Source organism: Pinus tabuliformis, chromosome 8 (assembly GCF_031772625.1).
Source record: "Pinus tabuliformis cultivar Carrire ecotype Pingquan chromosome 8, CPIR1, whole genome shotgun sequence".
In the NCBI taxonomy this organism is placed as follows: Eukaryota; Viridiplantae; Streptophyta; class Pinopsida; order Pinales; family Pinaceae; genus Pinus; species Pinus tabuliformis.
The window spans coordinates 2,078,379,300-2,078,523,478 of record NC_142294.1 but is presented as its reverse complement, the minus strand read 5'-3'; the positions used below and the strand labels follow the sequence as shown (position 1 = coordinate 2,078,523,478).

At 40.4% G+C, this 144,179-nt stretch overlaps 2 protein-coding genes across 2 annotated transcripts; both read right to left on the bottom strand.

Annotated features, from left to right (window-relative positions):
- Positions 1-27,655: 27,655 nt before the first annotated feature.
- LOC149244824 (uncharacterized) lies at positions 27,656-135,720 on the bottom strand. Its single transcript, XM_089371649.1, has 5 exons — positions 135,565-135,720; positions 29,933-30,226; positions 28,624-29,811; positions 28,451-28,495; positions 27,656-28,126 (listed from the first exon to the last, which is right to left on the bottom strand). The coding sequence occupies exons 1-5, from the start codon at positions 135,718-135,720 to the stop codon at positions 27,656-27,658; spliced, it is 2,154 nt and encodes a 717-aa protein (XP_089227775.1).
- A 99-nt stretch (positions 135,721-135,819) lies between these two features.
- Positions 135,820-137,438, bottom strand: LOC149244823 (disease resistance protein RPV1-like). Its single transcript, XM_089368080.1, has 2 exons — positions 136,899-137,438; positions 135,820-136,765 (listed from the first exon to the last, which is right to left on the bottom strand). The coding sequence occupies exons 1-2, from the start codon at positions 137,420-137,422 to the stop codon at positions 135,820-135,822; spliced, it is 1,470 nt and encodes a 489-aa protein (XP_089224206.1). The 5' UTR covers positions 137,423-137,438.
- Between the last annotated feature and the right edge of the window lie 6,741 nt (positions 137,439-144,179).

The window sequence follows — 144,179 nt, the reverse complement described above, 5'->3', positions numbered from 1 at the left end:
GTTTTCGTTTCTGTTTTTTTATTGATGTATACTGGGTTGGGTAGTTTTTAAATCTGGGAGTATTTTTTGTTTTTTTCGAAGTTTTTAGGGGACCGCACTTTCTCTTTACAGACAGTGCGGGCATCTCCGCACTTTTCCTTTAGTAAACAGAGCGAGACCGCACCTGTTACTTCTGGAGCTTGCGGACCCTGTAAATTTTTTCTAAAAAACCTAAAATACCTTCTTCCAGTTAGGTTTAGGTTTAATTTATAAGTTTTAGTGTCTACCCAAATCTGTATTTCTCTTGTCAAAAACCTCTTGGAGTGGTTTTCACTTTGTCTCTGTAGTGACTCAATGTTAAAATTGGCAACCAGGGCAAAAATTCATGTGGGTCATCTTATTCATGGCTGATAATATTTTTATTAGATTCCTCTCGTCGAGAGGTGTAGGATTGATATAAAGATCATCCAATTCCGATAAGTATTCATGGAGATATGAATTTATTTTGATTATGGAATTATTATCAAGCCGACCTACAACTCATGTAGGCTCAGAAGCCCAACAGTCGCATCTATTCACCCACCAACGTTGTGCATAAATATAAGAGGACTTTTCCTCATTTGGACTCACTCATCTCATCACATCTCTCTCTCTCTACTGTGCAGATATGAGTCTCTTCTCTACTGCGCAGAAATGGGTCTCTCTCTCTCACACATGTGAAGCCGGAAGCTGTTGAATTTGAAGCTGCAACTGCAGAAGTAAAGATTGACTTGCGTGGCCTAGAAGATCTCCTCTTTGGAACTGTGTTGTAGGTTCATCTGAACCTCCTTTGAAAGCCGCAACTTTTGGTGGTGGAATGAAGTCAATCCGACGAACGGTTTGCAAGATATCGAGTGCCCTAGTTTGAAGCCAGAAACTGCTGAAACTGAAGCTGCAACTGCAGAAGTAAAGATTGACTTGTGTGGCCTAGAAGATCTCCTCATCTGAACTACGTTGTAGGTTCATCTGAACCTCCTCTGGAAGCCGAAACTTTTGGTAGTGGAATGAAGTCAATCCGACGATCGGTTTGTGAGATATCGTCTGCCCTAGTTTGATAATGAAGCCGCTAATTCTGATGCTGTTGATCTAGGGTTTGCTACTGCTGATATGAATCAAATTTATTGTACTATTTCTCTCTGCTGAATTATTGAAGATAAAATAAGATTTTATCAAAGGGTTTCCCCACACATTGTGGGGTTTGTCCTTGGCTAGCCGCCACATCTTGTGTCTCTTGTCTTGGCTTGTTTTCTGTCGACCGTTTAATGTTCTATTTGCACTTTACTTTATGTACATGTGATTGCTAATCGGTGGAATATAATAAGAAAAAGAAGTAAACTGTTATAAGCATAGAACATACCGTAACTTAATACTCAAAGATTAGAAGCTTGAGAAACCTTAGATCACCCTAGTGTCTTTTTGTCTTCTTGATGAGTCTAACTTGGTTCTGAAATCTATCCTTTGTGAGAAATAGATTCAGCTTTCTTGTTGCAAATCTTTGAACAAACTTTGTTATAAGTTCTAAATTTCATTTTTACAAAAGAAAACATATCTGGATGTTTTTTTATTGGTTTGTTATTCTGAACAAATAAATCATTAGTTTACTGAAAAACTAAGTAAAACATCCCCAAACAGAATTGAAGCTTTTATTTAATTAGATTTTTAAAGTTTTTAGATCTCAAAATTATTTTTTGTAGTTTTGAGTGTTTTTCTAGAACTTGTAGATCTCTTTTGAAAAGAACATTGTTTTTCTTGTAGTTTCAAGTTTTGAAAAAGGAAAGGGATTTATTGTGAGCATTAATTGTTAGTCTCGTTTTTAGTTCTTATTGAAAAAGAAAAAAAATATTTTCTTTTCATTTCCATGTTGAAAGAAATATTTGTTTCTTAAAGAATTGCATTCTCGAACTCTTTCTTTTAGCTAGAATTTCATTGAAAGAAAAACGAATTGCTTATCATTTTAGGTGCATTTTTTAGTGTTTGGAGTCGAGTCTTCACACCATCAAAGTTTCATTTCCATACCTATTGACTTAAGGAACAACCCATAAAAGCAACGCTTAATTAAAATTGATCTAGTAATCTTTTTTATTTCTAGGGCTCTTATCACCAATATAGCTTAGGCTAGTATCTTGGAGTAGGGAGTAATTAACTCTCCAAGATAGTTAAAACAAACAAGTAGATACATCTTACGGTAGGAAATAAATCCAATTGTAATTGATACATTTTGGGAAGCTTCTCTTAAAGGATTCAATCACGAGATCATGTCCGAACCTTTGAGACAATCAAGTCCGTTTCATTGGGATAGATAGAAGATTTGTGAGTATTATAAACGGTAAACCTCGGATTAACCATTGTCGAGGAACCTGGGGTCACTTGTTGGTACGCCTCGGATTGACCATGTCGAGGAGCCTTCAAGGGGATTGAGCTTTGTTACTCTGCCCTTGCGCGTAGATCGGATCATAGACTATTCCCCCACTTGTATTTATTGCTATCGGTAACCTTAGTGTCCATAAACTTAAGATTATTTCCTACGGTGACGGTGAAGGACGGATCTCACTATACCTGGACCAGACGTTGACTAGACTCACTTGGACTCTCTGGGGGGTTCTCTTCACTCGAGATGGTTTTGTGAAGAAACTTGTGCCAGTCTGTTTCATTAAGCAGGTTGTCGGGGTAACTGTTCCAACCGCCCTTTTTGTATTAAACTTCTACTAAGCTGGATTTCATCACCAACTAGTGTTTTTAGTACGGGAAGTTACTGTTTATGTGTGACTCTTAGATTTTTTAGGTGTGTGATTCAATTGTTTGTTTCTTTAGAGACTTTAGGTGTTTTTATTGAAATCTTCTTTGTTTGCGTGTGATTAATTAATATTTAATCGTGGCTGAATTACCGAGACAATCTTGTAGACTTTAGGGGAAGCCTCCTAAGTACACACCAAGCCAACTTGAAGGGCTACGAGCTCTTGTATCACCTAGTGACAGTAGAGTTGGATCACCAGAAGCCGAAGAGTCATCTTTAATTGTTCATCCTGATTATCAAATACAAACAACAGAGTCTATTCAAGAGCCAAGTTCATTTTCCGAAGTTACTGGTAGTATTTCTCCTCCTAGTGAATTAGCTGAAGAACCTGAAATTTCTGAGCCTGACACTAAACCTGCTGTTACTCCAACTTCTAGTAATCCTGGTTCACCTAGGGTAAGCAATATCATTACTCGAAATCTTCCTTCTGGCCTCATTTCTATTGAAGCACTTGTTAATCCAGAAGAAGATGTAACTCTTCTCGAAAACCAATAGATTCTAAATCTTAGGGAGCGTGAATCAATATTCTACAGTCCTTTTAGGAGTGACGCTTGGTATGTATCATTGACAAATTTTTTAGAAAACCTGGTTCTTAGTTTTTCACCACTTCGAATTCATTTTCATCCTACACCAAGAGGTTATTATCCTTCATCGATTATGTCAAGACAGTCATCTATGTTTTCCCAAACACTGGAAACATTTTTATCCAGTGGTCCTTCTATTCCTTCGGGGTACCAGTCACTCTCTGGTACTTTTTCAGGAGCATCTCCTCGACCGATTGAACAAGTGTTATCATCTGGAAGTAATGGAACTCAAGCGTTGAATGCAGAACAAATCCTTATGATGTCTGGTGGTATTCCAAATCCTCAACCTCAGGGAATTCAGTGATCGCCTGGGGGACAACCTCAAGGTAGTCAGTTACCGCCTGGGGGGAAACCCCAAGGTAGTCAGTTACCGCCTGGGGGGCAACCCCAAGGTAGTCAGTTACCGCCTGAAGGGCTTCCTCAAGTTTATCAACCTTCAGGATAGTACATACCCCAAGGTCAACCTCAGACTCAGTACATACCCCAAGGTCAACCCCAGTTGCAGTACATACCTCAAGGTCAACCCCATTTTTAGTACGTGCCTCTGGCCTATCAACCCCAAGGTCAGTACCCAACTCAAGGTTTCCAACTGCCTTTTGGTCAACCATTTTTTCAAGGAGCTGGAAATGTACCGCTTAATTATCAGCCCTACGTTCAACCAGGTTATGGTCCTCCATATGCACAACCTTTTGTGGATCCATACTCCGGAATGAACATGGTGTGGGATACATCTAAAACTCAACAGACTTTGCAACCTAATATGCGGTTACTTAATCAACCTAGACACCCTTTGGTTTCTGGTTCCACCCAGTAACTTGTCCAACCTACTATTCAAATCCTTGCATCTAGTACCGTTCAGCAGCTTGAGCCTAGCTCACCTCGTACTCCGCCTCAAACTACTTCAACTTCTGTTCAACCTACAACACCTATTTTTGGAGTATCAGTAGCTTCGGTTTCTACTACCCCTGCATCAGTGCAAATTCCTCAAGTCTCTGTGCCATTGTTTGGACCTACAGTTCAGAATTCAGTCCAGATGTCTGCAGGACAAGCTAGTACCATTGCTGCAATTGCCACAAGTCAGCCACAATTCACATATCAACCATACCAAGGAAAGTATCAATTTGGACCTACTGTACAAAACCTAGTTTATCAGTATCAACCATATCCTGGCTATACTTATCAACAGCCTCAACAACCTCAGTTTGGTCTGGTTAATCCTCGTTTTCTAGGAGGTTATAACATTCCTAGTGCAAATCCAATTCCAGGTTATCCTGGATATCCTCCTCCTGGAATTGTTCTCGCTACTCAAGGTTTTCGCAACCCTAACCGTCAGTTACCATTTATTGCAACTTTGGATTTACCTGATTTGTCACGCCTTACGAATAATCCAATTTACTATCTTCCGTATTGGGCACCAATGCCTAGTAAGTTGCCTAGTGATATCCCGAAATTTGAGGGTAAGTCAGGAGAAGATCTGTCAAATCATGTTATGACTTATAACCTCTGGTGTGCAACTAATTCCATCATTGATGATTCAATTCGATTGTGTCTTTTTCAATGAACTCTTATTGGTCTTGCCGCCAAATGGTACATTGAGTTACCACGAGCCTCTTTTTATAATTTCAATCAGTTAGCCACTGCTTTCTTAACTCATTTTCAGTTGCCTTTCAAATACGGCAATGGCACGGAATCGTTAACTTCACTAAAACAATCCACGTCCACATATATTTCTGATCATATTCATGAATGGCAACATAGGAGGTGTTTAGTGAAAGTTTTCATTCCGAATCAAATTTTAGCGGAATGGTTCATTAAATCATTGTTACCCAAAATCACTGAAGATGTAGCTAAGGGAGGAGTTGTTACTGAAGAGCAAGTCATTGCTCAGGCTCAGTACTTTGACCTCGTCTATATGCAGTCAGGTACTTTACATGAAAAAATCCTTGATCTTCCAAAACACGGTCAAATAAATGCAGCTCCTTCAGGGTCTCATGCCGCTAATGGTATGATTGGTTCAGTTAGCACTAAAAGTAAGAAGAAATCTTCAAAGGATTCTTCTCCTATTATAACTTTACCCGATTCCCCGACTGGAGATTCTTCCACTGAAATTTCTGCCGACATCCATGTCGTAGAATCATTTACAACCAAATCAAAATCCGATAGTAAAAAGAAGGGGAAGAAGAAAAACAAACAAAACTCAAAAGATAAAACAGAAAAAAATGAATCCACTAACAAAAAACAGAAACCTCGTTATCCTTGTTTCATTTGCAATGAGGATCATTTTACCAAAGAATTCCCACATCAAGCAGAGGTTTCAAAAATCGTTAAAGGTTCTCAAACGCCTGTTGTCTTGAAGGATCCTTTTCCTACTCAAGATAGTAAGATGATTGGTTCCTCCTCAAATGCCTCCGAAGAACCCATTATGATGATGTCTCATGTCAGGATTGTGACGCGATCGCAAGATTATGGTAGTAAAAAGCCTGTTGGTGGTAAAGAAGCAGAATCTTCTAATTCAAACACATCAACTGCACCTCCTAATGGTTCCGGTCCACTACAGATCGAGAAACCCAACCCTGACTTAGTAATCAAACTGCCTGCTAGAGGTATACTTCGAAAATCAGCATTTAATCCACATGCGAGAGCTGCTCAGAATTATAACATTGTTGAAGACTTAACTATTTCCCCTTCAGCAATGTCAGCTTTGGAAGTGCTGCAATTGTGCCCAGCATAGCGTAAATTACTATTGTCTGCTCTAGGAGCTATCGATATTCAGGATTCGAACCTAATAATCTTCGATTTAGAGAATAGTACACCCCGCCTCCCTCATCAAATGGCATTCCAAATTCCAATTTTAGTCAAAAACAGACCTTGCTTTAGAACTGTGATTAATGAAGGGGCTTCTACGTGTATTATGTTGATCCAGTGTTGGAAATCGCTTGGTTCTCCCACACTCAATCAGCCTCCGACAATTCTAAAGGCTTTTGATGGCCAAGGGTTCCATCCTTTTGGTATTTTGCAAGATTTACCTATAGGGGTCGAAGGCAAAACCATAAATCTAGATGTGAAAGTGGTTGATGCCCCTCTAGATTACAACCTTCTCCTAGGTCGTAGTTGGTCTTATGCTATGAATGCTATTGTTTCATTGGTTTTTCGGCTTATCAAATTTCCTCATAACAGAAAGATCGTTACGATAGAACAACTGACTTATTTCTCATCCGACCCAGCCTCTACAGATAGTATTCAGCACATCAGTAAAACAACTATCCCTTACAAGGATGTTGGCATAGGTTTGATTAAACATTCTGGTTTACTGGGAACTTTTTCCTTCCCTCCTCCTAATGTATCACCTTCTATTTCAACTATTCATATGATTTCATCAAATACTCTTATTTTTAATGATCCTTGGATTGTACCTTCCGATTCTGAGGTGGATTCATTTGGTGGCACGATGCCTTTGAGTCCCTTTGAAATTGCATATCAGGCTGTACAGTCCTTTCTATTCAACCGAAACTGATCCAATGAATGTGGTCCAAGGAGAATCACTTTCTATATCTAGCTCAATTACAGTAGCATTTCCTGATCTTGTTCATATTGATGAGCAGATTCGTGAACTATTGTCTATTGATGATTTACCATGGGAAGATCTACATCACCGATCTTCGTTTTTACCTGAGCTTGATCATTTTGAAAATGATTTTTCTTCTATTTTTACCACTGACGATGTCAAAGAACCACAAAATCCATTGCAAAATTCTGATTCTGAGTTAAATTTGGAAATATCTCTCGAACAGTTCCTATTGACATTTCAGTTAAGCCTGGAATTATTGAAAACATTCATATAGGTGCTTCCTGTACGGACGATGAAATCCAAAGTTATAAAGCCCTATTTCAAGAATTTCGTGAAGTTTTTGCCTAGTCATATGAAGAAATTCCAGGAATCGATCCGTCAATTGTTGTCCATGAAATTAAAACATACCCGGATGCTAAACCCATCCGACAACGCTTATGTCAGATACATCCACAAAAGTTGCTGCTATGAAAGCCGAAATTGAGAAATTACATCACACAGGTTTCATTTATCCAATTCCTTTAACCAATTGGGTATCGAATATTGTTCCTGTCAACAAAAAACAAGGAACGATAAGAGTATGTATCGACTATAGGGATATTAATCGAGCTTGTCCTAAAGACAATTATCCAACCCCCTATATCAATCAAATTATTGATGATTGTGACGGTAGTGAAATGTTCTCCTTTATGGATGGTTTTTCCGGTTACAATCAAATCAACATACTCCCTGCTAATCAAGCTAAAACAGCTTTCATTTGTCCATGGGGAACATTTTCTTATTGCAAATTACCCTTTGGATTAAATAACGTTGGAGCAACTTTTCAAAGGGCTATGTCTTACGCATTTCATGACATCAAGCACATTGTGCAGCCTTATCTCGATGATTTACCTACCCACTCATTGTGTAGAGCTGATCATCTCACTCATTTACGAGCTATCTTTATGAGATGTAAGCATTATCGAATTCAGCTGAATCCACACAAATGTGTATTCTGTGTAGAAACGGGTCGCTTACTGGGATTTATCATATCAAAGGCAGGCATTCGTGTCAACCCCTCGAAGGTGGAAGCTATCATCAATCTACCTCCTCCTTCGACTCTTTGCCAACTCCAAAGTTTGCAAGGGAAAGCAAACTTTTTACGTCATTTCATTCCTAACTACACCGAGATAACGAAAGGTTTTACCAGGTTGTTAAAACAGAATATTCCATTCTTTTGGGATGAGATCACTGATCGATCTTTTAATGCACTCAAACATGCGTTGACCCATGCACTGTTACTGCATCCTCCCAATTACAACCAGGATTACTTTTTGTACCTCGCCGCTTCTCATTCCACCATTGGGATGGTTTTAGTTCAGGAAGATGAATTCAACAATGAACATGTGATTTACTATCTTAGTTGAACTCTGCATCTAACTGAGCTTAAATATTCGCATGTGGAGAAATTGGCCTTGGCAGTTATTCAAGCTGTCCAAAAATTTCGTCACTACATCTTATTACGCAAAACCACGGTAATTTCTGACTGTAACCCTATGATGTATATCTTGACCAAACAATTGCTAGGGGGCAAGTATTCCAAATGGATAGTTATCTTGCAGGAATTTGACTTGGAATTTGAAAAATCCAAGGGAAGGAAATCTTTGGTTTTTGCCGAACTGATGTGTAATTTCCCGTGTTCAGATACTGAAACTATGGTGGAAGAGCCCATTATGGATGAATCCTTGTTTCTTATCAGTACTCTTGATCCATGGTATGGAGATATTATTGTTTATCTCTAAAGCCAATCTTTTCAGCCTGAAATTTCACAATCTCAGCGACGAAAAATATGTTTCCAAACCCAACAATACAATATTATTGGTGATACACTTTATTGTCGTGGAGCAGATTCTGTTTTTCGACGTTGTTTAATTCATGAAGAAGCTGAAAAGGTTCTGAATGACTATCACTCTGGAGCATGTGGTGGTCATATGTCTAGGTATGCCACAGCCCAAAAGATATTGCGCACTGGTTATTTCTGGCCATCCTTATTCAAAGATTGTATCTATGCAGTCCGAAAATGCCACAATTGTCAAATCTTTGATCGTAAAATGCGTGCTCCACCCGCTCCTCTCCACCCTATAATTGTTGTCGGTCCTTTCGCAAAGTGGGGTATTGACTTTATTACATGTAACCCTCACTCGGCCAGGGGGCATGCGTATATTATCCTAGCGGTAGATTATTTTACTAAGTGGGCCGAGGTGATGCCTACATTTTTGGTAGACGGCAAGACTGCTTCAACTTTCGTATTCAATCATATAATTGCTAGATTCGGTGTTCCTGAAGCTATTATTACTGATCATGGAAGTCACTTTCGAAACATCATGATGACTGAACTGACAAATCAACTTGGCCTGCGCCATGATAGTTCTACTCCATATTACTCGCAGGCTAATGGTCTGGTTGAAGCTATCAATAAAGTTTTAGTCACTATGATCAAACGAATCATTGGTATTCATAAGTCAAATTGGCATACCATGCTATTTTCAGCACTTTAGGCATATCAGACCTCAGTAAAAACATCGACTGGTTTCACTCCTTTTCAACTGGTCTACGGTTTGGAAGCAGTGTTACCTATTGAATGCGAAATTCCGTCATTACAATTAGCCATAGAATTACTCCCAGCTACTTCTGAAGAAGAGAAATGTTTTTTGTACTTAGCTCAGCTAGATGAGAATTGACGCATTGCTGCAATAGCAAACGAGACTCATGCAAAATGAATAAAAGCTCAGTACGACAGAAATGTTACACCTCGTAATTTTTCAGAAGGAGACCTAGTTTTACTATATGATCAAGCAAATGATAAGCTAGGGGCTGGAAAATTTGTACCTATGTGGCATGGTCCTTACATTGTTAAGCGAAAGCTGGCAAAAGGGGCTTATGAATTGATAGATTTTGACGGTGTCTCTTTGGGTAAACCCAGAAATGGACTTTATCTGAAGAGATATTATGCTTAAATTCTGGGTGGAGATTTTTTGTTAGATTAGTTTCTTTACAGCTGGTGTGTTTTAGATTAGAAAAGTGTGCCTAGTTTAGAGAGTGCTCTTATCATTATTCCTACTTATCTTGATTTTACTTTTGATATTGCAGATGTCGACGTCTCTTCTAACATACATTGGTTTTTTTGATGGTGCTTGTCGTAATACACAGAACATTTCTTCCATAGCCTGGGTTATCTATTCACCCTCTGATGAGTTAGTATCTGTGCATGGGGTAAGCCTCGGTCAAACAATGAATAACATTGCAAAGTATAGTGCAGTGATTGAGTTATTATCTGAATCCATCTCATTTGGGATTCGGAGTTTGATTGTTAGGTTGAATTCTAAACTCGTTGTATTACAGCTTAACAGGGTTTATGCCATTAGAAATCTAGTGTTATTAAGTTTATTTTTTAGAGTTCGTCTCTTGGAACGTGAATTTGACTACATTGAATATCAACATATTCCAAGATATTTAAATACATTAGCAGATGTAGTTGCTTCTAGTATGATAAATAGACATTTGCAATAATCAAAAAAGTAAATTTAATAACATTCAATAACATGTTACACGAGATAGACGGTAATAATGATATATCATAGCATAGAAGTAGTGTTTCAAAATATACATTGTCTTCGATCATAAGTTGAAAAACACCTTATGATCGGCAAAAATGATAATACAAAAGTCAAAAATGTCACGAGTCTACAAAATCGATCATCCTATCCCTGGCGATGATCATGATAAGAAACCACTGCTCGGGCCACCCTACATAGGAACCTCCTAAAAGGTCCTGGGACCCCAATCACATATCTCTGTAACCTAAGTGGAATATCATCTATATCCGTCTCTAGAATATCTAGTGTCAAGCGCTCTAGATGATGCTCCAAGTCGGTCAGGATCTCTGCTGATTGGTCTTGTGGGGCTGGTGCTGCTGCAGCTGGGTGTCTCCTCTCGAAAGGCTGGAGAGCGGCTGGTCGTCGTGGACCCACATCTGCATTTAAACTTTTGATTGTCAATTTTGGATGATTTAAAAATAAATAAAAAATTAAAACTTAGAAAGTGTTGAAAATGATTTTACTTGAATCATCCCATTGTTCTCCTGGTGGAAGAATCATGTCTGGGTCACCACGATAATCCATCCCAGCGTATGGAAAATCCTGAATTGCAAAAAGTTGGTTGTTCAACCAACGAAAATACTCAGGTGGAAATCGAACAACCTCTGTACCCTCCTCAGGGTGGCGGGCCATCAAAGAAACCCAACGAACTATCCTAGGCTCTCGAGGAAGACCAGCGTCAACAGGAATATGCTACGGGTCTAACATGGGGATCTCTCTAGAGCAAAGCTAACTACAATGAATCCATATCCAAAATTTTTCAACTATCCGTTCTTTGCTCTGGTTAGTTGGCCTTTCACATTTGCCAACACAGCCTCACACCAGTTGAATATGGTGCCTCGAAAATAGTCTACAGTCATCTGCATCTGGGATCCAGTAGCCACATGCAATGCTACACTCCCGCATAGCCTGGTAACAGTGAATTCAATAACTTTAAGCTCAGGACGATTGATAGTTTTAATATCAATCCGTTTGTCCTTTGTTTGATCATCGCAAAACTCAAATCAGAGACTAGAGACAGATTGGCCACTTGGCCTAGTCCCGAAAAGAGATAATTGTTCACCCCTCTTGGACAAACCAAGTCAAGAAATATATGTCATTCACCTCAATTTCAAGTTGGTGGACACCAATCACGAAACATTGGTCCTGTGTGTTCCATCTATCTACCAGCCATTGCAAGAGGTCTACTTGGGCCCTCATACCCTGTATGCCCTAGAACTTTAGCAATCTGCATGCTCTCAATGCCCGCATTGTGGGCATATGATTTAGTGCAGCAAAATTTACATCCTCATGCTCGCATTCTCGCCAAAAAAATCATTTTGAATGTCCTGCAATGCATAAAAAGACATATTAGAACAATCTTGTTCGGAAAATTTTGGGCAAAAATGGAGAAAAAGCAATTTTAAAATTCATTTCTCGGGGTCCGCACCCGCCACTTACAGACAGTGCATAGGTTCACACGGGCTGTAAGCAATAGGTGCAGACCCACGACTTTTTTTTTGTAGAAAAAAGTCAAGGTTCACAGGGGCCGCGTGTTGCACCTGCGGACCCCCGTGAGCGATTTTATAAACCTATTTTTCCTTAAAAAATCAAATTTAAAGCCTAAAATCAAAATGTAAACGGATGAAATTCAAGTTAAGGAGGACATGGATTACTTGGAGCTGACGGTTTTCGATTCCGACGGACGGATTTTCCAGATCCTTCACAGGGAGTTTCTTACCCAAAAGCTCTCACTTTTCACTCTGAACTCGAATGGTAAAAATGAAGTTAGAAAAGCCCTTTTTATAAGTTTTTTCGAATAAATGAATTTTTAATTTATTTATTTTTCACTTTAAAAGGCAATTTTTAAATCATTTTTATTTTAAACAGGTATGTGTAATGTTTTGAGTTTTTTGTGCAGAATATTGGATTTTTCGGGAAAATTAATCATTTTTCAACAAAGAGCATACTTTTATCACTTTTTCGGACTCTTTAAAAATTTTACGAAAAAGCGAAACATTGGAGTCCTCTTTAAGCTCTTTTCAGACTCTCGAAAATTGAAAATATTGCTGAACACTTGATTGTTCGAACTCGTTAAAATAAATGAATAATCGTCCCTTCAGTATAAGTTTACCCCTTTTACAAACTAAAATGGACTATTTACGAAAAAGGTACACGTTGACTAATTACGGTCAATAGAGTCCTCTTTAAACCCTTTTCAGACTCGTTAAATACGAAAATATTATCAAGCGCTTGTCTTTTCAGCATGTTAAAGTATTGAAAATGTCATCCCTCCTGTATTATTTTATCCTTTTTCGGACCTGAGGGATTATTTTACGAAAAAGTACCCCCGTGGAGTTTTCTTAAGTTTTTCTTATGACTCCCTAAAATTGAAAAACACCGAGTTTTTCCTATACTGGACTCGTTAAAATTTAACAGTAAAGGACATGTTCAATTTCAAACAGGAACGAACCACTTCTTCTTAGGGTTCGAATTTTAAACTAAGTTGGACTCATCTGAAGGATGAGCTTATAAACAAGCAAATGCTATCCTCCTCAAGCTTGTCAAAAATAAAGAGGTACTTGCCAGAAATGGTGGGGGAAAAGAGAGAAAAATGAACCTGTTTGTTACACTTTGTTTTGTAAAAAAGTCGTTAACCACTCTTGAACAAGACACTTTTTGTTCACCTGGGTTGCGAAAATACTTCGCCTAACAGTTAATCAAACCACATTGAAAGTCTTCAGCCAGTTTCTGGGTATTAGCTTTGGGTCAATTGTCACCAAACCATCTGCAGTGTCGTTATGTGTTCAAGAGTACAGTTCAAACAAACCATTCATCTGCAAAATATCTGTCATCCATTTTGACCATCCCTGAGTCAGTCCTTGCCATTATATTTCTTCAAAACTTATCTATGATTTCGTGTTGTGGGATTTCCTACGACGGATCACTTTCTATCAACTTCAACTTTTTATCTAGAAAGTTGATCTAGAAATCGTCAGTACCTTGAAAGTTGCATGCCCTAATGGCAATTTTCTCGCCTTCGATGATAGGTTGCATCATTGACCTTCGATCAAATGATTCTATGACATGTTCGACTTCAGCTCATTTATTCACATTTCATGGATTGTACTGAGTACTTTGAGAGCCATTGACATTACTGGTGGTTTCTCTCACACTTGTTAACAGTTTACATCATTGACTGGTTATCAAGTGGTTTCTACCATGTTTGACTTCGACACATTCATTCACATGGATAGAATCGTACTAGTTCGTGAAGCGGAAATCAAGACCCTGGATCTAGTTTCTACCATCGAGGTTGCAAGGAATTTTGTTATTCATTATACAGTGGACTAATCATAAACAGATGGCTGCATCCATATTGTGTCTACACATGTATATACTCTTGATGTATTACAAAATCATTCCTGTATCAGAACAGTTTAGTCAGCTTTCTAGTCAATTTTGTTCTGAGTATGGGAATGCCTACCTCAGCGATGATATGTCCATATATATATATATATATATATATTGCATTGAATGTTTTTACAGGTTCCGACTGGGGTGTCCACAAGATGATCCTTGAAATGATAAAGTACTTCACTCTTCATAAATGACAGACTCTATCTTCATCTATTACAGACTTTGCACTTTAGGGGGCAATCTGTTGCACTAAAAATTGTCACCTTGACATTCTGCAATCTATGTGAGTCCATTACCACTCATACTTTCCTCCTTTGCAAGTCTTAAGCCTCAATTCCTCATATCAAGCCTTGAAAATAAGAGAAAGCCCTCAAAATTTCTTAAAGCTCTCGTTCCGGACTTTCTCTTTGCATTACCTACGGTCCCGCACCTAATGGTCATGTCCCCTACGCACCTGACCACTCTGTCTCTATGTTATGGGTGCAGATCCCTGTAAAAGTTACAAAGGCGCGAGTACATTCTAAAAAACTCACTTTCAGTCATTTCTAGAAGCTTCTGGAAGGAATCTTGAGGTGGCAATTTTTCTCTCTTGAGGTTCATGCATCCCATACCTTAAGGAGCTAAACCCTTGATGTGAGGAGCTTATCCCTTTGAAGGAGGATTCTATCTCTTCATAGATGGACCTGTAACCTCCTCCTCGGCACTATAAAATGAAGCATTGGGCTGGTTACTTAGGAGGTTAGAAGCTGAATATTTTTGAGGTGAAATGCTGCTGAAACGTAGTCTTCTTTAGTTGAGTTTTTATGAGGAGAGATTACATACCTCTAAGATCTCATTTGGAAGAGTGCAAGGCTTGTCAAAGTAAAGGAAATTCCTGTTTCAAACCCCAGGGAGAGCTTGTTCAACATCAAGGCTGAAAATGTTGTAAGGTTCTTCTACTTCAAAGTTAATACAAATAAGTTTGTTTTTCTCAATAAGCTGTTCATTTATGGTTTATTTTATGGATTCCTTGATCACCATAATAGAAATGATTTATGATATTTTCTATGCAGGGGCTATTTAATGTTTGCTTGTTTGTGATTGCAGGGCTTTAAAGATAACTCTTTCGGACGATTGAAGAATGACTACAACGAACAAGTGTTGGATCTAAGGTAGGATCTTAACACCTTTTTAGTCTTTATTTGTAAATCGCATATGTCTAGAGAAAGATAGGTTTGTTTATCTGTTTGTTGCTAGACTATCTTCTGATACTAGGGAAATCGGTCTTGTCTGCAAGATCGATTTATCCAGCCAACAAGGTTTAAAACTATAAAATGCTTCAAATGGTGTTTTGTGATCAAGATACTTAGTAGGGCTTCTATTTTTAAGATATACAGTTGTATTAATGGCTTCAACCCAAAAAATATTAGAAAGTCCTTTATTTTTTAACATACTACGAGCACATTCAACTGTAGGAATTTAGAGGGTAGGTTCCTCAGGCAGAACACCAAAGGACACCGCTCACAAATAGATCGTAGATCAATACACCAATATTCTTGACGTGGTTAAAACCATCAAAGAGGAAAATAGTCCACGCCCTGAGCCAACGCAGCCACTTCAGGCAATTTATTAATAAAAGAATGAAAATTTATATAAGCTTCTCTCTTGAACGGTTACCCTACAAATGACCCTCCACGCTCTTTAAATAGAGATCATGGACCAATCGGGTGTTAAGCCACGGATCAAGTGTCGGTAATACTGAGGAGAGAATGAACAGTCGGATCACTACATATTATGATCGTCGAATTGTAAGTTACAAAAGTACATAGTAAAGAAACACACTTTACCTAACTCTACACTAGACCAAGTTATACTTAACTATTTCCTATGTGTCAGAAGATCCTAACATCCCCCCTTAAGAACAACTTGGGATAGGATTGAAGGATGTACAAATATGACACAATAGGAGAAGGAAGGAGGCATTAGAGCCTATCCCCCCTTAGTGACAACTTCCTGAACTCCAACCATAAATCAAAGTTTAGTAAACTTCGCCTTTGTGAGAGCCTTTGTTAAGATGTCTGCAACTTGATCATTTGTTGAACAATATTGCACTTCAAGAACATGGTCATGAATTGGCTTTCTGATGAAGTGCATGTGCAGTTCAATGTGTTTGTTGTGCTGATGTTGGACTGGATCTTTTCATAGTTGAATGGCACTTTGATTATCACATCAAATTGCAGTAGGATGCTCGTGCTAAAAGCCAAAATCTGATAGGATCTGACGAAGCCACAGGGCTTCCTTACTAGCTTCTACGGCACCACGATACTATGCTTCTGCTGAAGAAAGAGAAATGGAACTTTTTTTCTTGCAAGCACATGTAATAGGTCCTGAACCAAGAGTGAACACATAACCTGCAGTAGACTTTCGATCATCAGGGTCACCAGCCTAATCGGAATCAGTGAAACCAACCAATAGAGGAGATGCTTCAGCATTGTAATGAATCTCAAACTGAATTGTACCTCGAACATAACGAAGTATTCTTTTAGTTGCTTTCCAATGACTTTCATGTTGGTTTTGCATAAACCGAGCAATAAGGCCAACAACAAAGGAAAGGTTAGGACGAGTATGGGTCAGATACAAAAATTTTCCTACAATTTGACAATATAAGGTAGCATCAACTTCAGGGGAAGTAAAAGTGACTGAAAGTTTGGCTCCAGACTGAAAAGGAGAAGGGGCTGGCTTACATTCTTCCATGTGAAAATGGCATAGAAGATCACAAGCATACTTGGATTGGGAAACGGAAATACCTTCCTTGGATTGCAAGACTTGAAGACCAAGAAAATAATGCAAGTGTCCTAAGTCTATCATTTCAAACTTCTTTTTAAGGCTAGACTTCACATGGACCTTAGGTGCGTTTTTCTTGAACCTGACATATAGGGGTAAGTCATTTTCATCATCTTCATTGCATTTTTATCTTTAGTGCCATATTTATGCCTTAGGTTTGATCCCGTCAAGTTGCGAATTTAGCCACTCTCCATTATGCATATCGTCGCTTGGAGGTAGATCTCACTTGATCATGGATACCCTAGTATAGCACCTCTTTGCCATCCTAGTGTCCATGCAGTTATTTTTATTCTTTTTTGGAATTCCTCTTTCTGAACCACCATGACCAAGAAGCTAAGCCTCATCTCTTATGATTACCATTTTCTATCATCCTATTTCTACATGATGAGCCTTGGTTTCTTCCATTCCATCGTCATCACCTGCTTGGCTTACCGTTCACTTTCACTTGGTGTTTTTCACTTTCTTGGAGGAATCGTTGCGATGAGTGGTCCTACTAGCAAGCCTCTTGTTCTCTTTATGTCATGAGCAGTTCCATCATAATCGGAACTAGTTTCTACCCCTTATACCACTCATTCCTCCAGAAGGATTTTGCTTTAAGCTCTTTTCAAACTCCTTAATTTAGAAAATATTGTCAAGTGAACTTGCCTCCTTCATGCTCGTTAAATTACTTGAAGGGTTTTCTATGCAGTATAAGTTTAACCATTTTCAAACTAAGTAGACTTGTTACAAAAAGGAGTACTCTAGTCTGCTATGGCTAGTAGGTTCTCCATTGTATAATTTTATCTCTTAGGGGACTAAACTTACGAAAAATGAACTTTGAAAAAGAGAAAGGGAAGGGAACATTCATCTCCATTAGTCATCAAAATGGAAACGTTAGTCGCATCACCCTTGAACATGGCACCTATCTGCATCCTTATCTCATATTTGGGTTTTAGCTTTCCTAGGAGTTGTACCATCCATATGATTCTATTTACTCCTTTGACTGGTTACTCTTCCAGTCATATGGAATATGCTTCAATGCCTCCTAGGTTGTTTCAAGATATCGTGTGGTGCTCATTATTCATGTTTCCAAGTCACTTTTGTGTCATGCCACTATGTTTTCTAGGGAAGTTTCAGCCTGTGCCAGCCATCTACAGTAATTTTTTGACCTTTCTGAGTCAGGAATCCCTATGTCAGTTTTACTTCATCGTTTCATGACTTCATCCATACATCACATCATCATGGTCTATTGCATTTCGATTGATTGGGGATTCATCAAGGCCCTCCTTCGATGGATCTTCTCCTGTCGACTTCAATTAATTATCCAAGAACTTGATCTAGGAACCAGTAATACCTTAGAGCTTGTAGACCTCAGTGGAAGGATTCCTCGTGATTGACAATGGTTTTAAATTATCAACTCAAGATCAGTAAATTTCACTATTGTTCGACATCAGTGCATTTATTTACACTTAATGGATTGTACTTGGTACATTAGGGTCCATTTTCTTCATTGGTGGATTCCCACATGCTTGTTACTAGTTTACCTAATTGGTTGGTAATCAGGTGGTTTCTCCCATGCTCAACCTCAACGCATCTATTCAAATGTCATATATTCATACCATCAGGGTTATGTCAAAGAGCCCGGGTTAGGAACATTTCACTCTTATATGGCACCCTTCCCAAGTTGCGTTGGAGTTATGTATCATTTATGTATTTTGACGACTATTCTAGGGCACCTCTCTATCTTTCATATGTCCATAGTTCGACTAATGTATATTGTGACATAGATCCACATCTTATTGGTTCATACCTATGCTCTATCTGATGAGTCACATGCATCCACTCTATATTTCTTCACGACCATGTTCTAGTATTTCATGTTATGGATCTGCAGTGTATGTTCTGGCATCCATGTTTAGTATCTCTTTGTGACTGAGGATGATTATGCCTGATGTTATCAATTAGAGAAAACCATGGCTAAGGAAAAAACTCTAAGGTCTAACCCTTCAGCCTGGAGAGGGATCTCTACCTAAAACTCAACTACCCAAGGTCAGAGTGGTAGAAGGTTTACAATAAATCCTATGGCCATATTTATTTAAGAAAAACTGAGGTTGGTTGGACTATAGGAAAATTTCACCATTGGGCATGGAGTCTGACCCAATCATCTTTATATACTCACAGGTTCAGTGAGAAAACATCATAAAAGAGAGATAGTGACAATTCCTTTAACAATTTTTAGGAAGTCGGAGGATGGTAAAGGAAATCACTGTGATATTTATGTGAAAAAACAAGTATTTAAATATTTGAATATAAAGAAAATGGAGCACATAAATATGAATTCCAATTTCAAACCACTTATCATTCATACATTGAAGAAAATATTAAAAACCAAGAGATAGACAGGGAATTGTGACACAAGAATGTTTGCAAACTCCTCACATAGACTGCTTTATTATAATATGATCACACAGTACATAAACAAAGTTATCTTTCAAAATTTCCAACCCTTTTTCCTTCTTCAGAAACTGTTTATATAGAGAATACAATAGCTAAAACAAGTTTATATCTTATCTTTAATTAAAATAATCTAAAAATAATATTGTATATCATTAAGTACATGCATGTAAAATGTCTTTCAAAACCTATCTGTATCTAATCAAAATGAATTGGTGTAAATCAGGGTAAAAACAGGGACTCGAAAGTGAATTTTTGTTCTCCCTCCTTTTTTGGGAATCATGCCTTCTCATTCCTTCAAAAATGGATTTTTTTTTTGTGTAGATTCTATTCTTGAGTTCCTTTCCTACAATCATTGATAATCCCACAATCATCCTTTAGCAGCCAGAAACTGATAATTCTGTTGATGGACCGATTTTCGGTGTTTTCATCCAAACTGTTCACCAAAATGTGCTGACAATGGAACTATCAATTCTCCTCCACCTTTTCATGTCCTAAAATGCCAACAAGTGATTTGTCGTTTGAAGACCATCATTTCATTTTTATAGTGAGGGGTCAAAATTTCAAAAGATCAAAAAGCAATTTTCAATTAAGGGTATGAGCTTCCTCTAAAAGAACATCCACATTGGCCATCCTCTATCTTTTACTTTCTCTAGTATCCATGGGAGTTCCCTTCTTGTCAAACTTTGTCTTCTTTTGTACTTTCGAACGGGTAGCTCTCTCCTTGTTTATAACCATTTCTCTTAGTGGGATATCATCCACATCTATGACTTCCTTTGCAAGCTCTGGGTTCTATTTTAACTTCATATTTAGTCTTAGCTTGTTCCACGACCTAGTGTGATGCCCTTTCCCACTTTAAAATTTTCAAACAAAGCTTTCTCAGCTGAGGCTCTTTCATTTTGGGACTGAGTCATCTTTCCCTTAGTTTTCTATGGCAACTGGATACCTTAGGTAGGATTTCAGAAGGAGGGGTTTCTTGTGTCTTCCTCAGCCTGTGACTCTTTATATTATAAAATTAATGTAATTGAGGAACTGGAGGAGAGGTATTCTCTACCCTTTTTTGACTTCTTGTTTGTAAAACAAAATTTCTTTGAGATGATATTCTTGTTTCAGGGTGTTTGACTTGTTTTGTTTCCTTCTTACTACCCTTTTTCCTACCTCTTTTAGATTTAATAGGTTGAGGTTGAAACCCTCCCCAAAATATAAAATTCTCCCAAGTTCTCTTGTCTTTCCTTAGCTGGATTTAAATTAATAAATTTATCAGAGATTTATGATAAATAAAATGTGAGGATGGGTCTGACTTGGCTCGAACTCAAGTGATCATATGCTTTAACATTCTAACAAAAATAAGAGGCATTGATTCTTATCTGACCTGCCAAATGAGTTAGAAATCGGAAATGGTAGAGGTTGACACAGTTGTAGTGCCCTTCGCAGGTAAAATAGGATTGAGTAATTCATAGTAAATAATTCCATTCATCTTTTAACCACAACCTATGCACCCCTCCTCTCCAGTTCTTTTCTTTGAATTCACCTTTTATAAAGATAGGCACATCAACTTCAGACAAGATGTGTTTTATGAAATATTTCTCTCCATCGTTGGGATAACCTCATAAATTAATTCCTCTGTCATCTGGAAAGAAATTACTCCAACCTCTACTGGTTGCCCATCAAAGCCCTAGGAAAACGTTCGGGTCACTTCATCGTGAAAATAGGTGCACCGCTTGAAGAATTCTTCCCATCCAGCCTATCGAAATCGTTTCTAGATCTTCAGGTATACCTCAAGAAGATCAGACCCTTTCGGCTCCCTCCTATTCAACTTTTCACTTTTTCCCATTTCTCTTTCGCAGCCTAACAAACACACAAAAACAGGGGATTGGGATTTGATCCTTGATCTCTAGTAGGAACTCAACAAAAAGAGTGTTTTTAGCATAGAGGATAACATAATCATAATTGATATTGGTGACTTTATATATGCAGTAATTTATTTAAAAACATGTCCTGGTGTGTACTATGATAACTAACTGATAGTAGATTAGAAAGGATTTAACCCTTCGATCATGAAATTTAAGCCCACAAACCTCTTCGGTGGCAGAAACGATCCCTTCAGCACGTGATCTCTCTTTTTGGATCTAACAGAGTGTGTTTGAGAAATGATTACCTATTTTGCTGACGTGGAATATTTTAGCACAATATAAAACATAGATTTGAATTTCGTCATTTTGGCGATGATACCTTGGCTATCTGCAAAATCTCTTTTGTCTACAATTTCAAACACTCGATAATGCTGACACTCCCATTGTCAGCTTATTTTTAAAAAAATTCAAAATTACAATAGTGTTGATAGCCCCATCATTAGTGTTTTCCCCTGTTTATTACAAAATTTTCACTGATATTGCAATTGTGAGCTTTTAAAAAAATTCAAACTTAACAAATGTGATAACACCCGCATTGGGGATGTTATAAGCACATATGAGACTTCAAAATTTGGTAACATATGATCTGAGTTCTTAGCTTTGTCCCCTCACTTCTCTTTTGACCTCTGAGCTTTATTATAATGCATTTCAATCATGAATTACTCTTCTAACCTCATGCATTAGGAGGAATCTATTATCAGCCTATTTTTTGACCTAGGGTTCTAAGTCCTCTTGATTCATTATGTTGTTGACCTTTTGTTTTGGCCTTGACCACTCATTTTACCATATTTCTCCCCAACTGCACACATCTGATCTTGTGAGTGTAGTTGGAACCCTCTAACCGCACAAAAGACATTTTGTTCAGGCGGTTATGATCGAGATTTCATAATTTTATCTGTGTGGTTGGGAGACTTGGTTTAGATGCTTATGGTTCCTAGAAGATTAGTTCGACCCACGTTCTTATCTCATCTATTGGAGCTAGCTAGGACACATTATTGACAACCTTGTATAATTTCTCTTTATCCTAAACGTATACATTCATACTCGTGGGAGTCTTCCCCTTCCTATTTATACTAGGCCATTCTAGAAGTTGAAACTAGTTAGAATTTGTGAGCTAGAATCAGGAAGTCATATACTGCTATTGTGATTCTGTTTTGAGAGCCTCAGGATGCTTTGATTTTTTATTCATTATAGTGGGGCGATTTTACCGGAATGTGGAGAGGAATACTGATGTTGAAGTTATATTGTTGTATTCTTTTCTATATGGTTAATGAAGATTCATGTTCCCTTCCTTTATTTTAGCATTTGCAAGTGATTTATGTTCATGTATTTCTTAATGTCTTGAGCTGGAAATCTTCTGCGAAAGGTCACGTGTCATTTTTCTTTGTTTGTGATTATGTGTAGGTTTGGGAACGAAAGCAAAAAGAAGAGTTCTATGGATTGGAGCAAAGAGGATTCTGCATTAGACTCAAAACCCTTCACTAACCTGCAAGGAGGCAAGGTACTTGCTCAAACCCTTGTAGCATTAATAATTGCAAGGAGAATTCTTGCATGATAATTTGACTTGGGGATTTTTATTGTCTTGGGTTAGCCATATACTTTTGTTTTCTAGTCATCCGAATCGAGCTTAGGATTACATAGCAATTTCTAAATCTAATTAACAATAGGAAATAAGGTTTTGGATTGAAATTTTTTATGGCTAGAAAGTTGTGACTTGTTTGTAGAAGTGTACTTGGGCTAACGGGGTGAATCAAAACTAGTTTTGAAGGTTCTACAACCATAAAAAAGAGATAAGTTTGGACACCAAACTCCATTAAATTCATTAAGGCTCGATATAAAAATACTATTATGGTAATTTCAATTAAATTATGACAAGATATTCACCATCTAAGGAGAGTAGCACATACAAACAATCTAATATAAATATGTTACTTATCCAATCAAAACTATGACAAACATCCACATAAACAATAACAGACATTGAATATTATCCCAAGCTTGAAGCTTGTACATCTCAATCATAAACCAAAACAAATGTCATTTGTACAAAGAAGAAATTGACCCTCCCCCAACGAGTCACACATGTGAGCATAGAAACAATCGTAAATGCCTCCAAATATGTAGAAAGTACACTTCCCAAGGTGAGTGACTCTATCATCCATCTATAATCCATAATGTAACATCAAACCATCAAGAAAGTTTAAAGCATTCAAGCAATGAGTCTCCAAACCACACATGTGGATAAAATGAGACGTAATACATGTGTGTGTGGTGACTAACTTAATATAATGTTTTAATAAATCCGTAAACTTAATTATTTCACTCCATTGCATAAATTGACCATAGTGTGACATAACTAAACCAAGAGTAGACATGAAACCCTTAGGAAACAAGAATTACATAGATCATCAAGTAGGTGCTTATATGATGATGTGAAAATGCAAGGGGAAAAGGGACATCATGATTTAACTGTCACAAACACAAGATCAAGTGTGACTAGGAGTGTATATATTCATATGTTTTCCAGAGAGAGGGTGACTATAGGAGTTATCATTCATTGGGCCTTATCTTCCCTTCTTTTCCTTTTTCTCATATCTAGAACTTAGGGAATGAGTCATCAGTTTGGTACAACTCATAGATATAATATTTACATGAATTCACACTTCAATCTTTGAGTTTAGACTTAGATACATCATTCCAGTGTACCTTCAATGATTTTGACTTTCACCATTTGCTTTTCTTTCATCACAAATGAAAAAGGGGAAATCATTTGTCACAAATTTATGAATGCTTAATCATAAAGGTTCCACATGATGAAAATGAAAGAATATGCTATGTAATGACATTGGATAAAATTTGACTAAGAGAAATAAGGAGTACAATAAGATCGATCTGTAACACATACTCAAGTCACTAATTATATACCCAAACCATCAAGATGACACACTTATTTAATTAAAATTCTGAAACACCAGAAACAACTCATCTTACCCCTTATAGCCAAAACATCAAGAGTTAGAATAGAGTGGTAAAGTGATCGCAATAAAAATAATACACATTGCAGATATCATATACACAGGGATCATACATATCAAGCTAAATGTGGTAGCTAAAGAAACATCTTCCTACAACTAGTGTCTTAGATGGCCAAGGAAAGGTGTCATCAAACCAATGATACATCCATGAATTAAATATAGATCCATATCTCAATTGGAAAATGGTTAATTTGAGAATGATTGTAGCGGTCGACAACATGCTCAATGATAGTGAGAATGATGATAATTGTGGGTTATATGTCCAAAGTCCCACACTTGAGGAAAACTCTAATAAGAATGTTTTAGGAATTACGAACATGTTCATCGAAACTCCATCAAAATATGATGAAAACAAAGATGACAATTATGATGACAATAAAATTAACATACATGATGTTATAATTACATAATGTACTTGGAGTTGACAAGGAAAATTATCATGAGGACAACAAGCACATAATGATTTGATGATGGAAATGAACCTGGTGTTAAAGGCTTAAGGATTATGGGTTAACATGTTTAGGTTTTAGGGGGTTTTAGGAATTAATGGGTTTAGGTAAGGGTTTTAGGGGTTTAGAAGTCAAGGATTAAGGTTTAAAGGTTAGGGCTTAGGGGGTTGAGGGATAGGAGGTTGAGATTTAGGGGGTTTAAGGGATGCAATAAAAGTGGATGCAAAAATAGATGTAATATTCAATGCAAACTTGGATGCTAAATAGGATACAAGCATGGATCTAAAAGTAGAAGAAAACATGGTTGCAGTAGTAGGCCAAAAACGTGGAGCAAATTATGGTGAAACAAAAGTGGATGCAACAACGAACACAGAAAATGACACAAACTTGGATGAAAAATAATATATAAAAGGGGATGTAAACATGGAAAGAAGCATGGGTGTAACAGTGGACACAAAATTAGATGAAATGGTTGATGTAATGGAAGTAGATGAAAAAGTAGATGTTAAATGAGATGAAATACTTAATACAAAACCTAACATAAAAGTGGATGCAAAAACATACACAATATTTGTTGCAAGCTTGGACACAGAAGCGGATGCAAATGTGGATGAAATAGTGGAAAAAAATGTGGGTGTAATGGTAGGCGCAAAACATGGCAAAAATTGTGGCGCAACAAAAGTTGATGCAATGGAGGACACAAAAAGAGGATGAAAAAAGGGATGCAAAAGTGGACGCAAACATGGGTGTGATAGTGGACACAAAATTGGATGGAACGGAAGCAGATGCTAAAGTAGATCCAAAACAAGACGCAAATCCTGATGCATAAAAATGAGATGTAATATTTTATGCAAAAGAGGATGTAAACGTGGAAGAAAACGTGGGTACAGTAGTAGGTGCAAAACATGGTGTAAATTGTGGTGTAACAAAAGTGGATGTTGAAGTGAATGCAATTATAGATGCAAAAAAATAAACAAACTTTGATGTAAAAGAAGATTCAAAAAGGAATGAAAACATGGGCACAACGTTGGATATAAAATTCGATGCAACAGAAGTAAATGAAAAAGGAGACGAAAAACTCGATGCAAAACCTGACACAAAAGTGGATACAAAAATATATGCAAAAATATAGGCAAAAGTTGATACAAACTTAGACATAAATGAGGATGCATTTGTGGATGAAATTAGAAGCGAAAGTGGTGCAAAGGTAGGCGCAAATTGTGGCACAGAAAAGGTGGATGCAACACTGGACACAATAATGGATACAAAAGAATTATGCAAATGTAGATGCAAAAGTAGTTGCAACAAAAGTAGATGCAAAAGAGGTTGTAAAAGAGGATGCAAAATCTAATGCAAGTGTATGTGCAAAAAGTGGATGCAATAGAGAATGCAAAAGTGGGTGAAACAAAGTTAGGTGCCACATTGGATGCAAAACCTAGTGCAAAGAATGGTGCAAAACTTGGCACAAACCCTGGTGCTAAACTTGGTGCAAAACATGATGCAAAATTTGTATCAAGTTTTGCACCATATATGATAAATGGACACAAATAGCACAAAAATGGGCTCTAGATGCTAGAAAGGAAGCAAAAAGGGACGTTAATCATAGGGATTTGTTGTAGTGATTAGTGGACAAATGTCTTATGGTGGAGGACATCTACAGTTCAACCTAGCCTAATGGACTAACATAGATCTACGTTAACCTGAAACATATAAGTGCTAAAAGAGATCATATCCGTACCAGTGCAAACCTTTCTTCAAATTTTGTACTCTAAAAATTGTTTGCACCTCAAAAAATTTGATCCTTCTCTATGTTGATAAATCTAAAGTTAACATGGATCTATACTAGTATTTAATATTGTAGCTTTCTTATTTGCATTCTTATTTAGCCAAGAGGCTCATTCTACAGCCAAGTATGATGTGTAAGGCTCTCCGTTTGTCATCAAATGTTAAGGCTCTCCGTTCATCATCAAAGTTGAAATTTTGCATGTTGGCCAAAATAAAAATTTTAAAAAATCTAAAAATAAAAATAAATAAATAACTATACAAAACATTTAAATAATATTGGTGCCGTGAAGAAATTGGATCCCTTTAGGCTCATGTTAAATTTGTATTTAAGATGGATCTATGCTGGTATTATATTAAAATTTGAAAAAATATGTATATACCTTATAATATAATAGAATGTCAAAATAAAAAAATGTTATGGGAGAAAAAGTGATGTGGGAGCATTTCATGGGGTATGTTCAAAATACAATTTTCTAAATCCAAGAAGTCTCTAGAATTTATAGATTATGTAAAATTTCTAGAAAAAAGATGTAATAGAAACTGATGGTATTTAGAAAGCAAGCTCCTAAGATGAATTTTAGGTTTTATAGATTTTAGAAAATACAAGAGTATGTAAAGTCTAAAAACAATTTGTTTGGAAGAAAAAATTATGATAGGTTCCTAAAATCAAGAGGTTTTCTCTTAAATTCTTTTAAAAATTAATGAGAAAAATGATCTCCCAAGAAATTCTAGATTTTCTCTTCTCTAATTATTAATAACAAAAAAAACTACCTTAATCTCATCAATAAATAAAATAGTGAATAATTTAGAATTTTAAAATTGAATTGTGATTTTATCTCTAGATATTGATTTGCACGACATTATATTTTTGGTCTTAGTATTAAAATTATTTTTTCAGCCAGCCATTTTAATTGTAGTTACATCATTTAATTTCGATTATTTCGATTTCTATATAGCTTTCCTTGGGTCAATTTCCCATAAAAAGGAAAATGATAATAAAATAATTGTTCTCTTAACTAATTATACCCCTTGATGAGGCAAGCAATAACTTTTTATAATATTATTAATAAATTCCATAATAAAAATAACATGACGAAAACATAAACTTGGTACCTACTTTCTTGACCTTCGCAATATATGTTGAGGACAATAAGCGTAGCCACAACCATTTACAATTGTTGCACGAAATTTGCATACCACAAATATTTCACTCCTCACCTTACGCACCATATGCCCAACCCAAACCATCTTCCACTTCCGCGGAATCCAAACCATATTCCACTTCCGCGGAAGGATTTATGATTTGATTCAACACATCTAAAACATGGTTTTCACTTGAAAACGCGAGTATCCATCCCCTGCCTTCCAGTTTGAATGTACCCCTTATGTAAATACTCACATTGTCGTAGAAATTATCTTCATCTGTAAATAATGTGGAGCGTTGTGTCCACATATACACATGTACCCTTGGACCGTCATGATCATGGCGGATTAGAAACTCCTCTGATCGGGCACCACCATTGCATGCTTCGAATCTTACAACAAATTCATCATCGTATGTGATAAAGCACATCAATATTGCACTGTGTGAATGTACTTTCTCTAGCACCAGCGGAGATTCATATGTGGCTGTAGAAGGGACCTCCCGCAGTGTCACACCATGAAAACTGTTCAGTAATTTTTCAAACTCCTGCGCAAACTTCACCGTAGATAATTTAATTTTAGATTTATGAGTATAAAAATATTTAAATTATTAATATTTAAAATATAAATATAAATATTTCAAAAATCGAAATTTATATTATTTGATCATGAATATGTTAATTAAATTTAAATATACTTAAAATAATTTTGAGAAATATTATTATGTATCTCCAAATTCCTTATATTGATGAATAATTCTCACGATGAATTTCCTAAAAACAAACAACAAACTTAATATATTTTACAATTTAATTTATTACTACTGCCATCCCAGCGGTTCATTCAGATATTTTGTAATTTAATTTATTACCTCTTCTATCCTCACGGTGATTCCCAAGTGCGGCCACCTCCTCCTCTGCACACAAAAACGTGTTTCTTCATCACAACGAAAATTAAGGAGATCTTTCTCAACATATTTCTTCGCGACAGAGAAAATATATACATCAATTTTGTATGAAATAAGTATTCGTTACAGGTACTCACAAAAAAGTTGTAAGAATATTGTGAAAACGTGAAGAAATTTAGGCGTTGCAACTGACTCCATGCTGGCCGTTCCAACTCACTCCATGCTGCTTCGATCGTGAAACGACACTCCTCCGCCCTAATCTCTTCCAATGACCCGCATTCTGCAACATTCTGGATTGCGACATAACCACACTTCTTTAGGTTGAGAAATTTGAGACGTCCAAGTTTTGGAAGATTCATATCCTGCAAATTCTGGCAACCCTCCAGATTCAGTTTTACAAGTGTTGATTGGGAGAGTTCAACCTGGCTCAGAAAACAGTTATGTGAAAGATCAACAATTTCCAGCATAGGGCATGCACCGGCAGGAATGCTCAAGTCGGATATGGCTGTGTGGGTCAAAGTCAAATCTGTTAAAGCATCCATGACATTGTTATCCAAGGAAAAGTTTTCTATTGGACAACGGATTATAGTCAAAACTTTCAGATGTTTCAGCAGTGAGATTCCTGCTGGTAATATGCGCAATTTGGAGCCATATATTTCTAACCTTTCCAAACATGTGAGCTCTTCAATAGGCATGCTGATATGCTCCAATTCGAAGCATCCAACCAGAAACAACTCTTTTAACTTCCCTAAAAAGGCCACAGAACATGCTAACTCTCTGAATCTATTGCTCCCTATTATTAGTTGTTCTAACTCATATGGTGGTTCTAAGGTCAAGGGCAATTTCTGTAAACTAGTATCTACTAGATTCAAGTATCTTAAACGCCTCTGAGAGGCGATTCCCTGTGGCAAGTGTTCCAATTTAACACAGCCTTTGAAGTCGATATGCTCCAGTGTGGAAATCTCTCCCAAAATATGCTCCCGGATGGATAAGTTAATGCAGTCTCGCAATGCCAAATGTTGAAGTTGCAACAATTGAGAGAAGGAATTGGGCAATTCGGTTAGATTAGAAGAGCCAGATAGATCTAAATGTCTTAGCATTTTAAGCTCCGAGAAGTCAAATGGGAGTGATTCTGAATTTATACTCAACACTATCTGAGTCAAGTTTTGCATCGAAGTGCCTATCCATCGAAGAAAACGGAAAACACTACTTCCATCAAATGATTTCTTGGAATGTTGAAGATCAACTGGCTGGGCGCTGCTCGAAGTACTTGAAGATGCATGCTCTGTGCAATCCATGTGGAGCACACGCAAATCCAAAGGTATCTGCAATGACGATAATTAATTAATTTTCAGGAAGTGAGTGCATGAATCTAACTACATAACTGAGTACATGATTAACGAGAGCGCGGGACAAATACTTGTAAAAGATTTTAGAGTTACTTACCTCATCAATAGAACTGAAGAAATTTTCGAGGTGGACGTCTTGAGGACCTTGAAGTTCCAAAACTCTTAAATTTTTGACTGAAATGGTACCAGGAAGGGAAATGAAGGGAGAAACACGCCAACGAAGCCATACCAAATTCCCGGAGATGGAACCAAGAAACGTCGAGAGGTCGTGTATGAGATGTTCAACAAGCAGAAGACGTACACCCGTAATGTTTATGTCCATTGGCAGTTGAGATGGACTCTGATCTTCACGGATGCAGATGCCTCGTACCGGACGGGAAAGTGATCCGCTCTGAGAAGCACATTGAAGAACGGCATAAGTATGCTCTGCTCAACACCAACTTAATGAATACTTTTTCTGAACGCACACCCAGCGCAAAATTCTTTGTTGAACTTCTACCGAACCGTTTTCTTTTTTGTCCACAAGTAAAAGAACAGAGCTTCTTCATCAAATAAAAGAGAAGTTCTACCAAACAGTTATTCACCAAAACGTTTTCTACTATGGAAGATTTTATCCAAAACTTTATTTATATTTCAAACTTTCACGCCCTAATGGCTCATAGCAGTAACAGATCAGTGGCCTAACTGATTCGGAAGAACATCGCAGTCACAAATTGTCAAACGGAATCTGAAGAACAACGTACAATTGAGAGAGGCAATCAGTTCGTAGGGCTTTAAGTTTTAAGACGCTGCATGATGGAAAATAAATAGGTGTTAGTAGTTCCGACACATTAACCCCTGGAAAATAAATAGGTGTTAGTAGTTCCTACACATTAGCCCCTCGAGGGCTCTTCTTTTGAATTCTTAAAAACCAGCCATCCCGTTACCATTTTCCAACCGATATTTTATATAAAACTAGCAATGCAAATGCCAAGACATTTTTTTACCCTTTTCTTAAAAAGTCTTACCTATTTTATATTAATATTTAATATCAATACAATAATAAAATATATTTTATATTAAAATTTAATATCAATTAAATTGTTTTAAAGATAAAATTTAAGAAAAAAATATTTTAAAATAGATAAAATTTAAGAAAAAAATATTTTAAGACAAAGTAGTTTGAGACAAAAATATTTTAAAACACAATTTTATATTTCAGAGAAAAACAGTGTAATACAAAATTATTTTAAAACAGAACTTTATATCTAAGATAAAAATAGGTTTGAGACAAACATTTTAAGACAACTTTATATTTAAGACAATGGCCTAACAACTGCAAAATTGACTCTGATAGTGCACCCTAAGTCCCCCATGCTACTCGAGTGTACAAAGGATTTTATTTCACTTACCATTCACATTATCTTATATAAAGACAACGATTTGTTGGGCTCTTTGTTTTGTGGGTATAGCCGACTCTAAAAAACGCGACAACTTTTCTTGGCAAGATTTCCTAGACATTAATTCCACTTGTGTCCCTTTGATCTCTATTGATGCGATTAGAGATAACTTGTCTGTCGTTGCATTCGGCCAGTGAGTCACTTTGGTGGTTACTATTGCTGAGCAGTTGATAAACTAACTAAACAGTGGGCTCCTTTCCCTGGTTATGTGATTAAGCCTTGAGTTTGAATTTCCTTTAATATGCATCCCCTCAGACTTTGGATCTAGCTTAGGGTAATCAGTGGCAAGAAAGATTGCAATGTGACTGGCTTACAATTGGGTGGAAAATTGAAGTCCTCCTTTCATTTTTCAATGATCATTAAACACACAGATAAGTGTACATTGCTTATGTATATTGCTTTATAAAGTGTGATGAATCTTGTTACATTGTGAATGGTGCAAGATCTTGCGTGTTTGTAAATGTAAATAAATGTCTAACTTTTGATGCCCAATGTATCTTCATGATTATAAAGGTGTCATGTATGCATGTGAATTTAAAAGAGTGCCATTTTAAAGTGTGCCTAGAATATGCTATTCATTATTATGTGCATGGTGAATGTGAAATTATGTGTTCATATTCAGTCAGTTGATTTCCAAATTTATGGGTGTACTTAGTGATCTGAATTGGATCCTCAAACACTCTTACAGTTTTCTGAACTCTGTAAAACTCATACTAAAGTTTCAAAGTGCTATGGATGTCAAGCTTATCAAAAATAACCTCTGAACAATGGCAATTTGTGGTCAGCATGGAACAACAAGGACCCTCGTTCAAAGTGCGTAGACCGTTGGCCCATGGACACTACGCACTAGCACAAATTGACAAACGGGAGATCAAATCCAAAAACAAAGGCAGTTTTTGATACACAATTAGCGCTAATCGTGTATCACAGGGCATCCCTCTCAGTGAAGGAAAAGCCCCAAGCGCTTGGTCATGAGGAAAAGCATAAAACCGTATGGAAATCGCCGATTCCGTCAGAAGGCGGGTCCCGCGCTAAAACCGGCAGGATATCGGGAGGACTTCAAGCGGTAAGTGGGTTCGACCGAGTCCCGTGCGATGCCATACACTGGGTGACACGCGTCCAGCAGATGAGAGAGAAAACTGCTTACATCGCGCGAGTAAAGGTCACACAACTTAACCACGCAATATGAACGGAGACCATAGGATCTGGAGGCTCCAGATCAACGGCGGAGAATTGATCCGATGGATGACTGGATTCGACGGGGAAATAGGTTGAGACATATAAGATTTGAGGTCCGACATGATCGATGAGTTGGCAGAAAAATCAGTTTCGCAAGCAATCTTGGAGTAACAGAAATAACGACCATTCAAAGAGAACTGACACTCAGTTCGTAAGAAGACAAGTGGCCACCTCTCTGTGAAGCGTTACACAGCGATCATGACACAAAGCAGGGGAATTCCAGCGGACAGAGGCAGGCAATCCAGAGAGCCGGGAAGCGGAAATGAACAGTCACGGAAGTAGATTGGCTTTAACCCACGAACAGAAAAATAGTAAAACGGGGGAACAGAGGCATAGAAGAGAAGTATAAAGCCGAGAGGCAAGAAATAAGTGAATTGCAGAGAACAGAAAAGCCGAGCTGACCTACAGAGCAAAGGCAGAATCAAGCAGACAGAGACAGAAAGAGTCTGAGAGTCTTGAACTCCAGAGAAGGCTTGAGAGGTTCAAGCAAATCCTCTATGTATTCCTGTTGGTATTGAGTACCAAATTGGACTCATACCACTGAGACCAGTTGAGGTCGAGAATCAGTAAGGGGACTCTCTGTACTCTAGAGACTTGGGGAATCCAAGTACCATCCTATTGATCATCATCTGTAAAGTGAGACTCAAATTGAGCTTCTTATTGTAAAAACTCTGCTTTAAGACACAATAGAAAAGGCCACCACTGAAGGCTGGACCAGCAGACGTAGCCCGGGAGGATTGTGTGAACACCTTATTAAATTTGTTGTGTTTTGTATTTTCTTACTGTGTTCTCTACCTGTTCCAAGTGTCTGTGTATTTTTCAATATTATCGATCCGTTTCTTAAAATAACATAGGCACACCCGAGCACATGAGTCTATAATACCTTCATTAATTTCCTGAGGTCATCTAAAGGTGATTTTAGCTCACTTAGTTTAATCAATCCCTACGCTAGGTATTCTATCAAAACTGAGAATTTAGGTATCAGGAATTGGGCCATGAGTCTCCTTGAAACTACAGGACGGTGGGCGCACAACAATTGTAGTTGTGCTTTATGAATCTAGCCCAGGTTTCTTTTTAGTCCATATATGCTATGTTTTTGAGGTCGAGAGGAAGTGGGAGAACATGACTTTTTTGACATGCTAGCAGGTCCAATACCTAGTGGGTGTTGGTGAAACCACACCCTAGTGGAACCATGTGATGTGTATAGACACCAACCATAATCCATCGACCCCAATGATCAAATCTGAGGTAAGGGAAGGGTCTATACACTTGACCAAATGTTGTTTTATTTTGGGTGAGAAGCCTCAAGGCTAAGAGTGTTGTCCAAGTAGAACTAGGAGTGTTGGGAACATTTTCAGCCACCCATCCTTGAGATATTTGTACCCTACAACACCCTAAGAGTGTATAAACTAATATAAATTTTCTACTATTGATGTATTCGAACTAAAATCAAGAGATTATAAATTTCCTCTACTATTCCACGAAATGGAAATCAAATTTAAAAACACATGCAATGATATGCAACCATCACAACAACACAAGAACACAACTATTATAGGGAAACTCAATAGGGAAAAACCCTTTCACTACTTTTCATTAATCACATGAGAATGAAAAACTATTACAATGTCTTGCTTCAATTCTGAAGCACACTTTGCACTGTAAACTTGTTCTCCTACTGATTATCCTGCTCTGGAAAACACTTAGTCAATTCAAGGCTGCATCTTTCTTCTATTTCCTTACAGAATTTTTGAGGAAATTAACTCCTAAATAATAGGGGAATTCACTATTTCCTTTTAAAAATCCCAAGTCATTGATCGTCTACCTCAATGCCCAGTATGTATGCTCAACTAATATACAATTAATAATTACAATGTTCCTTTTGCTCCACTTCAATCCGACAATTCAAATTCCATGCATGTTTGGGCTATTTTTAACTGATTAACCAATTTAATTGAGAAATCATTCAGTTAACAATTTTTCTACTACTCAACTGACCTTCAACTAACTCGACTAGTTTCTTGAGGTCTATTAACTGATTCAAACTGAAAATAACTAAATTGGATTGCAAATTTTAGCAACACTACATCCACAACTGTACTTCTATGCTATAACTCGAATTTACTTAGTAAACTAGTACAGAAGGCCATGCCACACAAATTCACTGCCATCCAAGTCATCTTGCTAACTTGGAATATCAAATTACTAAATTTGACCGAGGAACAAGTCAAATTTATCCTTTCTTGCTACAATTTCTAACACTCCCTCTTAGCAAAAAATGGATTTTGCACCACCGATATCTTGCTCCTTGGTGAGCTCCAGTATTGTAGCAATAATGCTACAACTCCTGGGGCTTCCTGTCTCTCATTTTATCAACCCGGTAGTTCGTACAAACTTGGAAGCGACGGTGCTATATGCACAAGTACTAGCTCTTGTCGCAGCTGTCACTTGGTCAGCTGGCACAAGTCCGCTAGGGATCAAGCCAACTTCTATAGGCTCTCAGAAGAAGCTTGCTAATTGATGAATGAAAGCTATTCTCAAAGGAAAACTACTCTACTTGACAAAATGGACTGAAAGCAAATCAAAGCATGTAAACCTAGGAAACCCTAATTTAACTAGTCTAACCTCTATAATGCAAAGAATGTGAATGAAACCTCTACCAATGCTGCTATTACCTCTAATAAGTGGAAATGCATGGATCTAAGCTACTTGCATCATAAAAGACATGTTTTTGTATTTTTCCCTTAGGTGGATGGAATGATTGTGATTTTGTGCTAACTAGGGTTTGGTTGTGCAGATGGGATGGAGAAGGAAGGAAAGCGTGGGACAGGTTGGGGAGGCTAGGAGAGGTCCCTAGGGATCCTTAGCATCCATCCACAGAGGCTCCTCTCATTCAGATGCTCAGCAACCGAGTGAGTGGCCTCCTACAGGATGTCTGCAGGGGATCCTACAGGATACGCAGAGATTTCTACAGGATGTCTACAAATTGCTATAGGATGACCTACCGTGAGTGTTTGAAGTGATGGAGGAGTGATGGAATGGTAGGGGGAGATGGGTAAGGTAGGAATAAGGCTGGTGATGGCTCAGAAGTGGAAGAATAGGATAGGGAGTGAGTGTAGGGAGTAGGTTGGAAGATAGAGGACTAGGTCAACGAAAGGGCTAAAGGGTGAAGCTATGTGAGGAGTGAAAGACTTTGGGAGATAACAGAGCGGAGCAGGGGTCAACGATGTATTTGCATGCGTGATCAAGATGGAGAATGAGGTACTGGAACAAGGGAGAGCAGTGTAAGTGAAACAAATGCTTATGACTGTCACCAAACCGAAAATGCATCAACCTAAACTACCTGTGCGTATAAATTCAATGAACAGCAATCCAAAACGTGAAGGAGAATGTGCATGAAGCTGTGATGAAGGCATGTGTGCAGGTGTGAATCATGTGGAAAGATCTATCATAACGAGACTATGTTGCAGCATGTATGAAGTGAAGAACTGCGTGTTTTTGTGGCTGGTATAGGCTGCACTCCAATCTCCAAACGGAGATGGCAGTGGAGACTTCCTCAACCTTTTTTTGCTGGAGCTCCAATGTATTATCAACCTGCTAATCTAACTAAACAACCGAAAGCAATTCAACCATAAACTAGTCCTATCTATGCTCATGAAAAAGACTAATTCAACAACCTGTAATTCAAATTGCATGTGAAAATGAAAACTCAGAGTGCTCAAACGAAATGCAAGCAACACTACAGCAGAGGGGATCTATGGCTCTCAGGTTGGGCCCTAACCTGAGAGCTATAGTCTCCTTAAGAAAACTCAGAGCTAGATCAAAATCTGCCTTCTTTATTCATAATCTGATGTTATGCCAAAACTGGCTTACAACAAGAACTAACACCGAGCTGTTCTCCAAAATTACAATAGTAATGCGAAAGTTTCAACAACCTATCAGAGGCTACGGCCTCTATACTTATGCAAAACAGTGATCCAAAAAGTGTCCTTGATTTTAGGAGCTCGGCTGTCCAACTAGAGTTTAACTGCTGATCCTGTAGGACAGTCATAAGTGTTGTTCCTGTAGAACAGTTGTAACTGATGTTCCTGTAGAACAGCTGGCTGCTTCTAAGCTCGGAGGGGAGATGGATTGGAGCTCGGAGTTCTTGGTGGGAATCACGAGGAATGTCCCCAAGACCGTGGACATCCTCTCCTAAAAACCAGCAGTTCCACCTCGTTGTCTCCTTGTCTCCTTTTTCGTTGTCTTTTGCTCCCTTTTAATGCCAAAACCTGGAATCATAATGCATTAGTCACGTAGATAGAGTGCCTACCCTTCTCCCTACAAACAACATGAACAAACTAAGAAATGCATGCATAAGCAATAAAAAATGAATGGTTTGAGCAAGTAGAATAGGCCAAAATGAGCCCAAATTGTACCAAAATTGGGGCTCATCACTCCTATGGAATTTGATTTTTCCTCTTGACAATGCCTTTTTCAATATATTTGCATCTTTCCTCTCAGTTAAAATGTACTGTAGCATCATAGTTCTCATATGCACAAAATTACGTAAGTGATGATACCTAATATCAATGTACTTGGACCTGTCATGAAACACTGGATTTTCGGAGACTTTGAAACAACTCTGATTATCACAATAAATGATTGTCAAATCCATCTGCTGACTAAAAATACCCACAAGTATCTTCCTCATCAATATGGCCTCACATGCTTCTTGACTTGTAGTCATGTATTCATCCTCTGCTGAGTTGAGTGCGACATACCTATGTTTCCTACTATACCAGAAAATAGCTACAGACCCAACACTGAAGATAGAACCCGAAGTACTTTTCTTTTCTGATGGACTCCTTTCTGATTTTGTACCAGTGAAGCCTTGGATCTTCACTCTCTTTGTCCTCATGTACCATACCCCATACTCAGTTTTTTCTCTCAAGTACCTCAACACATGCTTTGTTGCCTTCCAATAAATCTTGGTAGGCTTCACCATGGATTGAATCAACTGATCAATTGCATAATGTATGTTGGGCCTTGTGTTCACTAGATACATCAAGGATCCCACAATATGTCTATAGATGGTAGCATCTCCTGCCTCTCCTGAAGAAGCACTCTCCTTCCTCCAGTTTGTAGCTAGAGGTGTGTCCATCGACTTGCAGTTCTCCATGTAAAATCTCTGAAGTATTCATAGGCATACTTCCCTGACTCACAAACATTTCATCATCACTCTGCCATACTTCTAGCCTACGGAAGTAATGTATCAATCCCATGTCCTTCATCTCAAATTCTCTTGCAAGGTCCTCCTTGCAAGATCGGTTCAACAATTTATACCCTCTAAGTATCAAGTCATCAACATACAATACCAAGATAAGCAACTTTCCATATACCACAATGTGATAGAGGTTGTCATCTGCTTCACTTTTGGTGAATCCCAATCAACTCAGATATGTATAAATTGGAGTGTAACATGCTCAGGGTGCGTGTTTGATACCATACAGGGCTCTTTTGAGTCTACACACGTCTCCCAATCATATGTCTCAAATCCCTTTGGCTTCTATATGTAAATTTATTCCTCAACAACACCAACGAGAAAGGTTGTCTTCACATCCATCTGGTGGATCTTCCACCCCATCTATGTAGCTAATTCTAGAATGGTTATGATTGAGGAATATATTTCCACTAGTGAAAATGTTTCCTCATAGTCCACTCCCTCTACGTGAGAGAAGCCTTTGGCTACAAATCTAGGCTTGTACTTCTCAATGCTCCTAACAAATGCACAATTCACTTCGTAGATCCATCTGGAATGAACTATTGACTTGTTCTCTGGCCTTGATACCCCTTCCCATACATTTTTATTCATGATGGAGTGATATTCCTCCACCATGGCATCAACCCACACTCGTTGAGAAACTGCTTCCTCAAATGAAGAAGACTCTAACTCAATGAGCTCTGTAATGAGAGACATATACCCAATGTACCTGTCTAGTGACCTCCTCTTCCCATGTTAAGATGAAGGAGGTACCACATGCTCCCATGCATCCTATACCAATCTATCAGCTTCCTTGGTTCTATTTCTCCCATCTACGGAAGATTTTGGTTGAGTGGGTGCCTCCACTTGGCCTCTTTTCTACTTCTCTACATATGGTTTCTCCAAAACCTCCTAAAGCTATACATGAGGATCCTTCTTAGGAACTATAAGCTCCTCCTATGGTGGGATACTCAACTCTCACTCTAGAGAGCATCTCATAGCCTTCTCCTCATCAAATTTGACATCTCTCCTCATTACTATCATCCCGGGTGATGAAAAATACACCCTATAGTTATGTTGTGTCTCTATGTATCCTAGAAATACTCCCATCTCAGCTGTAGGCTCAATTTCGTCCTGCTATCCTTGGAGACATGACAATACACAGTAGCTCCAAAATTTTTGAAATGAGATATAGCTGGCTTCCTCCCATAGAAATCTTAGGGTGTGATCATGACAAGTATTCAACGAGGACTCTGATTCTACAAATAAACTATGTTGTTGCATGCTTATGCCCATAGGTGTAATGGAAACCCCTAATCATAAAACATGGATCTTTCTAGTCCCACTATTCTTAATTTCTTCCTTTCAACCACCCCATTTTGTTGTCAGTTACGGGGTGTTATTAGTTCTCTTCTAATACCCTCTTTGGCACAAAAAGCCTTAAAGGTGCTAGATACATATTCTCCTACATTATCACTTCTCAAGGCTTTCAATTTTTGACCAGTATCCTTTTAAACCAATGCTTTGAATTCAATAAATTTCGAGAAAACTTCATCCTTCTTCTGCATGAAGAAGATCTAACATTTTCTTGCAAATTCATCAACAAAAATAACATAATACTTGTGGTGTGTTGTGGAGGTTGTAGAAAATGGTCCACATACATTATAATGGACTCACTTCAAGATTACTCCAACTCTGTTATCTCATCCCTGGAAGGTGGATTTGACATATTTCCCCAATGTGCATCCCTTGCAGACATCATGTTGGTCAAGGGTGCATCTCAGGAGACCGATGGCAATATGTTGCATGATTTTTAAGGCCCCGTGGTGTAAGTGTCCCATATTTTCATGCCATAGTTCTCCGGCATCCCAACTATGCACTTCTCCTACCATGCTACTTAGTGCAACACAAGATTCCACCTCAAGTTTGTATAGGTTCTTCACAAAAACTCCAAGCTGTTTCACTTGCCCGGTAATTACATGTCTTAGAAAGGATCTCCCCTTACTAAAAACAACATCATAGCCATGGCCCTCCAATACAACTATAGAGATCAAGTTCTTCTTCATCCCAAGTACATACATGACATCTTTCAGATGAAGATGGGATCATGACTCCCTCTTAAAGGTTACGGTACCAATTCCTTTGGTACTATACCACCCATCATCCCTAAGTTCTATGTGCATCTCAAGATCCTTCTCCTCTAGGATACTAAATAATTATTTACATCATGTCATATGGAACGAGGCACTTGAATATAGATACCACACACTCCCCATTAAAGTGTCGACCATACATGCAATTAGGGTGAAGTCTAATAAAAATTATGAGGGAAGTGCTTCACCTATTGCTCCTCTTGAAGGGTTATTGTTATACTTCTTGTGCGAACACTTTGTTGCCTAGTGCCCAAATTCTTGGCAACGAAAACATTTTATCTTCCTCAAGTCCTTCTTCTTGCCATTGTTCTGGCTAGTCTCTATTTTTCTTTGGGCCTTATTTCCCTTTCCAACTAAGGGAAAATTCTCTTCCTCCTTGGATTTGGATGTTACTCCATCTCTAGTGTTCTGTTGAATTTCTTCCTAAACCAAGTCAAACAGAAGTGTCTCCCAATTTGGTAAGTTTTTCCTTCCATTTACAGAGTCCCAATAGTTGTGCCGTGGTTTTACAAGATCTAGGAGGTCTAAGACCATGAGTTCTAGAGAGGGAATACTTTCTCCAACTCCTCCAAGCTCATCTCAATATTGAGTGAACCCAGAGAGTAATGTGGAATGGTTTCTCTTTTATGAAATCAGGTATTCTTGAGCTTGTCCCTTAATGCCAATCCTATCGGTGTGTTAGGATTCAAAGTAACTTTTCCTTCCCCTAATATTATTTTTTAATTCGAGGAGGTGGAGGGTTTTGATGATGGCATATTATGCTCTTCGAAGAAATGTGAGTAGGCCTTTTACTTAGATGTTCATATGTTGCTAGATACGATCCAAGAGGAAGGTATGTAAAGTATAAATAATTGTGGCAGGATTAATATATTATTTTTTAGCCATATTTTAGAGTGGAATATTTGGAGGAATCAACTTTATGTGTCATTTTTACTACTTCTCTCACCTTGAAAATTTCCACAGAAAAGCTTTAGGATCCATCTTGAGGCCTTAAATGACCACAATTTTTGGTCTCAACCTTATTATGGACCCCAATTCCATAATTCATATACATGTTGATAGCGAAAAATTTCCCAACAATAGTTTGTGACTCTCTCTAGTATGAGGTCCCAACTAAACCTCACAAAATTTGGTATGAGAGGACCATTCAAATTTTGGCTTCAGCTCCTATGCTTAGTTGTGTGTAAGTAATATTAGGTGTGTTTGATCACTACAATTATGGGTACACCTATGGGGCTAGTAGCTATATTGAATGTAAGAATTCAAGAATTCTAACCTATTTAAAGAGGGAAATTGATGAGAAAAATTGAGGTGATGAGTAGAAAAATACATATATCCACATTTAATGATTGTTTATTATAAACCTGGAAGGCATTTCACACTTATCTTATCAAAACAAGACATAGAATAGTCATTGACCAAACCAATAAGTAACCAATATAGAAGGCAATTAAACTGAAACCAAGTACAAGGGATGATACTTCCCAAGGATCAAATGTGCAATTCTTCTTCTCCAACAAGTCCTTATTAAGTACCTTTTGAATATGAAATCCATTCCAGGTGGTTGTCAAATTCGTCAGCTAGTAATTGAGGAGAACATTAAGAGTATCTAGCCTATCCATTGGTTCTCGTAGTTTATTCTTTTCCTCTTTAAATGTGACAATTTCCTACTCAAGTATAAAGGATAACTCATATGTATTTTGTTTCTTATTCTTCTATTATGACTGCTCTACCTATTCTTTCATTTGGACATTTTTAAAAACAAGTTGATAAACTAGTTGTTGCATTGAGTCCAATCGATCCTCACTTTTGCTTAGGCAAGCTACTAGTAGTTTATCCATAACAAAATTTATGTAGTTACTCTAGACAACTTCCTTTTCTTTCTTTTCCCATACCATGATAATCTCCTTCCTCATTCTCTTCCACGCCATGGAAGTTTCTCTATAGACAACATGAAATAGTGTAAATACCTAAATATCCAATACATTTTTTGGATCATATGCTAGTTGAGTCGGTTTAATTTATTGTGTTGAGGTAAAATGCCCCTTCATTTTCATTGATTTATAATTGTGTATTTTATTATGTGTTCCTATGTTATCTTTTTAAAGTATACATATTTCAAATTTTGTTCAATTTATAAGTTTAAAAAAATACCAAGTACATATCATAGTACAATAAAAAAACCATGGGAAGTATACTCTCAATTTGCATAAGATACAATGTATTACCTTTGGGTAACAAATATCATATTGGGGGCTTTGGATGTAGAACTTTATACAGGGAATAAACACTCACCTTTGAAGGATATTGGTCATTGCATTAATTCAAATACATAATGTTTCAATATACTTAAAACAAAATATGATTTCTCAAAAATGTTTCTTAGATCTATAAGACATAGATTAAGTTCAAATAGCAAATGAAGTCATAAATGAAGGAAAATTGGTAGTAATTAGAAATGGAAAGATATTATTAGGGATAGAGACCATAATGATACTAATGACTTGGAATTTAGGACATTATCAACCCATTTTTTAGAACTGTCATGGATTTACGTGGCATAAATTTTTTTGCTAAGTTTTCTCTTTATGGAGCAAACATTTTATGTTTCGTGAAAACATGAAGTACATATTTTGACCTAGTGATATAAGCTTATACGTCATTGGGAAAGGTAGATCTAACCTGGAATGTCAACGTTTTTAAAAGATAAGAGGACATATTTCCTCTTGTTGATATAAAAACAAAAACCTAAAAACTGGAGCCCTACATAGGCCAATGACAAACTAAGAATTACAAACAAAGATGATGAAGGAATAAGATAAAAAGAGATTTGTAAGGGACATTTTTATTTTTTATATATGGTACAACATTATTATTTGAGGAGATAGTCTTCAAAGGGCTTCCATGAAGATGATAATTGCAAATATTAGAATACACTTACATGATTATCTAATTTATCTATAATTTTATTTCCAAGCCCTGACCTAGATTCGGAAGAGTTATTAGCCAAACAAATCCAGTAGCTACCGTCCTTTTCGGAAACAACGTGCGGAGCGGGGATTGAGGTCTCACCGAAGGTAGCAGGGGAGGGTGCTAGAATCAGCTTTCCGGGCCCTTGGGACGTCTTGATCTGGTCTGGAGGGGTTGCGATCCGTATACGGCCTCGCACCACTCTATACCGCTCTTCGGATGTTCGCGTAGATCCGCGTAGATGCACTTTCTTATTAATCAAATTATTATAGATCTGAGCCTTTTTATTACAGTCTTTAAGCAAACATTTAAACTTAAAACCTTGTGCGCGCAATTATAACAAATAATGCATAAATTTAGAACATAAACAATAAACAGATCCGCAAGCAAACACACAATGATTCAAAAATTGTTATCTTTATTTATCTTCTCTTCAGTACAACAAGATCCGCCCTGCGCACTCATCTGTAGGGGTCCGCACACACAGCTGCAGACTCTACCAGGCCTTTGCGCACATAATTGTAGTGCTTCTATCTATCTACCAGCACCCTTGACTCTCACTTATAGATGCCCCAAGACTTCATTCTTCATAAACCCATTACATTCATGATCCAAAATTACATACCAAAAAAATTCTCTCTAACCATAGAGCCTTGCTCTATTTATACATTTCCATGGTCCACGGACCATGGGCAGGCCGACTCATTTTACATTATTTTTGGGCAGACAACCTTTTGACTTGGCTCATTACACTTTGCGCTCCGTGCATCTGGCGGAGTCTTTACCATACCTTTACCCAAAATCGCAGGCTTTGAGCCCCAAAACCGTTACATGGGGCCTTCGCTACCCAATAGGCCCCCAACACAATCATCGTGACTCGTCCCGAGTCACTTAGCTGGAGCGATAATCTTCGCGCAGAGGTCAGTCAAAAACTTTTGTGCTTCGCTTGTAATTGCAGCAAACTCTTTCGCCATCTGCTGTACCTATTCGATGCGGGCCGCCGACACACCAGTCTCTGTTTCAGCTGCTTTGCCGGGTGCATATTCTACCTACATGTGTGCCACCTTGCACTCGATGATGGTGGAAACAACGAATGCCTCATCAAGCGATGGTTGGAGGCGTTCTTTAATCACTGCTTCCCTCTATCAAGTAGCATCAATTTGTATCTTTAGGGCCTGGGCCTCCCTCATCTTGGCCAAGGGCTACGTAATAGCAACCATCTGCACGGTCCCTCTAACATTATCATAGGCTTGTTGGAGCTCCCTTGCCTCTAGTTCCAGTCGTTGTAAGGTTGGATCTTCCTGGAGTGAAGTGAGCGTCATAAGAGACTGATCCAACAAGTCGGCGCACTCCTTCATGGCACATGTGATAATTTCCCACCCGGATTGAATGATGGATCTACACTGCTCGGTGACCTCTGGTCGTGTCGAAGGCGGTACTTGCAGATTCATCTCTGCAATCTACAAGCTGAGAGCCAACTGAATCCTCACGGCCTCCTCCTTTGCTTCGCGGAACCCACTAGCCAGCTTGTGGATTCGTATGCCAACAAGCAAGTTGGCCACAATCTCTAGCTCAAGGGCACGCAAACATGATTCCCCTACCAGTTGCTCCAACTGCTGACTCTGTGCTACCGCTTCATCCCGTTGGAGGCAACTATTCTATATTAATTCTATGTTCAATGAGTACCTGTTATGCGCGTCCTTCCCTGGCACGGAGCTCCATCGTTGCGTTGTCCTAGAGCTGGTACAAGCTTTCACGCGGGAGGGCAACCAAATTTAATCCAAGCCCTGTAAGCGGCCCACCACAGCTCTGTCCACCACATTTTTTGTTATCAATGCTCCTGCTGGGATCGCAATAGTATTAGCCATTTGGGCCTTTAGCAGCTGCTCAGTGGCTGACATACCCGTAACTCCACGAGTAGCGATGGTTCCCAGCTACGAGGCCTGTGTCCCAAGTTCCTGTATCTGCACACAGAGTGCCCCCAACACAATCTGTTGCTCTGACATGGCCTCGTCGATTGCTTCCCAGGTGACTTCGCGAACTATGTCCCCTATGTCACCTAGGTCGCCCTTGGTCAATGTGGTCAGTTCTCCGTCCCATTTAGATGCCTTGGCCTTCTTCCACGACTTTGTCCATTCTGTCGGTTGTGGCTATTTTAAGGGTGCCCCTGTGGTGGTTGGCGACATTCCTTCCATCCCTGTATCTATGGCCGTCTCTGTGGGCACCTTTGGACCGCTTTCATCCTTTGTCGTCGCAGCCCCTCCTGCTGGTGCCTTGCCTTGCGAAGTCTGCACCAGCTCCTGGGCCGCCCGTACTTCTGCAACATGTTGTTTGTTCCTCTTTTGTTGTGCTGCATGCTTAGCTTCAACCTTCTGTTTTTGGATAGCGGCCTCATCGCACCCCACCGCATCTAGTCCACGCCATTCCAGTGGCCAGGTATCCAATACTGCATAGATAGCTTCGTCAATGGCAATGAAAGGAAGTGTGGTCCATGTTTGGTCAGGGTCCTTGTGCGCCCGGATGTAGACAAAGTGCATGTCTGCTTTAAACTCGGTGATGTTCTTCACACTGTCATATATCTCTTCGAACAGACGAGGTTGCTGGGTGATCCATTGTCGGACATTTGCGTCCATCAGTATCCAGAAAATCTCGATGCCCTCGATTCTTGTAGCATCCCTCATCGCCCAAAGCGACGCGTATTTGGCGGCTTCTAGCCAATCTTGGTCCAAGAAAGGGAATTGGCTATCTTCGGGTAGTTCACTTGTAACTAGCATGATGGATAACAGCAACCATGCATAGTGGAAGGTTTTACCCTCCTCTTGGACCTCCTCATAGTTGGTCAAGAATTCGTCACAGAGGAACTGCACCCAATTGAACCGTTCCCCTTCTGTGCACTGCTCTGCTAGCACGATGACTATTGCTGGGACCTCGTTGGCGCAGCATTTCTGCATCACTTTTCCTACCAGCAGCTAGGTAGCAATGCAAACCCCTTTGTTCAGAATACTGTCAATAGCATACCCTCGCTGCTTCTTCTCCAAATTGTATTTTTTTTTCAAGGTTTCCATCATTGTCACATCACCACTCATAGCAACTATTTCCATGGGGTCCCTGCCTTCACAGGGAAGCTGCGTGATCTTGTGAATAAGTTCGGCCGTGATGGGAACAGGTTTGTTTATCCATAAGTATCCATCGTGTACCAAGTAGAGCAATTGTCGGATGACCAATATTGTGATGGGGGGCCATTGAAAATGTGGGATGGACAGGAGACAGAGTAACCCAGCTTCCTCCACCTTTCGCAGCCACTTCCTCAGCTAGAGTGTCGTAACAGTTCCCTCCATACTTTGCTTCATTAGTTCACTGGTCGCCAAATGGGGAAACTTATCGGTATCTGCAAGGTCCCAGTCTTCAAACTTCATAGTTGAGATGCGGCCGGTCATCGTTCCTTCGAGCGACACCTCTTTAGGAAGGGATGGGGTGATGAGTATGTTGTCAACGTCATCCAAATTTGTAGGGACCTTAGCCTTTCCTTTGCTTGGAGGAACATACTTGGGTCGTCTTACTGGCTGGATATCTTCTTTGCCTTCTTCGTCTGGTTTGATTTCTTCAACATAGGTCGGAGGTCCCTCTTCCTCCTCATCGCTTTCAATAGTAACGACTTTGCCCTTTTCTTCCATTGTGAGCTTGCTAAATCGCGGATTTCGCGGTGACATCCTTACTGGTCCTAGTATCTGGGGGTCCTTCTTGGTCCGTGGCATCCTAGGTGATTTAGGGATTTTGGCTACCTGTGGCGTAGGATTCTGTGGAACCTCCTTGGTGGGGGTTATCGACCTGAGGAATGACTCTTGCAATTCCTTTGGCATTGCCTGAAACCACAGGCTTTCTTCCAGTTGTTTTTCATTCATCTTGCTCCTCTCGACTTGAACCCAGGGTGTCCAATTCTTCGAATGATCAAGCTTTGTTGTGTGCCCCTTCACTTGCTTGTTATATACGATTTCAAATTCAAAGTCGGCCTTTCGCCCTATTTGTGGCTCATTAATGCGATCTTGGCGGTTACCCCTATGCCTTAATTGTCCGTCGCCCGCTCCTCGGTGTCTTAAATGGGACATCTTATCATGAACAGTAACTGCAATGGTCGCCTTCCATCCCTCCTCTGCGGCAGCGCAACCCTTGGTACACGGATGTGTTCTATGCGTTTTTCTGGCCTTGCGCGCCATGGCTGAATTGTGTAGCTGTCCTGCAGCCTGTTTTATAGTCCCATGCCCTCTTTCAACTACGTGGAGTGATGAGACTGATCCTCCTACAGATATTCAAGCGGTCACACCCTTCGTGCGAGCCTTCCTCTTCCCTACAAGCATGAGTTTCGGGCACCCTTCGTGATCCTTTGAGTCTGGTAGCATATTGTGGTCTGTGCTCCCTTGTTCCCTAGGGTGCAATTGCAGCCATGATAGCAGGGTCACGGCTTGTGCTAGTAGTGTAGGAGGGTTGGCCAGGTCCGGTTCCCTTAGTGGCTCTTTCGCGCGGCCTGTTTGTGTGACTCCGAATTTGATTTTGTCAATTTCTTCATCCAACCTCGCACTTTTCCTCCTTAGCCTAATCCCCGCTTCCTCTAGCTCGCCAAGTCTCATGTTTCCATGTCGAATGGCTTCCCACGACTGCTAGATCCCTTCGTCCAAGTCTTCTTGTTCAGGTCGAACTGCAGGGGCAGCTGCTGGGGAAATCCTCCTTGGTCCCCTGATTTCAGCGTGGTTATTCACGGGTAGAGTTCTCTGTGCACACCCTGCTTGGTTTATGGTTTTCTTAGCCCAGCAAACCCTTGTGATGCGCAGATGCCATTGGGTCGATGGTTGCACCTCATACCATTGTGGGCTCCATTGTAGACGGGCACTTGAACTGCTATATCGTGGTTGCCCTGGTCGCCGCGGAAGCCCTCTAACCCGTAACCACCTTCTACCTCCATGCTCACTCCACCTCATCTTCCTATGTGCATGCCATACTGGTGTGTGCAATGCTTCTTTCGTCGCACTATGCCACTCCTGCTCTATGATTGAAGTGCCAGGGTTGACGAACTGCTCCTCATTTGTTGTGTCGTTATCTGCTGGCCGTTGTCGTACTTCAGTGGTCACACGTCGCAATGATCTAATCATCATATTACAGTTGAGTGTTGTGACTTCATGCAATCGGTTCTGCCATCGTTCAATTTCCTCATCTGAATCTGATGTGCAGGAACTATCGTGCTCCCATGAGAGTCTTCCGTCCATTGAGGGATTCATCATTCCTGGTCTTACGCTATTATTTGGTAGTTGCATTCTAGTTCATCGTCATTGTCCTCGTCACGCACCAGCTCGGTGTAGCATGCTCCTTCAGTTGGGTCCAGTGGAACTATGACACGGAGTGACTTTTTCTCAAATGTCATTTTTCGTCCTTTTAAGTTGATGACCCCATTCATGTCAATGGCCCAATCTATTCTTAGCAATGCAGTGTATGGGTTACTGTCATCAAAAATTTCTATTACCTCAAAGTCAGTCTGCGTACTTACTCCTTCAATATCCACTGTCACCCCTTGTAGTCATCTAATCAGTAAGACCTTTTGTTGATTGGCCATTCGTAGTTGAATAGGAGACCACTGTAGTTCAGGCCTACCCATGCATTCCCACGTTTGCTTAGGCAACACATTCACATTTGACCCTAGATCCAGAATGACCTGGTCCATTCATATTCACCGATTTGTGTCGTCATTCGCATCTCCCACTTGATGCGCAGGGCATGTTTCCCCAGTTTTTAGACTATGCACAGTTCCCCTGATCCCGCGCACCTAGTAATCAATTATTGGAGTCCTTTAACTGTCTTATTGTTGTGTAGCAACTTCATACATGTCTCTAAAAATGTGGTAAGCATAGAGGGATCCATTCCTGGCTCAATTAGGTCCCTATTACCTAGGGTAGAGACTTCCGTGAAGCTCTTCTGAGCTTCTTTAGATGTCCCTTTCGCCTGTTCAATTTCCAAGGCAAGTTACATTGTCAGAGTGTATCAACCCTTCCCGTCTTGTCCAAGCTGTTTCCTTGCATCTCCTCCAGTGGTTGCACCACTCCTCTTCGCAGGGTTTTGACCTCATCATTTGGATATTTTGAGTCAGAGTAGGCTACAATACCCCCTTCTCGTGCATCTGGGCAATAAGCGTCGGAAAATCTACCATTTCATGGTCAAACTTCTCATAGTATGGACAAGATATCCTTGTTGGATTAGTACAGTCGTGAGCGTAGTGCCCCAGCCCTTCACATTTATAACAGATTAGCTGTCCGCCCCTCGCCTGGGCCCCATTCCTCTTCCCCATCCACGTCCTAGAAATCCCCTGCGTGGCCCAACGGCTGGGTTGAAACCTCATTCTTCAGTCTGCACTCGATAGGTTGGGGTCCTTTCCATCATTAAATCGTAACTTCGACACGTTCACTCGTCATGACCCACTGATCTACAAAAGTTGCAATATAGCTGCTGCAAGGTTTGGGTATACTTCTACAACATGTGGCAGTTGTCTGTTGCGTGCTTTCCGCCCACTTGACAAATCGCACACCAAAGCGCGAGCACCACACTTGGCCCTACTTGTACGTCCAGCTTTAATGGCATCGAGCCCCCTCCTGCCAGATAGTTCGCGAAGATGGGGCAGTGGTCCTTGTCGTGTCCTTGACTTTTTCATTTAATGCACCCTACCTTTGTACGTGCCTCTGGTCGGGGTGCCCTTTCTTACTTCAAGCTTTGCATTTCTAAGCACAAGTTTTGTAGTTGCACATGGATTTGCTGAACTCCCAACCCCGGATCCTGTATTGGAGTTTCATGCAACCTCATTGTTGTCTCTAATGCTTTGGCTTGGGTTAAGATTTTTTTGCTGTGATAACACCGTCCTTAGATGTGGTGTCAACGATGCCACAAACCACGCGTAGTGTTGTGCATCCGTCAATGTCATGTTAGCCTCGTGGATTATGATTTTCAATCTCTGATCTAGATCCCACAGGGTTTCACCGATAACATCGCGATCTCCTTGAACCCAATGACCGGCTACGTCTCTGATTTTGGCCAACTAAATTCCCTGTTCAATGCATCCTGGATCGCCGCTATTCCTGCATTCGGATGATCACCCGAGTACTTTATATACCATGTCAATGCGCGGTCCTGCAGCGCACTAACCAGAGTAGCCTTCTTGATGTTGTCATCCATTATGCCTTGGGCTTCCCATACAACCTTTACCACAAACTAGAACTAACCTGGTTCCTCATTTCCTACGCCTCTAAATAGCGGCAACTTGACTGCACTCACAATCCCAACCTTCAGTGGTGGTGGAGGTGGGGTCGATGAAGATGGATTTGATGTAGGTGAAGTAGGTGATGGCGTGGACGGTGATGGTATCAGTGGAATGCATTGCTTAATCAACCAGACTACGCTTCTTCGAGAGAACCCTGCGAGCTCTTCCTCGCTTTCTCGCGAAATAGAAATCAGAGGACTATTCTCTAATCCTTCGGTTCATTGGTAGCCTTCGCTCCACGTTATGCCAGACATCAATAAATGCGCATAATCCGTTTTTCACATAACAACATTTTAATCCAAGTATTCAATGACTTGATGTACTTACCTCATGGTCCTTGGAGAAAACGTCTTTATGCTTCACTACAACTCATAGTTGTGTCTATCACAAGCTCAGTGATAAACCCTCCTATTATCCGATCCAACCAGTGATCTACTACCCGTGCGATTTTATCTTCAGATGCTTCTAGTCTGCGCACCAATTCTGGAGTCCACACAATGGGTTGATCTAGTTTACACCTTCCCACGTTGTCAGGTAGCCTCGCGATCCACTCATGCAACTCTGTCGAGAATGATGCAAAGAAGATCTCGTGGATCTGTGTGTATATGTAACGATCCAACCACCTTTCTTATGATATCCGTGGATTTTTGTTTTCCAGAACCACGAACTCGTGAAGCTTCTGATCCAACCAATCTTCAAGCTCTTTCTTTGTAAGGTTCCAGTGTTCTAGCATCAGACATCCCTTAGGCAGATCCAGGTCCCAGCAATAGAACCATTTGTTGGCTTATTGGGCCCTGACCTAGGTTCGGAAGAGTTATTAGCCAAACAAATCCCGCAGCTACCAGCCCTTTCGGCAACAGTCCACGGAGTGCGGACTGAGGTCTCACCCGAGGTAGCAGGGGAGGGTGCTGGAACCAGGTTTCTGCACCCTTGGGATGTCTTGATGTGGTCTTGAGGTGTCACGATCCTTATGCGACCTTGTGCTACTCTGCACTGCTCTTCGGGCATTCGCGTAGATCCGCACAGACGCACTTTCTTATTAATCAAATTATTACAGATTTGAGCTTTTTATATAGTCTTTAAGCAAACATTTAAAATTAAAACCCTTTACGCACAATTATAACAGATAATGCATACATTCAGAACATAAGCAATAAACAGATCTGCAAGCAAACACACAATGATTCAGAAATTCTTATCTTTATTGATCTTCTCTTTAGTACAACCAGATCTGCCCTGCGCACTCAGCTGCAAGGGTCTGCGCACATAGCTATAGACTCTACCAGGCCTCTGCACACATAGCTACAAAGCCACTATCTATCTATCAACACCCTTGACTCTCACTTATTAACGTTCCAAGACTTCTTTCTTCATAAACCCATTACATTCGTGATCCAAAATTACATACCAAAAAACTGCTCTCTAACCATAGAGCTTTGCTCTATTTATACATTTCCATGGTCCGTGGACCATGGGCAGGCTGACTCATTTTACATTATTTTTTAGCGGAAAACCCTTTGACTTGACTCATTACACTTTGCGCTCCACTCATCTCATGGAGTTTTTACCATACCTTTACCCAAAATTGTGGGCTTTGAGCCCAAAAACCGTTACGCGGGGCCTTCGCTACCCAACAAAGGAATAAGATAAAAAGAGATTTGTAAGGGACATTTTTATTTTTTATATATGGTACAACATTATTATTTGAGGGGATAGTCTTCAAAGGGCTTCCATGAGGATGAGATTTGCAAATATTATGATACACTTACATGATTATCTAATTTCTCTGTAATTTTATTTCCAGTTCTTGTGATGTGGGTTGGCATGATCATCAAAATCGAAGGAAGGAGAAATGCTACTCATATGAGTAAGATTTCATATATCAAAATACAAGACAGTCTTCTAGTTTAGGTGAAATCTAGGATTCTTTTGATTATTTTTATAACAAGTTGAGAATCTCCCACCCCATAACTTTGGTCTGGCCTTGAGTCTAGGAAATCAGTAGTACATCTTGCAAGGCTTTCAATTTTACTACGTTATTGCTCTTATATCCCACAAAACTTATATAAATGTAGATATGGGATCCCAAATTATCCATGAAGATACACCCATATGCCACCATGCCTGGGTTACCTTTTCAAGCACCGTAAAAAAATGATCTTTAGAAAATTAAGGGGAGGAGGGACTGGAAATTGTAGCAGGGGAAAATATTATTTCCTAGAATAGATAACTAACTATGAAGTAGCATGACCTCCTCACATAAGGTGTGCCAGTCTTTATCTATTGAGCTCTGCATGACAATTGATTCCTTTACATTGTTTTGAACTATGATCCAATGAAAGTTGTGAAGGAGGGAGGGATTCTTGAATATGTGATATTTCGTCTCTTTCCAAATATCCACAAGAGGACACTTAGAAGTGTATTAAAAATGAGGTTTAAGTTATGATTGTTAAAATGACGAGCCCTCCCATTGTTAACAATGCAAGGGAGACTAGATAGATCACAATTTTATCTCTTCATGCTAGCTTGTAGATTTCTAAATAGATAATTGCAATAGGAAGAAATATTGCAGAAGCGCTCCCATTTCAGCTTCATGAAGGCACAAAGAATAGCAAGAGATGTACCTATGATTTCATTTCAGAATGTTATTCCAAGTTAAGGTCTTCCATTCAACTAGGGGCCATAGGAAGATGGAAATTTTTAGCATATATTTCTCTGATAGATGTTACTCAAAATGGAATATTTTAGAAATTCTTTGAATCGAAGTTACAACATAGGACTCACAAATGGAAGGGAATCGACCTCGTTGGTAACGACATTCTAGTTATCTACTAAGTTGGATAGCGGGATGATTCTTTGCTATAGATTCCACTAACAGTTCGACCAAGACTCTTGAACCGTGATTTTATTCCATTTTTCACAACCATGCATGCAAATGCAATAGCGACAACTCGAACTTTAGTCATTGGATGTTTTTTTTTTCTCTATAAGACTAGGCTATTTATATTACAAAAATTCAAAAGTTACAGCAAAATTACACCAGGGCCGTGGCCCTGCATCTCCAGAGAGATTTTTCCCCATAATAGACCTTTCAGGGCAGCATCATTACAAAATTGGGACATCTGAATCGACATAGCCAGCATTTGAATCGACACAATAAACATGTAAACCGCCACGATGGACATATGAACCGACACGATGGACACACAAACCGACACGATGGACACATAAACTGACACGGTGGACATATAATCCGGCATGGATGACACATAGACAAACCAACAGAGAGAGCAGTAAATCGACAAAGAGCATGAAAGACAAACAGAGAGTTGCTTTCCTGGCAGTAGAAGACAGAGTGACGGAAGTGCTAATCCTCATCGGTTGTATGAGGCTCATCCTTCGCCGGTCCTTTGAGTTTCTGTGAGTCCTCCATGTCCGAGCGCAACGACCTCTGAACCGGCTCACTGGGGCTAGCATCCGCAGCTTGAGTGGCTTGAGGAGAGTCTGCTTTGGTTGGCTGCCGCATATCAACCGTGGGAACTTGCATGTCAACCACTGGCACATTCAGGTTGTCCATAGGCCCTCTGAGATTGCTGCAGTGTTCCACCATGACTGAGACAATGAGAGTGTTGTTCTCCAGAGTGCAGGGGATCCGGTAGCAAACAGCCGGATGCTCCAAATGACCACAGTCCAGAATTTCTCCCCACCCATGCACATTGTTGCGTCCTACAAGTCTGTTCAAGCCTCTGTTATGCTCAGAAGTGATTTCCACCGAGGAGGAAGGCGAATTGACTGGTCGCTGAGTTGCAGAGCAACCCCTGGAACCACCACGGCGACTGCTCATTCTGGGCCTCTCTCTTTGCATTTTCGAATTACCCTTCAGACAAGAATTCCTCTGAGTAATTTTGCACTGAGCCAGAGAATGTTCCGTCTCTGCCAACTTCTGCTCGGATCGCTTGCAGGAATGAAGACAGGTGACATGGGGAGCGAAAATATTGAGCGCCATTTGCCTCGATCGCAGCTGCACATTGAATGCCGTCTGAACCAGCAATAAAACCCAAATTACTATGCCTCCCATCGCATTTAAGTCACCTGCATTCTGGTATGTCATGGCTCATCCGGGCTTACACCTGCCCATGTGACGAGCTACACCTGACACCTGCCCTTCATGCTGCATAGTCACCCGCATCCGGGAGAGGGAAGTATTTTTGCACCAAAGAGATGCAATCCTTTTTGAATTGAGCATCATCAACCATGTCCAAGGAACCTGAGAAGTAACGTGTCGACTGTAACACGCCATGATTTGCCATCCGATCTGCTACCTGGTTTGCAGTTCTCCTGACATGATGGAAGGTTATATTGTGGGGATCATGGAGCTTTTCCTCCAGGGATTCCAAGCGGCTTAGCAGCCTCCAACTTGCTGCGATCTTGACTGCTTTGGCCCCAACCTGTATTCTTTTAGCCGCCTCTATGAGTATAAGAGAATCGCCTTCAACTTCAAGTGGGAAGAAGTGTTGTTGTTCAGCGAGACATATTCCTTTCCAGAGACCTTCCAGTTCTGCCGCGTTGTTTGTGTCTGTGCCTAATGAGCCATAGTATAGATGTACCACTTCTCCTGTGTGTCATCTGATGACTCCCCCAAATCCTGCAGGGCCAGGGTTACCTTTGGCTGCTCCGTCGAGGTTCAGCTTGTATGAGTTGAATGCAGGTGGGGACCATGAAGATTGAGAGGCGGGTCTAATAGATGGATTGGCAATTACCTTGACTAAGGTCGAGAGATCAAGATTCCATTCTTTCAGAATGCGGCACTCCTGCTGAGTTTCGAGCATGTCAGTGTCATTCCGGGCTCTGATGGCCAGGGTTTCCTGAATGTTTTTTTTGAGGATGAGCCAAAGGTCGTCTATAGATCTGGATGTGTTGTTGGAGATTCTGTGGTTGCGCTCTTTCCATAGGGTCCAGTACAGAAAGCCTGGTGTAATACTCCACAGAGAGTTGAGAATCTGGCTTTTAAACGGTTTTTTGGCCCAGTTCCTTATGTTTTCCGTTATATCCGCCTGTCTTTGGGTTGCTCTCATGTTGCATTTTTCCACTTTCTCCCAGAGTTGCTTTGCTAATGGGCACTCTTCCATTAGATGACTAATTGTTTCACAATTAATGTTGCAGTTTGGGCATCTAGAAGGCCCGACAAATCCTCTTTTTATCAAATTGTCCCAAGTGAGAATGCGTTTTTTGCTTAGTAGCCATAAAAAGGTAGAGATCTTGGGCCATAGCCCTGAGTGCCAAACTTGTTCCCAGATTTGATCCTTGGCCGCCTGGAGATTGGAATAGCGCAAGTGATGGGCTTCCTTTGTGTTGAATGTTCCTTTGGTTGTGTAGCCCCATCTGAGTTTATCCTGCTGATTGGAGTGGCGGATTTTCCTGTTTATGAGTTCTTGATCAATATCTGTGTACAGTTCTCCCTGCCAATCTATTTGCGAGAGTCGTGCTGGTTTCCATGTTTGAAAGTCATGATGTGTGGATGGCTGCCAGAACTGGTGAACCTGTGTGATGCTCTCTTGCTTCATATGCGCTTGCCAAAGAGGTTTGTGAAACAAATTTGCAAGTTTAGGGAGTTGCTGCCAAGAGTCTTCCCAGAACCTGGCAGTTTTGCCTGAGTGGATTTCCCAGAAACTATGTTCTTGTATGAAGCTGCTTTGAGTTTTTGCATTATTCCATATGAGAGATCCTTGTGCTGTAGGGTTGATTCGGATGAGATCACTCCATTGGCTGCCGTTGGCATATTTTGCTTGCCATAGTTGAGCCCATGGGGTATTTGGCTTGGAGACCCAATTCCACCAAATTCGTGCTCCCATTGTGTTATTGCTTTGAAGCGGGTCCCGAAGACCTAATCCGCCCTCTGATTTGGTTTTACATACCTCTGTCCAGTTAACAAGAGCCCATTTCCAATTCAGGCCTGTGGAGCCCCAGAGGAAGTTGCGTTGAAGATTGCGTATGGCTTTCAATACCCCTTTTGGAGCTGCCAAGATTGAGAAAAGATAGAGCGGCATTGCTTGTAGAATTGATTTGATTAGGACTAGCCTGCCTGCTAGATTTAAAGCTCGGAAAGTCCAGGATGAGAGTTTTGATTCGAGTTTATCCAGGAGCGTCCGCCAGGACGCCTACTTGATAGCTGAGTCTGAAAGGGGAGCTCCCAGATATTTAGAGGGCAGGTGGGAGATTGTAAATCCCAAAATTCGGGCAATATTCCTTTGCGTGGAGGGAGGGGTATTGAAGAAGAAGAGTTGAGATTTTGCAGCGTTAATGGAAGTGCCAGAGGCGTCAAAGAAGAGGGAGAAAAGAGATTTGAAAATAGAGGCTTCTTTTGCGGAAGGGTGTCCGAAGAGCATAGTATCATCAAGGAATTGCTGATGTGTCTGAGGAGTTCGTCCATGGAGAGAGATGCCTTTGAGAGCTTGGGAGGAAACTGCCGATTTGAGGAGCCTGCTGAGCCCTTCAGCCATTAAAATGAAGAGAAAGGGTGACAGAGGATCCCCTTGCCTGATGCCACGCAAGGGGCGAAAGGGAGATGAGGGAGAGCCATTCAGTAAGACAGAGAAACTGGGAGAAGTGATTAGGTTCATGATCCATCTTGTCTAGGTTGCATTGAATCCAAAAGCTAAGAGAATTTTATGAATGTAATTCCAGCTAAGCTTATCGAAGGCTTTAGAGAGGTCTAATTTAAGAAGCATACCTGGTTTTTTGAGAAGCTTTAGAGAATGTATGACTTCGTTTGATAGAATTATTCCATCCATGATCTGCCGTCCTTCAACGTATCCCGTCTGTTCTGGAGAGATGAGCAGGGGAAGGAGCGGTTTGAGTCGGTTCGCAATGACCTTTGAAATGAGTTTGTAAATCACATTGCATAGCGCTATTGGTCTGTACTTCTCAGGTTTGTTTGATGCCGCTTCTTTGGGTACCAAGGCTATGAAGGTTGAGTTGAGGGCTGGGAGGACCCAGTGCATGCTTCGGGATTCCTCCACTAAGTCCCATACTTCAACTTTAATGAGTTCCCAAAATTCATGAAAGAAATTGGCAGTAAATCCGTCAGGCCCTGGTGCCTTGCCATCTTTGAGCTGAGCCATGGCTTCTTCTACTTCCTTTAAGGACGTGGGTTGGAGCAATTTATTGTTGTGATCCTCATTTATAATTTTTGGAATATGCTGCGTGATAGCTCTGATTGCCTCATCCCGGTTGCGTTCAGGTTCTTTAAGAATGTCCTTGAAGTATCCTGTAAATTATTTTTCCATGTCTTCATGAGCCTCAATTCTTTCACCCTGTTGATTGTTGACAAAGGTTATGTTGTTGTGCATACGTTGTTGTATGGTGGTTTTGTGGAAAAATTTTGTATTTTTCTCTCCATCTTTGAGCCAGCTGATTCTAGAAATTGTCGCCATAAAGTTTCCTCTTGTTTTTTGTGTTCTTCAATTTGATTCCAGAGGATCTGCTCCTGTTGAATTTGTTCTTCTGTGCGGCCTTCCAGAATGAATAGTTGTTGTAGTGCTTTCATTTGCTGTTCCAATTTTTGTCTGCTCTCCTGTATGTTGCCAAAGTGAGTTCGGTTCCATACTTTAAGAACGTGTTTCAGATTTTTCAACTTTTGTTGAAACTAGTACATCTTAGCTCCCGCAGGCGAGGTGTAAGATGCCCATGCATGATTGACCACATCCTTGAAATTGGTGTTGGTGAGCCAAAAGGCTTCAAATCGAAAGGGTCTGTTGCAACAGTTGCCTGGTCTGGACCATTGGAGCAAAATCGGCCAGTGATCTGAGCCTCCTTGGGGTATAATTGAGGCGTTAAAATCCCCTCCTAGGTGGATCGCATTGTCTGAAATTAAGAATCGATCTAGCCTTGAGGCAATGTGGTGAGCACCTCGGCGCTTGTTGGACCAGGTGAAGATGCCATTGGATGTGGGGATGTCCATGAGCTGATTATCTTGAAGGAATTGCTTGAAGCCGTTACTATCACTATCGAGCCTGGTTCTGCCTCCTTGTTTTTCTTCCATGGATTTTATTATATTGAAGTCGCCTCCGCCGATCCATAAGGGGAAGTGTCTATTTTCATTGAGAATGGAAATCGTGTCCAGGAGGTCCAATTTTTGCTGAATTATCTGCGGGAAGTATACATTGGTGAGATGCCCATGGATGTTGGTTCCGATGAGGTGGAAGGTAGCTTGTATTAGATGAAGAGTGGCATGAAAATTATCTAGTGAAACAATCTGCGGGTTCCATAGAATGGCGATACAGCCGGAAGCCCCAGAGGCATCTACTGAAATTGAACTGCTGCCTGCCCATATTTTATTGCCAAGTCTGTCTATCACTGTGCTGCTGCTTTTTGTTTCTTGAAGGAAAACTATAGCGGGTTTTTCTTGCATTATCAGGTTTTTGATCATTCTGTGTTTAGAGGGACTGTTGAGTCCTCTTACATTCCATGAAATGAGCTTCATGTAGACTGAGATTTGGGTTTGTAGAACTTGGTCAACTTGGGGAATTGCCCCGAATCCATGAGTATTTCACCTACTATTATGGTTCTTTGAAGGTCTGTTTTTCTGCCCCTTTTCTTTGTATCTTTAAGGATCTTTTTTCCATCCCAGTGACTGCCGCCTTGTATTCCCAGGCTTTTATGGTGCTGCACCTTGGTAAGGACTTCTTCAAGTTTGTCTATTTGCCAGGGGGGGATTGAGTTGTACTCTTTTTGTTTGCATGCTTTCTCAAGTTTGGAGATATCAAGCTTGGATATTTCAAGCTCTTCTAGATCTACATCTTCCGGATCTTCCTCCATTCCAATTGGAGTGTTGTGGTCCTCCTCTGCTGCATCTTCATGAAGACTCAGGGCTAGAGCTGCGTCGAGATCCATATCTGAAGCTTGTTGTGTTTCATTCAATACGGTTTTCCCCTTGGATGGGAATAAGGGACCAAGATCTGTAACCACTTTGGTTTTCTCCATGAAAGGGGTAGGAGCAGAGATGGAGGATGCAGGATCAAAAGAGAACAAGGGGTTGGAGCGGATGAGGGAGGGCGAGGGTGGGAGCGGCTGATCCGTGGAGTCAGAGTTGGGGCTATCTTGATTATCATGCAAGGCAAGAACAGAGAAGCGATTCTGGGGGTTCGCTTTAAAGGCTTGATCCGGAGCTGCTTGCTTTTTCTGGGCGTGCCTGCGGCGGGTGGGGATTTTGGTGAAACCATCTGAGTCCTTGTTGGAATCATTAGATGGAGCCTTGGACTGAGCATTTAAGGGACAGTCTCGGAAAAGGTGGCCATGCTCATGGCATTTTCGACAACGGAAAGGGATATGCTCATAATCTAGAGGTTGTTTCCATTCAAAGTCATCGTGAAAGAGACTTACCGAGTTTGCAAGGGTCTTGGTCAGGTGCATCTGGACGCAGATCCTAGCATAAGAGGTGTATTTGCGTGTCTTTGTTTCTGTTGCCACTTTGATGAAGGTCCCCAGTTTGTTACCAATGTCTGCCAACGTTTCTTCTCTCCAATATTCCACGGGAAGGGAATACATTCTTATCCAAACAGGGGCCCAACTGAAGTCTTCTTTATCAGGGTTGAATCTGGGCTTCCATTTCGTTAGATACAAGCCTGAAGAGTTAAAGAAGTATGGACCTCCTTCGAATATCCTTATTTTGTCCTCTAAACAGTTGAAGATGGCTGTAAAGAAGCCCTTCGGGCTAAGTTACAGAGTTACTTGTCCTTTGGGCTTCCATTTTGAAGCTATCCATCCTTGTAAGGCTTTTTCTGTGGGCCAAAATCCCAAGAACTTTTCGATGAGTGCATAGTCCCGCATGAATTGGATTTCCTCATTGATGCGGTGGCTTGGCAGTTCGACCTTGATCGGTTCTGCGGCTTTTGGAATACATGTGGATGAGGTCACTTTTGTCGGAGGTGTCTCTGCTTTGGCGTGCTCATCATTTCCTGCGTTGTCCTCTTCATACTGAACTGAATGCATCTTTTCCTCATTCGTCCTTTGCTTGTCTTTCTCAGATTCTCGACCTGTGCCTGCGGGGTGCAGAGTCACAGGCTTCTGCGTCTTGTCAGTTGAGGCCGTGTCCATTGGAGGGGAGGCGGAGCTCTCCCCTCCTGCAGCTAGTGCCATAGGTGGCCTTCACTGATAGAACCTGCGGCGGCAATGGCAGGTCTGTTCAGCGGCAGCTAGGGTTTGGAGTCGGTAGCTGCTGAATCGCATCAGAGCGTATTCTCATACTATACTTAAATATGTTCAGTCATTGGATGTTAAAGAAAAGGTTTTCATTGAATTGTTCCAATAGTTATAAGGGCCATGTTTAGAAAATTTATAATTGTAAACACAATTGCACCTCTGTCATCTGTAATTTGTGTAATAAAAAAATGGCTCCCTTCTTTACACCCGTCATTGTAAATTCCATTCCATTCTTCCTAGATGTAGTCACATTGAATTCAGTAGCCCTGTGAATCCTTTTTTTGGGCTCAAATTATATCAGCATACGGTGAACAAGATGGTTGTATTATTTGAAGAAGCCTTCATTATATTGGAAAAATAATAATCAAAGCCATAGCACCAAAAATGTCACAAGTTTGGTCTCATAGAACATGAACCTAGTCCTTTAGAGACAATGAAATGTAGTTGTAACATGTGAAAAATTTGATCAATTCAATTCTAGTACTTGTAATTCAATTCCAGTACTTGTAATTTTTCAGATAACACTTGTTATAACATAGTTTTAGATATCACTTGTTGCAAAATCTGTTTGGTTCAATGCGAAAACTATGCAAAGAAACAAGCTTGAAATTAGTGAGGTCCATGAAGTCGTTTTCCTTCCCATGCTCTTCAAGCCCACCTGACTGAATTTGTTACCTAACCAACTAGGAACAACCTTTCTAACATCCTAGCTCTAGGGAACCTCCAAAAATTCCCTAACTCTCTGTGCCCAAGCCCTAATTTCCACCCATAATGTTTTCAAACCGTGTACTCAAATCATCAAGTTCCTATAAACTCTCTTAGCCTCCTTAGAGAACCCTTAGTATCCAAACTCTCTCAAATTTATTCCTCTCCTCTCTCCCCAAAACTTCAACAAACCCAAATATGACAAAATGACCAGAATTCCTTCTCACCATCCTCTCCTTCCAAGACTTATTCCCTCTCCTTCCCAAAAATATTTATTCCCCAGTAATGGCTCACCTACCCATTCTTTAAGTCCCATAACTGACATTCTCCCCCCGCCCCCACCAAATAATAAGAATTAATACATGATAAATAATCAAACAGTTTTAGTTATTTAATCAAAGTCAAAGAATCATGAGAGGGCCAAAATTAATTTAATATTAAATTATTCATAAGGTTATACTTAATAGCATAATCAAGGTTAATAAATCTTAACGCTAATCATAAGCTTAATCATTAATCAATCATCTAGCATAATAGACCATAGAATACTAGTGTATCCATGTGATTTATGGGTATGTAGATAGCATACACATACCTTGTATATATACTATTAATACCAACAAGAAATTAGCAATCAATCAATCTCTTAGTAGGTAGGACAATAACTAATCATAACATAAAATGATTGGGGAGTGGATGTTACAAATTGCTCCATTATATTTTATCTATATATCTTATATATTATTAATATTTGCCTATTACTTACTATTGGGCGCGGGATCCCCCAAGGGAATTTTTGGGGCTTAGAGCCCAGATTTTGGTCAATTTTGTAATTCCAATGTAAAGACTCCGCATTTTGTGGGCACGGAGCACGTAGTTTGTAAAATAGTCATAGGGTTGTCCGCCCTTATTTTGTTATTGTAATGTCAACTGTAGAAGATCCACCCATGGTCTGCAGACCATGCGATTGTATAAATAGAGCGAGGCTCTAAGTAGTTAAGGCATCACGATATGGAAGAATCAATAATGTATGCGAGATAGATCTGAGGTATAAAGTCTAGTTTTGGGTTGTAGAGTAGGAAGAGGCTCTGCAACTAAGTGCGCAGAGCCTGAGTAGTCCGCAGCTGAGTGCACGGACCCCTGCAGCTGAGTGCGTAGGGCGAGTCAGAGTCTGTAATCATTTGGAAGCAATAATAAAGAGAAGTTTCTATCATTTCTGTGTATCTATTTCTTGGTTTATGCATCTGTTACATTGGTTATGAATTTCACTTTTAATGCTTATATGATGCGAAAATGCGTATAATTGTATTGGTTAAGTGAACGCAAGTAAGAAGATTTGTTTACATGAAGATAACTAAGATCAGATAATAAGATAAGTAAGATACTCGGTCTAGTTCAGGAAATAGCGCAGTTCGTTGCCATAGTAGCACGAAAGCATCTCAGACCCTGGTTAGGGCTGCGTGAAAGCCGATCGTAACAGATTGCGAATGTACTGAAGGTTAGAACAGAGTGCGAAGTAACCTGCACGAATGCAGGTCCAGTTGGACTAAATCGACATCACAGACATCTGAAGGGTGCGGAAACTTGGTTCCAGCATCCCCCCATACTGCTTCAGGTGAGACTTTAGTCTGCACCCTGCGAGCTGATGCCAAAAGGGCCAGTAGTGTAGAGATTTGTTTGGCTAAATAACTCTGAAATTGGGTTAGGCCCCATTAAGCCAACAAATGGTTCCGTTGCCGAGACCAAAATATGTATGAGAGATGTGTGATGTCGTATTATTGGAATCCAACTGAGAAGGAAATTGAAGGCTGGTTGGACAGAAGAATTCACGAGTTCGTGACACATGAGAACAGAAACCCACGACTGTCATAAGAAGAGTGGTTAGACAGCTACCTGTATACAGAGATCCACGAAATATTTTTTGCCTCCTTCCCTACTGAGCTATATGAGTGGATCGCGAAGCTAGCAGATAGCCAAGGAAGGTGGAAGCTTGATGGTCCTATTGTGTGGACAACAGAGTTAGTGCGAAGGTTGGAAGAATCAGAGGATAAGATCATGCGCACTGTTGATCATTGGCTCGATCAATTATAGGAGGATTCGTTACTAAATTTACGGTAGACACCTATGTTAGCTACAACAAGGCAGAGCGACGCTTTCTCAAAGGACCGTGAGGTAAGTACGTAAATATTTGAAAACTTGGATTAAAATGTTATTGTGCAAAAAGCGGGTTATGCAGTTACCTTAATGTTTGGAGCTGCACAAAGCGGAAAGGTTTACAAGAACGAAGGAAATAAGGGTCCAGAAAATATCCCCTTGATTTCACCTCTGCGAGGGGACGAGAAAGAGCTCGCGAAGGTCTCTCCGTGAAGTGATATCCATCTGTTAAGGCAAAGAATTCTGTGAATACCACCTCCACCCACACCATCACCTCCATCTTCACCTATACCAACTCCACCACCACCGCGATTTAGTGTGGCAAACACAGTGAAGCTGCCTGTGTTCAAAGGTTTGGAAAATGAGGATCCAGACCAATTCTGGTTCGTTGTAAGGGTTGTATGGGAAGCACAAGGTGTTATGGATGACCATATAAAGAAAGCGACGTTGGTTAGCGCCCTGCAAGATCGCGCGCTGACCTAGTATATTAAGTACTCCAATGATAATCCAAATGCGGGAGTCGCGGATATCCAAACAGCGATAAATAAAGAATTTAGCAGGCCTAAGTCTAAAGCACAATCGATCATTGAATTCAAAGAAATCACGATGCTACCATGTGAGACTCCTTGGGAGTTGGATTAGAGACTGAAATATATGATTCGCGAAGCCAATATGAATCTGACAGATGGACAACATCGCGAATGGTTTGTAGCTTCACTACTACCACATTTAAGAAGTGCGCTATTGCAGCAGAAGATAACGACTCAGGTAGAGGCCTTAGAGATTTCTATGAGGCTACATGACACCTCGATGCAAGATCCTAACTTGGGATTTCAGCAGATCTATGCGCAGTTGAAGAATCTATGCCTTGAGATGTAGAGTCTGAAATGGGATAGGACAACTCAACCAGAAGTGCACGAAGAAGTATGCTATGTGAAATGCAAGGGTCAGGGTCATGACAAAGACCACTGCCCAGTTTTTAAAAATTACCTCGCAAGAGTAGGACCGATGCCTTTAAGGCCGGAAGCTCAACCAAGACCTAGCACGACAACTACTTTGTGGTGCGCAGTCCGGCAAATAGTTGGAAAACATGCCACGGACAATTGTTACTTGTTACAGAAGTATACGCAAAATTGGCAACAGTTGTTTTGTAACTTTTCTAGATCAGTGGGACATGACAAGCACACGTATAGGAGTTATGAATTGATGATGGATAGAACACTCACCTACAAAGTTTAGGCCGAAATAGGGCCCCTTGAACAAAATGCAGGAATGGAGCAAATAGGATTTTAGGGGTACGGACGAGGCCGAGGTGGAGGAGGACCTGGAAGAGGTCGCAGACAGTTGATTTGCTACAATTGCAGAGGGCCAAGGCACTATGCCCGCGATTGCACAAATCCAACGTGTCTGTCGTGCAAGTATTGCACGTTGTTTGATCATGAGATAGAGGATTGTCCTACGCTGATAGCTAGGATACACAACAAAGGAGCGCTACCACCTTCCACGACACAAAACTTGTAGATGATGAGGTCTGAGCCGCGCGAGGAAGACCCGAATGTAAACATTGTGCTCCGAAGTGGAATCGCGATGGGAGATGACAAAGGAAAACATCCAGAAGAGAGTACTTGGGTTCACAAAGCTTCGACGAAAGAAGTTGAGTTTGATTTGGAGCGCGCTCGGGAAACTTCATGGAAGCTAAGAAGAGCTTCACTGATGCCTCCACTTCAGGTAGCAAAGATAAACCGGAGCTGGAAATGGACCCATCTATGCTCACAATGTTCCTGAAAACTTGTATGAAGTTACTGCCCGAAAGTAAGGATTTGAAAGGGTTACAGGAACTCATCAATAAATGCGGTGAGACAGTGCCAAGATAATCACGCGTAGTCTGCAAGATCATAAAGCATAAGACAAGGATGGGACGAGAAATGAGACTAACCGTGCAAATTGGAGAATATGAAATGGATCAATTCATCCTGGATTTGGGATCGGATGCGACTGTTCTGCCAAAACAGACATGGGAACGAATGGGGAGAGCATGCTACAATGGTTTCCAATTCAGCTAAGGATGGCAAACCAGCAGAAAATAATACCCATGGGGCGATTACAGGGAATAATTTTGGATATCGAGGGAGCGAGCACGCTGGTAGATTTTGAAGTGATAGAGATTGTTGATAACAACGATCCCTACCCCGCGCTCTTGAGAATTTGTTGGGCCACTCACATGAATAGGGTAATTAATCTGAAGAAGCGCAATATGATTTTTGAGAAAAAATCACTGCACGTAATTGTACCCCTAGACCCTGCTGAAGGATCGTGCTATACAGAACCGGTTCGCGACTATGAGAGTTATGATGATTTGGACTGCATCTATAAGATAACAGTGTGAGACCAAGACTGGGTAAATCCCACTGCGGATGGGCGGATTACATGGGAGCGCAAGGGCTCCTGTACTTTGGGTTATGATGAAGAAATAGAGCAATGGAAGAATAGGTTACATGAGGTAAATACGCTAAATTGCAATATGATGACTAGGTTGTTGCGCTGCGTGTCGACAGAAGTAAGAGATCTGCCTACTTATGATGGTCTAAATGAGGTAGATACCTTCTTGGATTCATTTGAAAGGGAGGTGCTAGAAAATAAACACTTCCAAGCCTTAGGCTAGGTACTATGTGCTACGCCTGCGAGATGGTGGGGTACGCACAAAGGAAGCTTTGATGATTGGTGCGAATGTAGGAGGATGATGAGAGTACAATTTGGGAAGCCTAAGGTACGACTGACAGACAAGTACAATGAACAGGATGATTAGCATGCGCATTTGGCTAAGTGGACGTAGCCCTATGGGAAACAACCCTAACCTACGCAGATGCACATGTACTCTGCGCTAAAATACATGGTCAAGAAGCATGTGTTGGGGAGGCCACCTTGCAAATGGCTCTTAATGTTGGGAAGATAGTATGCAGGAAGAGAAATCACGCAAAAGATTATACATGCAAGAAGCTGATGGGATAGACACCTTTTAGACTTGTCTATGGAGTGGAAGTTGTAATGCCTATGGAGTACATCATGCCTAGTCTGCACATAGCAACAATCACAGGTATGACGGATCATTGAGCCCTAGAGGAGAGGCTCGCGCAGTTGGATGAGTTGGAACAAGAAATATTTTTGGTTGGATTTCACCAGCAAGTCCAAACGCAACGCGAAAAAGCGTGGCACAATTGGAATATTAATCTGCACACCTTTAAGGTGAATGATTTGGTGATGTTGTATGATAGTAAGTTCGATAAATTCCCAGGGAAGCTTAGAATGCATTGTCTAGGGCCGTATGTTATTAATGAGATTACCAATGGTGACGAGGTGCAGTTGGTAAAGTTAAATGAAAAACCTTTCCCAGGAAAAGTGAATAGCAGTCGTTTGAAGCCATACACAAGTGGCCCGGCCATCTGACTAATCGACGGAAGAACAGTCTTAGCGCTCCAGGTAGCTAAAAGGAGGCACAGGACTATAAACTACTCTGCCCAAGAACTACGCGATGATAGGACTGCGCGTTGTAGCCAAGTGCCACAGGGTCCGCGACAGCGCGAGGGTAGCTGTGCTGCTACGCAGGTTGGCAGGAAAGTGATTGTTAAAGTCACTATTCACAATGTGATGCTTGGTTTGAGGCCAAATGAAGTGGGCAACAGGCATTTAAGGTGAACTTTATTGGTTAGATTCTTGAAAATCTTCCACCAATCTAGCATTAATGGACAAAAGGTGGGAGGAACGGTCAAATTCAAATTCAAAAGGTGCTATGAATTACAAAGGAATGTCTAACAAACAACACTTGGAAATTTGAGAATTGAGTTGTTGAGCGCTCAGATATTTATGAACCAAGACTTGTTTGATAATCTGAAGGCGAATTCGTTACTTAAGCAATTACCAGAGACACTGAGAGAACTGTGGAATCACACTATGGCAGCACCCGAAGAAGTCATGGATATCGGAGCAACGACCACCGAGGAAGCCGCGCAGGCAATTATGGAAGTAAAATCCCCAGAGAGAGCAAGAATAGTCGTTGAGATCCCTAAATCACCGTGCACACCGAGACCCAAGAAAGACAAGCAGGCCATGGTACTGGTGCACGTCTCACTTAGAAATCCGTTGAGGACTAAGCTCACCATGGAGGAAAATGGGAAGGCCATCAATTTGGAGGACGATGAAGAGGAATAGCTTGAAGAAACCCTGGTGGAGGAGGATGTAGAGATGGAAGTTGAAACAAAGGGTGCGGACCATCTCACCAGGCTGCCCGCATATGTTCCTCCACAAATGGGTAAAGAAAAGGTGACCAAGGATATAGATTAGAGCAAGAGCTCTCTGCAAACTTCGTTGCTCCCTAACAACATTGTTTTTCAAGGAGCGCACTTAGGATGGGTTCCCGTACTAAAATTTGAAGATTGGGACCTCACGGACCACGAGAACTTCCCACATTTAGCAACCACGCAGCTAATGTACCAAAAGAAAGATGTGACGACTGGATAATAGAGTTGGATCTGTGCAAATGGCTCCGAGGTGTTGAGAAAGCAAGGTTGCTAAACCTGCTTTGGGTGTCGCATTACCATCGTGCCCCAATGACCATTTTTGTCATCAGGCTGTTGCTATGCTTGGTGCATGATGGGTGTTTGTGCCTGGAGGAGCCCATCCCCATCACAGATCATCTGATTCAGGGGATTACACGGCTCCTTTACGTAGGGGAGGACCCAGCGAACATTTCAAAAGGAAAGAGTGATGATTTGGCCATCGCGGAGGCCATGAAAAAGAAGTTTAAACTGGAGAAGAAGAAGCGAGGGTACATCATACCCAGCATCCAAAACCCTGCAGTTATGTTCGCGACACAGATATTGGCAGGGAAGGTGCTGAAAAAGTGTCGTGTAGATGAGGTGCCCACGCTAGTGGTTGCACTAGCAGCATAATGCGCAGAAGGGGCCCAGTTCAACTGGGAAAACTATATATGCGGTGAGTTCCTTGAGAACTTATGCGAGGCACAGGAGCAAGGAAAAACATTTCATTATGCATGGCTTCTATTGTCAATAGTACTGGTGGCATGCGAATTGCCAAAAGATAGCCAGTTCCCAACAATTGCACAGGACCTTCTAGAGGCAGCGAAGTACACTTCGTTGTGGGCAACCAGGGATGCATAAAGGATAAGGGAGAGTAAGATCTTTTGGGTGCTCATGGAGATGAGCATCAGAATGGGGATTAATCGCAAGCCACGATTATCGCCCACGGTCTACAATAGTCTACAGAGCTTCGCAGAGTTCAAATCCGACTTCCACCATTTCTTCACAAGGGTGCGAAATGACCCCACAAAGACGCGGCATGAGCTACTGTATTTGGTGGTTGATGATGTGATATTCGTAATCCTTGACTCTTGGCCGCCGAAGTGCCGTGCTCCAGCTAGCTTCACGGTGGAATCAGAGAAGCCCACCGCGCAGCAGAAGAAGTAAGAGATGAAACCACGGATGGCACAGCTAGCGGAAAAGTGCAGGAAGAAAGAAGTAGTGACTAAGGCCCAAGAGGCGCACGATGCTGCAAAGTTGGCCAAGGAGCAGCAGAAGACAGCAGAAGAAGAGCGCAAAGGACAGAAGTCACCTTCACCCGAGCCAGAGATAAACATAGAACAAGGTGGTGTGGACCCACAGACAACATCCACCCAGCAGAAACGTCCACGCCCAAGAGAGAAAGTAGGGCCACGAAAGAAGACAAAGTCCTCAAAGACTACGTTCGACCCAATCACCCTCACTAAGGGGGATCTACACGATATTGGCAAAACAGTGAGGGACGTCACCGCGAAGGCCCTCCAACAGTTTAAGAAGCAACACCAGTTGGTATTGGGGGCTCTCCGGGCACAAATATAGGAGTTGCAGGGGTGCACTCCACAGGCTAGCACAGTGTCCACCAACCTCGCAGTCTACACTTCAGTGGTCGAGGAAATGCTGCACGCCAAGATGACCAACACAATAGTGCTACCAGATGGAGCACTTGTTACAAAAAATGAGGCCGACAGGCCTATGGTCAGAGGCTTGAAAGTGATCGGGTTAAACATGGGTACACTCCCTTGGGAGACGCTCTATATTTACATGATGGAATCACTGCAAAACTACGTGCCAGGGAGAGTCGTGTGCTACAAGTAATGAGCGAGCAGTGCATCAACATTGAGTTGTTGAGCCTACAGTGCAACGAGGTAGTGGCGAAAAACAAACAGATAGTGCAGGTGGTGGAGGAAGCCTTCCAGATTGTCTCAGAATTGGCCATCCAAGCAGAGGAACCGGTGGAGGGTCGCGTCCAAAGTTAGCAACAAGGGCGCGTGATGCTAGAGCTGAAATGGTCAGGGTTCAGCTAGTGTTGAACCTTCAGATAGCAGAACTGAAGTTGAAGGCACAACCTTCAACTCCGTTGGAGGTTAAGGAACAATGCACCACCGCAATTACAACAACAATGGCGGAGGTTAACAGTGCAGTGACAGATTGCATGAAGCTATTTGAGCAGTCATTCAAGGTTCTCACCACCCTGTAGGAGGACCCGAACATAGAGCACCTAGAGACATAGGCACGCAAGCTGCAACAGAGATACGACGAGGTAAAAGGGACCATGCAGACAGTTTCCCTTATGCAGAGGCTTTCTAGGATGCAGTAGGCAAAGGCACTCAAGGAGTAGGTGGATGTTGCTTAGCATAAGGAAGCAGTTTTGAAGGCATGCCTATGGTCGTGGATCAATGCGGCTTATACCATAATATCCTCCGTTAAAGAAAAGCTCGTGCAGCTGCAAGCAACACAGGAGAGTATTCGAGGCATCATTTCAGCCAGAACGATCACTAAATAATGTGTAGAGGAAGTCCAACAGGTAGCCACTCAGTGCACTTCCAAACTTGCAGCGATCTAATCAGAGTTGGGAGGTCTTCGTGCAAAGATCTCTACACCGAAAAAGTGACTAGAGGGCAAGTCATGACGTTTGTGTTGGGGGCCTGTTGGGCGCAGGATCCCCCAAGGGAAGTTTTGGGGCTTAGAGCCCAGATTTTGGTCAATTTTGTAATTCCAATGTAAAGACTCCACATTTTGTGGGAGCAGAGCACGTAGTTTGTAAAAGAGTCATATGGTTGTCTACCCTTATTTTCTTATTGTAATGTCAGTTATAGAAGATCCACCCATGGTCTGTGGACCATGGGATTGTATAAATAGAGCGAGGCTCTAAGTAGTTAAGACATCACGATATGGAAGAATCAATGATGTATGCGAGATAGATATGAAGTATAAAGTCTAGTTTTGGGTCATAGAGTAGGAAGATGCTCTGCAACTGAGTGCGGAGAGCCCTAGTAGTCCACAGTTGAGTGTGCAAGGTGAGTCAGAGTCTATCATCATCTAGAAGCAATAATAAATATAAGTTTCTATCATTTCTGTGTATCTATTTCCTGCTTTATGCATCTGTTACATTGGGTATGAATTTCACTTTTAATGCTTATATGATGCACAAATGTGTATAATTGTATTGGTTAAGTGAATGCAAGTAGGAAGATCTATTTACACGAAGATAACTAAGATCCGATAATAAGATAAGTAAGATACCAGGTCTAGTTAAGGAAATAGTGCAGTTCGCTGCCATAGCAACACGAAAGCATCTCAGACCCTGGTTAGGGCTGTGCGAAAGCCGATCATAATAGATTGTGAAGGTAATGAAGGTTATAACAGATCGTGAAGATATTTATGTGAAGGCAGAGCTAGTTGGACTAAATCAACATCACAGACATCTCAAGGGTGCGGAAACTTGGTTCTAACATCCCCCCATACTACTTCAGGTGAGACTTCAGTCCACGCCAAGCGGGCTAATGCCGAAAGGGCCAGTAGTGTAGGGATTTTTTTGGCTAAATAACTCTGAATTTTGGTCAGGCCCCCATAAGCCAACACTTACTAAATGAAATATTGTTCATTTCGTATTTTTTTAAATGCTTTCTCTCACCCACCAATGTATTAAAATTGATAAGGGATATTGGTGGTGCATTGTCAATCCTTGTGAATTTACCCCTTTATTGGTCTTCAAATGGAGTAAAATAGTAACTAGAAACAAAAAAAAAAACAACTAGTAACCCTAAGGGAATTAATAACATTTTGTGTCGAGAGCTCTATGAACTCTTTTGCAAGAGAATTTTCCAATTGAACTAATCCTTATTGCTACTAGCTCTTAAATAAACCTTTGATACTTTATTGTTAAAAGCATTGAAATAAAGAACATGTATAATTAGTGGTTGATATATTTCAATTTATCAAATAACTTAACAATCATAATATCAATTAGTTAATAAGGGGAAATTTTATCAATGGCATAAGGAAAAATATTATTGAAGTAGCTTATTTCTATGGTGTGCATGGAAATTGTTTTATACCTCAATACAATTTCTTTTTCCATTTAGTCCAATAGGTTCCTTTCTTGAGAAACATATCAAGCACTAACATTTATTAATGACTTCTAAATATACAAATTTCCATAGTGGAATGATATTTGTTCATATTGGAATTGCAATCCACTAGTGTAGAGATAAATCAATGAAATTTGCAAGTAGAAAGTTTTGGCAATGTTAGAGTGGGTGATATTTTCCGTTTCATAGATACGGTGGAAACTTTGTTAAATTTATAGGGTTGAAACTTCAAAATATGAATGAAACTATGCCAATGATTATTCCATAGGATGGATCAATCAACCTTACAACAATGGAGGCAACCTAGCCAAAGGAGTCTTGGTAGATGTTTTTGAGATGATAGGTTCAAGATTCCCTAGGGATTGATAGAGGTGAAAGGAGATCAATTTTGGTTTCTGTTGAGAAGAGTAGAGTAGATTCTTGTCTTGTGTTTTAGAAAATCACATAAGTTTTTGAATCTATAGAAAAATCTACAATGGAGTGGCCTACAACAATGACTCTATTGTGAATAATTAACATGTTTTTTCGGATATTGGAGTGGTCTGCGGCAATGACTCTATTGTGAATAATTAACATGTATTTCATATAGTGTAGTGGCCTGTAGCCTGCATGCAAGACACTCAACCAGCACAACTATCAGCCTAGACAAAGCACTTCGCTAGCTTGACTGGCACAACTATCAGCTAGCTCAACCACAAGGACTTCGTGGCAAACAGATATCGGCCAACCATTCCTCCAACGATCTAGCCACTTGTTCATTTACAGCGCAATAACTAGCCATCTAGCGAATTGAAATTTGTTTGATGGAGCGCGAGACACAGGGGCGCCAGCTGAAAATTGTTTTAGGGAGAGTGGGCATAAGAGTGTGCCAAATTTTCAATGTCTATATGTGCAGGTTGCTTCCCATTGTTAATTTTGCAATTATGGCTTATACTGGGTTTGATCATAGAAATCTAGACAGGGGAATCATTTGAGCTAGTAGCAAGGAGCACAACAAAGGCATGAGAATCATCTGAGATATACATAGAAAGGAACACAACCAAGGTTATTTTTTCCTCTTCACTATAATCCTCATGCTTCGACACAAAGTTGTTTTACGTTTTCAAGTTTCAGAAGCTGTTATAGATAAAACCCTTTGGTCCTTGTTAAAACAAAGAAAAATAATCATCTTAGAGGCCTATGATAAAACTCATATTTGGTTATGGATCTAGAGGTTTTTCATTATCAAGGAATCTTATGCCATCATAACTTACCATGCTTCCATTCCCCAACAAGATAATTGGAAAATAATATGATGTCAAAATATGTGGTTGAATATTTCTGTGTACCTATGGTTTTTCTTGCATAGGAAGACTTTAACTCATGACAAGATAAGGAAAAAAGGTTTTGAAATCCCTTTTATTAAGTTAGGACGAGATAAGGAAAAGAAGTTTTGAAATATCTTTTATATGTTTCTTATGCAAAGATAGTAAGGAAGATGTTGAGCACCTCTTCAACTCTTAGCCTTTTCCAAAAACATTATGGGAGAAATATTTATCTATTTTCAATTAGTTAGACATAACACTAAGAAACATTATGTCCATAGTTTATTCTTAAAGGAATACGATTTTTAAGAACCTAGTTATAAATAGATCTTGATGTATGCTACCAGGCTTTCTCCTCTAGCATACATGGAAGGAATGAAACAAGTGCATATTTTATCCGAACTTAAACAGGAACACAACAAATCACATATAGAACCATAAATACAGGCATGCAGCAAAAATAAAACTTTGTTTCATTAATATCAAAGACTGAAATATGCTTACAAACATAATGGAAATAAACTAGCCCAAGCAATGATAGCTCATCTCTGAAAAGATATGTGGCGGCTACATGTCTCTAAACTGTGTTACAGTTTGGTTCAAGGGCCTATTTATTATTGAAAAACAGGGGAAAACCATAAAAAACCAAAAACCTAACCCCAAGAGATGGAACACCAAGAGTTTGTGGGTTCCGCTGGGGTTAGTTAGGAAGCCAACTTCTCGAGGTCGTGACTTCGTCATATTATCTTCGTTTGGTGCGTATGATAACTTGTTGGAAATATCTCTCTGATTACTACATGATTTGTGAAAAGCCCTTCCTAAGGCCATGAGCTTGTTGCAGACCTCAAAAAAACATAGTTTAGGGTGTCAAAACTGTTGCAGAAGTTCAGAACCAAAAAAAATGCTAAAAATATCAAATGATGCAATAAAGAAGGATATAGATGAAATCGACTAGTTTTCTAGGTGGAATAGGTGGATGACCACCAATATCTAACTGGACCAGTCCTCCCTCATTAGGAAGCATTTGTCCCCATTGCGTGTAGAGCCTCCATGAGATGAGGAAATTTCTGTTGAAATTGGTCCCTGGTAAGCCACATGCCTTGGTGAAGGAGTTTTCCTGCTTTGACAACTCAATATAGTTGAGTCCTCTATTGGTGATTGTTCTTGATCTGTGTGTCCATGATTTGATCAGTTGTGGATTTTTCCATGTATTCTTGGTTTAATTTTGTTGGTTTGAGTTTTTCTGCAATGTTGGATGTGTCCAACAATGGTGGAAAGTATGGCTCAAGGCAGTCTTAATTGGACACTGGGTGTAGACCAAGGAGCAGTGGAATGTTGATCTCAAAGGAATTGTCCCCTAGAGCCTTGGTTATGGTGTATGTACCATATCATATTGGGTGAAGCTTGCAGTGGGGTCCAACAAGGCGCTCCTTTTGAAAATGTAGCCAAACTTATTCACCCACCTGGAACTTGTGTGACACCCGATGTTAATCATGGCGCTGCTTGTACTTAGCATTAGCTCTATCCAATATATCATGGAATTACTGGCAGATGTTGAATGTACTCAAAGAAGTTGTTAGCCCTTTTAGCTTTGGACTAGAAGTGAGCTGAATCTTCCTAAGTAACTGCAAATGGTATAGCCACATCAATGGGACATAATGGCTGAAATCTCAACCTTACCTGAAAAGGGTTGTGGCTTGTTCAGTTGTGGAGAGATCTATTGTAGCTATGCTAGACATGGGAGGATTTCATCCCATGTGCATGGATGCTTCAAGTTGTACATGCATAAAATGTATAATCATCCTATCGATGACTTCTATTTGGCCATCAGTTTGGGGGTGGAAAGTCGTGGAATTAGTAAGTTTGGTATCCAACATCGACTAGAGACTTGAACAAAATGCACTTAGGAATCTATTTTCCTGATCTAGGAAAATGGACTATGGATCCAAAACTGTACCCACACTCGCTCAAAGAAGAGCTTAGTAGTGATATCTGTTGTGATACTCTTCTTGCAAGCCGCCATAATGGCCATCTTACAGAATCTGTCGATGACCACGAAAACGCAGTCATTGTCCTTCTTAGTAGAAGGAAGGCCCGACATGTAATCCATGGAGATGGATTCCCAAAGTCAACTAGGATTAAGCAGAGGAGTATATAGGGCTTAATTTTTTATGCTTGCTTTGGAAATGGCGCAGGCAATGTAGGATTTAATGTACCTCCCAACGTCCTGACAAAGGTTCGGCCAATAAAAATTCTTCTGCAGTATTGACATTTTTTTCTCTACTCTGAAATGTCCAACGACTCAACTATAGTGTAACTCCCAAATAATATTGGCACACTTGCTTGAAGGAACACAGACATGTCCCAAGTGGCATAACTATGCATCCCGGAGGTGAAAAATTGGAACTTTCTTACCTTCGATGAGTGTTTAGTATATGTTGCAAAATTCTTGATCGCTCTTGTAAAGTTAAGGCCATCCTGAAGTATCATGCCCACAGGATTTGAGCATAGTGATCAGTGCCATGACTTGTGGTTGGTTGAGGCAGTCTACAACATTATTTGTGTTTCCCTTCTTCTACATAATGTTCAAATGGAATTTTTATAGGTATGTATACCATTTCTGATGGTGATCATTCTGCAACTTCCCTTGTGTTTATATGAACTTCAGGGTTGGTGATATGTGTGGATGGCCATTTCCTTCCCCAGAATGTAATGCTTCCATTGATGGCATGCCTACACAATGGAATACATTTCTTTGTCATAGGTGGGATACTTTCAAATTGTGTCTAATAGTGTCTCACTATGGCGAGCCACTGGATGCCCTTGCTGGGTAAAAACTACTACAATAGCATAGTCAGAGGCAACCGTATTTTTATAGACATTTTTGTGCCTTACAGCATTGAGCATGAAATTTCCATAATCTAAGGGATCCAAAGTCCCTAAACAAGTTGTTCCTACCCCTAGAGGAACAAGGCTAACAAACCACAGCAATTCACAGAAGTTCTCCACCAGAAACTGCTCAAAAACAAGTCAATTCAGGATCATGTCAATGGCTCCACTGGCTGTCTGCGCTGAATGTCAAAGCCAACATTGGCTACCTGCACTGAATGTCAAAGCCAACACTGGCTACCTGCGCTGAGCGAGAGTGGACATGTGGCAACCTCATTTCTCAAGGTGTCAAAACCCAGGAAGCTTCCAAAATGACACTTGCCTCAGGGAATTCGACTGGTGATGAGTAAGAGGTTCCAAATCTCCAAGTGGAAGCAAGAACCTCCAAGTGTAATCAAGAACTGACAGAGGGAGAGGACACTAGTCAGATCTCAAGCTGACTCATCCTCTCTCCAAACATCTATATATGGATCTCTCCTCCATGAGATCTAGAGGCTGGAATTTTGTTATTGCAAAGAATTGTTGTTGGTTTGAGACTGGAATCATTGGGTGCTTAATGCTTTGAAGGGAGGTGAAGATAGGAATTCCATTTTGCTGGGAAGGAGATGCTGGATTGGAGCCCTCTGGGTTGTATCTCTTCCTGAACTTTGTTATTCATCAATAAAGCTATCTTAGTTCCTCCTATATACTGATGTATCTTTGATGTATGATTGCATTAGTATGTTTAGTTTACTTCTAATCCTGAACTAGTTATGTTTATGAATCTATGTCTTTGTGTAGTGTTCTTCTCTTGTAATCTTGCAGAGACCTGTTGAAGCTGGGCGAGCGAGAAGACAAGTAGCTGTGAACTCCCAAAGAGAAGAGGAACCAGATCGAGGGACAAACGGAAGACACTGGTTAGTCCATCTATCTCTCTTTATTCTTAATTCATAAAGGAAGAATACTAGAATAGCTGTCTCTGTTTGTTGCTAAGTTACTGTCACACCTTAGGTGGATAGGATCGTCCTGCATAGGCATTTTTCCCCACAACAAATTGGCGACTCCACTGGGGAGATTTGTTTTAGTCATTTTATTTGTGTTTCTATCATTGTTTTTTTCTTAGACTCAACGGCAACAATCGAACTGCTTCTGCTATTCTCAGTTGCAAAGTAGACAGTTGGTGCCTTGATCCAATCACTGGATTTGTCTATGATCTGAAAAATGGACTCACAAATGACTTGATGATCCTTTGTGATAGATCTTAGTACCCCCTCAAAGCATCCCTTTGATTGTACCTTGCTTGTTGCTTTTATTTGGCCTGAAACCGTTGATTAATTAGCAATCTGTGACCCAGAACCCAGTGAGAAACTCTCGTTTCTCATTCAGCGCGAAACCTGTGAAGGGATTCTGAATTTCAACGCAGGTCCCGTGAAGGCCACCTGCACTGAATGTCAAAACCCCAGTGTTGAGGTTGCGCTGATCCAGTTTTACCTTGTGCAGCTGGGGTTCTCTGCTCTCTGTTGCCCTGTTTTGATCTCTGTTTTTTGCAGCCTGTAACCAGCATAGGTACCAGTCTGATAACTCCTTTTCTCTGCTTAAATTCCGCCTCCTTTTGTACAAAAAGACTGTGAGTGTTTTTATGTGTTTGTGGCATCATTTACAGTTTTCCTTTGCATGAGTAAAGTAATCATCCTGTAGCCCTTGATTCAGATCTGTTGATTGTGATCTTAGGAGAGAGTTCATTGGCTATTTACAGTTGATTATACATTTGCTTTTGCTTATTGGTTTGAGTTTGTCTCTTTTAAGTGTCGAAACAAGTGTTCATTTCGAAAGTCGTAAAGTGTTGTAATCTCTTCTACCCTTTCTGATTTCGAAAAAGTAAACTTGTTTGTATTTGTCATTTAAAAGCAAATTCAAAGTTGTACAAAAAGCTTTCTTTGTAGGCATCAATACTAAGAAAGCGGAAAACAAACACCTGCATTGTGCATTTGCATCTTGATAGTTTGCATGCTTGATTTAGGAAAAGTGCATTAGAGTGTGCTGATTGCTCTTTGAGAAAAGATGGTGTCTTTCTTTTCCCTTAGTAGCTAGGATTTTCAAAGTTGAAAAGATATAAAGCTTGCTTATCATCTTTAGACTGCATTTAGGAATTGTACCATACATCTCGTGGTGATCCAGAAAGGCAAACTTCTAAGAAGATCAACTTAAAATAAACTGAATGAACTTAACAACGCTTTGCAACATAACGCACAACATAGAGGTCTAGGCTAGAGACGTGTTCCGGCGTCGTAAAGCCTGGTGACTGTCGATCTCGTTGAAGGTGGGTGATTCCTCCTCAGGGACGATAGCGCCATTACGGATTGTGCTCCCACGTACCGTCGCGTATATATTGGGAGACCCCTATAGGAATATAACCTTTATCCTTAGGAAGCCGTGTCGGCCGCCCTACTAATCGCAATGCACTGAACACAGCATTCAGGAAGATCGACCGCCTGTACCCTAAAAAGTATTCTGCGGTTTTGCGAAAAGTTTGGCACACCCTCTGCCTAGAACTCCAGAGCAGTTCCTTTTGGCCTTTTTCAGACTCTATAACAGAAAAAGTCCATCCGAGCATTTTTCACTTCGGGCTCGTTAAAACATCGAAGGAGACTAGAGTCATCTTTAGCTTTTTCTCGACTCTTTAAAAGTGAAAAAGCAAGTTGTGTCTAAAGCATCGTTAACAATTTATTTTAAATGGAACAATCACCCTTTATTCCCGCGTTGATCTTTAGGTTGAAAAGATGGAGCCCACCAACCAAGGAATTCCCCTTGGTGGAAATCCTAGTCCCTTCTCCTCTTGGGGAGATGTTAGTGCGCCCCACATGGCCACATTGTCGCTTCCAGGACTAACAATTGGCCTGTCGGTCTGGCTTTTTTCAACCAATGTCATTCAGAACACCACGATTCCTGAACAGTCGAGTCAACAGTTAGACCAGACAAGATTTACCCACCAGCCTTCTAATTCGTATAATTCTTCCTCTCCTCCTTCCTCTTCTCTTGACGGAACTGGTAGAACAAAAAACTGAGTTCCTAAGGAGAAGAAGGAGAAGAAGAAGAAAGAGGAGAAGAAGAAGGAGCCAAAGGCGACTGGGGGAAAACAAGTGTCGTCTAACAAAAATCCACACACAGCACTGACCAGGCCTAAATCGCCATGTGTCATATGCAAGGGAGACCACTTCCACAGAGATTGTCCCTGCAAACTGTGTGAAGGCGATCATGCCATCCACCGTTGTCCCTTCTTAGATGAGGCAAAAAGAGTTTTGGAAGATCGCCCGATTTTACGAGCGCAACTTCCTCCTGGATATCAAAAACTCCTGCCAAGTCCTTCACTAGTTGAGAACCCGGATGGCCCGCTCAAGTGGTCAGCCGAAGCACCTATCATTGAAGATGAACCGTCTGAATCCATACCTGACGAAAGTCAAAAGGTTGAAGCGGCAGTTGACCCGGTTTTGCCTTCAGAGGCTCTATCTTCGAATGATACCATCACAGAGGAGAATAAAGACGACACCGTCCAAATTCTCTTCATCAACACTGACTCTGATGAACAAGGGGGCAATGCCCCCATTCCTTTATCGCAGGAGGGAAGTTCATCAGAGGGATATCCGGCCGTCTATTCGGTCCCACCACCAAGCAACCTAGTTGTCTCGTTCGACTGGAACCAACTAGGCAAACCCTGGTTGCCAGCCAGTATACCATTCAGAATTATCATTCAAATATATAGAATGGTAATGGCTGGAACTATCATTGATGAGGGGGCATCTGTGAGTATCCTTTCCTCTATTGCTTGTAAAGCGCTTGGTTCACCAGCGCTTTTGCCTGAAATGAGAAATCTATCAGGGTTTGATAAAGGAACCAGTCGACCTTTAGGGATCCTCCCCAATGTGCCCGTAACATTGAAAGGGAAGACTGTTCAAATGAACGTGATGGTCATTCAAGGACCCTTGGATTATAACCTACTCCTTGGACGAGACTATATATATTGCATGGGAGTCGTCGTCTCCTCACTCTTTAGAGTAATGTGTTTTCCGCATGAAGGAAGAGTGGTCAAGCTCGTGGACCAACTTTCATTTCCCGAATCACGCATCGCAAATAGTCATGTACCATCCCTAAAAGGTCTATTCACGCAAGAAGTGTCTCAACCCACGGTCCATCCTCCTGATGAGCGCGAGTAATCCGGGAGGATATGACTGGAACCCAGGGGGCATGCGTCCTGGTCTGCTTCGGCAGGGAAACTTTGGGTATAGAGTAGGTTTCCGCGGGAGAATATGACTAGTCCATACCCCATCCGTAGAGGAAGAGGGGTTGTTCTAGAATAAGATTCTTTTGTCAAAGTTACGTGAGTTGGCGGGCTACGTCGCTCACCTTTGGTAGACATCGCCGAAGAAGTGTTTTATTCGTGGCCGCGAACGAGACAATCTTTGGGTAACCTAAAAGAGGTAAGCCTCTCTCGTTAAAACAAATGTTTTGACGGAAATGAAGTAGAGGTAACCTTGAAATCGTACTTTATGCCTGGGGGCATGCAAACCTTTTGGAGTGCAAGCAAGGGGCGGCTATTTATTTTTTAAATTTTTAGGACCTCTAACCCTTTAAACTCGTAGGATTAGTCGTTTCCGAACTTGCATAACGAAAGGATCTGGAGCAAAGCTTACGTAAGATCTAAGCTCCCTAAAAAATAGCATCTTCAATGAGACACTCTTATCATATGACTGGTATAATCGACCAGTTTTAGCACACAGTTCATGCTCGTTAAAAAATAAACGCAAGATCCGAGCAGTTTTAACGCGGACCTCATGCTCGTTAAAAAATAAACATAAGCAATGAGCAAGTGTTTCCACCAGCGTTTAAGCTCATTTTAAAACAAAAAATGAACCACTACCCGGTAAATAACCACTGTGAATGTAACCTTATCAGCCATTAAAGCCTTGGTCGTGTTTGCACCGTCACCTCCACTTTTCATTTGGCCAATCGTTCACCTCCATATGATTGTTTACCCATTTTGAGGAACAGCTGCGAAGAGTGATCTCACCTAGCCATCCTTGTGACACTGTCGTGATTGGAAAATTCCAACCTGTACCTGGAATCAGCTGCTAATCTTGTTTATCACTTGTTCCTCAAAATACGAGTCTTCTTTAAGCTCTTTTCAACTGACTCGTAAAATATGAAAATATTGCCGAGTCCTTGGCCTTCCAGCTCGTTAAAGGGACAGGAAGTGCTATCCCTCCTCTAGATTTTAATCTTTTTGGACCTGAGGGATTATTGCACAAAAAGATCGAGCGCTTGTTTTGTTCGGCTCGTTAAAACTATCGCAAACTCATCCCTTCTGTATTGTTTTATACTTTTTCGGACCTAAGGGATTAGATGACGAAAAAGGAATTTTGGAGTTAACTTTATGTACCTTTTCAGACTCTCTAAAAATGAAAAGGACCGAGTTATCTTTGTCGTTAGACTCGTTAAAATCACTAAATAGCGACAAACTTGTCTTTAGACGAGAACGAGTTTCACTATCACTAGGCTCGTTAAAACATAGCGATGGGCTTGCCCGAAGGGTAGGTTATAGAACAAGCATATGTTATCCTCCTCAAGCTTGACAAAAATAAAGAGGTACTCGTCAGCAATGACTAGGGAAAAATTGGGAGAAACTCAAGAAAACTTTGATGGTAGCAAGTTGCTCTTGAACATGACACTTGTCCTCCGTACCACAATCGGGTTGGGTTGTTTCATTCACCGGTCACATCACCATGGTCTTGCCATACCATCCATATTTGGGGTAACGCTACCAATCCATCGCATCAGTGTCGCCATATGTTCAAGAGAAGTAGTTCAGAAAAGTCAACCATGTCCCATCCACTGCCATACATTATCCTTCATACTTTCATGACTGCCACCCTGAATCATATGTCACAGATCGTTTTCACCTCCATCAAAATCATTAGCTCCGTTCCGTGTCACTGATGTGGGATACATTAAGGCCCTCCTTTGACGGATCGCTTCTTGTCGACATCAGCTCATTATCCAAGAAGTTGATTTAGGAACAACCCCTTCAGTACTTTGAAGCTTGCATGCCTCAATGGCAAGTTTCTCACTTCCGGCGACAGGTATACATCAATGACCTTCGACCAGACGATTTTGCGTGGTGTTCGACACCAAGTCCTTTATTCACACCACGTGAATTGTACTGCAGTACCTTGAGGGTCATTATCATTATCGGTGATTCCTCTCGCGCTTGTTAACGGTTTACCTCATTGACCGGTAATCAAGCGATGTCTTTCCATGTTCGACTTCAGAACAATTCTCACATGGATCGACTTGTACTTAGAGTGAAGATCGAACGAGTTTGAAGACCCCGGATCTAGTTTCATCCATCTGGGCTGCGATATATATTCAGGAAAGATAAAGACATTTGACATGTACATCATTGCAGCAGATGATCATCCTACTCAAAGGATGATAATTTCATCAAAATTATCAGTCTACCATCAGACGATTGTCTGTTCTATGTACAGAAAATGAATTTATAAAGCTGAGCATGGGAATGCCCGCCTCAGCTAGATCTTTAAAGCAGTATGAAAAATAATGTATTGTATTGTATCTTATTACAGGTCTCCTCCCAGCATTGGATGAACTTAGGATCCTCCTGGATAAAGCATTTCACCCAATAAACGGCCTCATACTTTAGGGGGCAACTGTTATAGACATTTTTGTGCCTTACAGCATTGAGCATGAAATGTCCATAATATAAGGGATCCAAAGTCCCTAAACATGTTGTTCCTACCCCTAGAGGAACAAGGCTAACAAACCACAGCAATTCACAGAAGTTCTCCACCAGAAACTGCTCAAAAACAAGTCAATTCAGGATCATGTCAATGGCTCCACTGGCTGTCTGCTCTGAATGTCAAAGCCAACACTAGCTACCTGCGTTGAATGTCAAAGCCAACACTGGCTACCTGCACTGAGCGAGAGTGGACATGTGGCAAGCTCATTTCTCAAGGTGTCAAAACCCAGGAAGCTTCCAAAATGACACTTGCCTCAGGGAATTCGACTGGTGATGAGTAAGAGGTTCCAAATCTCCAAGTGGAAGCAAGAACCTCCAAGTGGAATCAAGAACTGACAGAGGGAGAGGACACTAGTCAGATCTCAAGCTGACTCATCCTCTCTCCAAACATCTATATATGGATCTCTCCTCCATGAGATCTAGAGGCTGGAATTTTGTTATTGCAAAGAATTGTTGTTGGTTTGAGACTGGAATCATTGGGTGCTTAATGCTTTGAAGGGAGGTGAAGATAGGAATTCCATTTTGCTGGGAAGGAGATGCTGGATTGGAGCCCTCTGGGTTGTATCTCTTCCTGAACCTTGTTATTCATCAATAAAGCTATCTTAGTTCCTCCTATATACTGATGTATCTTTGATGTATGATTGCATTAGTATGTTTAGTTTACTTCTAATCCTGAACTAGTTATGTTTATGAATCTATGTCTTTGTGTAGTGTTCTTCTCTTGTAATCTTGCAGAGACATGTTGAAGCTGGGTGAGCGAGAAGACAAGTAGCTGTGAACTCCCAAAGAGAAGAGGAACCGGATCGAGGGACAAACGGAAGACACCGGTTAGTCCATCTATCTCTCTTCATTCTTAATTCATAAAGGAAGAATACTAGAATAGCTGTCTCTGTTTGTTGCTAAGGCACTGTCACACCTTAGGTGGATAGGATCGTCCTACATAGGCATTTTTCCCCACAACACGTATCAATCTCAAATGGTTGTTGTAGGTCTGGTAATGTGAGCACTGGTGCAAAGCAGAGGCATTGCTTCAACTCGACAAATGCCTTTTGTTTGGTTTCAGACCAAAAGAAATTTTCTTTCGCTCTGCCCTTGGTGACTTGACTTAATAGCCAATTGATATGAGAGAACCCCAACAAGAACCCGTAGTAGAAATTGGCGAGGCCTAGAAAGCTACAGAGCTTTGTTAGAGTGGTTGGGGCTGGCCAATCCTGAATAACTTGTATCTTGGCTAGGTCCACATGCATCCCATGCTCATCAATTATTTACCCTAGATATTTAAATTGGGTCATGCCAAAAGTGCATTTCTCCATATTGGCACACAACTTGTGTTTTCGTAGGGTTTGGAGGACCTGTCGAATATGGTGGAGGTGCTCTTTGCAAATCTAGCTAAAGATCAAGATGTCATCTAAATACATCACCACGAATGCATGGTGAAGGGTTGTAATGTGTCGTCCATCAATCTCACGATGGTTTTGGTGGAATTCTTTAACCCGAAAGGCATGGCTAACTATTCGAAAAGGCCCTCCTTGGATTTGAAGGCAGACTTCCACACATCAAAGGGTTTGATAAGCACATGGTGATAACCGAACATTAATTCAATCTTGCTGAAATATTTGCCCCCATTGAGCTGGTCTAGAAGGTTATCAATCTGTGGGATTGGGTACCTATTCCGAATAGTGATCTTGCTAAGTGCCTGATAGTCAATAAAGAGTCTCCACGTCCCATCCTTCTTCTGTACCAATACAATCATGACCCCACAGGATGATGAGCTTAGTCTGGTGTGCCATTTTTGCAATAGATCCTGAATCTGCCTCTTGATCTCATCGTTCTCCATAACACATTTTCGATAAATGGGTCCATTGGGTAGTAGCGTGCCCAAGATCAAATCAATGGAGTGCTTGACCTAGCAGTGTAGAGGTACCCCCGTAGGTGAGGAAAAAATGTCCCTGTTGTTATCACTCAGAATTTCCTTTGAAGTTATTGGAAGAAGGCACAATCTGAGGTAACCACAAACAAATCTTTTAAGTATGGGTTCTAGCCAACCTATACTTAGAGAGAGTTCTCTCTTTATAATTTATCTTTGTTTTTATGGAATTTTAGGCTAGTTATTAAAGTTCTGTGAGGTTTTGGTTTTGAAATTGAGGTTGGGTGGTGGAATTCTTGGAGCAGATAGATAGAGCAAGGTCATCAAGCCATTGGGCTATGGAGTCAAATAAATGATAGCAGAACTGGACCAGATCATTAAAGGGAATGTCTACAGGGCAAGTTAGCAAAGCAAAAGGCAAATCTTTAGACCAAATGGGTGAAGAGGTTCTAACCAGGGTAAAAGGGAACTTAAATATCCTTAGATCGAGATCAGAATGAGGAACAAGGGATAATCATGATCAAAGGGCAAAGAAGAATCCTTTGTTATAGATCACAGAAGGTTACCTAAACTAAGGAGCAGTGAAGAATTCCTTAACTTAAGCATGTGAAGAAAACATTGATAAAGTATAATAGTCAAGACATAGTGCATTAAAGCAATTTCTGAAATATCATTCCATGTTATAACTTTTAGAATTTAGATACACCTAAAAGATTTATGGAAAACATAAGAAAATACAAATTTAAACAAGAGATGATACTTATTTGTTTCTCTCTTTACACAGGGATCTTGCAAAATATATGATCTTTAGTCCTTGGTATAGCAAGCCAATCCAGTCATTGATACAATAGAATTTTGAGTTGAGAGAAAAATTCTATAAAAATGTCTTTAAATCCATCCTACATACTTCGCAATGTGAAGTACTTATACAAAAATAATTACAAAATATCTCATAATAGTCTAAGATTTAATCTAGGGAATAAAAATATCCTTCAACATGAAGATAGAGACAAATGGAAAACTACATCATTCTGTCCCTTTTATTGTGGTGTTGCTAACTGTTTTTGTTGAGTTGTGAGCCTTTTAGGTTGGCTGGTAGTAGTGGTGTTTTTACGCTGGAACCTTATTTTCTTTGATCTTTTACTGATACTATTTGATTATGTTACTCTTTGACCCTGTTGATCTACCTTTTACCTGTTTCATCTGGTTGTCTTCAGATTTACTGTGGTAAACTTATGATGTGAAATTTCTTATAGTAAATCTATCATTTTCTCCCACCATTCTGCCTCAGGTAATCTTACTTTTAACATTCTCCTATAAATTTCATCTGCTTCTGTGTACTTTGCAAAATTGGGCTTGGTAAGAAATAGATGTTTCACCTCATGTTCTAAGAAAAACAGGTTCTCCAATGTATCATACAATACTTTATATGTTGTCAAGGCTTTAATAGTTGATGTGCTTGCCTATTCCTTTGCCAACCTTCTTAACCTGTCACCATAGTCCAGTTGGGTCATAAGTTTATCGTTGATGACCATCGGACTGGGAAGGCCTCTCTCCCTCAAAGTTTGAAACTTAGCCGTGAAATTGTCAATGACTATCTGCATGGTGTGGCACTTCTCTTCCAGGTTGAGCATGAGGTTTCTTTTAGAGAGAACCTTCTTAATTTCTAGAATGACTTCATTTCTATCCTCTATGTCAAGCTCATGGAGCTCATGCCTATTCTTACTATTCAAAAAGTGGATGAGACTATTTTCATCCTCTGGTTTGTCTCCCAGTTCTTCTTTTACATTTGCAATAGATTCAGTAGCTACTTTCGCTAATTCTGTCTGCTCAAATATTACCTGTATTGATGGTCAAATATCATTGACAGAGTCAATGATATTGGCCCAAAGCATCTCTTTGATCTGTCCTAGTGATTTCTGCAATGTTAAGTCTTTTTCTAGGACTTTGATTCTATCATCCATACTTTTGGCCTTATGTGTTTCTTCTCTTTGCTAAATTTGGGCAAGTTTGAGATCAGTTTCTAAACTTGCCACTTTCTCCTTTAGCTTTTTGAGTTATGTTGCTTGGATTGAAATTTCCTCCATGGCTTTTACCAATTCGTTTGTCTTCTCAGTTGATGTTCCTGTTGCTATAGTAGACTCAATTGTGATTGGCAGTGTTGTGGCTGGTAGAGCTGTGGGTGCCAATGATTCTGCCATTATTGAAGGAACTGTTGTTGACACTGTGGGAATGGCAGTTCTGGAAGTGGTTGCCAGGTATCTCTATTTGGACTGAATCAAAATGTCCAATTCCTTCTCTGCTTCTTTGAGCTGGTCATTTTGCTTTAGGACTAGGTCCATAAGCTCCTCATGTCCTTTTTGGGCTTCCAGGACCTCCATGGTTTGTGGATGATGTAGCTGAGGAATTTTGAGCTGCTTCTTCAGTGTAGCTATATCATCATTCTTCTTCTTTATTAGCTTTTCTATGGCCTTTACATATTTTGGATCATGTCCCAACTATATGACTAAGTCCTCTAAGGACTTGATTCTGGTATCCTTGGCCTGTGAGGAGGCCTTCTCCAACTGGAACTGTGCTGATATATTATTCAGAGAGTTTTGCAGTTGGTGGGCAGCAATTTCTTTCCCTATCAAAGTGGAGTATATCATCTCCCCTGTCTATTTGTGCAACTCAATCTAGTCAATGGGATGAATATCCCTTTCCTGTACTTCAAAGTCCACTATCTTGGAATTTGTCGATGTCCTTTGTTGCTGAGTGGTTGGTTGGATGAATGACATTTTCATTTTGCCCAATTTAACATCAAAGGCTGACATGAACCTTGTTTGGTTTGTAGGAGTCATCTTTAAATACTGTGCATAATTTTTGGCTTTCAGCCTCTCATTCCTAACTTTTATTTCTTTGTATCTCTCTTTTATATCTTGATTTCCGTCTGCTGGCATTCTGAAAGAGGATACTTTCACACTTTGTTGTCTTTCTAGCATTTGGGTCTGTGATGTTGAAGGTTCTAGGATACCTCCAGATGGAGTGGCCATCCTGCAACCATCTCTCTCTGTGCTTGCGACCTCAACTGTCTCTTCTGTATATCCCTGTTCTGAGACAGGATTCACTCATCTTTTAGCCTGGCTCGTTTCTGCATAGGCTTGTGAAGTAGTGGACCCTTCCCTATTTCTTTTGAGGTTTCTCTCCTCATTTAGAGGAGTCTGTAGGGATGGGGGGGTGCTCATAGTGGCCTCTGGTCTATCTGACTATTCTGGTACCTCTAATTGTTCAGGTACTTCTGATTGTTCAGGTACTTCTGATCCTTCTTGCACCTGTGACTCATCTTGTACCTGGGAATCTCCTGGCCCCTGTGATTCTCCTTGTACCTATGATTCTCCTGGCACCTGCAGGAAAGAAGCCTCATCAATTTGTTTCTCTAAGTCAATAAGTGCATTTTCAATGTCAACTTTGGTGTTGTCCTGATCTACCAAAGTCCCTTCTACCCATTCTGATTGATTTGCAAAGGCTTCAATTTTAGAAATGGGGTGATGGATGAAAGGTCCCAGCTTGACCTTTTGTCTTTTCTTAGTGATAAACTCCAAAGGGTCATACCTCCAGGTAAAACTCCTTTGGAATTTCATGCTTTGCAATATCATATCAGCTTCATGGCCTGCTTCCCTTGAATTACAAATAAAGGGGCCTAGTTGGTCTTTGATTTTGAACTTGGCATTCTTTTTGGCATAAACAAAATTGTTTTCATCTGCACTGATCATCCGCCTGTAATACTCTAAAGCAAATAACCTCACTGGGAGGTATTTGGGGAGCTTGTATGGGGCTAACATGCATGCATAGATCCTGATCTTAGTATGGTTTTGGTACAAGTACCAATCACCAACCTTGGACTATTTTGATAATTGCAGGATTCTTTTTATGTCTACACTTATTCTGGGAGGAGGGCTTCCTATCAACATTGTGACAACTAGATACACAAATAGGTCAATGAAGTCAGAATATGAGTACGGGGAGTGATATTTATGTATCAATGGAGTCCAAAAGATTACTGATCTAGGTTAGTGTCAAGATTTTGGAGAGTAAATGGGAACTTGTCTGCTTGAAAATATAGGAAAAGGTGGTATAAGACAGAGAAGTATTTGAAGACTCACTCATTACTCATTCTCAAGAATTGGTCATGCATTTTGTCGGCTATAAACTTGGCATAATCATAGATGATGGCAGGGGGCTGTCCTGGAGTAAAAATAGACATGAAAGCCAGGATGATTTCATCTATATACTCACTGGTGGTATAACCTAGGACTCTAGATATCATTGCTACAATGTCTTGACCAAAGGGGGAAAATATGGTAGCCACATATGGAGGGGGATCTCTTGGGATATGATTTTACCTCCTGATGAAGGTTTGAAACATTTCAGCAAGTTTACCAATGGTAAGTTTGGGGAATTGGTCTAGTAGATTACCAATTGACAGAGGGGTTAGGTTTTGTCCTGGCTGAAATTGTAGCATTTCATTGATAGATTCAGTAGTGATGGTGAAGAGTACAGTCTGCTTTGGGACATCACTGCTCTTTGGCTGGGGATATAGTTTGCATGGTAGTAATGGACAATTTCAGGGAAATTATGCACTTCTGGGAATTGGTACTTGGGAAAATTGGATTCCCAAAGCCCAATTTTGTCAACATGATTTAGGAATAGGTCTCTGTATCTGCAATATAGTTTCAGTGGGGATTCTAGGACAGAGGTGTCCTTAATTTGAAAATCCTTATCGGCCAAAGGGAGATGGTCTAAGTCTAAATGAGGAGTGGAAATTGGTCTAACATCCATGGCAATTGGGGCGGCCATTCTTAGTTCTTGTGGATTTGAGAACGGAGGAAGGGATTTTCAGTTTTTTAGGGAAATGGAGTTTTAGTGCAGATTAGGCTTGGGTTGCTTTGAGTTTTTTTTAATTAATTCTTTACTTTAATTAAGAAACTGAGTAACTGGTTCAGAATTTGACAAGGTTTTCCAGTGAATTTTGGCTTAAATACCTGGAATTTGAGGAAAAAGGGCTCTGAACAGGTTAACTGGAAACTACGAATGGTCGAAGAGGTTGTGTGTAGACTGGAAGGCGAAATGAGTGCTCGGTGGCGTCTTTAGGGTGGCAATTGGACGTAAGTGGCAGCTTCGACGTTCGCAGGTGTGTGCATGGAAGTTTTCAGTTGAAAAATGATAAAAACAAATGATTTTGGGGCTTTTGGCTTTATGCGCGAAATTCAACTTTTGGCGGGTAAGGTGAACAATGGTTATTTTTGTGTTTAGTTGGGTGAATAGTGACAGTTTTTCATGTAGCGAGCATGGCGGTAAGTGGTATCCATCACACCGCTTTTGGGCATTGGGTGGTATTGGGGGGAGGCCACCCGATTCCATACATTGAGTGACATGTAGCATCAGGGGCCCGACAAAAAACAGCTTTATCGGGTGGGTAATGTTTGGACATCGGACCCACCCGATATGGATAATAGCCATCGGATGTGATGGGAGGCGATCGCACAGTGATCGGGCATGGGAGTTGCGTGGAGGCTAGTGGGGGGGCCCAACAGGTGGCTAAGAGCTACGGTTTTGATTAAATGATGGATTAAGGAGAGGTTAAGGCATCCAGATCATTAGCGAAGGGATTTACTTAATGTAATCATGAATCAATTAATTAATGACTTTGTTGGGATTTGGGAAAAAATATAGTTTATATTTAAACTAGGTCTAAGGATATTAAAGTAAGGGATTTAATAAATACATACGGGAAAAGGTTATTTATTGGGAATTAATATATATCAAAGTTAGAAATTAATATGGACATGGCGGAAATGAATTGCGCTAAGCATAATGTATTTTTGTGATTTATTTGTTTTTCACATATAAGCATTATAACTTAGGCTAAAGTGTTTTTGTGGGCTTTTTGGGAAAAAGGGGTTTTAGATGGGGGTGATTACTTTTCCTAGGAAAATAGTATTTAAACCTTAGGAAAAGGGGTTTATTAGGAAAATGAAGGGGGGTGAATTTTTATGAAGGGATTTTAGTACGTATTGCCTATTAGTCATTGAGCCGAGGGTTTGGTCCAATGCTCTGAACCTCTTTGACTTAAAGGTTTTGGTACTTTAAACTTTGTTTGTAGGAAATTAGTAAAATAAAGGGGTAAAGTGAATGGGGGAGGTTAATTAGTTGAATTTGTGAACTTTATGCATGATCATTTGCTCACTCATATTTAAAACTTTCATGATCAGAATGATCAATATGCTTTTTGTCTAACCAATCATCATAACTTTGTACAACCTTTCTTCTACTTACCCATCTACTCATCCTACTATTTTTACTTCTCTTTATTGGCGTGCATTTAAGCTAGCAAACCCTTATAAACGTTTTTATTTTCTTTACAATAGAAATTTAGCTAAATCTAACCTTATTACATTCAAGGGCTCAGATTAAACAATTGGGCTCCTTTTATTAACTCTACCTATCTGATTATCTGCCAAGTTTACATTGTTTGGTCAAATTTTCATTCTCTATTTATAAACATGAAATAGCCAAGTTTAAACATTTGGACTATCATGGATTGTGGCAAAGATTACAAGCTGCACACAATCATTTATTCTATATAAAAGTAAACTAGGAGTGGCATTTTGGCTTGCTCACTTTCATGGTCTTTTTTCTTTTCTTGGGGTTCATATTTTTCATCTTTTTTGACCTTTTTATTGTTTTTGTCCTTTGATTATTCTTTTAGGACATACCCTCTTTACATTTTTTTAATTTTTTGAATATGGAAAACATTTGCACAAGCAAAGGTATGTACAATATTACAAGTTTCAATCTCAGTCATTCAAAATTATGACTCCTATTGGTATAGGAACCTAACAGTGGCTCCACTTGGGGATGGCATTTCCTGGTGAAATGTCAAGAACTTTGTAGATCAGTAGCCTTCTGAATTACTGTGATCTTTCCTGCAACATTTTCCTTTATGCTTCTGCATTATTACTATTTATGACAGTAAAATATTTAAAGCTTAGGGCCTTCTCTTCGGGCTTCAACTCCAAAAATTCACCATCCAATCAACTCTAGACATTTGAAAGTAAAGTATGTACAAATGCTAAGTGGAATTAGTAACTAGGTTCAATATAGTGTTTAAGAATTTGACTATTTACTGGTCCACCTTCTGCTTCTGTGCCATCCATTTCTCTTAGGAAGAAAGCATTATTACCCCTGAAAGCATAAATGATATATGGGCCTTTCCATAGGAAGTCAAACTTCCCATGTTTACCTTTATCTTCCCTCCTTGAGTCCCATTTCAACACTTTGTCCCCAAGGTAGAAATTCTCAACCTTGGTTCTTCTGTCAAAAATCTTCTTGATCCTCTCTTGCACAACTTGAGATCTGATGTACACTTCTTCCCTGGTTTGCTGTAAGTGAATTGTCTGGTTGATTCTTCTTTGGATGTCATTGGGTTCAACCTACAATTCTTGAAGCAGCTTCATCACTGGTGTTCCCAGAGAGGAAGGAAAGACAACTTCCATTCCATATACTAACTGGTAAGGAGAGGTACCAATTGATTTCTTTGTGGTTAACCTGTCTGCCCACAAGGCATTTACTAGCCTTTTATTCCATGTCTTCTTGTTATCCTCTAACAACGTTTTGATGATATTAACCAGACTTTTGTTTGAGGATTCTGCTAGTCCATTTCCTTGAGGGTAATAAGTTGTAGAATGGCCTAGGGTTATATGATACTTATTACAGAAATCAATCATTCTCTTGGATTTGAAAGCTACTGCATTATTAGTGATGATTTTGGTTGGGAATCCAAATCTGGATACGATATTGGCCTCAAGGAATGTTATGATAACTATGTCAGTGGCTTGCCTTATTTAGGTGGTATATCAGCAACAACTATGTCCGTAAGAATGGTCTTAGCAGGGTATTGAACTAGGGAAACACACAAGTCCTTTATAAGTCCTAGGCACTTAACTTGGTTTGAATCAAATGAAAATAGCTCTTTGTAAGGTATAGTGATATCCAAGTTTAACTTCTCCATAACAGATTTAGACATTAGATTGTGTGAAGTCCTAGAGTCTAGCATGGAATTGTGTAGGATTTTATCATGAATATTAAGGATAATGTAGAAGGGTGCTACCCCTCTTCCACTAGTTTTCCATTTACATCAAGACCAAAAAAGAGTTTAGATTGATCATCAAATAAATTCACAGAATCTTCATTCTCAACGAAGTTTAGAGATTTGCTTATTTGAGATTTGTAAGTTTCATGTTTAATCAGTTCTGTTAAAGGAACTGATATTTTCAGTTTGGCCACCTCTACTCCCAAATTGAAGGGAAAAGGGGATTTTTCTATTGGAATGTTTGGAATTTTAACAACAAGGTTTGGAGTAGTTTGTTCTTCTTTTTCAGTGTTTGGAGTCTCTTTTAGTGGATTTTGTAACACAATTTCTGGAGGTTGTTCCCATGTTTCTTTGGAGGGAACTGAAGTGGAAGGTTGCTCATTAGAAGGTTGGTCATTGGTTATATCTTCAATGGTGGGACTGGGAGGGTTCTGATTTGGTCTAGAGAGGATTTGGAGAGTTTTTGTGATGGGAGCTGCTTTAATCTTTTTAGGCTGACTTGGTATTGCTTTCTTGTTTTGGTATGGAGCATCAGTGTTCTTTTTGCTCCTCAAATTGTATTGTTTATGCACTTCAAAGATAGCAGAGTCATACCCTTGCTTGTAATCGAATGATTCCCCGGATTGGGTCTGCAATTGCTGCAGCATATGCAGTTCTTGATCATCTTGAGTTAGGAAGATTGTATCTTCTTCATCCAATCCCATCAGATTTATCTGAGTGTCTAGTTAAGGGTCATCTGAATGTGAAGTTTCAGCATAATTCTCTTGGAAAGGAGGCCTAATGTTTTGGTCAGGTCCATTCTTCCCGGTGTTTTGGTTTTGGTTTTTCCTAAAGTTTGGATTCCTTACTGGAGGAGCCTATAGATTATCCCACTGAGGCTTTCTCTCCATACTGTCTATCCTATTCATAAGTTTCTCCATACGTTTGGTAAGAACATCTATTTTAAGGTCTAAAGATGAGGCTTCATCTTTAACAGGGATTCTCCTCTCATTTCTAATCCTAGCTCCCTTTGCTAGCAGGTTGGCCTCCACACTCACAGCAACACTCTCCATGTCTTCTAAAGTAGGGGGATTTTGTTCTCTAAGTTGAAAATCCATGTCTGTATCAAATCCATCAGGGTATCTAATTAAATCTAAACCAGACAGGGGTCTAAGATCTACTGGTATGGCATTATATATGTTGTTAAATCTAGTACAGTAGTCCTGAACTGTTTCGTTTGGTCCCTTCTTGATGTTTTCATATTCAGAAAGGATTTGAAGAGGGTTTTTTTTCTTCTCCCACACATTTAAAAATTTCTAGTAAAAAACTTCTAAACTATATATACTATTGTTAGGTAGAGATCTAAACCATGTTCTCACATCTCCTACTAGAGTTTGGGAAAAAATCTCATTTGGACATATCTAATGTCAATTTCATGTAATTCAAAATGGTTTGTCATTTTTCTTGTATGTCGTTGTGCTGTGTAGGATGATGTGCCATTAAACAAGATAATTTTACTCTGATAATCTTGTGGCATAGCACCCCAATGGGGCAGGTAGTACTAAAGGAGCATATCTGTTCACCATGGCTCTAAGCTGAGTGGGGCTAGGTTGTGGCGTTGAGGTTCTTGGAGATATTACAATAGTGGATGGAGAACTAGGAGTTGAGGTATTAGGGGATGATATAGTAGTTGGTGGAGAACTGAGAATTATGGGTGTCTGATGGGTAATGATATGTTGGTGAGGAAGTGAGGTATGAATGGAGGTTGGGAAACGATCTTGGAAATGGAAGGAAATTATGGTGAATTGAAAGGAGTGGATACTATTTCAGAAAGTTGAGGGATTTCAACAGTAACAGAGGATGACTGAGGTGAATTTAAAACATACTCACCAATTGGTTGGTTTGCCCTTTGTATTTCGAGATATGTAATGAATTCAGGGTCTAAAACAATCTTATCAAGCGCAGTTTGAGACTGGGTTTTAAACAAGGACAAATCAAAAGTAGCATCAAAAGGGAGTTCCTCTAAAAACATAAATTCATCCGGACATGACTCAGATTTAATTGAAGGTGTAGGGTTGACTGGACTTTCTTCTCTTCTAGGTCTTCTTGAAATCAGGTTGGGATTATCACATACTGGGGCAGGGTTTGGATCTGGGTTGGCCCTAGTATAGTGAGTTCTCCTTAAAGTTGAGATTTCAAGCTTTTCCAATTATCTTCTTTTTATAAAGTTTATGAATAACTTCAAACAAATCCTTTAAGAGGCATAAAATAATGATTTACAACTATCTCAAAGGTTTATTAAAACTGAGGATCTCGTCTACGAAACAAGAGATTCTGGGTTCGATCCCCAATATGGTCACCACTATGTTATCACTTAGAATTTCCCTTGAAGTTATTCAAAGAGGGCATAATCCAAGGTAACCAAAAACCAATCTTTTAGACTTAGGATCTAGCTAACCTAAGTCCAGAGAGGGCTCTCTCTTTATAATTTAACTTTGTTTTTAGATAAGATTTTAGGCTAGTTCTTAGAGCTTATGGGATTTTGATTTTGAAGCTGAAGTTGGATGGTGGAACTCTGGGAACAAATGGATAGAACTAACTTGTTGATTTTAGGTATGTCCTATGATTAGAGCAATTTATTTCAATTTTCATAGTTAGCTCCATATCTTTTCCATATTAGCAATCACATCAGCATTAAAGTAAACTGCAGATAGAACATAAACATAAATCACGAAAGACAAGCCAAGAAAAGAGAACACAAGATGTGGCGCTATCCAGGGACAAATCCCAATGTGGGGAAACCCTTGATCAATTCTTCTTATATGTTCTTCAATAGTTCAATAGAGAGAGAGAGAGATAGTACATTTACAACAGAAGCCAACACTTTGACTTATCTAAATAAGAGCATAGATCATCTCTAAGAAGATGATACATGAGATCAATTGAAGACATGCTTCTTCAACTAATTCTCCAAGGTGACTCCTTCATATTAATTGTGCTGCATTTCATCATCATGCCGCACCTCACCGCGCTACACCATGTTGCACCCATCATCACTATGTTGCATCTCATCACGCTTCACTAATCATGAATGTACCCATCACTGTACTGCATTATGTGCCATTGCTACACCATGTTGCCATCCTGACCTATGTGTTGGCTACACCTTGCTTGCTTGTTTTCCCTTGCTTGCTTGTTGTCCTTAGCATGCTTGTTGTTGCATGCTAGTTGCCCCTTGCATGCTAGCTGTAACATTGCATGCTTGGTGTATTTGTTGTTAAGTACCATACAATTGTCCCAATGTTAGTTAGTTGTCCCTTGCATTCTACTCTCCTTCGGAGACATATGCTCCCGACGTTTTGGTAGTTCCCCGTAGTTCTGGCAGTTCCGATTGTTCTCGGAAGTTCTGGCAGTCCCGCAGCTCTAGTAGTCCTGGTAGTTTCGGCTTTTCCCACAATTCTGCCTTTTCCTTCATTTCCGGCTTTTCCGACCGTTACGAATTTTTCAGCATTTCTGGCTTTTTTGGTATTTCCAGCAATTCTGTCTTTTCCGGCAGTTCCCGCTTTTCCGGCTTTTCTGGATTTTCTGGATTTTTTGGTAGTTCTGGGTTTTCTGGTATTTTTGGCATTTCCAGCTTTTCTGGCAGTTCCAGCTTTTCCGGTAGTTTCGGCTTTTCCAACTTTTCTAGCAGTTTTGGCAGTTCCGAATTTTCTGACCAATCTTTAGATCAATTCTACACCTCTTGATGAGAGGGATCCAAGAAAAATATCAACTACCATAAATAAGATGACCCACATGGAGTTTGGCCCTAGTTTCCAATTTTAACACTCCCTCTCAACTAGGGAGAACTCCATCCATTGATCCATATGTCCGACTGTACTATCTCTACCATCAATGCCTTGCACTGCTCTGCTCTGCTCTAATCTGCTGAGCTCTGCTCTGCTTTGATCTGCTGAGCTCTACTCTGCTCTGCTTTTCTCTACTCTGTTGAACCATGAAGAAGAAGAATTGATCGAGAATGTCTCATACCATTCTCTACTGACCCGAAGTCAATTTCATCTAAAGAGAGTGTGTCACATCACTCTTACTGACCTGAAGTCAGTTTTATTGATCCCAAATCAATATCACAAGAGAGTGTCTCAAACCATTCATACTAATCCCAGATTAGTTTCATTGATCCCATATCAATGTCACAAGAGAGTGTCTCAAACCAATCATACTTATCCCAGATCAGTTTCATTAATCCGAGATCAATGTCACAAGAGAGTGTCTCAAACCACTCATACTGATCCCAGATCAGTTTCATTGATCCCAAATCAATGGAGGTCGTCCTAACATAGGGAGTACGGTAGATACAACAATGCATCCATCGATAGTACTATTATGGTCCCTATCCTCATTCCCCCGCTCATTGATCAGATGAGAGGAACTTCCCATAAGTCCCAGACTGCATGGGTAGGATGCCTTGATAGGAGAACTAATCATCCTATCCATAGGAGAACGAATCATCCTGTCAGTGTATGCCACGAAGAACTAATCATCCTGGCCCACAGGAGAACAAATCATCCTATTCCACAGTCACCATGGAGAACAAATTGTCTTGGCCCATAGGAGAACTAATCATCCTGTTCCATAGTCGCTACGGAGAACAAATCATCTTGGCCCATAGGAGAACTAATCATCCTGTTCCACAGTTGCCACGGGAGAACTAATCATCCCGGCCCATAGGAGAACTAATCATCATGTTCCACAGTTGCCAACGAAGGACTAATCATCCTAGCCCACAGAAGAACTAATCATCCTATTCATAGTGCACCACCAGCAGAGGGTAAGTCGCCCTGTGGTCGTATGTTGCTCCAGTAAGTACCCCAAGACCCCCAAAGCTCCTAGAGCTCAATGCATGCAACATGCAGGACCCTTATAAGAAGGTCTCTCAAATATTCCAAGTCGTTCAGGAAATTCATAGATTTGACCTTTCCCTGGGGCTTTGACAAAATGTCTACGACCTGTACATTAGTCTCAATGCGACGGAGCCTCCTCGCTCATCGACTTACCATATCGCAGATAAGGCAGTATCTGATGTCTATCTGCTGGAGTAATCATCGAATACGGGAATCCTCAATAATTGTTAGGGTCCCACCCTAACCCACTTATTTATGTCATGGGATCACGTCATAGTCAAGAGTCAATAAAGCCCATATTAATATTTGTAAGTGGTTAACCCGCAATTAATGATGGGACCACAGTTAGTTGCAAATGGGTCGTAGTATTAGATAGATGGTATTAATAAAACCCATGGTATTGGCCCATGGTATTGCATGTATGAGTCATATATAAAGGATAGAGACTCCCTGCGAGGAGCATTATGTCTTATTTTTTTAGTCGAGCTCTGCTCTATTGGAGGTTGCCCCCTCGAAGAGGCAAGTGAACATTACTCTCTGAATAATAAAATCATTGCTATTCTGTGTTCTGGGTATCTTTTCTTCACATACTCTGTATTTGGGTATCATTTTGCAGGTTAAGAGCATAACAAGTGGTATCAGAGCACTTTCCAGGGCCGGTGGGATCTCCAATTCTTAGCAAAAAAAAATTTCGGCTAGAGACGTGTTCTGGCGTCTTTAAACCATGGGATCTGTCGTTGAGCGCATAAACCTGCGGATTTGGGGAGGCATGCACGCAGGAAATACAAGAGGTGGTCATGTCTATTGGACTCCCTTGTAACCCATGTGGGTACCCCTTCGAGTAGTAGCGCATTAGACAGAACCGCGCACGGACTGTCTTCCACGTACCCTCTGGGTATATCGGAAGCCCCCTAGGCTCCCTTGAAACCTCGCCATAGATAAACCGTCGGTCGTCTTGTGGCTACAGTACACCGAGAACAACACTCGGAGAGATTACTCGCCCGTGCGATAGGGAAGTCGGGTTGTACGGCTAAGGGTACAGTCAATCCTCCTTAGTCAGAGCCCTGAAACATTGGGCCGAGTACTACTGCCAGACCCTTATGTATATTGCTATCTGTAGCACCTGACACTCCTCACGACCATAGTTTCCTTTTCTATCGGGGGATCACGCATCATCTATTCCCAATCCGCGTGTGCAAAGAGGTGCAGCAGCAGCAGACATCAGTCCCGCAGATCCATCAAATCCACCGCAACAATTGTTCCACCATTCAGATCTCTCAGACCCACCAGATCGAAGTTGTTGTGAAGGGTTCCTATACCGGGGTATACTTTTCGCAGGACTTTTGGCAGCATTGACATTTTGAGGATTTGGCGACTGCCGTATTGATCAAGAAGGAGTAAAACTCCGTTAGGAGTTTTCAAAAAAAAAAAAAAAACTCTGAGATCTTCCGGGGCACTTATTGGTGATCTAGACCATCAGAATCAGGACGATGAGCTGAGCAAGGTGGTACCATTCAATTTATTAGTAAAAATTTTTAGGCGGTCCCAATTTTTCATCAAGTTGGTGTATGGTAGAAACTAGAGCTCAAGTGATGGCCAATGAAAGGATGGACAAACTGGAAGAAACTGTGAACTCCATCCAAACTGAGATTCGTGGACTAAGTCTCCAGATACAGCAATTACTCCCGAAGGGCAAGGAGCAAGCCCACGAGGAGGCATATAATGGCCATGAATACAATGAGGGTGAGTCTAGCCACTCTCCTCACGTTTGGCACACCCATCCACCACCCAGTCAACGACCTCCCAAGTTGGATGTGCATAAATTTGAGGGTTCTCACCCGTCCGCATGGCTAACACAAATGGAGCAGTATTTCAAATTGAATCATATCCCAGAGGATGCGACTAAGCTTATGTTGGGGAGCATGTACTTGGACAATGAACGGTGGCAATGGTGGGAATGGCATCAACGTTGCAATGGACCTTTTAGAACTTGGTGATGAGCCCCAATTTTTGGTACAATTTGGGCTCATTTGGCCTACTTGCTCTGCTCAAACCATTCATTTTTTATTGCTTATGCATTCATTTCTTGGTTTATTCATGTTGTTTGTAGGAAGAAGGGTAGACATTATATCTACGTGACTAATGCATGATGCTTTCAGGTTTTTGGCATTAAAAGGGAGAAAAGACAACGAGAAAGGAGACAAGGAGACAATGAGGTGGCAATGCTGGTTTTTAGGAGAAGATTTCCACGGTCTTGGGGACCTTCCTCGTGATTCCCACCATAGCTCCGAGCTCCAATCCATCTCCCCACCGAGCTTAGAAGTAGCCAGTTGTTCTACAGGAACAGCAATTATAACTGTTCTACAGGAACAGTAGTTATGACTGTCCTACAGGATCAGCAGTTAAACTTCAGTTAGACAGCCGAGCTCCTAAAATCAAGGACACCTGTTGGATGATCATTTTTGCATAAATACTGAGGCCGTAGCCTTGGATAGAAGCTTTTTTTGAACCTTGGCATTACTCTTGTAATTTGGAAGTACGAGCTACAGCGCGGTTTTGTAAGCCATTTTGGCATGTCATCAGACTTTCGTTTATGAATAAAGGCAGTCAGATTTTGGTCTCATTCTGAGTTTCTAAGGGAGCTATAGCTCTCAGGTTAGGGCCCAACCTGAGAGCAATAGATCTCCTCGGTGTTGTAATGTGTTTGCATTTCGTTCCAGCACTTTGAGTTTGTTTACTTTCACATACAATTCGAATTTACAGTTTGTTAAGTTAGTCTTTTTCATGAGTTTAGATAGGATTAGTTTATGGTGATTTGCTTTCAGCTGCTTAAGTTTGATAGGAGGATAGTTATAAATCATTGGAGCTCCAGCAAAAAGGTTGTAAAGGCTCACTACCACCTCTGTTAGGGATTGGGGTGCAGTCCATGACCAACCACCAAAAAGAAACGCAGTTCTTCTCATTCTCATGCAAGCTGCAACATAAATGTTTTCATTGAAGATCCATCCATGCATTTTTGACAACGAACCATACTTCCACATTTCACTTCCACGCATAGGTTTCATTTCTTGTTTTCCATTTCTGTTCATAGGTTTCATGGCACAGTTATCATAGGTTAATGAATTTCTCGTTTTGATGCATAAGTCATTTGTTTCATTTACGCTGCTCCTTCTCAATCCACTTCCTTCTTCTTCTTCTTGATCTATCCTCAAGTCCTATTCAACCTCTGTCTTACTCATTTACCCTCCAACTCTCTCATTTCCCACATAGCTCCATCTCCTTCAACTTTCATTGATTCCATCCTTCCAATCATCAAACCATTGCATACACTCTTCCTCCATCTGATTCCTCTGCTCCTGAGCCATCACCAGCTCCATCTCCATCTCACCTATCCTTCCACATCACTCCAACCCTTCACCATCTTCCAAAACTTCCACGGCCAATCATCCTGTAGAATTGCACAGACTTCCTATAGAAACCCCTGAGTTTCCTGTAGGATCCCCTGCAGACTTCCTGTAGAAACCTGCAAACTCGGTTGCTGAGCATCCGAACGTGGTAGGCTTCTGAGGACTGATGCTGGAGACCCTCTGGGACCTCCCTTAGCCATCCCTACCTTTCCCATGCTTTCCTTCCATTCCAATCGTTCCTGCACAACCAAACCCTAATCAAAAGCATCATCACAATAAATCCAACCACTTAATGAAAAAGTACAAAAACATGATTTTTCAGATGCAAGTAGCTTAGATGCATGTATTTTAGTTCACTGCAAGTAATGGCATCATTGGTAGTTGTTTCATTCACAGTTTTGCATAGTTAGGGTCTAGCTAGTCAAATTAGGGTTTCCTAGGGTTTCCATGCTTTATTGGTTTTCAGTTTCCTTCTACAATTAGACTAGTCTCCTTTGAGTTAGCTTTCGTCCATCATTGATAAAGCTTCTTCTGTGAGCCTATAGAATTTGGCTTGAGCCCTAGCGGACTTGTGCCAGCTGACCAAGTGACAACTGCGACAAGAGCTAGTACTTGTGCATACAGCACCGTCGCTTCCAAGTTTGTACGAACTACCGGGTTGATAAAATTAAGAGACAGGAAGCTCCAGGAGTTGTAGCATTATTGCTACAATACTGGGGCCCGCCATCGTTTTGCCGCCGTTGCCGGGGAAGCATCAGAGTATTAGTAATTGTTGCTTTTCTTCTATTTCCTTACTCTTGCCTTCTGCTGAGTAGTTTACTTCATTTCCTTTCTGCAAAAGTAGTATAGACTTTTCCTGCTTTCATAGATTAGCATTTCTTGCTTTCATAGCTTAGCATTTCCTGCTTTCATAGATTAGCATTTCCTTTCTGCAATTTCATTTGAGCAAAGTAGATTAGGTCTTTCCTGCTTTCAGTTAATTTTGCATCTTTCATAGTTAGTTGTAGATCAATCTGTTTCAGTTTTTGCAGGTACCAAAAGAAAAGCAAAGCAAAAGCAATCAAAGAGAAAAAGAAAGTCTTTTCCATTTCATGCCTCGTAGGAACCGAGATAGATCAGGCAAATTCCTACCAAACACCCCCACCACATCACTGAGTCACCCTTCTCTCTTCTTTGGTGACAATGACCCAGAAGAACCTATAGGTGAACAACCTGAAATATCCAAAGACCTTATAGTAGAAGAAGAGTTAGAGACAAATCCATCTGAAGCTATGCCTGACAATAGAAGAGAAGATGAGAGAATAGAAGGTGCCTTCCCCATCCGAGAGACCAATGGAGAGATGAAAATGAAGAACATTAGCCCCTCTGCCTTACCTCACTTCCACGGGCTGACCATTGAAGATCCAGATATCTTCCTGTTTGAGTTTGCTGTCCTTTGTAGAACCTATGACTATACTGAAGATGAGCAAAAGTTGAAACTTTTCCCTTCCACTCTCAAGGATGCAGCACTACGCTGGTTCATGGGTTTACCTGGGAATAGTATCACCACTTGGGCTCAGATGCAACAAGCTTTCAACACCAAGTACCGGGATTACTGTAGGTCCAAGGAAACAAAGGGGGAAATCGTTCGGATGTCCATGGGAAATGATCAGTCCTTAGAGGATTATGAGGAGAGGTTCCAACTAAGCTATAAGCGGGCCAGGTGCACACTTGACCCTGAATCCCTCAAGTTGGTCCTGCTCCGAGGAGTCCCTGAAGACCTGTTAGATACCCTTCACATGTTAGCTGGGGGGGACATTTACCAACTGCCTTATGAGGACATCAAGACAGTGTTTAGAAACCACTCCAGGGCAGCTCGGAAACGAGGTAGAGGAAACCACCTCGCAACTAGTGTCCCTTTCTCCAAACATGAGCTTGCAAACCAATTAGAAGATCTTAAGAGTGAGGTGAGACAAACCTTTGCCATGCAGCTTGATGTTTAGTCAATTTAATGTCTTAAATTGCTCTACATAAATTATCAATCCGGGTATCGTAAACTGATGAAGTGTGGTGCACTATATGTGCTTAGTTAACCTTTCTCTTACTTCGTTGTTTTATAGTTTATGTTCAACTCTTCCTAACCTTCTGCTTTCAACATATAGTACTATGTTAAGCACGATTAGAAATAAGTCCAAAAAGTAATCAAGCTCTAAGGTGACAAGTAAGAAAAACCACTTTAAAGACCAGTTATAATGTTCAACTCTTCCTAACTCCCTGCTTCAACATATAGTACTATGTTAAACACGATTAAGAAGTAGTTAGAAATAAGTCTAGAAAGTAATCAAACTTTAAACTTGCAAAGAAAGAGCTTGAAAGAAATAACTTGAAATGAAACTGAAAGCAAAGAACTTGAAATGACTTGAAAGTAAATGACCACATTCTAATGGCATTAGTCTCTATTCATATTGCTGCAAATAAAAGAAAATAAGAAAATCACTTTTAAAACCAAAGATAAAGATTATCTCTCTCTAACTCGCTGCTTCAAACACATGTACTGTGTAAAGCACAGAAAGAAAGTAGCTTAAGTTGAATTAGAAAAGTGATTAAAAATGAGAAAATCTACTTTAAAGACTAGTGATAACGTTTTGCTCTTTCTAACTCTCTACTTCAGCCATATGTACTATGCAAAGTATGATTAGAAAGTAGTGAAAGAATAGTCTAAAAAGCACTCAAAGCCAGCTGCAAGTTAGTGGTATTCTGATCTTTAAAAGATAACAATTTATGATAAAAGATCATTCATGTGTTAGCAGAACTTTGAGAAATAAGACTAAAAATCAGCTATAAAAACAAAGTAAAAAGGGAAGCACTATGAATAAGACAACTGCAACTACCATTAGATATTAAAGCAAATACAACACACACAATCCCGGGAGAAAATAAAATGCAATAATTCAAACTGTACAAGGCAGGGGCCCCCTTCTACCTATGAAATCAAAGCATACTTAAAATTGCATGAATGAAAATCTAATCTACCTTACATTCTACAAAGAAATATTTACAAAATGAAATCTAATCTACTTACATCCTAATATGCTCCATGACATCTACTTCACATCTCCTTCCATGTTGGGAACATCAAAGCTTTATTCAATTTCTTCAAAAGTGCAAAGTACAACAAAGCTCTCCAAAGCTTTCAAAAGCCATGGGACTAACAAACTAAAAGGACTAAGAAAAGACTAAAGGAAAGACTAAAGAGAGACTAAAAAGAGACTAACTAATGAAGGAGAGAGATCTCCTATTTATACAAAAAGATGAGAGCCATCTCATTAATGATAATCCATGAATCTCTCCCTCTACCTCTAGAGTCCTAATCAAAATAGGAATTGATAAGACACATGTCTTTTAGAGTTACAATACAATTAGGAGATGTGACACATATCCTCATGATCCCATGATTCTTTCCAACCAAATTCGAATTTGGCCTTAGAATGCCACATAAGGGTCTTCTAGAAGTCTCCTTTCAACCTACACATGTCAACAAACTCAACCCATTGGTTAGGTATAAGCATATGCACATTATTTTCTAATGTTTAACCACAAATTCACTTAAAAGGCTTAGAAATAATAAATATTGGAAAAACATAAAGGTAGCCCAATGATAATGAAAGTGGGATGAATGTGGTGACATAGTAGTGAAATGGAGGTGAAATAGAGGTGATATAATGGACATAATAGTGAAAGTGTAATGCAAATGAATGACATTTTCAAGATTCAACACTTGACACATTCAGGATTCAGCAAAAGAAAGAAGAGGTTGAGAGAGCCTTGGTTGTCTTCTGTCCTAGGTGCACAAGGAGGCACCCTAAGAACGAATGTCCATTGCATTCGGTTGAAGTGTGTTTCGTTTGTGAGGAGGACCATCCCACAAATCAGTGTCCAACCTTACCTGGGTTTAAAGCCATGTACCAAGGGACCGAAGCTCCCACAAAGCCTCTCTATTACCTCAACCAAAGGAGGCCACCGGGATCTAGACCTTATCAGCAGGGGATGCAAGGGGCATCTCAAGCTTATTACAGCCCTAACCAATCAACTCCTATGCCTTCCTGGGGTCCCCCTGCTCATCCTTCATGGTCCATGCCTCCTCCATGGTCTTATCCACCTCAGTACCCCTCTCCACCTACTTCTCATCCATATCACTCTCATACCCAGCCACAGCCTCAATGGAATGCACCTCAGTCGGGGTGGAGGCCCCAATACAACACTCCTCCTGCCATCTTGCCTCCACCACCAGTTCAACCTCAGCCATTGCCTCCTGCTCCTCCAAGGCAGCCTCAAATGCCTGCTCAACCGAACCCGAACCCCAACAATAGACAGGCCCAGCAGGTATACACTGGGGAAACCTCATGCCCTACCTATGCTGTGGAGATCCAGGAGATCAATCTTCGATCTGGAAAGACTCTACCAGATCGCCAACCTCCTCCCCCAGAGGATGAGGAAGATAAACAGGAAAGTGAACCAAAGGCTATTCCACCCTTTCCTGAGAGACTAACAGCCACCACACAACCCAACCCAGAGGAGGAAGAGCTTTTGGGTGAGCTCAAGCAGTTGTGTGTAAAAATACCACTTCTCCAAGCCATCAAGGATGTGCCAATATATAACAAGCTGGTGAAGGAGAAGTGTTTCAAACACCCAGGCAGACGGAAGAAAGATGCCTCAACTATCAATGTCATAGGACAACTGTCTGACCTTATGCTAGGACAAGTCATCTGCCCAAAGTATCTAGATCCTAGAAGTCCTGTAGTAGATGTTCACATCAATGGCACCATTATACCTCACACCCTGATCGATCTGGGGGCTGCCATTAATGTGATGACCAGGGATACCATGCTTAAGCTTAATCTTCAGGGCTCCTTGAGGAAGACCTCGACAGTACTGCAATTAGCAGATCCCTCCACCGTGACTCCCGAAGGGATTGTGGAGGATGTCTTGGTCTCTATTGACTCTTCGGAATACCCTGCAGACTTCCTGGTTCTGCAACCAAAGGCCAAGCTTACTGGATATCCTCTCATTTTGGGAAGGCCTTGGTTAGCTACTGCAGATGCTTACATAAGTTGTCGTGCAGGAAACATGACCATCAAAAATGGTCCCATGTCCAAGCAGCTAGTCCTATACCCTCCTGCCCAACCCTCCTTGGAGCATGACTTACCACTCTGGTTGGAAGAAGGAGAGGAAGATGAGGTGTACTCAGCACCTCTGTGCACCTTAGATACCACTAGAAAAGACCCCCCAACCGAGGATGACTTGATCGAGACCTTGATCCAGAATCCTCCTTCCAGTGCTCTACCCTTAGAGAAATTGGTGGAGGATGCCTAAGCTAGCACCTTAGTGGATCTTTGTACAACCAACCCTGTTACTCCCAGAGTCAAGAATGTGGAGTTCGGCCCTGAGAAAGCATTGAAGATCAGCTCCTCCCTATCTCCTTCCCAAGAAAAGGAGCTGTGCAGTCTGTTGGCCAACCACCTTGATGCTTTCACTTGGAGCTATAAGGAAATGAAAGGAGTCCATCCTTCGGTCTGTACCCATCATATATACATCAAAGAGGATTGTAAAACGGTTAGGCAACCTCAGAGGAGAATGAATCCAGCCCTTAAGGACATTGTTAAGGAAGAATTGCAAAAACTGTTGGATGCCGGATTCATTTACCCCATCTCAGATAGTGAATGGGTGTCCCCTCTAGTGTTGGTTCCCAAGAAAAATGGGAAATGGAGAATCTGTGTGGACTACCGAGAACTGAACAAAGCTACCAAGAAGAACCATTTCCCTCTACCTTTCATAGATCAAGTGTTGTATGGACTGGCAGGAAAGAAGTTCTTCTCTTTCCTGGATGGGTTTAGCGGGTACAATCAAATCCAAATCAGCCCAGAAGACCAAGATAAGACCACCTTCACTTGTCCTTGGGGTACCTTTGCCTATCGAGTCCTTCCCTTTGGGCTATGCAATGCTCCTGCTACCTTTCAAAGAGCTGTCTTGAGCATCTTCTCGGAGCTGGTCCATGATGCAGTACAAATCTATATGGATGAATTTACTCCTTATGGGGCCAACTTCCAGGAAGCATTGTCCAACCTGGGGAAAGTCCTAACCAAATGCACCGAGATGAACTTGTCCCTTAGTCCTGAAAAATGTGAATTCCTAATGACTGAAGGGACCGTGCTAGGCCATACCATTTCTTGCCAAGGATTGCAGGTGGATCCTAACAAAATTGCTCTCATCAAGAGGGTTCCACCTCCTCAAAAGGTCAGGGATGTCCGGAGTTTCTTGGGATTAGCAGGATACTACCGGAGATTCATTAAAGATTTCAGCAAGCTAGCCTCGCCATTGTTTGGCCTGTTGGCAAAAGATGTGGAGTTTAATTGGACTGACGATTGTCAGAGGGCTTTAAATGAATTAAAGGACAAGTTGGTGTCAACCCCAATCCTGAGAGATCCAAACTGGGCCCTACCTTTCCACATCCACACTGATGCCTCGAACAAAGCCATAGGTGCAGCTTTAGGACAAGTTGAACATAAACTTCCATATGCCATTTACTTTGTTAGCAAAAACTTGTCCAAAGCTGAGCTAAATTACACTATAACCGAGAAAGAATTCTTGGCTGTGGTCCATGCATTGAACAAGTTCCGACATTATATTACTGGTTACCAGACCTTTGTACATACTGACCATGCTGCTATTAGATATTTAATGAATAAACCAGATGTGAATGCTCGTATTATTAGATGGTTACTTTTATTGCAGCAGTTTGATCTAACCATTGTTGATAAACCAGGTAGAGAAAATGTTTTTGCTGACTTTTTATCTAGATTGGATTTGTCTGCAGATGAGGATGGAACAGTGGACGATCAGATGCCTGATGAACATCTGTTTTCTATTTCAGTACTCTCTCCATGGTTTGCTGATATAGCAAACTATATTGTTTCAGCACAGTTCCCTCCACACCTATCTTCCAGAGAGAAGAGCAGAATCATCATTAAAAAGTGCCTCATTCACTTGGATCGGGGGCAATCTGTTCAAGCTTGGCCCCGATCAGATCTTAAGGCATTGTGTAAGGGAGGAGGAAGTCTTTGATATCCTCCTCACTTGTCATGATGGGCCTTGTGGAGGGCATTTTGCAGCAAAGAGAACTGCCTTCAAGATCCTGCAGGCAGGCTACTATTGGCCCATACTTCATCAAGATGTCAGAAGATATGTCAGTCAGTGTGACCAATGCCAAAGAATGGGGAAACTGACCCAAAGGGATGAGATGCCTCTCCAACCTCAAGTGACTCTTGAGCCATTTGAGAAGTGGGGCATGGACTTTGTGGGCCCAATCAACCCCTCTTCGAGGCAAAGGACTTACATCATTGTGTGTACTGACTATTTGACAAAGTGGGCCGAGACCAAAGCAATCAAAGCAGCAACAGAAGAAAAGGTGGCCGAGTTCCTAAGAGAGAACATCTTCTATAAGTTTGGCTATCCAAGAGAGTTGGTCACCGATCAAGGGAGCCAGTTCACCTCCAACCTGGTTGAAGATCTCCTAGCTCATCACAAGATCAAGCATAGGACTTCCACCCCTTATCACCCTTAAGCAAATGGGTAGGTGGAAGTCACCAATAGAGCATTAGAAGGGATCTTGACCAAAGTGGTGAGCAGCAGCAGAAAGGACTGGGTAGATCACCTGGTTGAAGCCACATGGGCTTACAACACCACTTGGAAGACCACCACTGGCTTCACACCGTATGAGCTGGTCTATGGGAAGAGAGCTTTGTTGTCCATTGAGTTTGAATACAACACCTTGAGGATGGCAGCTCAGCTGGACCCAGATCTCAGCCATGCACAACAAGAAAGGCTGCTGCAGCTGAATGGCCTGGATGAGCACCGCATGCAGGCCCTCCTTCACTGAGAAGTGGTTCAACTTCAGAGAAAGGTGTGGCATGACCAACATCTCCATGACAAGCAATTTCAGCCGGGAGATTGGGCTTTGTTGTATGATTCCAGATACAAAGATTTCAAGGGGAAGCTGAGAACCAGATGGCTAGGACTATATACAGTGGAGAAATTCCATGACAATGAATCTGTCCTCATTCGAACCATTGATGAGGAAGCCATTCCCATGCTTGTCAATGGGCATCGTTTGAAGATCTACAGGAGACCTCTCTCAAGACAAGAGTTCATCAAAACTATGGAGAAATCCGTATTGGTCATAGAGAAGGGTTCTACCGCTATTTTTGGCACACCCTGAAGAAAAATGAAAAAAGAAAAAAAAAAAAAAAAAGCAAAAAAAAAAAAAAAAAAAAAGAGAAAAAAAATAAAAGTAAATAAAGATCCTTGGGTGAAAACCTCTCTGAGGCGCCCAAGGCAGGTAGTAGGGGTGAAAACCTCATTGAGGCGCCCCTATTGCCTTTCAAAAAAAAAAAAAAAGAGAAAAGGTTGAAAAAAATCCTTGAGTGAAAACCTCTCTGAGGCGCTCAAGGCAGATGGCTCGGGTGAAAACCTCATTGAGGCGCCCCTGTTATCTTTCAAAAAAAAAAAAAGGAAAAAAAGAAAAAAGAAAAAAGAAAACACAATAAGCAAAATATGGTAAAAATTGCATGCAGGTTGCAGATGCTCTATGGAGAAGAGGAAGCCCTTCAACTCACAGCCAAGGGTCCTTATCATGTTGTCAAGGAACCTCACCAGTACCTCCTCCAAGAGCACCCATGTTTTTTCAAGGTATGTGCAATTTTATCATGGTTTGAATCTTCTACAGGAAGATGCTGTCTTTCTACAGGAAGGCGCAATCTTTCTACAGGAAGGCGCGGATTTTCTACAGGAAAGTGCAGACTTTCTACAGGAAGGCCGAACTTTCTACAGGAAGCTCTGTGTTCTACAGGAAACTTCCTGTAGGAGTTTTGGACGGCCCGAATTCATCTTAAAAAGAGATTTCATGACTATGGATTGGTTTGGATGCATGCAAGCCTCTGTTGGCATCCTTGCACGTTGCTGTCACCATGCTCCACCACCCGTGTCGACATGCGGCCAAGTCCCTGCACAAACAAAGAAGATCGATGAGTTCTCGGGGGAAAGCCATTTCCAAAGTTAAACAAATGCTGGGATCTCATACCACATGCATCAAGAGCTCCGGGATCGTGATCGAGAAGCCAAAACCTCCATCGTGCAGCATGCACCCAAGGAGAAAGGACTGTTACGAGACCCCTCGCGGGAATCCTGTAACAGTTCAACCTGCTCGAGTGGATACCATTCACAGCACCGCCATCTAAAATGAAACGCGGGCGCATGCAAGCAAAACATCCACTCCATCGTCGACAGCCTGTAACCACGAGCCTCCGGGTCTGTGTAAGTCGCATGCAGCAGGTAGATCCACTCACCATCGTCCGAAAACTGGAAAAAATCATGTGCAGCCACACAGGTAAGTGTCTCAACCCTTCCTTCCATCAAATCGCATGAATCTTACTTTGAAATTGTTTGCATGGCGTAAAATTGAATGGTTGAGCGGCCGTATGGCCAGTCGACTGGCCACGTCGGCTAGTTAAAGTGTAATTGGATGTGTGGGTGGCGGCCACGACAGAGAGAATGAACTGCACGCATGTGAGAACACTCGTCAGAAGCATGAGTTTAACAGGAAAAGGCGGCGGCAAATCTGTGGGAATGAAGGCGGCAGCAAGTAAACACGCAGGCGGATGATGGATGACGTCGCCAAACGGTCTGGCGGGGACAGCTCATCCCCCGCGCCACGGATTGCGCCGATTCAAAATCTAATCGGGTAGATCATACGCCTACATTTATAATCCAACACTTCAAACTCGGGTGGCTATTATGATCTCCCTTGCACTTTGATACGCCGAGCTGTTGGCTACCAGAACGCCGGTAAAGCACACCTCGAGCGCGACCAACTACAGTCCTCCCCGAGAATTGTGCACGGCTTCTACAGGAACGCAGTTCTACAGGAGCGCAGTTCTACAGGAACGCAGTCTACAGGAACACAATCATCTACAGGAAAGCGGGTGCCTCATGAAAAAAGGTGGCCAATTAAAGAGGTAACCCTGAACTCTTAATGTAACTGGTTAGTAGAAGTGGCAAGACCATCGTCCACAGTCGGGTCATAAAGATATTGGTGGAATTGTTGTTTGCTGTGCCTTTGCTACCGTTCTACAGGATGTTGGTATAAGTAGACTGTGTTGAAATTTTGTATGTGCATGCTCTGTCTTCATAGACCAAATCTCTTTTGCATCTGCCACCTTTAATTAAACCGACCGTGTTCATCATGCCGGGTGGGTTTATAAGGCGGGAGCCCACTGATTCAACTAAACTAAGGAGAAACCCGACAGTGGTAGAGCTCTTCACCAGAGCACAATGGATGCCTTTTTGTGATAAGCTGCAGGGTTACGATGATGAAGTGGCCGAAGAATTCTTGCAGGCTCTGAAGCCTAAATCTCAGACACTGGCCACGGTAAACTTCAGAGGTCTAAGCCTCAGACTCACCCTAGAACATATCAATCGGATCACAGAACTTCCTATGGGTCTGCCGTGGGATAAAGAGGAGAGAAAGCTGAGTCAGCAGGCAAAGAAGGAATTCTTCCCACCTGAGGAAGAATTCTCGGAGGACAAAAACGGAGTGCGAAGAATGAGCCTGTCACCACCTTGGAATGTAGTCAGTTTGCAAATCATGAAATATATTACTTGTGAAGGCCGTTTCAGCATCGTATATGCATATCATTTTCGGCTGCTCACTGAGTTGAGGCACCGAATTGACCTTCCTGTAGAACAAAAACTGAGCATCCCTTATTACCTCCTGCAGTCTCTAATGGAGTGTGCTACGAAGCTGAGAGAGGGAATACCAAATCAGATAGCCCATCATGGGTTGATCAAGCTTCTTGTGGAAGATGCATTGCACTCATATAAGGTCCCCCTCTCATGGTAATCCTTCCGGAATTTAACAAAAGATGGGGATATTAAAATGTTGATCGAGGAAACGGGTTCCTCCAGCAGTGAGGAACACGAAGCAGTGGCCGAGGAACAGAGAGAAGAAGGCCAAGAGACCCCAACAACAGTACAGAAGGGAGAACAGAGGAAGAAGCATGAGGGAAAGGAGGAAAAAGAAAAGGGTGGCACACCTATCCTGTCAGCAAGGGAAAAGAGGATGAAGAGCAGAATGGACAAAGCAGAGGTGGCCCACGTCAGCCCAAGCACCTCAACAGCACCTGCAACCAAAGTAAAAAGCAAAACTCAAGCAGGCGAGCAAGCCGAGGTGGAGACACCTGTGTCTACAGGAAAGCAGAAATAGGCTTCTACAGGAAGCCCGAAAACACAAACACAGGCTTCTACAGGAAGCCCAAAAATCATTGAAAAACAGGCTTCTACAGGAAGCCCAAAAACAAAAACAAAGGCTTCTACAGGAAGCCCGAAGATCAGTGAGAAGCAGGCTTCTACAGGAAGCCCAAAAGCAAAGACCAAGGCTTCTACAGGAAGCCCGAAAATCGTTGGAGAACAGGCTTCTACAGGAAGCCCAAAAACGGAGACAAAGGCTTCTACAGGAAGCCCGAAAGTGCAAAAACATGCTTCAACAGGAAGCCCGAAGGCAGAGACAAGGGCTTCTACAGGAAGCCCAAAATTGGAAAAAGGGGCTTCTACAAGAAGCCCGAAAGTCATTGAGAAACAGCCTCCTACAGAAAGTCTGAAGACAGAGAGAGGGCCTTCTACAGGAAGCCCAAAAGCGGGAAAGAAAGAATCTTCTACAGGAGGCCCGGAAGTGGGCAAAGCAGGGTCTTCCACAGGAAGCCCGAAATCTAAAAAGGAGGGGCCCTCTACAAGGAGCTCTGAGAGAGAAAAACGCAAGAAAGAGAAGGCTGGAATTCTCGAAAAGGAGGCAGCAGCGACGCTGGCTGCCCTCAGTACACCTCCAAAACCGAAGGAGAAAAGGGAGAGGGAGACCCCTCTACCATCTGAAGCCAGGAGAAGCAAGAGGATGACCACGGGCAAGCCACAACCTCTAGCCAGCAGCCAAACCATTTTAGGGGATGTCCCTACTTCACCCAGTACAAGAACCCCCTCTAAAACATCAGCCACCCCCGTAAAGGGGAGCCCAAAAATAACTTCCTGGACACGAAAAATAGGCCCGGCTCAAGGAAATAGGAAAGGGGGAGGAAGCATCACCTTCGTCACCACCAGGGGCAGCAAAGGCAGGGCCGCCAAAAATAGGAAAGGAAGAAGCGCCACCCTCGGCAGAAAAAGAAGGACCACCGAAAGCAGGGAAGGAAAAGCATGCTCTGGGCTCTAGTTCTCGGCCAAAGACGAGGAGCCAGGGCAAAGTTGCTCAAGGATGAGCAAATAGTTTAGCTGGGGGGTGATGATGAGCCCCAATTTTTGGTACAATTTGGGCTCATTTGGCCTACTTGCTCTGCTCAAACCATTCATTTTTTATTGCTTATGCATTCATTTCTTGGTTTATTCGTGTTGTTTGTAGGAAGAAGGGTAGACATTCTATCTACGTGACTAATGCATGATGCTTTCAGGTTTTTGGCATTAAAAGGGAGAAAAGACAACGAGAAAGGAGACAAGGAGACAATGAGGTGGCACTGCTGGTTTTTAGGAGAGGATGTCCACGGTCTTGGGGACCTTCCTCGTGATTCCCACCATAGCTCCGAGCTCCAATCCATCTCCCCACCGAGCTTAGAAGCAGCCAGCTGTTCTACAGGAACAGCAGTTATAACTGTTCTACAGGAACAGTAGTTATGACTGTCCTACAGGATCAGCAGTTAAACTTCAGTTGGACAGCCGAGCTCCTAAAATCAAGGACACCTGTTGGATGATCGTTTTTGCATAAATACTGAGGCCGTAGCCTTGGATAGAAGCTTTTTGAACCTTGGCATTACTCTTGTAATTTGGAAGTACGAGCTACAGCTCGGTTTTGTAAGCCATTTTGGCATGTCATCAGACGTTCGTTTATGAATAAAGGCAGTCAGATTTTGGTCTCATTCTGAGTTTCTAAGGGAGTTATAGCTCTCAGGTTAGGGCCCAACCTGAGAGCAATAGATCTCCTCGGTGTTGTAATTTGTTTGCATTTCGTTCCAGCACTTTGAGTTTGTTTACTTTCACATACAATTCGAATTTACAGTTTGTTAAGTTAGTCTTTTTCATGAGTTTAGATAGGATTAGTTTATGGTGATTTGCTTTCAGTTGCTTAAGTTTGATAGGAGGATAGTTATAAATCATTGGAGCTCCAGCAAAAAGGTTGTAAAGGCTCACTGCCACCTCTGTTAGGGATTGGGGTGCAGTCCATGACCAACCACCAAAAAGAAACGCAGTTCTTCTCATTCTCATGCAAGCTGCAACATAAACGTTTTCATTGAAGATCCATCCATGCATTTTTGACATCGAACCATACTTCCACATTTCACTTCCACGCATAGGTTTCATTTCTTGTTTTCCATTTCTGTTCATAGGTTTCATGGCACAGTTATCATAGGTTAATGAATTTCTCGTTTTGATGCATAAGTCATTTGTTTCATTTACGCTGCTCCTTCTCAATCCACTTCCTTCTTCTTCTTCTTGATCTATCCTCAAGTCCTATTCAACCTCTGTCTTACTCATTTACCCTCCAACTCTCTCATTTCCCACATAGCTCCATCTCCTTCAACTTTCATTGATTCCATCCTTCCAATCATCAAACCACTGCATACACTCTTCCTCCATCTGATTCCTCTGCTCCTGAGCCATCACCAGCTCCATCTCCATCTCACCTATCCTTCCACATCACTCCAACCCTTCACCATCTTCCAAAACTTCCACAGCCAATCATCCTGTAGAATTGCACAGACTTCCTGTAGAAACCCCTGAGTTTCCTGTAGGATCCCCTGCAGACTTCCTGTAGAAACCTGCAAACTCGGTTGCTGAGCATCCGAACGTGGTAGGCTTTTGAGGACTGATGCTGGAGACCCTCTGGGACCTCCCTTAGCCATCCTGACCTTGCCCATGCTTGCCTTCCATTCCAATCGTTCCTGCACAACCAAACCCTAATCAAAAGCATCATCACAATAAATCCAACCACTTAATGAAAAAGTACAAAAACATGATTTTTTAGATGCAAGTAGCTTAGATGCATGTATTTCAGTTCACTACAAGTAATGGCATCATTGGTAGTTGTTTCATTCACAGTTTTGCATAGTTAGGGTCTAGCTAGTCAAATTAGGGTTTCCTAGGGTTTCCATGCTTGATTGGTTTTCAGTTTCCTTCTACAATTAGACTAGTCTCCTTTGAGTTAGCTTTCGTCCATCATTGATAAAGCTTCTTCTGTGAGCCTATAGAAGTTGGCTTGAGCCCTAGTGGACTTGTGCCAGCTGACCAAGTGACAGCTGCGACAAGAGCTAGTACTTGTGCATACAGCACCGTCGCTTCCAAGTTTGTACGAACTACCGGGTTGATAAAATTAAGAGACAGGAAGCTCCAGGAGTTGTAGCATTATTGCTACAATACTGGAGCCCACCACTTGGACCCAATTTACCAAAGCTCTTCGAGATCGCTTTGAATAGGAAGACTCTTTTTTGGGTCGTCTCACTAAGCTCCAACAAACTAGTACAGTGGATGAATATACTATCGCTTTTGAAGCCTTAGCCTTCCGCACTAGGGGTCTCACAGATGAGTTCTACACGGAATGTTTTATCAGTGGTCTTAAAGAAGCCATCAAAGCTCAAGTTCTACTTCACCACCCTCCCACGTGGACGGAGGCTTGCCAGGTAGCTCGTAAGGTGGAACGTGCATTAGCAGCCCAATACAGTCGCCCAAATTTCCCCGCTAAAGGTCGTCCCCCACAGGCTCACAACACGACTCAAACACTTAAGGTCCAAAAGGTGTCACCTGCGGAAATGGCCGAAAGAAGGAAGCAAGGACTATGTTACTACTGTGATGAAAAATACTCCCCGGGTCATAAATGCAAGGAGCCCAAATTTTTTCAAATAGATGCCACTGACTACAGCTCAACAGAGGAAGATCCACCACTTGAGGAACATGAGGCGCTAGAAGAAGACAACCCAAAGGAGAATGTCTCTGACGAACCAGTTATTTTGCTGCATGCGTTGGCAGGGATTTCTTCCCCTCAAACTCTCAAAATTCGGGGTTTTCTTAAACATCGCCCAGTAGTAGTCTTGATTGATAGTGGAAGTACCCATAATTTCATCCATCAAAAAATCGCAGAAGCAGTGCATTGTTTTGTACGAGCAGTTTCTAACTTCCAAGTCCAAATTGCGGATGGGGGCACAATGAAATGTGAAGGCCGCTGTGAAGATGTCAAACTTCAAATGGGGGATTATCAGTTGAAAACCCACATGTTTGCCATACACATGGGGAGTTGCGACATTGTCCTCGGCACTGAATGGCTCCGCACTCTTGGGCCAATCACAATGGATTTCCAGGAGTTATATATGAGTTTTAAGCAGAACAACTCCACACATACCCTCCATGGACTCCAGGCGGGAGCCCCCTCTATCATCAGCTCGCATAGGATGGAAAAATTGTTAAAAAAGGGCCATCATGGAGTAGTAGCTCAATTTAATGCCATCCAGGTAGTCAAAACCATGTCTCTGCCAATTCATCATGAGATGCAACAGATTTTAAATAACCATCAGACGGTCTTTGACAAGCCTCATGAGCTTCCACCCTCACGAGGGTAACATGATCATAGCATCACCTTGGTTCCAGGGGCCCAACCCCCAAATGTGCGGCCATACAGATATCCGTTCACCCAAAAGAATGAAATAGAAAAAATCATCAAGGAACTGTTGGAAGCAGGTGTCATTCGTCCCAGCATTAGTCCTTATTCATCCCCAGTGGTCATGGTGCTCAAGAAAGATGGGGAGTGGCGGATGTGTCCCGACTTCAGGGCCCTCAATAAGTTGACAGTCAAAGATAAATTTCCCATCCCGGTGGTTGACGATTTGCTGGACGAACTCAATGGGGCTCAATTCTTCACTAAGTTGGATCTTCGCTCAGGCTACCACCAAATTCGCATGAAGGAAGTCGACATTACCAAGACACCCTTCAGAACTCATGAAGGCCATTATGAGTTCCTGGTCATGCCATTTGGTCTTTGTAATGCCCCCTCTACTTTTCATAGCCTTATGAATCACATTCTCAAACCATATCTCAGAAAATTTGTCCTTGTCTTCTTCGATGACATCCTCATCTATAGTGGCACTTGGGTGGCACATCTTCAGCATGTAGATCTACTCTTGCAACTGCTCCGCAAGCATAAATTATTTGTCAAGATGTCCAAGTGTTCGTTTGGCATGGAAGAAGTTGAGTATTTGGGCCACATTGTGGGGCGTGAAGGTGTCAAGGTGGACCCCAAAAATATCCAGGCAATGCAAGAATGGCCTCAACCTAAGACCTTGAAGAGCTTGAGAGGATTTTTGGGTCTCACAGGCTATTATCGTAAATTTTTCCGCAACTATGGCTACATAGCGAAGCCCCTCACTGAACTCCTAAAGAAAAATTCCTTCTTCTGGAACGAGGAAGCACAACAGGCATTTACCGCTCTAAAAAACGCCATGTGTTCCACTCCAGTCTTAGCACTACCTAACTTCACCAAATCCTTTTTCATTGAATGTGATGCTTCGGGCACAGGTATTGGGGCGGTCTTAATGCAGGAAGGGCGCTCGTTGGCCTTCACAAGCCAACAACTCAGTGGGAGGAATCTGGGCCAATCTACCTACGAGAAGGAAATGATGGCCATCTTACATGCAGTCGAGACCTGACGACCTTACTTATTGGGGCGACGTTTCCAAATCCGCACAGATCATCACAGTCTTAAATATTTTTTGGAGCAACGCCTATCCTCCCCACAACAAAATAAATGGTTAGCCAAAATGCTGGGATATGATTATGAGATCATTTACAAGAAAGGGAAAGACAATAGTATAGCAGATGCATTATCTCGCCAATTTGAGGAGGAAAGTACTCTGCTCGCAATTTCCCTCCCCATTCCAGACTGGATTGAAGAGGCTCACAAGGAATAGTTTTCACACCCCGGGCTCTCCCAACTCATTTCTCAATTGCAGGTTGATCCTAATTCCACCAAGGGCTACTCGTGGCAGAATGATATTCTTCGCTACAAGGACAGAGTCGTAATCTCACCAACATCCACCCTCAAAAGTCGCATTTTGGCAGAATTGCACTCATCTCCCATTGCAGGACATTCGGGCTTTCAGAAGACATATGCTCGCACCAGAAGATCATTTTTTTGGACAGGCATGAAAAAGGACATCCTTACCTTCGTAGCAGAATTTGATGTCTGTCAACACCACAAAGGGGAAACCGTCAACACACCAGGCACATCACAACCATTACCCATTCCAGCATCAATTTGGACAGAGGTTTCTATGGATTTCATTACAGGTCTTCCAAAGTCAGGGAACAAGTCAGTCATCATGGTGGTTGTGGACCGACTGTCGAAGTATGCTCATTCTCCGCCTTACCCCACCCGCTTACACCAACTTTGGTTGCTCAATCTTTCATGGATCAGATCTTCAAATTGCATGGCATGCCCACTTCTATTGTGTCCGCCCGCGACCCGATCTTCACCAGTACTTTTTGGCAAGAACTCTTCAGAATACAAGGCACTCAACTCGAACTCAGTACTTCATATCATCCGCAAACAGATGGTCAAACCGAAGCCGTCAACAAATGTCTAGAAACCTACCTTAGGTGTTTCACTTTAAAAAAGCAACACCTTTGGGTACAGTGGTTACCTTTGGCTGAATGGTGGTATAACACCAACTATCATGCCACCACCAAAATGACTCCTATGAAGCAGTATATGGTCAACCTCTGCCTCCCCCTACTTCTTATCTCAAGGAGTGCTCCAAAGTACAAGCAGTGGATCAACTCCTACAACACCGCACAACCATGCTTGCCCATCTTAGAGAGAATCTTCATCAAGCTCAGAACCGCATGAAGCAACAGGTCGACCAGCATCGCTCAGAGCGCCAATTTCAAGAAGGGGATCAGGTATTTTTGAGGCTGCAACCATATAAGCAAACATCACACAAAGACAAGGGTTGTCAAAAGCTCTCTCCAAAATTCTACGGACCATACCAAGTACTTCAGCGCATTGGAGAAGTGGCTTACAAGTTGGCTTTGCCACCTACGACAAAAATCCATCCAGTTTTCCATTTATCGTGCCTCAAGAAAGTGATTGGGAACAATTGTCGAGTTCAAACCAGTCTACCTGAATTGGACGAAGAAGGGTCAATCTGGCTTCAACCTGAACAGGTTCTAGACACGCAAGACAAGCACCTGCGCAGCCACATGATTAAGGAAGTCCTCGTCAAATGGAAAGACACCTCTCCAGAAGATGCAACTTGGGAACCAACCACTATTCTTCAGCAGTTTCCGCAGCTTCAGCCTTGAGGACAAGGCTAGTCTTAAGGGGGAGGGCATGTTAGGGTCCCACCCTAACCCCCTTATTTATGTCATGGGATCACGTCATAGTCAAGAGTCAATAAAGCCCATATTAATATTTGTAAGTGGTTAACCCGCAATTAATGACAGGACCACAGTTAGTTGCAAATGGGCCGTAGTATTAGATAGATGGTATTAATAAAACCCACGGTATTGGCCCGTGGTATTGCATGTATGAGTCATATATAAAGGATAGAGACTCCATGCGAGGAGCATTGTGTCTTATTTTCTTAGTCGAGCTCTGCTCTATTGGAGGTTGCCCCCTCGAAGAGGCAAGTGAACATTGCTCTCTGAATAATAAAATCATTGCTATTCTGTGTTCTGGGTATCTTTTCTTCGCATATTCTGTATTTGGGTATCATGTTGCAGGTTAAGAGCATAACAATAATCGAATCCCCCCTCTGGTTGTCATAGATAATCACAGTGGTATTCATCATGTGTACAAATAGCCCACTTAAGAGCTTCTGCAACCATGCAGCTTCACACGAGATCATACTCGTAGCTATGTATTCAATCTCGGCAGTGCTTATAGCAACCGACTTCTGCTTCCTGCTCATCTATGATGTCGAAGTAGAATCCAAAGAGAACCAGCACTGAGAAGTTCTCTAGTGATCCTCCACACTATCTGCCTAGTCAGCATTCGAATAATCATGCAGTTTCATATTTTTGGCAGTGTATCTCAATCCATGAGAGATTGTGCCCCGAAGATATCTCAGAAGATTCTTGGCACCAATCCAGTGAGGCTCAACCAAATATGAGCTCACCATGCTAACTGTAAAACATATGTCTGGACGGAAGTTCACCAAGAACATCAACACGAATGATTTTATGAAACTCAGAGGCATTTCCCAAATCTGGTCCGACATTACTACCATATAACTTCTTAAAGTTAAGATCTTCGAGGTAGTCACAGGCTTGCAGTTTATCATTCCACATCCAGAATCCAACTCCCTCTTACTTTTGCAAATGAGAGGGTCTGCACCTGTCAGAAATAGGTCATCCTCATAAGGTGTTGGTATGAGAGGTCTATCATCCACAATCTTCGGGTAATGGTTTGGATCGGTTTCAATCCTAGTGAATCTCAGCTTCATCGGACAGCTATCAATCCTCTCATACTACACCCGGGGTGTTTTGCTTCAAGCCATAGAGGGCTTTCTTCCACCTATATACATGAGATTCCCGATCATGAATCTCAAACTCCTCGGGTTGTCCCAAACCTGTGGACCTGCTGCATGAGGGGAACGGTCCCCTTATAAGATTTTCCTTCGGTACATCTCATACATGTACCTTCATTCTCTACTTGAATTCAGACATCCCTATCACCATTTGACTCACATCAGGTAGGGCCCCATAGGTAGACCTCCGGTGTTATAGATGCGATATGACAATCGACATGATCCCCAATGAACCATCCTGCAACTTGATACAAATTGCCAATCCTGAACCCATAAGAAAAAGCATCTTTGAAAATTATATTTTTTAACAGGTACCTTCCATCGATGAATGCCACCCTGAAACCTTTGAATTCCATTTCCGAGATGGAAACTAGGTTCTTCTCGCGATAAAGTACATAAAAGAGATTCTGTAAATGAATCGAGTTACCCTTATTCAATTGAGAGTTAACATTCCCTGCACCCTTTCTGGGATAGGTGGCATCGGCTTCAAGTATAATCCCACGATTTTTTCCATCTCTACCAAATTAGAAAGTGCACCGATCTATCCGATGAAGTTCCTTGAAGCATTACAATATATAAGCCAGATTCCCAAAGAATATGAAGGAGAGGGCTAATACAAGATAACGCTTCTTTATCTTATCAAAAACAACATTTGATTCTTCATACCTAGAGTTCCTTGCTTTCTATGAAGAGTTTGCCATTTCCTTGATGACTTGCATTACCTGTCATTCCTTTGATCATTAAAGATGTCCCTGGAATGATTGTTATCATCATCAAGTGACGTGTCCCTACCATTTGGACACTCCTTCGCATAATGGCCGAACTAGTTATCTGCCTTTCCTTCCACCCTGAGATCTGGTCTTCCAATGAAGTGATCTTTAGGTAGGCCATATTCCGCTGCACCATTCTGATAATATTCTCTTCTTCGACTTCACCCTTGGTGAATTGAAGAGGGATGAGGAATCCACTGATCCTTTTGTCCTTTCCCAACTGTCTTCGGTGATTGCTCTTTCACTCTAGCTTGGTCATTGTCTTCACCTCACCTCTGATCCCATCTTGATTTTAGGTATGTTCTATGCTTAGAGCAATTTATTTCAATTTTCACAGTTAGCTCCATATCTTTTCCAGATTAGCAATCACATCAGCATTAAATTGAACTACAGATAGAACATAAACATAAATAGGAGAAGACAAGCCAAGACAAGAGGACAAAAGATGTGGCGCTAGCCAAGGACAAACCCCAATGTGGGGAAACCATTGATAAATTCTTCTTATATGTTCTTCAATAGTTTAGCAGAGAGAGAGAGAGAGATAGTACGTTTACAATAGAAGTCAACACTTTGACTTATCTAGATAAGAGCATAGATCATCCCTAAGAAGATGATACATGAGATCAGTTAAAGACATGCTGCTTCAACTAATTCTCCAAGGTGACTCCTTCATATTCGTTGTGCTGCATTTCGTCATCATGTTTCACTTCACCATGCTGCACCATGTTGCACCCATCATCATTATGCACCATCTCATCACACTTCATTAATCATGAGTGTACCCATCACTGTACTGCATTATGTGCCATTGTTGCACCATGTTGCCATCCTGACCTATGTGTTGGTTGCACCTTGCTTGCTTGTTGTCCCTTGCTTGTTTGTTGTCCCTAGCATGCTTGTTTTACTTAGCATGCTTGTTGTTGCATGCTAGTTGTCCCTTACATGCTCGCTGTAAAATTGCATGCTTGGTGTATTTGCTGCTAAGTACCATACAACTGTCCCAATGTTAGTTAGCTATCCCTTGCATGTTTCTCTCCTTTAGAGACATATGCTTTGGCTATTTCGGTAGTTCACGACAGTTCTGACAGTTCCAACTGTTCCCGGCAGTTCTGGCAGTTCCAGCTGTTCCCGGCAGTTCCAACAGTCCCGACAGTTCCGACTTTTCAAGTAGTTCCAGATTTTTCCGTAGTTCTAGCTTTTCCGGCTTTTCCGGCATTTCCGGCTTTTTCGGTAGTTCCGTCTTTTCTGGAAGTTCCGGATTTTCTGGTTTTTTTTACTTTTCTGGCAATTCTGGCTTTCCCGGCATTTTTGGCATTTCCGGCTTTTCCGACAGTTCTGGATTTTCTGGCAGTTCCGGCTTTCTGGATTTTTCGACAATTCCAGCAGTTCCAGCTTTTCTAGCTGATCTTTAGATCAATCCTACACCTCTCAATGAGAGGGATCCAAGAAAAATATCAGCTGCCATAAATAAGATGACCCACATGGAGTTTGGCCCTAGTTGCCAATTTTAACATAACTTCTTTAAACCATTGGGCTATGGAGTCAAGAAAAGGATGGCACAACTGGATCAGGTTATCAAATGGAACTTCACAGGGCAGGCTAGCAAAACAAAAGGCAAATCTTTAAGAGCTGATAGATGGAATGATTCTAACCAAGGTGAAGGGCACTTAAGAATCCGTGGACCCAGGTCAAAAGGAGGAATAGATAGTGATCATCAACAAAGGGCAATTAAGAATCCTTTGTTACATAGACTAGAAGGAAAACTACGGAAGCTAAGGAGCAATTAAGAATTCCCTAGCTAAGATAGTTTAGCAAAAAACATTAAGAATGTAAACAGTTAAGACAGAGTGCAGTAAAGCAAATTCTGAAATAATATTCCTTGTTTACCATTCAGATTTCATAGAATACATATGATTATTAAGAAACATAAGGAAAAACAATAATACGCATGAGATAAAATACTTATTTGATTTTCATTTTGCACAAGAATCTTGTGAAATTTGAGCTTTATTCCATGATCCAGCAAAGCCAGTCCCACCTTAGATACAATAGCCTCTTAGATATGAGAAAATAGTCTATATAAATGTTTTTGAATCTACACCTAATACTTTGAAATATGAAGTATTTATACAAAATATCCCATAATAGTTTGGGAATTATTTTAGGAAAATAAAAATATCTTCAACATGAAGATAGAGACAGATGGAAAATGCTTCTTGCTATCTCTTTTATTGTGAGTGTGCTTCTTGTTTGTAGTGCGAATTTGGCTCTTTCAGTTGACTGATATTTGTGTGTTGGAATCACTTTTTGTCATCAACCTAATGATACTCTTTACCTGCTACTCTATGACCCTGTTTTACCTTTTCATCTGGCTGCTATTTTACTGTGGTAACTTTATAGTAAATCTGTCAATTTTACCCACCATTCATCTTCAGGTAACTTTACTTTAAGCATCTTTCTGTAGACCTCATCTGCTTCAGTATATTTGGAAAATTTTGGCTTATTGGCAAACAGGTGCTTTACCTCATGCTCCAGGAAAAACAGATTTTCCAAATTATCATACAATACCTTTCCTGTGGGCAACGCTTTAACTCCTGAAGTGCTTGCTTAGTCTTTGGCCAACTTGTGTAATCTATCAACATAGTCTTGTTGGGTCATAAGCTTTTCATTGATAACCATAGGACTGGGAAGGCCTTTTTCCCTCAAAATTCCAGACTTCACCATGAATCTGTCAATATCTACCTACATGCTTTGGCATCTTTTTTCTAAATTGGTCACAAGGTTCATTTTAGTTAGAACCTTTTTTATTTCTATGATGGTTTTGGTTCTATCCTCTATGCCAATTTCATCTAGTTGATACCTACTCTTGCTATTCAAGAAAGTGATAAGTTGGTTGGCCTCCTTAGGCTGGTCTCCCAGGTTTTCCTTTGTCTTTTGGATTGCTTCGATGGCCACTTTCACAAGTTCTATTTGCTCAAAAATTACTTGAATTGATGGCCAAACATCATTGACAGGGTCAATGATGTTGGCCTAGAGCATCTCCTTTATTTTTCCTAGTGGTTGTTGCAATGTCAAGTCCTTTCCAAGGAACTTTATCCTCTCACTCATCCTCAAGTTTTTCTGTGCTAGCTTACAGTTAGTTTCTAAGCTAGACACTTTTTCCTTAAGTCTTTTAAGCTCTGTAGCCTGGATGGTCATTTCCTCCATGGCTTTGACTAATTCTGTTGTCTTGTATATAGATGTACCTGCACTTGTGGGTTCTACTGTGATTGGCATGGTTGTAACAGATGGGGCTGTTGGTACCAGTGTTGCTGCCAAGGTTGAAGGAACTGCAGTGGAAACTATAGGAATAACAGTCTGTGGAGTGGTGGTCAACTCACTCTGTTTAGACTGAATTAAATTGCCCAGCTCCTTCTCTGTTTCTTTCAATTGATCATTTAACTTAAGGACCAAGTCCATAAGCTCTTGTTCCTTCTGAGTTTCTAATACTTCTGTTGTTTGTGGATGATGCAATGGTGGAATTTTGAGGTGCTTTTTCAAGGCAGCTATGTCATCATTCTTTTTCTTTATTAATCTCTCTGTAGCCTTTACATCTTTGGGATCATGTCCCAACTCAATGATTAAGTCCTCCAAGGACTTGATTCTTGTATCCTTGGCCTGTGAGGAGGCCTTCTCTAGTTGTAATTGCGCTGATATATTATTCAGTGAATTTTGTAACTGATGGGATGCAATGGCTTTGCCAGTTAATGTGTAATACACCATTTCTCTTGTCTGTTTATCCAATTCAATAGGTCAATAGGATGTATATCCTTTGCCAGCACTTCAAAATCTGTCTTTAAATAGTCAGCCATTGACCTCGGTTGATGCACAGTAAACTTCATGTAAGTCATTTGCATTTTACCTTCCTTTACATCAAAGGCTGGCATAAGCCTTGTTTGATTGGTGGGAGCCATTATGAGGTACTGTGCATAGCTTTGAGCCTTCAGCCTTTCATTCCTGGCCTTTATCTCTTTGTACTTTTATCAGATATCTTGGTCTTGGCCAGCTAGATCTCTGAATGAGGAGACTTCCATACTTTGTTGTCTTTCCAACACCTGAGTAGGTGTAATGGAAGGTTCTTGTGTTCCTCCAGAGGGAGTAGCTTGCCTGCTCTCTACCCTTTCTATGCATGTGTTTCCAACTGCTTTTTTTGTGTATTCTTGCTTTGATAAAGGATTTAACCTTTGCCTCTTGACATAGGTCTATGCAATTGGTCTGCCAGAAGGAGTGGCCTCCTCCCTGTCTCTTTTGGGGTTCTTCTCCTCATTTAGAGGAGTCTACACAATAGGAGGGGTACTCATGATGTGTTCTTGTTGTGTTGTTTGAGTCAGCTCTTCTGATAAGTCTGGTTGCTCTGACTCTTCTTGCTCCTGAAGTTCTTCTTCTGCTTGTGTTTCACTGTGTTCTTGTGTTTCCCTTTGGGCTTGGGATTCTTCTGGTACCTGTATGAAAGAATCTTCATCAAGTCTCCTCTCTAGATCAATTAATACATTATTGACAACAACTTCAGTGCTATCTCTGTCCACTAGAGTATTTTCCACCCATTCCAATTGATTTGCATATTGTTCTATCTCAGGAATTCTGTGGTGGATGTAAGGAGACAATTTGTTTTTCTGTCTTCTATTGCAAAAAAAGTCAAAGGGGTCATATCTCCATATGAAGCTTTGTTTCAATTTGAGCCTTTGAAGGATTTGATCTGCTTCTCTTCCAACTTCTCTATTATTGCATACAAAGGGGCCTAGCTAGTCTTTTATTCTAAGTTGAGCCTTCTTCTTGACCTTTACAAAATGTATATCTGCCTGGAGTACTCCAGAGCAAATAACCTCATTGGGATGTATCTGGGTAGTTTGTATGGTGCTAACTCACAGCCATATATTCTGATTTCAGTGTGATTTTGGTACAAGTACCAATCTCCCAATTTGTGTTGTTTAGATAGTTGTAGGATCCTTCTAATATCTGAACTGATCATTAGGGGAGGACTTCCTAATAGCATGGTAGCTACTAGATGCACAAAAATGTCTATGAAGTCTGTGTAAGTATATGGAGAGTCATATTGGTGGATTAAAGGGGTCCACAAGACCACTGACCTGGACTTGCCTCTAGTATCAAGCTTTTGCAGAGGGAATGAGAATTTATCAACTTGATAGTAAAGGAAAATGTGACACAGGACAGAGGAGTACTTAAATACTCTTTCATTGTCCATTCTCATGAATTGATCGTGCATTTTATCTGCTATGAATTTGGCATAATTAAACATGAGGGCAGGGGGTTGTCTAGGAGTGAAAATTGACATGAAGGCAATAATGATTTCATCAACATATTTGCCGGTAGTATAGCCTAAGACACTAAATATCATTGACACAATGTCCTGGCCAAGTTTGGAAAATATGGTCCACATGTATGGTGGAAGATCATTTGGGATATGTTTCTCTTCCACAATAAAAATTTGGAACATTTCAGCAAGTCTGGCAGTAGTAATCTTGGGGAATTTGTCTAGCAGGTCTCCAATAGAAATGGGAGTCAAATTTTGTCCTAGTTGCAACTGCAACATTTCATTGATGGATTCAACAATGATGGTGAAAAGTACAGTATGGTCAGGGGATGTCACTACTCTTTGGCTAGGATTGTAGTTTACATGGCAATAATGAACGATTTCAAGAAAGATATGTACTCTAGGGAATTGGTACTTAGGAAAATTTGACTCCCAAAGACCTATTTTGTCTAATGGTTTAAGTACTAGTCTCTGTACTGGCAGTATAATTTCAGTGGGGATTCCTGAACAATGGTGTCCTTGATTTGGAAGTCTTTGTCCGCCAAAGGGAGATGGTCTAAATCCAGGTGGGGAGTGGAAAGTGGTCGAACATCCATGGCGATGGGAGTGGCCATTCTTAGTTCTTGTGGATTTAAGAATGAGTAAAAAGGGTTTTCAGTCAATTTGGAGCAATTTGGTTCAATTCAGAGTAGTTTGGGGTTTCTGGGTAATTCTTTTACATAATTACTTAATAACTTAAAGCAATTGAGTAACAAGTTTGGGAATGAGACACAGTTTCTTGGTGAATTTGAATAAATATCTGGTTTTGGCTCTGAATGGGCTGATGGACGACTATGCACAGTTACAGGAGGTGTAGGTGACTAAAGAGTGGACTAGAAGTTTAGCGGCTTCTACAAGTTGGTAGTCAGATGGGGGTTGGTAGTTGTACGTAATCTATAGCTTGCATGGAGGCCTGAGCTTTATTTTCCACGATAAAACAAAAAATAATAAGTTTTTTTTTTAGTTTTATTGGCAAAGTCAACTGTTTGGTGGGTTTATGGGAACAGGTACATTTGGATTTTAGTGGGAGATGGGACGTTTTGTCGTCTAGCAGGAGGTAGTAAGCGGGTTTGATCGCACATCTTTTGGGCTTTGGTGGGATGTCGTTCGATGCCATTCATCGGGCGCCACATAGCATTGGGGCCCAGCAGGAAAACAACCCATATCAGGCAGATAAAGGTCGGACTTCGAAGGCCACCCGATATGATCGTCCACTATTGGATCAAAGGGGGCCTGATCGTACAGTGATCGGGGCAGAGTTTTATCATGAAGCTTAATGGAGGGGTCGAGTGAAGGTTTAAGAGTAGCGGGTTTTAATTAATCATGGATTATGGTGGGTTAAGGGCGTTGGGGGTGATTTCATTGGTAGAGGTTGATTATTAATTAACCGTAGATCGATCAATTAATTCATTTTATCGGGGTAGGGTTTTATTATAAATTTTATGTTTCAAACTTTTGGGGCGGGTATTAATATAAGTGTTTTATTTATAATGATATACGGGAAGGGTTATATTTCTTTTTTGGGTTTTTAATATATAAAGTTAATATGAATTGAAAGCAGAAAATAACTTAGCGCTAAGTTAAATGTGTATTCATAATTTATTTGCTTTTATAAACACATTATAACTTAGACTTAGTGTTGTTCTTGTGGGTTTCTTTTGAAAAAGGGGTTTTTTGATGGGGGGTGATCACTTTTTCTAGGATAACAAGGTCTTATCCTTAAAGAAAGGGGTTTATTAGGGGGGAATGACTTTTCCTTAGGAAAATAATGTTTTTTCATAGGAAAAAAGGATTGTTGGGTAATATGAGTGTTTTTAAAGGGGGTGAATGTTCATGAGGGGCCTTTTAGTACTTAGGACCTATAAGTCGTTGGGCCGAAGTTCCGGTCCCTCCAGAAGTCAGACAAATGCTCCGAGCCCCTTTGACTTAAGATTTTAGGTACTTAAGACTTTTCTTGGAAATTAATTATGTGAAAGGTGTAATGAGTGAGAGAGGTTAATCAATTTGACTTTGTGGATTTGAGACATGCCCAATTTTATCCATACTTATAACTTTGATGATGAATATGATGAATATGCTTTTATCTAACAATCATCACAATTCTGCAACCATTCTTCTACTTACCCACCTACTCATCCTACCATTTTTCTTCTCTTTATTACGGTGCACTTAAGCTGGCAAACCTTTATCAAAACATTTTCTTTTCTTTTACAAAAGTAAGCTATCTAAGTCTAACTTTATTATATCCAAGGACTGAGATTAAACTATTGAGCTCCTTTTATTTACTTTACCTAATTCTATCTATAACATGAAATTTAAATCATGGAGTAACCAAGATTAAACTATTTGATTACCATGGATTGTGGCAGGAATAACTAGTTGCACACAATCATTATTATGCTTCATAAAAAGTAAATGGTAGTGGCATTTTTGGTTTGCACACTTTCATGGTCTTATTTTCTTTTATTGGAGTTCATATTTTTCATCTTTTTTAACCTTTATATTCTTTTTGTCCTTTCATTTTTCTTTTAGAACATACCCTCTTTACATTTTTTAATTTTTTCTTGAATATGGAAAACATTTACACAAGCAAAGGTATGTACATATTACAGGTTTAATCTTAGTCATTCAAAAATTATGACTCCTATTGGTATAGGAACCTAACAGACTGCAAAAGAAATTATCAAGACAAAATACCGAGATTTTAGCATTGAGGAAGCAACTAAAATTGCCAGCTTCAGAGGACCCAATGACTAAAGAGATTAGAAACTGAAACTCAAAAATCTGACATGATGAAACTCATCATGGAACAAAATTTGCAAATAAAACAGATGGAGGAGAAAATGGAGAAACTTGTCAAAGAGAAAGAGGAAATTGTAAAAAGGGCCAACATTCGAATGGATGTAGTTCCTGTTAAAGCAGTCTCTATAACTACAACTTCTGCCTCAGGTACATCAGCAACTACAGGAACAACAATAGGAGCTATGCAGAATCTGTCTATTCAGAAAGAGGAAATGAAGAAATTGCAGGATCAACTGAAGACATTACAATGCATGAAAGAAATTACATACAATTCACATGCAACTAAGTCGCAAAGGGAAAAAAGTCAAATTGAGGTATTGCATAAAGAAATCAAAGAATCTTACCTTGGAAATAAAATGGGTTTGGGAAAGGAAATGTTAGGGAAGAGAATACTGAATCAATCAAAGATATATCGCCTTATATCAGGATAATCTTTGATCAAAAGGACTTGTTGGAAAAATCTCAGGAAGCTATTGAAATCTCATTCTTCAGTTGGAGGATAAATGCAGCATTGGTAATGTTATAGTTCAACGTTTTTCAGTAAGTTGGAATGCTTGACCAACAAGGGTTTTCCCTCTATGCTGGTGATAAATGATAAATTAATGCCCATTGAAGACTATGTTTGAAAACTTACACAGGTTAGTACCAATGCAGCTACAGTTTCAAACATAAGAGGTGAAGCGACACCAAGTGTTGTGTTGAATCCACTTAGAGATACATTTTCCATCCTAAATGAAATTAGACATATATTTTTAGTGAAACCCACTTTTACTAGATATATAGAACTGAATGAGCTTTATCAAAGGGTGAATAAGTTATCTATCCCAATTAAGAAACGCTCGGAACAATTAACTAATTTACTTGACTAAAAGGAGGATCAAACAACAATCAACATTTCTAGGGACAGTCATCAACAGCTTAGCAACATTCAACAGTCACTAACAATTCAACACCAAAATAATCGAGTATCAGTTCATATTCTTGATTTTGTATTAATCTATTTTTGTAAATTTGTTTAAGATATTTTCTTATCTCTAAGATTGTATAAATAACTCTTTTCAACGAGTTATTAAGGGTGGCACCCTTGAAGAAACATTTGTAATCAGTAAATGCACTCAGCGTTTTCTGAATCATTAATACCAAAGCAAAGGATTCTGAATTTTGATTCATATAATTTAGTATTCCTTGTAAGTTTTCCAATTTTCATTCACTTGTTTTCTTCATATTCTTAAGTTTTACAAAGATAACCATATAGGAGTAGTTGAGTTTCAATTCACTCTTATAAGCTTTCTAAAAAGATCATCTTTAAAGAAAATGAATTATAAAAATTGTTTGTTTAAGTAATTCCCTCTAAATCATAAAATCAGCGGTATTTTTGTAATCTTGGGAATATTTTGTCAAACTTTCGGAACATTGTTTGAAGGTTTTCTTACTTATGGTTATTTAATTCTATTTGAAAAGTATAATAGTCATAATATTTTTTATTTCTAGTCATCACCATATAAGCTAAATCATTGTGTGGATTTTAATAACAGCCTTTGGTTAACATTAGTATAATTCAACAACTTTAGTCATCACTGATTAAATATATTTCAGACATTGGTCCTCCAAAAATTAAAACAAAACCCCCTAAAACAAATATCTTAGATACCCTAGCATGATAGCCGACCATTATCATCTCATGATATTTTGATATTTTCTAGATCAATTGATGAACATTTTAAGCATGTACATAAATTTAAACAAGTTTTCAAAAGTAGTGATTTAATTCTAAGAAAAAATAATATGGAAATCTTCGAGACCAAGGTTAAATTCCTTGGACACGTCATTGAAAATGGCGAGATCGCTCTTCAGCAACACTCAATGACATTTGCAGAGAAATTTCCCAAATGAAATAAAAGACAAAACCCATCTTTGGTTGTCTAAACTATGACTGTAATTTTTATAAAGACCTTGCCTAGGATCGAAAGGTTCTAAATCAAAGACTAAAAAAAACCAGAACTATGGAGTATAAAGCACTTAAAAATATAAAAGAGCAGGTAACAATTCTTCCTATCCTCTATGTTTATAAAAGTTTGCCAAAGATTGTTGAAATGGATGGGAGTGATATAAGATGGGAAGTAATCCTCAAACAACTAAAAGAAGGCCACGAGTAAATTATTCAGCTTGCCTCACTTGTGTGGAACCCTCTATTCGACCATTGAAAAGAAGTGAAAACTACTTAGAATTGCATTGATAAGTTGGATATACACCTAATAAATAAATAAAAAATCTTAGAACTGATGCTTCAGCCATGAAGAGAGTGTTAACCAAAAATATCAAAAAACCAAGAGAGTCAAATTTTGTTGGATGAGAAGCTCTCTTCACAAACTTTGATTTTGAAATTAAATAGGTCAAGGGAAGTAAAATTTACATTCCATATTTTCTAAGTAAAGAAAATATTCAGGAACAACCACATTTAATGGTTATAGCAACTGAATGGAATCTTATTCTTAATCCTAAAACTTTCATAGAAGTAAAATTTGCATTCCAGATTTTCTAAGTAGAGAAAATATTCAATAACAACCACATTTAATGGTTATAGCAACTAAATGGAATCAAACTACTGAAAACCAACTCGTAGTTGAGAAATACATGGAAATTTAGAGCATTTGACATATGGAAAATTTAGCAAAAAATACCAGATATAGATATAATTTGGAGAGAAGAAAATAATAGACTTAATAATTTTCACAAATATTTCGTAATAAACAAAGCTACACATCCAAATTTCCATCAAAAACTCTTGGGGCCGCACCATTATATCTAAAGACTTTGGTATTTACAATTAATATAAGTCTGCATGCTCTCGAAAAATAGAGAAGTCTGTTATGGTTGCAACACACTCACCCACAACATACATCTCTACGTTAGTGTAATGTAAAGGATATAGAGAGACACAGAAACAGTGAAATTCTGATGCTTGAAGGATAGTCTATGCAAAGTCTGTAATGTTTGATATATTATTCGATAGTGAGAAATGGCAATGAAGTGTGGATTTTGGATTTCTCTTTTCAGAAATCCGATGGACATTGTTTAGAATACAAATAAACTGATAACTTCATCATAATTTTTCATGTAATGTTTTCTTGTACATTACCGACTGTGTATCGGATAATAATTTGTTCCCATTTAACATTTTCGTTACCTCGCAACGTTTAAATTGGAAAATCAGAAATTAGTTATGCAATGTTTTGAATCCCATAGAAACTCATTTCCTCTTTCACATGGATTTATTTACCCTAACTTCATTCTCTTTCAAACATATTCCTTTTAACTGAACTTCGTTACGGAAGTTTCCTCTTTCACATGGATTTATTTACCCTAACTTGATTCTCTTTCAAACATATTCCTTTTAACTGAACTTCGTTACGGAAGTTGAAGAACGTATTACTGCATTTAATTAATATGATGCTATTAATCCTCGACCATCCAAAAGTTGGGAATATTTAAGAGATAAACTTTGGGTTTAATATGCCATCCCAAAGTTAAAATTGTTGAAGTAATGGACTTTGGATTTTTCTTTTCGGAAGCGTGCGACATAGTTTAGAAAAACGAATAAACTGAAACCTCAACGGCAAGTCTTTCTGTAATGTCTTCTTGCCCAGTACTATTTTTGTGATTGGATTATATAGTAAGTTCTCCTTTTTACCCTTTTTCACAACACACCAGCGAAAGAGAAAACCTAAGTACGTTAAAAAAAATTATCGTAGTAATAGAACCAATTATGTTTAGTTTCTATTGTATTCGGAATTTTCATGCCGTCTTTCTCTCTTTTCACAAGAAATATTTTAATATTATCAAGAACTAATCTTCCGAGAGTATAAGTAAATTTGATGGACACTTTACCAAAGGTTTTTTACTATGGTTTTTTTTGGCAAAAATTGTTTTGCATGGTTTTTTCGAGGCCAAAATTGTTTTTCCAATGATGTTTTATATTTATTTATGTTTCTCATTTAAATGTTATTATTATATTTATTTTATTTGTTTTTCACCATAATAATTTTTTTTACTGAGATAACTTTTATTTTATTAATTTTAGCTTGAGCATAAACTAAATAAAACCCAGTGAAATTATAGATATAGACGTTAAAGAATAACATATTGAATCATGTTAGTAATTGTGAAACTGATCAATAATTTAGGAAATTATGTATATTCATTGTTCATGTAATTTCATAGCTTTTGTAAGTCATGTAAAATAATTCTCAATTAGCACGTTCAAACCCATTACTTGTGTAATGTATTTTGAATAGGAGCAATTGATCTCAACATTCAATATGAGAAGTTGGATTCAAAAAAGATCTTATAAATAATAAAACAAATTTGATCCCATTTTTACTTTTAAATAGATGGTTTTGGAAAGATTCTAATATTTAAAACAATAATAATATACAAGGTATGTGTTATGAGGAAATCCATGATTGTGTAATAAGTAACAATAGACCATTTTAGTAGGCATTCCAAGATTTGAAAAAGAGGAATGTGATCATGTTCAGATTGGATTATAAATTTAAGGAATGTAAGAAAGTCACTGTGATTTTCCATTTGAGATTTCCATTTCCAACCACTAAGTAGAAAAATGGGTTGTATTATGAGCATGCTAAAGTTGAACAAACTACACAAAAACTCTCAAATCAAACAAAAAATTTGTTGTCATTTTTATTATTTTTATTGAACAACTAAAATACCCTTCAATCTCATTACTTTATCACCATAGGTTTTTTATATAGCATAAAGATGGCCCATGAGCACGAGTTTAAACCCCCAAGCTTGAGAGTTTAAGGTTCAAGGTGCATGGTGTGGGATTGCATGATGTGAGTTAGGATAGAGACAAGCATTTTGTAGCATGCCCAAAAACCCATGGCTTGTGTAGTAATGAGCCTACTACTACACCATGGTTTATCTAAGAGTTTATAAGTACCATGCAATATGTGCTTATCTTGGAGTTTTATCTTGTATTTCCCCAATCCAATTGGGAGTTTGCTTATATCTAAGATATATTGTTATAAAAATAGATGCAAGAGATATATCTCTCTATCATGCAAACATACATATAAAAATGAATATTTCTCACACACACATATATCAAATTTAACCATTGTTACCCTCTTAACAAAACATCAAAAGGCATATTTTTTAAACAGTGTTTAGTTATTGGAAATATCTAATTACAAAATATAATAAATTTAATATGCAATGTTGCTGCTTAGTACCCGCCTTATGCAAAAAATAATTGACAACCACAGTTATTGGTCCCAAAAGTTAATATTTAAACACTTTTTAAAATTTTATTAATTCCAAATCAAATAACCAAAATTATAGAAATACATAAAGTTTATAATTATTAACACTTTATAGTGAAAATAAAGATAATTAGGAATTCTTTTACAATAAATTTTTATTTTTATGTAGATAATGGCCACCATTTTTATGTAAATATTTGCTTAAACTATGGTGGACAGCTATCACTCGCATTCTTGCATAAAAAAAATGATAGATAGCTATCTACCTGACATTCTTTTGTACAAAAATTGAATAACTTTTTTTTAAATATATATTTTATATCTTATTATTTAAATCAAAACCATATAAAAATAACGATCAACTCATTCGGAAAACCATTTATATTAAAAAGATTAGAATTTATTTTTTAATTTACTATTTTCATATTGAAAAGATTAACATTTATTTTGAAAATTATTAAAAAAATTAAAATTTATTTTTTAATTTGCTACACTTTCATATTGAAAAGATTAAAATTTATTTTTTTATTTCAAAATATTTAGCGTAATATTTTTTTTTAAATCCTAATAAACCTAGGATCGGTTTAAAAAGCAATTTTTTTTTATCGAACAAAACAAAAAACAATATAACGTCCGGTTATTAAAAAAACATAATTTTAAAAACATCAAATGGCATAATTTCAAGCCAGCCATTATAAGAAACATCCAAAGTCAAAATGTCAAAAAGATTATAATTAGAAGCCGAGAAGTGCAAGGAAATCGAAACTTCGCATACCTGCTTTTCGATATCCACTGCGCAGCGAAGGCGGAGTGGCTCGCTTTGATCTTCTCTAACAATACATCGAGCCATTTCCCGGACTTCATTATGCATTATAAGTTTTGAACTGCGCTTCGTTAAAGCCGCTGACAATGATTGCGGTGCCTCCTCCATAGAATGTTCCCAATCTGTTCGCAGAATCTCCCTTCGAAGTTGCTCCCATATTTTAGTTTCATCATGATGATAGTCCACGTCGTTCTTGAAGCTTATGAGTTAAGTTTCACAGAGCCTTCTGAGGGAGTAGTGAACGTCCATATAATCTAATCCCTCTAACACTTGAACAGCCAGTTCCTTGTCTTCTCCCACCAAGAAATAAGCCACGTCCAAAAGCATCCTTCGCTCTTCGCTGTCCATATCTTTGCAACTCCATTTTAATAATTTGTTAATTACATCGTGTGCTTCGGGCAGACTCGCTCCTTGAGAGTATAATTTCAACTGCCGCTCCCAATGCGTTCTATCAGAATTGCTAGATACCTGCTCCCCCAAAACTTGTAAGCAGAGAGGCAAACCCTCACAAATTCTCAAAAAATCCTCCACCAAATCTGCGCAGCCTTCAAGTGAATTTGATTGACGCGTGGCATGATAGCAGAACAATTGTCGGGCATGGTTGTTCTTCAATGGCTGTACATCATACACGAATGAAGTGTTTTTATAAGAGGCCCTCACAACATCTTTATCACGAGATGTTACGAAGATCAGACTACCCTCTTCCACAGCATGTACATCCAGTACACGTTCTATTTTGTGCCAGTCATCCACATTATCGAAAACAATCAAAACTTTTAATCCTTTTAGACTCTTTCGTAACATAGTCTTCCCCTCCCACCTATCAAACATATTTTTACCCAGCAAATGACGACAGAGCTGCCGCTGCAAATCATGATCATCTGTTTCTCTGACGTTAAACAAATAAGAAGCCCTTCTAAACTCCGAACGCCTCAATTCGTTGAAGATATGTCTCGCCAGAGTTGACTTCCCTATTCCGCCTAATCCGGCTATTATTACGACCTTTTTGGAGCTTTGTTTCTTAATTTGATCATGCAAATCCTTCCAGGCCTGGTCTAGTCCAACTGGGTGGAGAGCGACCTCTAACGGGTCCGGTTTGACGTGTTTCATTACAGCGTTTGCAATGTCCCTCTGAAGCTTTCCATAGTCATCACTGTAAACAAAAAAATTATTTGCAGTCTATCATAGTTAGAAAAATTGATGATTCAAGATTCACCAAATTGATAGATGATAAATAAGTGAAATATCTCTTTTGTGATATGATAATAAGTAAAGTATGTATTCACCTTTCCTTCCAATTGAACACTGTATCAGAATTGCCTGCGGCTTTTCCGAGTGCTTCCTTCCCTTTGAACACCTTACCAGAAATGTCTGCAGCTTTTCCGAGTATTTCTTCCCATTCATCCACAACTTCCTTGGATTCTCTTTCACGGTGTTTCTGAAAGGCTTCGGCATAACATCCCTTGTCAATGAAACGAAGTTCGCAAGGCTCAACGTCACAGAATATGGGAATAAACCAGGGCTGATGAGATGCTGTCAACATCCAACAAAGCTCTTTTAAGCACCAGTGTGATTCAGCATAATTCTTCGAGAATATGGCAATGTGAACAGAGGAACTTCTAATGGCTCCTAGGATTGCAGTCTCGATGGTATCTCCCGGGCAAAGTACGTACTGATCCAAAAAGACTGGCAACCCATAGGGTTCAAGGGCATGGTAAATGAGGCTGGCAAAAGTCAGCTTGGTATCCTTTCCCCTGTGGTTGATGAAAATCTGGTATGGCTGGCGTGATAACGTTGCTACTGGCTTCATACTTGATACCTTCTAGTGATCGATCGATCAGTTTGGAAGATGGAGGAAACTGTTGGGTATTTTTGCATGGAGAAAATACCAAAAACCAAATAAACAAACACACAGAGGCAATGCTCTGTTTTACCTCCACAGGATCTTTTTGTGCACAGACAACTTAAAAAAAATTTCACAGAGAGACAGAGTATTTCACCACCATAAAAACATTCTATTCATTAAAACCTGATGCAAAGATTTACCATTGTAAAATCCCTTTTATATTCACTGCTGTGAAAAACAACTTACTGCTGTGATAAAAGTTTACATAAGTTTACTGGTGTAAATAAAAATTACACAGCCTTACAAAAATCGCTCCACCATTTTCTTTATGCACTGCTTGTGCAAAACCACACATGGTTTTTGCTATTCCAAAAATTACATCACCTGGTTCTTCTCATTTTACACACTGCTGTGTGTTTTTCTTTTACTGCTCCATCATTCTTTTTACGTTGCTGTAAAAACACTCTGTTTCCAACCATGTGCGATACATCCATAAAAAAAGTCAACACACTCAAAACATAAACTTATTACATACGACCTTTTTTTAATACATGCCGTATAAAAATATATATAAAAAACATATATTATACGTGCCCATACTTATATTAAAAGCATCTACCTAAAAACTACGAACAACACATAAATTCATTAAATTCTTTCATACGGCGGTCAACCCATAAGTCTTTTACTCCACGCATGAGTTTTAATTTGATGTAGGCCCGTGTGCAGGTTTAATCAATCAACGGCTGAAAGGAGTGGAGCAGATCGAACGGCGGATAACGATATCGGATGGCCAACAAGTGCTGAGCTTTACCACCCGAGAAAGTGACGTTGGAGTACGTCAGGGGTCAACCACATGTCAGCACTAAAATTTCTCGGGTTCAATTGCCGGTTTATTCCCTCGTCGGAAAGCTGGCCCGAGAGAATCCGGTGAACGGTTTCTGGCTTGGTCTGCGTTGAAATTAGATTTCAACACTCCCCTTTAATTTCAACAGCTGGGCATTCGGTCATACCCAGACACTTTCTCAAAAATTCAAAGCTCTTCTGATCCAGCGGCTTTGTCAAGATGTCCGCAACCTGTTCTTGAGTCCTGCAATGTTCTAGGACAATTTCTCCATTGTTCACCAATTCTCTGATGTAGTGAAACCTTGTATCAATGTGTTTCGTTCTCTTATGAAACACTGAATTCTTTGACAATGCAATAGCTGACCTATTGTCACAAAAAATCACTGTCGCTTTTGCCTGCTCTTGGCCTAAGCTTCTCAACATTCTTCTCATCCACACTGCTTGACATGCTGCTGCTGTAGCTGCCACATATTCAGCCTCTGCTGTAGACAATGCTACAATGGACTGCTTCTTAGAAGCCCATGAAATGGCTCCTGAACCCATATTAAAAACATAACCGGAAGTGTTCTTCCGATCATCTACACTTCCAACCCAATCACTGTCAGTGTATCCAACCAAATCTGAATGTTCTGAGGCATGATATAGAATTCCAAACATTTTGGTACCTTTGACATACCTCAAAATTCTCTTTGCTGCCTGCCAATGTGCCTCCTTCGGCCTCTCCATGAACCTAGAAATTAAGCTAACAGCATACATTAAATCAGGCCTAGTTGCTGTTAAATACATAAGGCTGCCCACAATGCTTTTATACAAACTAGGATCAAAATCCTTGCTGCTGTCCTCTCTGCTGAGCTTTAATCCCATCACTGTGGGAGTGATTGCTACCTTGCATTCTTCCATCTTAAATCTGCCCAAAACTTGATTTACATATCTTGCTTGAGATATAAAAATTCTTTTTTCATTTTGATCTACTTCTATGCCTAAGAAGTATCTCAACAAACCCATGTCAGTCATTTCAAATTCATCCTTCATGACTGATTTAAAATTCTCAATAAGATAAATATCATTTCCAGTGAAAATAACATCATCTACATACAAGACAACAATTAAAATTTTACCATCCTTTTCTTTGATGTAGACTGTGGGTTCTCCTTCACATTTGTCAAATTCATTATCCAATAGATATGAATCTATCCTGCTGTACCATGCTCTTGGCGCTTGCTTCAGCCCATAAAGAGCTTTCTTCAATTTGCACACTTTGTGCTCTTCACCTTTCTTCTCATATCCGAGAGGTTGTTCCACATAAACCTCTTCTTTTAACACTCCATTTAGGAATGCTGATTTCACATCCATTTGGTAGACTTTCCATTTATTTTGAGCTGCTATGGACAGCACTGCTCTCACGGTTTCCATTCTTGCAACCGGTGCGAAAGTCTCCTCATAATCTCTCCCATACTGCTGCTTGTAGCCTTTGACAACCAGCCTTGCCTTGTGCCTTTCAATCTTGCCTTCAGCATTGCTCTTGGTCTTGTAGACCCATTTCACACCAATGACTTCTTTGCCTTTTGGTAGCTCAACCAAATCCCATGTTTTGTTTCTCTCTATGGCATTCATCTCCTCATCCATAGCTTCTATCCATTTCCTATCTTTGATTGCTTCTTCGAAATGAATAGGATCATCAACGTGACAATACAAGGCAAATAAGGAATTCATTCCTTCTTCATAAATGTCACTTAGATTTCTAAATTTCTTACCTCTTTCACTTGGTGTGCAAGTGCTTGAAGATGCACTTGAATTTCTTCCTTGTGGTGTGCTTGGAGAAGCACTCTCATTGATCCTCAATGGTGTCCCTTGCTGTCCTTGTGTTGGCGCTGCTGTTTGGGGATGTACTTCAGCCACTTCCTCTTCATCTTCATCATGAGACAAACAGTTCTTGACATTCACTGTTTTCTCTATGCTTCCATCCCAAGCTTCCTCTTCTATGAATTGAACATCTCTGCTGACAAAAAACTTCTTGCTAGATGGAATATACAACCTGTAGGCTTTGGATTCCTCACTGTATCCAATGAAGATGCATTTTTCCCCTTTGCTGTCCAACTTCCTCCTTAGCTAATCCGGAATGTGTGCATAGGCCACACACCCAAAAACTCTCATGTGGGTGACTCCTTGCTTTCTCCCACTCCATGCCTCTTCCGGCACTTTGTTCATGACTGCTTTTGTAGGACACTTGTTCAGTATATAAACTGCACAATGTACAGCTTCAGCCCAATACTCATTTGGCAAATGTTTTGCCTTTAAAATGCTCCTCGCCATATCCATGATGGTCCTGTTCTTCCTTTCAGCAACTCCATTTTGCTGCGGAGTGTACCTTGCTGTAAATTGTTTGTGAATTCCATTTTCTCTACAAAATCTTAGGAATTCCTTGGAGATATACTCACCTCCTCTATCAGTTCTCAAAACTTTAATGTGCAGCCCGCTTTGGTTTTCCACAAATGCCTTGAAGTTTTGGAATTTCTCAAACACTTCACTTTTGTTTTTAAGAAAATATATCCAAGTATTTCTTGTAAAATCATCAATGAATGTCAAGAAATATAGGCTGCCAGCTAATGATGGAGCTTGCATTGGTCCACACAAATCTGAGTGGATAATCTATAAGGGTGCCTTTGCCCTTATGCTTTTCCCTGATGGAAAACTTTCTCTGTGTTGTTTTCCCAAAATGCAGCCTTCACATACGCTGTCCGGTTTCTCTATCAATGGTAATCCTCTTACCATTCCTTTCCTACTCAACAAGTTTAGACCTCCAAAATTGAGATGACCAAATCTCAAGTGCCACAACCAATTTTCATCCTTTGGCACGCTTTGGAAGGCCTCTTGGGTAACTGCTGCAATTTCATTTTTGTTTTTCAAATCTGCCCTGATCCTCAAAGGGAACATCCTGTTCCTTGTCATCTTCACTTCAGCAATGCATCTTTTGCTGGGTGGTATATCCATGATGGTGCATACATCATTTTTAAAGAAAACATTGTACCCCTTATGGACAAGCTGTCCAACACTCAAGAGGTTACATCTCATGCCAGGGACATAGTATACATCTACTATGGTTTTCCTTTCTCCTTGCTTTGTAAATATTTTTACCTCCCCTTTTCCCATAACAGACACTTTACTATCAGTTCCTAGTGTGACCTCTGATTTCAAATTCTGATTTAAGGCTGAAAAGAGGGCTATGTTCCCTGTCATATGGTTGCTGCAACCTGAGTCTAAAAACCATATGTCCTCACTATGTGTTTCAGCCATGTTACAAGCTAACAGGACATTTTCTTGACTGTTGTTTTCTCTTGTAACATTTGCATTTTGTCTGCTGTTCATATCATGTTGTTTCTTTCTACAATCACTTGCATAATGTCCATACTTTTTGCAATAATAGCATTGAACATTAGATTTATCATACCTTTGTCCTTGAGCATGATGTTGTCCTCCTTGTTGGCTGCTGCCTTGACCTTGGTTCTGATTTGGATTGATGCCTCTTCCTTGTGCATTTGATGGGCTGTTCCTTCCTCCTCTGTTCTGGCTTCTGCCTCTTCCTCTCTTGTTTCCTCTGCCTTGACCTCTTCCTCTTCCAAAGGACATCTGGGTCTTGAAGGCTTGCTCAAGAGATGAGTTTTCATTCCTACTCAACCTCTGCTCATGTGTTATCAGTGATGCATGTAGCTCATCAACTGAATAGTTTGAGAGATCCTTTGTCTCTTCAATGGTGGTGACTATGGCATCAAACCTTGAGGGTAAGACCCTCAATATTTTCTCCACAATCCTTCTATCTTCAATGGTTTCTCCATGAGTTCTCATTTGTGTGATTACACCAATCACATGAGTGAAGAATGAGTCAATGTTATCTGACTCCTTCATGTTCAAGTTCTCAAAATCCTTTCTCAGCAATTGTAGTTTTGCTGTCTTCACTCTCTCCATGCCTTGATAGGCTATCTTGAGGGTTTTCCATGCTTCATTGGCTGTCTTAGCTGCTGCTAACCTTGGAAACATACTCTGGTCTACTTTTAGATACAACAACACATGGGCTTTTGAATCTTTCTTCCTATTGCTCTTCAGCAGATCCTTCTCTCCCTGAGTTAATGCATTGAACTCAGTTTCATCTGCTGGTTCTTCAAAGCCATCTTCAACTATTTCCCATAAGTCTTGAGAGGCAAACAGGGCTGTCATGGTTATTGCCCAGTAGTCATAGTTTTTCCCATTAAACTGTGGGAGCTGGGTGTTAAACAAACCCATACCAGTGCTTGTGCTGGCCATTCCTTGACTGTGTATTTAAAACAAATCACTGATTCTTCAGCAACATAAAAAAAACTTTTGAAATACCTGAATCCTTTGATGTCTGAGTCTTCTGTCTGCCTGAGAAGTTTTGCTGCAGCAACAACCTTCTCCCTTCAGCTTCTTTAACTTCTTTAAAGAGCCTAAGCCTGCTCTGATACCACTGTTGGGTATTTTTGCATGGAGAAAATACCAAAAACCAAATAAACAAACACACAGAGGCAATGCTCTGTTTTACCTCCACAGGATCTTTTTGTGCACAGACAACTTAAAAAAAAATTCACAGAGAGACAGAGTATTTCACCACCATAAAAACATTCTATTCATTAAAACCTGATGCAAAGATTTACCATTGTAAAATCCCTTTTATATTCACTGCTGTGAAAAACAACTTACTGTTGTGATAAAAGTTTACATAAGTTTACTGCTGTAAATAAAAATTACACAGGCTTACAAAAATCGCTCCACCATTTTCTTTATGCACTGCTTGTGCAAAACCACACATGGTTTTTGCTATTCCAAAAATTACATCACCTGGTTCTTCTCATTTTACACACTGCTGTGTGTTTTTCTTTTACTGCTCCATCATTCTTTTTACGCTGCTGTAAAAACACTCTGTTTCCAACCATGTGCGATACATCCATAAAAAAAGTCAACACACTCAAAACATAAACTTATTACATACGACCTTTTTTTAATACATGCCGTATAAAAATATATATAAAAAACATATATTATACTTGCCCATACTTATATTAAAAGCATCTACCTAAAAAATACGAACAACACATAAATTCATTAAATTCTTTCATACGGCGGTCAACCCATAAGTCTTTTACTCCACGCATGAGTTTTAATTTGATGTAGGCCCGTGTGCAGGTTTAATCAATCAACGGCTGAAAGGAGTGGAGCAGATCGAACGGCGGATAACGATATCGGATGGCCAACAAGTGCTGAGCTTTACCACCCGAGAAAGTGACGTTGGAGTACGTCAGGGGTCAACCACATGTCAGCACTAAAATTTCTCGGGTTCAATTGCCGGTTTATTCCCTCGTCGGAAAGCTAGCCCGAGAGAATCCGGTGAACGGTTTCTGGCTTGGTCTGCGTTGAAATTAGATTTCAACAGAAACCCTTGTCACGGCAATGAAGATGAAGATGAAGATGAAAAACTAAAGAAATGGCTAAACACGCGTATGGGTAATAGGGGAGGTCGAAAAGTAAAGTCACCGTCGTCACGAAGGTGGGAGGTGTTATCAAAAGATGTCGTATTATGATCGGCGCGTAGAGGGAATCCCACAAGTCTTCGAGGTGAAGGCCCCACTCTAACTGTACCATGCGTCACCCATGTGGGTTGTCGGTGTCATTCCACAAGTGAAGGCCCCACTCTAAGTGTACCATGCGTCACCTGTTAGGACTCCACTATGTATCATTTTTGCTATATATTTTGACACCACTCTACTCTTAAACCATGAACTTCATTGTCTTTTTCATCCACTTTATCCCAAGGTATATAGAAACCTCTTCTTTATTATATGATTAATCTGTCTTACATTTAATT

What these genes read in the sequence shown, in the direction of transcription:
- LOC149244824 (XM_089371649.1), bottom strand. Translation starts at nt 135,720, where the DNA reads ATGGAGGAGGCACCGCAATCATTGTCAGCGGCTTTAACGAAGCGCAGT. An exon ending in TCTTCAGTTCTATTGATGAG is followed by an intron (nt 29,812 to 29,932) that starts GTAAGTAACTCT and finishes TCGTCATTGCAG; the next exon opens with ATACCTTTGGATTTGCGTGT. An exon ending in AATATTCTTACAACTTTTTT is followed by an intron (nt 28,496 to 28,623) that starts GTGAGTACCTGT and finishes TTTTGTGTGCAG; the next exon opens with AGGAGGAGGTGGCCGCACTT.
- LOC149244823 (XM_089368080.1), bottom strand. Translation starts at nt 137,422, where the DNA reads ATGAAGCCAGTAGCAACGTTATCACGCCAGCCATACCAGATTTTCATC. An exon ending in GTGTTCAATTGGAAGGAAAG is followed by an intron (nt 136,766 to 136,898) that starts GTGAATACATAC and finishes TTTTGTTTACAG; the next exon opens with TGATGACTATGGAAAGCTTC.